We start from the raw sequence: 129,519 nt of genomic DNA on the forward strand, positions 1-129,519 counted from the left end.
CCCCAAAAAACAAGACACAGAACAAGACAACGGTATCGCACTCCTCCCCTACATCAAAGGCACCACAGACAAAATCAGCAAAATTCTCCACAAACACAATATCAGGACAGCCTTCGGCACTGACCAAAAAATAGCCAACATCCTAAGAAACCCCAAAGACAAGATCCAGCTAGAAAACCAAGGAGTTTATGAAATACCATGCAACAATTGCCCAGCCACATACACTGGACAAACCAACAGGAGAATAAATGCACGCATCGCAGAACACAAAAACGCAGTCAGAAGAGAAGAAAATACTTCCTCCCTCTTCCAGCACCTTAAAGCCACAGGACATGAAATTAATTTAGAAGGAACAAAATTAATATCCAACACTGAACACTCCAGCAAGAGAATAATCAGGGAAGCCATCGAGATAGAGAAACACCCCCATAACATGAATAGATGGGATGATACCTCCCGCCTACCAGACATCTGGAAGCTAGCCCTCACCAACAAACGAGTCCCAGCCACGACAACCAACACCAGACCCAAAACAACACGGGACACCACCGCCAATCCCCCTCATCAGACCCAGGCCCAAGCCCATCCTATAAACGAAAGACAACCACCATCCAGAAAACAGACCACGGCTGTTTCACCAGCTGTCACATACCCCGACCCCAAAACCAAACAAGCTGACACACGCCAAGAACACAGACCCAGACCGCAAATTCGAAGCCAGACTAAAACCCAGAATGTTACATCACAGCCACCCGCTCAGGATATCACATCAGAAAACCCAGGAAATTACACCACAAGAACTCAAGAAGTTGCAACATAGCAAATGACCCAGGATATCACAGCACAAGACCAAGGATACCACAGCAATAAATCTCACAAGGTCATCACACAACCCATTACCCAAGCCGTTACTACACAGGAGGCTAATGGAAAAGAGATCAAAAGACAAACGACCCAGGAGATTACAACGCAGGACCCAGGATACCACAACAAAAGAACTTGCAAGCCCATCACACAACCCATTACCCAAGCTGTTAAAACACGAGAGGCTAATGGAAAAAAGATCACTACAAAACAACCAACCCAGGAGATTACAATACAAGATCCAGGATACCTCCACAACAAAACTCACAAGGCCATCACACAGCCCATTATACCAACATCAACTCCATCAACCAATCAAGAGGCAGCAGCGCAGCCAACCAGCCCAGCACACCAGCCCCCACCACCAGTATTTATAATGAGACGGCAGCTCCGATCACACACTGCTTGCACTGGCACGAAGCCGAAAGCACCAGCCTGAGGATGGCGAGTGGAACCTCGCCAGCTGGATTACATGGGACAGAAGCTGAATTTTTAATTATGTATGCTGGGAGGAAATATAATTGTTTAGAGGCGTGGTCCCTTTGAACAGGTGAATACTCATTTCCTATAAGCATTATTGGTGTCAGATAAGCTTGAAAGGATTCGTGATGCTGTGAATTTTATTGTGAAGATTTTATCACCCAATGCAGGGTGTTTACATCACTGAATTTCATTTATTTATCATTATAATATTCACAGTCACCAGTTAGTAGTAGGAGCAGTTCCTTTTTCCTGAACGGTTAGGGAATCTTTTGTTTGATGCAGTATTAATGAATTCTATTGAAGTAATTATCAGAACCCTCCAGGGCCTTGGATGTGAAAATATGATATGAGAAGAATCTTCCAGTCTTTGCAAAGAAGTCTGGGAGACAATTTGGTTATCGTTGCAAAAAAAGGACAGAGATAGGCAGCACTATCTGATTCTTTTCCATAGCGTGATGTAGTGTCAGTGAATAGGTCGAGGAGAATGAGGCACAGGTCTGACCTCTGGCATGGAAATACACTTTCTCCGACTCTAAAATTATTTACAGGATAGTTGTCGTTGGTGGAAAAAACGGAGCAGGAGGAAAGCTGAAATATAAAAACTAAAATAAATAAAAATATTTGTCAGGCAGAGAGTTGAGACCATTGAAAAATCACAAGGTCAGGAGGAGCATAGCTAAGTATATATTGGCATACAGAGAAGAGAGTATCAGCAAAAAGTATCTTCCTTCTCATAAAAAGCTGGATACCATTTTCCATCCGTCAGAATTGGTGATAGCTACATGCAATTCTAATATATTAACATTATGAGCCTTTCACGGTGAATAAGAAGCTAAAAGGTCCAGGGCATGTTAGTATATTCAAATCCTTTTCACTCTGCTTAATATTCACTGCACTCAGATACATCACAAACAACTAGACTTATGACCTAGGGGCCCTTTAGAAGTAGGAGCTTCAGTTCCAAGAAATTCCATCAATGGTGATGTTTGGGTTTCTATAGAGAATTCTAGAAGTTCCACTCCACGTAATCAATGCAACAACTGGTCTCCAAAATCTGTGGGTGTTCTAACGCTCGAGCCTTTTAACAAGACATTAGACAACTATTTTTCTGAAATGATCTAGGGGTTTCTGCTTCAGCAGTGGGTTGAATTAGAAGACCTCCAAGGTCTTTTCCAACTCTAGAGGATGTTCAGTTGATGTTAAATGGGGTAACTAACAGAAAGGGAGCAGAATTTTCTTCACTAACAAATATTATCAAGGCTGGGCGTCTCTATTTTATGTAGTATTAAAATAGCAAGAATTGGATGAAAGATGTAAAATGAGTTTTATTGTTTTATTTATTAATCAAATTTATATAGCCACCCATCAAACCAGAGACAGCTCTGGACAACACACAACATTTCTATACCATGATGCCCAAGCAAACAACTGAAATAAAATGCAGTCATCTTCCATTATTATTCCTTCTCCAAATCCGGTGATTAAATCCTGTGATTGAAAACAAATACACACGAAAAGTTAATATTAATGAAAGTAACAAACAAAAATGCAGGTAGTCCTTGCTTAGAAACCACCACTGGAACGGACAATTCCATCTCTAAGTGCTACGATCACTAAGTGGAAAATCACGGGACAGTGATGGACTTAGATCACTTCCCATTAGATCATTAAGCAAATCAGCGCAGCTAAGTGAAATGTCATATGACTGGAACTTATGATTTTACTTCCAATATCTCCATGGCAGGCCTTGCTTGTTACAATTTTTAATGGGAAAAGGTTACCCATTGTCATTTTGGCTGTAGAAGCAGCAATACTTATTGTCCAAATAAGCTAGCTTCTGCTGTAATAGACATATCTTGCTGTCTCATAATGATTAACCTTTATCAACTGTACTACAATAGGTCACAGTATGGGGTAAAAATAGTCAATGCTTATTAGGCTTACTAGGAGATAGAACTTGATTGAACATGCTAGAGTTTATTTTCACCTATATATATGCTCAAGATTGTGCTTAAAATATACATCATTTTGAGAAACTCCTTAGTTAAATTTCCAGTGGATCCCGTATTTCTAGAATTCCTGTTTTTTAAAACAGTTCTCTAAATATCCAATTATGATCAAACTAGTTATGTCAAACTGCAGAAAGGGAAAGTGGAAGAAATAACTAATCTGATAATAAAGGAATCAAGGTTTTGAAACAGTTTATTCATGCAGAAATGATACAAAGCGTAGTAGCTAGATAATTTTACGCTATCTTGGCAAGTTTCCCATTCTGTTCCTGAGTGCCCATTGGGTGGCACTGTAGCACCAACTAGGTGGCTGTCCTAATCTATAGGACAGTTTTTAATTACTACAGTTACATGGAAATTTCCTTTGCTGCACAGTCGGTGTGGTGTGTGTATGGAAGAAAGTGGTAAAGGCGGGCAACTGATAAAAACATAGTCAAGGGAAATTCTACTCTCAGACCATGTCTGACTCAAAATTTTCAACATTTAATCTGTCTCAGTACTAACATTCTAATCCTGGAATGATTTACGATGGGGAAAATGTAGCAGATACAGACAAGTGGTGAAGTCAACCATCTAGAATTCATAATTCCAAGAACAAATTTTGGAAAGTGAACTCCTTTCATTTTCCATGAATAACTAGATTACAGAAATATCTAAAACCGATTACAGTGTTTTAATATTAAAGTCATGTGAGGAAAGTATCTCAACAAACTTACATTCCAAGAAAAGACATTTGAAGCCAAATCGTGAAAACCTACCTAGATGAAAGTTTGATTCCACCTTTGAAAGGTATTTGTCCTATTGGAAAACATATCTCTATTGGCAACAACAGAGATAGAGAAACTAAAATAGGAGAATATTGTATGTGACAATGGAGAAAACTGACTATTTATTCATAACAAAAGTCTAACCAAATTCAAGCAGGAATGGCTCCCTTATATACAACATATTACACTACAAGGCAACCTAAGACATTTAAAATATGGGTTTTGAAGAAAATAAGTAGATTAAAAAATAATTGAAAAATGATTAAAGTATATGTAAACTGTAAAAGTTTAAAACAAACTATAAAGATCTAAGTGGTAGCAATTAGTAGTTGGGGGAAAATGAAAGAAAAGAATGTACTATTAACAGCTTCTTTTTTCATTTTTTTATTGTACGATCTCACTTTTATGTATCTTCACTTTTCTACAATGTTTATGCAATAATTAAACTAATCAAATATTTCTACAAGAAAACAAAGATATTTTCCCAAATCAAGATCCATATTTGCACTGAAATGCACATAGATATTATTTCACTTTATAGCTGATACTTCTTTCATTGTTCTAAGACAACTTACATACAATAAACGGAAGCATAATTAAGCTTTGTGCGCAAAGGTTCTTCAGCACAGATTTGTCAACAACAAATCTTACCGGATTGATCTGATTTCATTTTCTGATCAGTTAATTTCTTTAGTAGACTGCAGGGATGTTGTGGACATAAAATATTTTGACTTTATAAAAGCATTTGACAATGTACTTAATGACATTCAGATTACAAGATAAATTAGGTGAAGGATAGCATATCTATTTTGGAGGACCTTAATTATAGTCAGGTAATTTGGCAATGCCTCCCCAACAAGCTGGAAAAAGTATCAAATGAGATGCCACCAATACTCTTCAAAATTGAATTTTGAGCAGAAACAAATATAATTAAAATCTCCATCTATTAAATGAGTTTACAAATTATACTGATTGTTTCATTATATTAAATATTGCTCTCATTCCATCTCTAGTATTGTTGTCTAGTTCTGAGTATCATACTTTAGTAAAGATATGTACATTTAATCTTTAAAAAAAGCAACTGAAAATGTTTATGATAGATCATTTTTTCAAATACTTGAAAGGAAGTCACAAGGATGGTCTCTGTTGTTCCAAAATGTAGGATATGGAATCATAGTTGTGTGTTACTGAAATACATATTTTATTCATTTCTAATGATGCTTCTAAGCTGCCGTACTTCCAAAAGACCCTGTGCAATAAACATTAAAAGAGCACAATGTGATTAAAACAAACAACATAATAAAATAAAATTCTTATGGGAAACCAAAACCAAAATAAAACCAGGGTGGTTTTGATAAAATGCAAGGTAAAACCCCAATGAGAATAGTTTGACAATGGAAGCAATTATGCTGAAATATGGTTGCTCTTCTTTGTTGGAGTATTCAAGTAACAAGCTGGATAGTCATCTATTGGATGTTTTCATTTGGATTCCTGCATTGAGTAGGGATTAATTCAATGGTCTTAAGTAGCCTCTTACAGCCATGTGATTCTTTTATTGCATAGGAAGCAAGAGTTCTATGTATGCATCCTTTGTACATGTGAGCCTTTGTTTCCCACATAAATAAAATGGGGTATTCTTATTCAGGCTCCATATATGTATACTAGAGTATCAAGTGTTGCCAAATCAGAAGAAAAAGGTCTGAAAATGAATGAACCACAGGGATGTAGACAGAGATTTCTGCAGCCCTGCATTTTGTTTTATTACTAACTTATTTTACCAACTTCTTCATTGGTGGAAGAAGACTAAGATATGGATTTTTTTTCTAGAGAGCTACTGATTCTCTTATCACTGCTTTTGATTCAAGTCATCACATATTAATAAAAATCAAGAAGAGAAACTGAAATAAATCATTTTCAGTTTGTGCTCTGCAATGGCTAATAAACCACAAGAGTACAATATCTGCATTAGCCTGATTAATAAAAATGATTAAGATTGTCCATCATAAGTTCCATATTTTAATTACTGTCAAATATTTGTATTTCACATTTATTGTTTTGGGTCATACATTTCTGAAAGAACAAATCAGCTCCCAAAAGGAAGGCTTCTTTGCGGTTTGGTTGGGAATTCTCTTGCTTAGAATTCTAATGTTTGGTAACTCATCTTGGATTGTTTTAAGAAAGTAGAAGGATAGAAATGTTAAAGAAATAAATCTGTCAGCACTGGTGTGAAATCTTGTGGTCCAATTGTATTTTAATGGAAACTCAGCGATTGGAAATATTCTCCATGCAAATCTTACCTAACAGCAAAACACAAAGAATGCCAGACTGATTTGGATTAAACATATACTTTCCTTTGGAAAGAATATCTATGCCAAAATACACATAAATTGGTATTATGCTAGTCTCTTGCAACACAAAATCAACATGAATATTATACCTTACATTTAGCAGCTACTCATCATCCAGAATTTTGCATTGAATATATGAATCCTGACCTATCTGCTGCTTATATTTCCATAAGGAAACATATTTTATTGGCGTTGATCCATAGATATCACGAAGCTTTTTTTTTTCTTGTCTTGGATTACAAAGCTTTCGAAGTGAGGAAGATTTTGACAGGCTACCCAACTTTAATAATAGCATCTTCAGTTTTGTTTTGTTCCGTTACTCATAGCCAAATTCAGCTTATGATTTTCTGCAATATTTTGTTGAGGAGCTTATATCTAGGCAAATATTATTCAAAGCACTTTTTTTATTGGTTGTTGCTCTATAAAAATCAATGAGGCAGATGGGAAGAAGAAATAGTGAGAAAGAGAACTGATATATAGTTTCGAAAAAATACATTTTTGTGAGTTAACAATGTCCTGATGTCTCACTCTAAGTAAACCAAAACCAAATCCATTTGTAGTAGCTGTTCCCCCCTCCTCCCTCCCTCCCTCCCTCCCTCCCTCTCTCTCTCTCTCTCTCTCTCTCTGTGTGTGTGTCTGTCTCCTTCTCTCTCTAGCAATATTTTAATTATACTTCTTGCCTGAAAAGGCTTGCAGGACAGCTCATTTTTATAATTTAGAGAGATGGTTAAAACCTCCCAACTGGGAGAAGCATTTCTTACTTTTTAGCTCAATAAAAGTTGTTGCTGAAAACATACAGCTGATTGTTTTAACTGACAGAAAATTTCTATTGGGTTTTTGCTTTATTTGGTTTATTACTATATAATTTTAGCTTTAATTGTGAAGCTCTAGGGGAGCCTTATGAGTTAGAAAGAATGGGGGAATAGAAAATCTTCCAAAATGGCGTGAAAGTGAAGCACTTCAACAGAATTGTTATGCATATGCCCAATTTTTCTTTTGAAATCCATAAAATTTGCCTCACTGTATATGAATCATGACTTTGTAATTCAAGGAGCATAAAGAACAAAAATGCAAAATCTGTATAGAAGTAATTTCCACTGAATTAAACAAGACTTGCTTTCCAAGCAGCAGGCATAGAATTGCAGTCACATGAAACAACTTATGCCAATTCTCATCATTATTTTTGCAGGTATTTAGCTGTGGGAAATTCATATCTAATCCAAGAATGAATATTTTAGACATAATTCATGATCATAAAGCCAAAATACTTCTGAGGGTTTCTATCTTAATAAAGGTTCCCCTATCTGAATCTGTCAATGATCTCTACAAGTTCAGCCAAAAGGTCTCCCTCATAAGTATTTTTCTTATGTCAAGTGAGAACATTCCTGCATTTGTATCTCCAGCTCCTTTTTCATTTCTTCAGCTTTTTTATGTTTTGCACCAAAATGATGACCTGAATGTCTTTATAGAAGCAATGCTAAGCATTTTTATTTGGGCAAGAATTTAATTGCCAGGAAAAACACATCATTTTTTACACTGTGAATGTACAGGTATTCAGTAAGTATAAATTATCTACTCTAAGGGAATGGCTGAAAGGTTTTACTTTATCTTAAATTTTTTTAAAAAGTTCTTAGCAAAATACTGCTAAACATTTTCACTGTTAGATTCTTCTCTGCTTTCAGCTTTTCTCTCTTTTTTCTTTCGATTGTGGTCCCTTTCTTTGCTAGTTCTATATTTGTTATCATCTGTTACCATTCTGCTACATTGCACATGACATGTAATGCATGGCTACGCAGTGAATGCTGACTAAGGATTGGCAGCCCTGAGTAACTATATTTATGCCACAACTCTTTAGCATCTCATGCACTTGAGGAAAGCAGCAACAGAGTACATTTATTCCAGAAAAAGAACTACCTGCTGATAATTTGGACAAATAAGAGTAAAATCAAATAATATAAACATTGGATGGCCTTCAGTATCCAAATTAAATGGTTATTTGAATGAGTAATTATTTATCTTTACACTTGCTCCCAGAAGTTAAGGAAGCAATATTAGGGATCATCAGATCACATCAGTGGTACAATATAGAAAGGCATCAATCATCCAAAACTGATAATTCAATCTCAAGGTCTAAAGATTGGCAGTGGAGCTTGAGAAGAACAAGGATAAGAAAGAGCAAAGGTAAATTGTCCTGTGTGACACTGCAGCTCCAGCAATAGGTCGAACTAGAAAATCCAAATTACCGGTAGAGTAAAACCCTAACTTATAACCTTCCAACTACCATAGGGAGCCTTGGTGGCACAGTGGTTAGAGTGCAGTACTGCAAACTACTCCTACTGCAATTTGACAGATCGAATCCCACCAGGCTCAAGGTTGATTCAGCCTTCCATCCTTCCGAGGTGGGTAAAATGAGGATCCAGATTGTTGGGGGCAATATGCTAACTCTGTAAACTGCTTTGAGAGGGCTGGAAAGTACTATAAAGCGGTATATAAGTCTAAGTGCTATTGCTATTGCTATATTAAGGATGGCATTGAGTAATCTAAGGCTCAAGCCAGACCCTTCTTTAATCTGAAAACTCTCCTAGTAATACAAAGTAAGAAGTTTGGATCCTGATCCCAAAATTTGATCCTACAACTGGTTTACCACCTGATTATTCCAAATCATGCAGTGCATTGATAGCTGAAGGGGAATTGAATCCTTGTTCTTTCAGTTTGTCACAGTGCTTTTGATTCCACTAACTTACCTCTGATTTAATTTCTAACCTGAATATCTGAGAACTTTTCAAGAATAGAAGACATATATTAAGCATCTAAAACCAGGTGTACTGTATACCCGTTGACAAATTATATATAGCCAACTACTCTAAGCACATTAGTAATATTTCCATAGATGCTGTGTTTATATAATTCTTGGACAAAATGCTATGAGTTCTATTTTCTCATTTAGTTGTTGGGTATCACTTATACACGCATCCCATGTTTGAAATGATCAAACTGCAAATCAGGATGCAGTGGATTGTGTCAAAACAGGGAGGGACCTGGCTCTTTATAAAATATATGTTCTTCTGGCATTAATGGTAAGACCCTTTGGGCTGTGGCCCTCAGTGAGGAACCTCTGTCTGGCTGTGTCCAATACTGCCAGCCGAGCCATTCATAGCTATGTTGTCTTTGCAGGGCTTACCAAATTTGTGTTAGCAGATTTCACCAATGGGATTTTTGGAAACCGATATGGAGGCAGTTATTCTTTCTTAGGATGAAAGCAATATTCTCATATACTGTACCATTCTTTCTTTTGATGAAGCCATTTTAGCCCGTGGATAAAAAAACTCCTGCTGTACAATGGAAATATTGTATTTGCTAAGATCAGTGGCAGCAGTGGATGAGTACTATTACACGGAAAACAGGTACCACCTTTGAAAGTATTTTTGCCAGTTACTCAGTTGTCCTGTTTTCTTTTTCTTCTCTCCCTGAAAAGCTTAGCAACAAGATCCTCTGCTGCCTTCAATGACCTTTGGCACAAAGCAAACAGACTGTGTGCCTCAATGACTGTACTCTGACTGCTGAGGAGGGGAGGCAGAAGGCTATTAAAACAGGGAAGCCCTTAGTTTGCTGATCCTTGACAACTACAAGTTGCAGCCAGACTCTCAGGCATCACGGAAAAACCCAGAATTGGGGGGCTAGAATTTACATGTGGGTTTCAATTAAAACAAAGGTCTTTTAAATTGCTTTAAAACCATCTGTGTTAAATATACACACATCCAGTATAAATAAATACGTTTTGCTAACATTTTGCTCTGGCTATTTAATATACATTTATACATACAAACAGAGACATGCTTGTACTGACATCATAAAAATCAAACTAGAACCTTTCATGGAATGGATGAAGCGTATCATTAAAATAAAATGTTCATGAACTATGCAGTAAGTTTTGGGAATATTCTTTAATTTAACTAAGAAATATCATGTTAAAAACTTACCTTCCAAACATCCAGAATGAAAAGTAGTTTTAGCCTAATTTAAAAATCATCAGTCCAGAACTAAAGGTTTTCTTCCTAGAGAACAAAAGAAAGGAGGGTTCTTTCAATATTATAGGCACAAAGTCATGGTAGTCCTTGATAACAAAAATATTAGGATTCTGGTGGTATCCTTTCCAGCTAAAGTTCGATTAAAAGGCATAAGCTTGCCTCTAGACAAGATGGGTGGCCCTCAAATCAAATCAAATCAAATCAAATCTAAATCAAATAAAAAACAAACAAGCACACTTCTGTGAAAGCTACAACTATAATGAGATGAGTTGTAGCTCACAAAATCTCCTACTTTTTAAAGTAAGATCTGTTAGTTGGAAGAGGAGTTACACAATCCCTTCAGAGTGAAGAACAGATAGTAAAGAAAGAGGATGGAAAAAGAACAATAGTACCAAGTATTCAAAAGAACTACCCACTTCTAACTCAGCAACTGCCTGAACCTGCAGGAATAAAAAGTCAGGAAAATTAAGGCTCAGAATGAACTAAGACTTGCAACAGATGCCAAAAATAACCAAAAAGAAAGTTTCTTTCAATATGTAAGGAACAAGAAAAAAGTAAAGGAAATTATTGGTCCACTAATTGGAGAAGATGGCAAGAGCAGCAGGAAGGAAGTATAAATGTTTAATACCTTTTTTGTCTCTGTCTTCACACAAAACAAAAAAAATAATAATAGTTGAACCTACCAAAATCAACACATGGGAGACAGAACCATTTTAAATGAGATCAAATCGCCAGGACCAGATGGATTACTCCCAGAGTTCTGAAGGATCTGGCAGATGTAATCTTGGGGTCACTCACTGAACAAAATCTTTTACAGTTCCTAGAGCACGGGGCGGGGGGAGTATCAGAAAATTAGAAAAGAGCTAATGTGGTTCCAATCTTCAAAACCAAACCAATTTGACATCAATGTCCGGGAAAATTCTGGAAGCAGCAGCAGATTTCTGAGCATTTAGAAATGAACAAAGCCATTACCAAAAACCAGTGTGTGCTTGTTAAAAACAGATCGTGCCAACAAACCATATTGCCTTCTTTGATAAAGTCACGAAATTAATGGAACAGGGAAACACTTGGGATATAGTATACTTAGACTTCAGTAAGGCATCTGACAAAGTAGACCACAAGCTACTTTATGGTAATATAGAACAATGTGGGATAACATCATCTCCAAATAGATTCACAAATGGCTGACCAACCATACTTGGCATATAGTCTTCAATGGAACTATATCTACATGGAGGAAAGTATGCAGTGGGGTATCTCAAGGTTCTGTTTGGGGGCCAATGCTCTTCAACGTCTTCAGTGCTCTTTGGGTGAAAACTCACTAAAGAGAGATCCTGGAACTAAAGAGAAATTTCCTGACAGTGAGAATGATTAGCCAATGAAACAGCTTGTCTCTCAGAGTTGTGGGTGCACCTTCACTGGAGGTTTTCAAGAAAGGATTGGACATTTGTATGGCATGATATAAGGTCTTCTGTTATGGAAGATGTTTATGTGTTTATTTATACAATGTCTCAATTGTCAAAGCTACTCTAGGTAACATATAAAGAGGAAAAGCAATTTAAAGCAGGCATAAACATAGCTAACAATAAGAAAACACAAAGCAACAACTGAAGGAAAATAACTACCCTTCCAGGCATTTCCTTTCACTTGCTGTTTTTTTGAGGTAGGCAGTGTTACAAAAGTAGTCATTGAGACTTCAAAAAGAAGGAATATGTGCACTCTCTGGTCTTCATGAGGCACACTTTTTCTATAGTTTGTCCTCAAAATATCAGATATGTAGGAGATAAACTGCTACACTGATCCTGGGTTAGGAAAACATTATTGTGCAGTGCTTATCACCAAACATTATACTCTTCAGGGAAATCAAGGAAGACAAACAAAAGATTAGGAACTGGGATGATTAATTTTATTATTAATTAGGCTGTTGGTTTATTTATGTAACCACTGATGTGTATAGCTTTGTAAAGGCATGTAAAAAGATGACTTGGTTGCCCTAAGGCACTAACAATCTGAATTATATACATACATACATAAAACCTAAATGCCTATTTATATCTATGAGGCAGGGGAAGGTTTTTTTTTTAACCTTCCCTGAACCAGGAGTATAAGAATCCACAATGGCAAAAGTACCACTTAGAGCAAGGAAAGCAGTTTTCAAACGTTAGACTCTCCTAACGGGAGGGAATTGGACTCACAGCAATAAAGAGTTCTATTTTGGAATAAGCAAACCTATGCAGAGCAGAGAAAAACATAAGAAATACAAGGCACATAAATTAATGGTGTTAAATTAAAGAAGGGAGGGAAGAAGGAAGGGAGGAAGGAGCTAAAACAGGTTTATGCCAGCATTGTTCATTAGGTGTTTCAATACTCTTTCAACCTTGTAAATCATTTCATTTTTACTACATTCATATACCACTTCATACATTACCTTTTGCTTTTTAAACTTCTCACTTCTGTTCCTAATAATCTTCTCAAATCCATTTTACCAGGACTTTCTCAGTCTTTTCCTCATAGAATGGCTATTATGAGAAAAACAGGAAACAGAAGTATTATGTTAACCTTAAGTTGTACAAACTAAAAGCAGAATATAAATATAAAAATAAATAAAAATACTCATTCTTCCTTCCTTGGCTTGGAATTTAATCCCCATCAATCCTCTCTAGGACCAAACCACTTCAATGTATTTATATTGGTCATTTACTTTTGTATTCAATCCACATTCATTCAACCTATCCCCCTTAATTTAATTGATTTAATTGATATAATAAACTCACTTCCATACTACAGTTATTCATAGCCATTGTGGCTATTTTTGACATTTATTCTTTGCAACAAATAACATATTAACTACTACCTTTGTACCAGTACTTTTGCACATCTTAGATCTTCATCATTCATTTTCCATTACACAAATTCACCTCCTTCTCCTTGCTCTAGATTTTTTGCCATGTATGTATAACTTCAATCCATTGTCCATGTCGAACCAGCTACTGCTTTGGTCTTTGACATATTATTATTCAGATCAGTATTCCGCACTGCATCAAACTGCTTAGTTAACACTCAGAGAAGTGAAGCATTACCTGCCTGCAAAAGTATACATACATTCACATCCCTAACCACCACACTTCTTCAAGCATTATTTATACATTAATCCATAAATAAAGAAAACTACAGATATAGACATATTCATCTCTTACTCTCTGCTTTTTTATTCTCACATATACATTGCCTCTTACATTATATTCTTATATTCAGCCACTAATTTTATTCACCGCCTAGTCACATGTTGACTTCAATAGCTATAGAAATCCAATTTTAAAATACAATAACTTTCCACCAAGTTTATACAAAACATTTCATGATTCTAATCTATTAAGTGTATCACTTCCACTAAATGAAATAATATACAGTAACTCACACCCATATACTTTTGATGACTTACTGAATAACAAAAATCTGATTTGTGCTCACTCTGCCCTACAAAATCCCACTCCAATTCCCAAATATTCACTGTCATCTTTTGTGCCCTAGAATACTGTTAAACAAGTTCTCAGGTATACCTAATAAATTAATTCCCCTGCAGATTTACATTTATTCTTGCCATGTTTCCCCTTGTAGAAGGGAACAGTAATGCCATTCTTCTTATCATGAAGTACAGAAATTATCTTCATACATATTGATCATGTTGCACAGCTATTCCACTTTTTACTCTGTATTTTAACATTTCTACAGTGATATTGTCAGCTGTTCGTCCGATATTGAGGGGGTGAACGATAAGATACCAACTCACTTGTGTAGCTTCAGTGAAGTTTTTATTCGTCTCCCACACCACAACAACAGGTAACAGCGATCAAATTATGTTTAAAGTCAGCTCTGGTTTTTGTTGCAACCCAGAGCTGTATTTATACATGTTATACCTTGGATAATAACATAATTACTATAACCACTTTCTGGCTGCCTTCGCTGCCTGACATCTGACATCCTTAAAGAAACATGGTAACTGCACCTTTCCCCTGCTCGGTGATTCCATGCACTCCCGTAACAATTCACCCCATCCCCCATTTGCCCCACACCATTTTTGCACTACCACCCTCTTGACATCCAGCCATGAATCATCATTATTGCACCACTCCTTGACAGGAAGTCGATGTCAGTCATTTGAGGAATTTTCATCATAACACCAACGTGGTAACACAGGCAACGTAAGGTAAGTAAAAGACTATGGTCGTATCGCATCTCGGCTGTCTCGGCTTTGGTCCGTTCTTCATTGGAGTTGTGACAGGCGGCCCCCTCTACCAAAATTCTGCCTAGAATATAAGAGCACATTAGATAAAGGGATAATGATGTATAGGGGTTATACAACGGGCCCTGGTTTATCGGGATGAAGGCTGGGAAATCTTTGCCTCAGTCTATCTGCACACATATCCGCCTCATTCACCCAGGATTCCTCTGATTTGGGATACCCTTTCCATCGCACTAGGTATTGAATAGTATGTCTTCATATTCTAGAATCTAGTATTCTATCTATTTCGAATTGTTCTGCTTCTCCACATACTGGTTTCATAGGAATCTTGTCGTTTCTATTGACACTTGTTTTTAGTAAATTTGTATGAAAAATGGGATGAATCCACCCTAGCCATGACGGTAATTGGAGTTTAACTGTCACAGGGTTGATTACTCTATCAAAAGGGCCTAAATATTTTGGACCCAGTTTCCAGCTGTTCAGTTTTAATTTGATATATTTGGTAGAAAGATACACTTTATCTCCCACCTGGAAGGGTTTAATATCCTGTCATGTTTTGTTTGTTTGAGCTTTTTCTAAGGCTTTTTGTACATTATTCCAACATCCTTGTATTTTTTCTGACCATTCTTTAACACCAGGTAGGTCTTCTTCTTGACAGGTGAACTCCAGAATTGGACCGAATTCCATACCATCTACTATATAGAATGGACTGCTATGCAGTGTGTTATTGTAAGCAATTTCAGTGAACGGTAATAAATCTACCCATTCTCTTTGTTGATGTGAGATATATGGTCTTAAATATCATTCAACCATGGCATTTGCTCTTTCTGCACCTCCGTTTGTGCTCGGGTGGTATGCTGAGCTGAATCCCTGAGAAGAACCTATCAAAACGAGGGATGCCTTCCAAAATCATGCCGTGAACTGCACCCCTGTCAGATATTATTCTTCTGGGCACCCCGTGTAATCTATACACTTGTGTCACAAACATGTCTGCCAATCATCTAAAACCGCCTTCCCACCAAATGGTGGGCTTCCAACGATCCAACCATACTAAACCTAAAATAACTGCCTCTCACATTTCCAATACTACAATGAACCTTAATCGTTCCCAATGGGCTCCAATTTCTAATCGAATAGGAACGGTCATCATCATAGCCGGTACCCCCCCTAACAATGACCCATCAACCTGCTCGAACTTCATGGGAGTAGGAAGGGGTTCTAATGGCACATGCAATTCATCCACCACACGTTGACTAATCAGACATCTGGTACATCCAGTATCTATCAATGCTCCATATCGGCCTCTAAGTCCTACATTATCTAACACTATAGGTATTATAAATGGCCTAACAGGAGAGCTTACCATGGTGTCTTCTCGACTGTCATCACCACTGTCATACAGTCCTGATACAACTCTTGGCTGATGCTGTTCACTGTATTGCTTCATCTCTCATGTGGCCGGAGCTATTGATGGTTCTTTTTGTGTGACACCCTGTGATTTTTCACGATTACTAACTCCCCTACCACTATATCCGATTTGTGAAACAGTTCCAGAAGGACCCCTCGCTGTTTGCTTCATATGTCCTGTATCTATTGTAGTACATTCAAATGCCCTATGTCTCAATATATTACAACAAAAACACCTAAGATTTAAATGACCCCTGGTATTTTTGGCCATAATTCCTTGCACACCCCTTCCTATTCCCACATTAGTCCCAACCGAACCAGTTTTTCATGGAACTTCAGATTTCTAAATTCCTTCAACCCTACGTTTAATTCTACAACAGTTTTATACCAGTCTGTTATTCGTTGGGGCACACCCCTATAGAGACAAGCCTGTCGTAATCCTTGATCTAAACTGGCCCTGAATTCCCTAATCAATAGACGTTCTCAATTTCCCAGCCAATCGCCTGAACTCCTTGACATATTCAACAGCTGGTCTTCCATTCTGTTTTAAGGCCATTATTGCTTCCTCAGTCTGGTGTACTCTAGACTTATCCTCAAATTGATTATGAAGCGAATCCAAGAATAACCCTACATCAATCAATTCTCTAGCACGGGCACAATGCAATTCTGCCACCCAATCTGCCGCGTCTCTGGTTAACACTCCAGTAATTGCTACTATCATTGACCATTGGGAGGGGTAATATGTTGCATATAATTCCAAATGATTTACTACTTGGCTGAGAAATAAAGCTATGCGATCGGGATTTCCATCAAAAGAAGTTTGCAGTGGGGGTGGACTCCATACCATGCGCTGTTCCCAGTGGCCAGCCCTTCTGGGGGATCCCCAAGATCCTTCCTGCGGTTCACATTGAGGTAAGGACTCTGAACGTTCACCACTAGACGTCATGTGTGTGGCTCCTCTTCTTCTGGGCTCTGAAACCTCCCCCCCCACCACCTCTGCAAGTGAGGAATCAAACCCGGCTGAAAAGTCATGTGTTGTTCTTCTATGGGTGTGGTCTCTTTCATCCCGGGGTAGAGAACTAAAGAAAGAATGCTTCCCCAAGAATGTTTGGTGTTATGGCTGCTGATACTCAATTCCCCATATTTTACATGGAGAAGTTCAAGAGTACTAGATCCAAGGCTGGATGGGGATGTGCTCCAGTCATCTCCCTTGCCTATCTTCCTTTCTCTCCACTTCTCAAAGGTGTCAGCGTGTACATGGACATGAGTAGGAAGCTTATTCTGAAGAAACCCCGTGTCCTCCGTTAAGTCAAATGCACTCCTCCATCCTGGCCGAGTTTTTGGACGCACCACCTTTTGCAAACTGTCATTGGTTCCTCTGTCCGAACCTCCCGTTCCTTCAGCGGGTGGGACATTATCCGCAACAACACCAGCACTGTTGGTTCCCAGCTGGCTCTCCTCCTCCTCCTTCCCGGACTCAAACTGCAATTCATCCTCCCTATCTTTACCTTCAGCCATAGTTTGTCGCTCGTAGGATTCCAAAGGAATGGAAGCCTCTGGAGGAATTACACAGTATGAAGGGAGAGAGCTGACTTTCTCTGTCAGCTGTTCGTCCGATATTGAGGGGGTGAACGATAAGATACCAACTCACTTGTGTAGCTTCAGTGAAGTTTTTATTCATCTCCCACACCACAACAGGTAACAGTGATCAAATTATGTTTATAGTCAGCTCTGGTTTTCATTGCAACCCAGAGCTGTATTTATACATGTTATACCTTGGATAATAACATAATTACTATAACCACCTTCCGGCCACCTTCATTGCCTGACATCTGACATCCTTAAAGAAACACCTTTCCCCTGCTCGGTGATTCCATGCACCCCGGTGTCAATTCACCCCATCCCCCAATTGCCCCGCACCATTATTGCACCACCACCCTCTTGGCATCCAGCCATGAATCATGCCACTCCTTGTCAGGAAGTCGATGTCAGTCATTTGAGGAATTTTCATTATAACGCCAACGTGGTAACATAGTCAATGTAAGGTAAGTAAAAGACAATGGTTGTATCACATCTCGGCTCCAGTCCGTTCTTCGTTGGAGTTGTGACAGATATCTCCTATATTGCAGCTTTACTCCACCCTTTCACATGACTATAATTCCCAAAGAAATCTCTAAAATACTCCTTTCAGCATTCCCTCATTTTAATTTCATCCCAAATGATTTCATAATTTTTATTTCTAATTCCATTCACCCTGCTGGAGATTTTTTGTTTAACTCTATTCAGCCATTTCCAAAATGATTATTTCCATCAAAACTGCTTTGCATTTTCTCTGCTTCATTAATCTCACATTGTACATTATGTTTCATAGCTTTAGCTGTACTTTCAATGCAGCATTTCCTGGTAATGGCAAAGACAGTAGTGGTCAGTTTTGACACATTTTGACCAGAATGCCACAAACACAATGAAAGCCAAATCTCATCCCTCACACTCACAGTATTCTATGCAAAGTAGATTCTATAATCTACAGACTATTTGCAAGTCAACGTATATTGTTGCCTGTATCCTATTAACTAAGAAATATATGTTGTATAGTGACATACATCCAGGATGCAAATTATATGCTAAGTAAGAGGTCTGTAATTGAATCTCTCCCCACTTTCCCAAATACTAAGAAGTTTCCAGACATAATGGTTGGTTAGAAGTGGTTTCTACTGGAAGGAGAAATTAGTGGTAAGTAATGTTATTTTTGTGATGTTCGATTTATATACACGAGTGGAATCATTCAATATAAGATGCTTCCAAGTAACAGTTCCACTTCCTCATATCAGATTATCATACAGAAAAGATTCCTTCAGCCTATAAGATTATAGCTTGTATCTCTCAGATCTCTCTCCCTTTCCCTCACCAAATTATTATGGTGGGTCTCACTGTCTTCCAGATTGTTTAGAATAGAATAGAATAGAATAGAATAGAATAGAATAGAATAGAATAGAATAGAATAGAATAGAATAGAATAGAATAGAATAGAATAGAATACTTTATTGGCCAAGTATGATTGGACACACAAGGAATTTGTCTTGGTGTAAATACTCTCAGTATACATAAAGAAAAGGTACATTCGTTAAGAATCAAGAATCACAATGTACAACACTTAATGATAGTCATAGGGTACAATCAACAATCAAATCATACTAGGAAACAGTCAAGTGGGAGGCAATGGATGATAAGGAGTGGTGAGAAGATTAACAGTAATAGTACTTTGTAAATAGTTGAACAGTGTTGAGGGAATTATTTGTTTAGCAGAGTGATGGCTTTCGGGAAAAAACTGTTCTTGTGTCTAGTTGTTCTGGTGTGCAGTGCTCTATAGCGTCGTTTTGAGGGAAGGAGTTGAAACAGTTTATGTCCAGGATGCGAGGGGTCTGTAAATATTTTCAGTCCTCTTTTTGACTCGTGCAATATACAGGTCCTCAATTGAAGGCAGGTGGGTAGTAATTGTTTTTTCTGCAGTCCTAATTATCCTCTGAAGTCTGTGTCTATCCTGTTGGGTTGCAGAACCAAACCAGACAGTTATAGAGGTGCAGATGATAGACTCAATAATTCCTCTGTGGAACTGTATCAGCAGCTCCTTGGGCAGTTTGAGCTTTCTGAGTTGGAGCAGAAAGAACATTCTTTGTTGTGCTTTTTGATGATGTTTTTGATGTTAGGTGTCCATTTTAGGTTATGTGATATAGTAGAACCTAGAAATGTGAAGGTCTCTACTGTTAATACTGTGTTGTCTAGTATTGTAAGAGCTGGTAGTATAAAGTCTACTACCATTTCTACGGTTTTGAGTGTGTTCAGTTCCAGATTGTTCCGGTTACACCATGAGGCAAGTTGTATAACCTCCTGTCTGTATGTAGATTCATCGATGTCTCGAATGAGACCAATCACTGTTGTATCATCAGCAAACTTCAGTATTTTAACAGATGGATCATTTGAGATGCAGTCATTGGTATATAGGGAGAAGTGGAGATAGCACACAGCCTTGGGGGGGCCCTGTGCTGATTGTATAGGTATCGGATGTGATTCTGCCTAGCTTCACCTGCTGCTTCCTGTCTGTTAGGAAGCTTATGATCCACTTACAAGTGTGTTCAGGTACCGCTAGTTGGTTTAATTTACTTAGAAGAGTGTCTGGAATAATGGTATTGAATGCTGAACTGAAGTCTACAAAGAGGACCCTTGCGTAGGTAGTTGGAGATTCAAGGTGTTGTAGGATGTAATGCAGAGCCATGTTAACAGCATCATATGTCGATCTATTTGCTCGGTATGCAAACTGCATGGGATCTAACAGCAAATCCATGATGGTTTTCAGGTGGGACAGCACAAGCCTTTCAAAGATTTTCATAGCTACAGATGTTAGAGCAACTGGTCTGTAGTCATTCAGTTCCTTGATGGAGGGCTTCTTTGGCACTGGGATGATGGTAGAACGTTTGAAGCAGGAAGGAACATAGCACATCTCTAGTGATCTATTGACGATTCGGGTGAAAATGGGGGCCAATTGGTCAGCACAGACTTTTAAGCAAGAAGGAGTTATCTTGTCTGGCCCTGGTGCTTTTACTGGCTTCTGTCTGTGTAATAGATCTTGCACTTCTTTTTCTGTGATCACCAGAGGTTGTGAGCCCAATGGATTGGGGCCAGTTGTAAGAGGCTTGGCTGTTGTTGGTATGTTTAAAATGTGGGTTGTGGAGATAGGTGGCTATAGTTTCTTTTCAAACCTGCAGTAAAACACATTCAGGTCATCTGCTAGTTGTTGATTTCCTTCTGCCTGGGAAGGAGACTTGCTGAAGCCAGTGGCCAGTTTTTAAGAGTTTTCCACATGTTTGCTGGTTCATTTGTTGAGAATTGATTCTTTAACTTTTCAGAGTAGCTTCTTTTTGCTGCTCTGATCTCTCTTGTTAATATGTTTCTGGCCTGGTTGTATAGCATTCTGTCACCTTTTCTGTAGACTTCCTCTTTGGAACGATGTAGCTGCTTCAGTTTAGCTGTGAACTGAGGTTTATTGTTACTATATATTTGCAGGTTCCTTGTTGGTACACATTAGTCTTCGCAGAAGCTAACATATGATGTTACAGTATCTGTGAGCTCATCTAGGTCTGCAGAGGCATCTTCAAAAACATTCCAATCAGTGCAATCAAGGCAGTTTCAGCTTTGCCTCATCTGACCAAGTCTTCACTGATTTAATTGTTGGTTTAATGGTTTTAAGTCTTTGTAGGCAGGTACAAGGTGAATCATGCACTGGTCAGGGTGTCCCACAACTGCTCATGGTAAAGACCTATAAGCATTTTTTACTGTTGTGTAGCAGTGGTCTAAAGTATTTTTGCCTCTGGTGGGACAATTTACATGCTGGAAATATTTTGGGAGCTCTTTCCTTAAATTTGCTTGATTGAAATCTCCTAAAATGATAGGAAGGGAACCTGGGTGCTTGGTTCAGCCTCCATAATTTGATCAGCAAGAATTCATAATGCCTTGTTTACACAGGCTTGTGGAGGAACATACACAGCTATTAGGAGAAATGAGCAGAACTCACGTGGAGAGTAAAATGGCTTGCAGTTGATGTGTAAAGACTCTACGTTTTCATCACAAAACTTATATATTACAGTTATATCCTGAGACCAGCTGTTGTTGATATATAAACATAATCCTCCACCCTTTGTTTTACCTGATGTCTCTTCAATTCTGTCTGATCTAAATGTCTGAAATCCTGGGATATATGGTGTTGTCCCCATGAATTTGTGGATTAAGCCAGGTTTCAGTAAAAGAACAGCTGAATTATGAAAATCAGAATTCCATCTATTTAAGAGATGAATTTCATCCATCTTGTTAGCCAGTGAGCATAAATTAGTCAGAAAGATTGAAGGGAGAGGAGTTTTTTCCCTCTATTCCTTAGTCTGTTTAAAATTCCCACTCGTTTACCTCGTCTCCTCTTCCGGCGTGGTCGTTTCTTTGCTTTCTTTGTTGTAATCCATAGCACCGGGGGAATTGGTTAGAATCTCCTCCGCGTTTGCAAAGACAGGTGGGGGTGGGGAATCAGAAAGCTGCTCCTTAGTGAAACATTGCCTAATTCTCAGCAGATGGTCTTGTGAGTATGAAATCCGTAGTGAATTGCAAATAGTAATAAGGAATAAAGAAACCATTAAGAGAGCATTTCACTGAGGCAGCCATCTTCGGCACCATCTTGGCTGGATTAGATTGAATTTGGCATTTTTATCCATTGAGTCCTTTCCAAAGAACTGGATTAGGTATATGTTGTTGTTTGATGGTGTTAAATATATTATTGCAGGATGTTAAGTTCCAAGTAAAACTTTGTTTTCAATCTTTATATATTTGCAACTTTTCTTCCAGTAGTCCTAAAGCTGCTGACCCTGGTGATCAGTCAACAGTTCTGAGTCCTATAGACGAAACCACAGAGTCAGGTAGAATATTCCAGACATTGACCACTCTGTTGCTGAAGTCGTAATTCCTGCAATCAAGTTTGGTGCGATTAACCTTGAGTTTGTATCTATTGTTTGCTCTTGTGTTGCTATGGTTGAAGCTGAAGTATTCATTGATAGGTAGGGCATTGCAATGTATGATTTTGTATACTATACTTAGATCAGACCGAAGGTGGCATAGTTCTAGATTTTCTAGGTCTAGAATTTCAATTCTGGTGGCATAAGGTATTCTGCAACGAGTAGAGGAGTGGAGAACTCTTCTTGTGAAATATTTCTGGACTTTCTCTACTGTGTTAATATCAGATACGTAATGTGGGTTCCAGACTGATGAGCTGTATTCGAGTATTGGTCTAGCAAATGTTTTGTATGCTCTAGTTATTAGTGTAATATTACCAGAGAAAAAGCTACATAAGATTAGGTTAATGACTCTTAATGCCTGTTTGGCTATGTAGTTACAGTGGGCTCTAGCACTTAGATCATTAGAGATTAATACTCCAAGATCCTTGACAGAGTTTGGATCATCAACAAGGTCTTGACTATTCAGCCTGTATTTTATTTTCTGATTTTTTTTGCCAATATGTAGGACAGAGCATTTATTTGTTGAGATTTGAAGTTGCCATTTGTTTGACCATTCTGATACATAATCAAGGTCTTTTTGAAGGGTAGCAGTATTGTCTGTGGTATTGAATAGCTTAACATCATCAGCGAAGAGAATGCAGTTGCTCTTAATATGATCACAGAGGTCATTTATGTAGAGTATGAAAAGAGTTGGTCCTAGAACACTGCCTTGGGGGACACCACTGTTGACAGGTACAGAATTTGATAGGACACTCCCAATTTTGACCATTTGTTGTCTGTTTGACAGGAATGCTTCTATCCAGTTATGCAGGTGTCCAGAGATACTGTAAGATTTTAGTTTTAGGAGTAGTTTCTCGTGTACCACTGAATCAAAGGCTTTACAGAAGTCTATGTAGATTGCGTCTATTGCTTTGCCCTGGTCGAATTGTGTAATCCAAATGTTTTTGCAGTGTAAGAGTTGCAAATCACATGATAGTTTTTGTGAAACCAAATTGTTTATTAGAGAGTAGGTGTTTGTTTCTAAGTGGAGGATGATGGATTGGTTAATAATTGATTCCATGACTTTACAGGTAACGCAGCATAAAGAGATTGGTCTGTAATTTTCAACTAGGCTGGGGTCTCCCGTTTTGAAGATGGGGATGATCGTGGCTTGTGACCATAGTTTTGGCAAGGAGCTTTTTCAAAGATTATGTTTAGAAGTTCGGCTATGGCAGTGGATAGCTTTTTTAAGAAGTAGGCTCATATTTCGTCTGGTCCAATAGATAGTGATGGTTTTAGATTGCGTAGTGCTTTTTCAACATTGTCTTCTGTAAAATCGATATGTATTAGATCATTGTAGTTGTCTGTGGTTCGACTAGGAAATACTGGGCATGATCCATTGCTGTTTACAAATATTGAGCCAAAGAATGTGTTAAAGAGGTTGGCTTTAATAGTGTTGTCGTTGCAGTCTTTACCATTAGGTCCTTTCAGGGGTGGGATGGACCTTGAGTCTTTTAGTTTGTTATTTACAAAATTGTAGAAAGTGTGGGTGGAATTGGTGCCTAGAGGGTTTTCTTCTTATTTAATGTGATAATTGGTGCATTCAGTTTTTATCTGGTGGCATAAATTTTTGTATCGGCTTTTGAAGTTGGCAACGTGACCAGATTTGTTTTTCCGCCAAAGTGATTTCTTTTTGGATTGAAGCTTCCTTATTGTTATGGGTAATTTGTTTTTTCTGGTTTTGGGAGTTGTTAATGGTACATATAGTTTGATGACTCTTTTGACTTCAAGTAAAAATATGTTGTAATGGTCTTCTACAGTATTGCATCCAGTGAATAGAAATTGCCAATCAAGGGATGAGAGGTTGTTGTTTATAAGATCATAGTTGCTTTTTTTGAAGTTATAATTGGGGATTCCATCATTGTGATGATTTTTGTGTGGATGTATGTTGAGACAAAAGTCAGTCATGTTCTGGTCACTGTTGGAAAAGGGTTCTTTAATTTGTATTCCGTAAATTGAATTCAAACTATTGCAGAAGATGAGATCGAGGCAGTTGTTAAGTCTAGTGTTGTTGGTTACTTGTTGTTCTAGTCCCAGATTTGTTACTGCATTGTAGAAGGTTGCATGTGTAGGTTCATATTCATATGGTTTATGAGACGCTCTTTTGTCTGATAAGACCTGTCTGGTACAGTTAAATCTCTGGCATAGTTCTCATCCTCCAGAGAGGACACAAGCTCCATAACCACATCAAGATAGTGATGTTTATCATTATTATTCTTTTCATATCTATGGTATAGGTGGATTTAGGAAAAAATTTGTGTCTTTTTTCACTAGAAAATAATTAAGCATCCTCATTCTGAAAAATTCAACAACAATTTTCCTCAGAAAAGAAAAGAATTACTAGGAACGTATGGATGGACTCAAGTATTTATATCCCATCTCTCTTATAACCCACCAGCTGACTTTGGACCAACTGACAGATGATGCTGAATTTTTAACATACTCTGTGTTAAGAGATAAATATCATCTATCAGATATAATCCAATGGCAATACAGTATTTATAGCTACAACATTTGTTAACAACATTGTTTGGACAAGCAGCATTTTCAATTTCTGAGACACCTGAGTACTTGTTCGACTCTTAAAAACTAAAAAAGTCCCATTTATTTTTAAAGATATTTGCTATAACTAGATATGCAGATATGAATAAATAAATGGAATAAAAAATTAGAGGTTCACAGATTGCCTAAACAATGGTAGAACAGCTTAATTTCTATAGCAAGACTTCAAATTACAACTTATAAAACAAAAAATATTTAGAACATATCAAATTCCTCATTTGTATAAAAAAGGATTATCTAAGACAGTATTTTGATGGAGATGTAACGAAGATAATGCTTCTTTAAAAGACATATTTTTACAACATCCTATACTGAACTTACTAAGTTTTGGAAGAAAGCAGTAGACTATAAAATATTGTATGACTGTGCAATAAAAGCTGGAAATCTCACCTCCTACATCTATCTAAGAGAAAGGAGGTTTCATCAGATGACTAAGCAGAAGAACAGGGGCTCACAGGATGAGCAATGATTCTGGTATCCTGGCTCCAGATGAATTTATATTAAATTTTCATACCACCACCTGAACTGAATCCAGTAAAAATGCAGCTGGAGTAAAATACCAGAATTGCATGCTCCAACGAGCAAGTTCCAGTAAGAAATCTGTCTGCAGCATTTTTATCTGATTGAAGTTTTTGAGCTCTGTATAAAAGCAATTTCAAGTAAACTGAATCATATATGGAATGTTTTTGCCATCTATTAACTTTTTGTTATTGGGGATATTAGTGCTAGCGGGTGAAATCTATGGGAAATCTATGGGGAGAATACATAAGATATTTTATAGTATCCAAGGTCAAAAAGAAACTGAACACTGAATATTACACCATGTATAGGATATGTGCCAAAGCATATGACATTGCTTGTGTATAAATTCCCAGTTTTATCATTTAAAAAGTGAAAAACAAACCCTTTACCAAATGATAGCACAAGTGCAGAATTGTAGAACAAGATGTACATATGCTTGTTTGCCCTATCTTAGCAGAAAAAAATAATTTTAACTTAATCATGGAACCAGACTTTTTCTTGCCCTGGTTTCTGACACCTAATTTGATTAGTGGAGCATGTGAATAAAATTCACTAGCTAGCTAAAATGAAGTGTGTGTGTGTGTGTGTGTGTATTTGTGATACACTCACTGTCATGACTTTTAACTGGGTGAAAAAAATGCATCATAGAGCAACAATTTCTGAACCAAGGTACTTCAAATAGGTTAAGCTTACAGAGTGCATTCAAAATATGGAACCCATGACTTCCAAGGGAATAAAATTTGGGGAATTTGTGGTTGCTGTTGTGCTGCTCTCACAATGCTCATTTTGAACAAGTTTTCCAATAACTCTTGCAATCCATTATTCACTCCCCCATCCAGCAGCATCCATTTAATTACTTTCAGGGGAGAGGAGGGGAGGAGGAGGGGAAGGGAAGGAGAACAGGGAGGAAGGAACCTCCATTCCTGACCAATGCCAATCCCTTGTGCTTCCCTGATCTATGACACTCCACACGCATCCTCCCTGACACATGCCGCTCTTCATGCCTTCCCTACCAGCTTTCCATAAGGAAACTTAGCGAGGAAGTCAGCAAAAAGTTTGAAGTCACTCTTGGTTCATACTGCTTTTTTGTCACCTGCAGTCATTCTCTTTCTCTGTTTAGGTCAGGGTGTCCAACCTTGGTAACGTTAAGCCTGGAGGACTTCAACTCCCAGAATTCCCCAGCCAGCTCTTGCTGGGGAATTCTGGGAGTTGAAGTCCTCCAGGCTTAACGTTACCAAGGTTGGACACCCCTGGTTTAGGTAAAGAAATATCTCTGAAATGATGACACAACGGGGCTTGGGTTTCTAGTGCAGATACATGTGTGCATATTTGGGTGCAGTGTACCTCAACATCACTGCATGTTGTGTATTATTAACATTCCACTATCCTTAGCCTGCAATTTCCTGAGGCTTCCATTCAAGATTTTCAGTTCCAAGCAGAATATTGTCCATATAACTGTCGTTATAACAAAGGCACACCAAAAATTAAAAACAAACAAACAAATAATATAAGTTAAACGAATTCACAGCAAAAATAATTGTTACATGGCTATCAAAATATTGTGTTGGAAAGATGGTTTGCATTTCTCGTTAAACTAAATGTTATAAGCTAGTATTTGCTATTTATCCCATACAATTTTAAATCTGTTTCCATGTTCTTTCTGAGATGGTACATCCATTTCCAAATATACTCTATTCTTTGTTAGAATATGATGAGGATAATTTGTCTAATCAGAAAAATAATTTCTAATGCAGTGGGATCCTGTCATTACTATCAGCATCTTTACTCCTCAGATCTTCAAGCAATTTTATTTGCTTTCATTATACTTATGACTTATCAGGACCACCCCCTGAGCAGCTTTGGCAAAATTATTATCTTTTAAATCCTATTATTGGAATGAAATTCTAACTCAAGTCTCTGAAGTCAAACCAAAACATCCATCTTTGGGGAGTATATTGCAAAAGAGATTCAGTGATCCAAATAAGGGGTGAGATGTGTGGGATAGAAAGAGAGAGCAGGAAGAGAGAATTGACTAAACTAGTAGCTTGCTTTCATGACACAATAAGCCAAACCCAGCTGTTATTTTCTTACATCTCTAACTGCTTTTCCTGACTATAGAAAATACAGTCAGCTCCCAGGAGTCCATGTTACCCGCTGTAACATCTCGCAGCAGCTGACACAGTGATGAGTCAGCAGGCTGGTTCTCACTGGCAGCTTGCTGATTCCTGGCAAGAACATTAGTCCAAGTCCTGCTGCCTCTCTTCATCAGGTCAGTGATTTCTTGCTGGCACCAGCAAATAAATTCCTGAGTCTTGCTAGCCTTGGCACAGGAAAGCACCAAAAGGAACTGACAGTTGTATCCCACGCATGTCTTTTTATCCCTTCTTGTTTATGGAAAAACAACCTTTAAAAAAATCAAAATTAAAAAGGTCAGTCAGGGAGTATGGAACAATAAAAGAACTCAGCATTAATAGGTGTGGAGTAGATATGGTATGTTTTTGTTGGCCTTTGTGCTGGAAAACAACAATGGATTTCAAGGTAGTCTGGGAACACGGCATTACATCATTAAAAGGTGTGTTTATTTTTGATATAAAATCTAAAACTGAAATCTTGACTTGTATGCATTCATTTGATTTAAACTACAACCGGTGCAATTACTTGAACTGATCCTGCCAATATCCCTCTTATACTATATTACAACTACATAAAAAGTTTAAAATATATGTTTCTCAAATTTGGAGAAAATAATTCATGGTTCCCTGTTGAAATAGGCACATGAAAAGTTGCCTTAAAAGAAACCATTTTGTGGTAAAGATGCATCAAGGTGCACACCAGAACAACTAGACACAAGAACAGTTTTCTCCCGAAAGCCATCACTCTGCTAAACAAATAATTCCCTGAACACTGTTCAACTATTACAAAGTCTGCACTACTGTTACTGTTAATCTTCTCACCACTCCTTATCACCCATCCCCTCCCACTTGTGATTGTAGGACTGTAACTTTGTTGCTTGTATCCTTACGATTTATATTGACTGTTTCCTAGTATGATTTGATTGCTGATTGTACCCTATGACTATCATTAAGTTTTGTACGTTATGATTCTTGACTCTTAACGAATGTATCTTTTCTTTTATGTATACTGAGAGTACACCAAGACAAATTCCTTGTGTGTCCAATCGCACTTGGCCAATAAAGTATTCTATTCTATTAATATTTCTAGCATTCAAAATCTTCAGTATTTCTCTTTTACAACCAAGAGAACACCAGGCTAATGCTGAATACAGATTTCTATTGTATGGCAAAGAGCAGTCTAAGACAGCAACCTAAAAAACAGCATGAAACAAAGTGAACCAGACATTGATTATCATGGTAATGAACCTAGCTACAATCCACCGATCAACCATGCACAGTCCATTTAAAAAAACAATTTAAATTTTAAAATCTGATTATAAAGGAACCATTTTCCCTAGTTTGATCATCTATGGCTTGTTCACTGTCTCCTAATGATAGTGAACATAATTTTTTTTGACATGTTTATTTAGTAACATAATTTCAATCCTGTCTACTTCAACAAACTCAGGGTGGATCTTAGAAAATGTCTTAAACTAATTAAAACATAAGAACATTAAAAAGCAACCTACACCATACACACAACTCAAGCTCTAAATGCTCATCAGAATATTTTTCTCCAAATTGAAGAAGACAACTGGAACTTGGGAACAGTCCATTCCACTATTATGGGGCAGCTATCAAAAAATCTGCTTCTATGCTTCCAACTTCATAATATTTTGAGGAGGACTTAGAACATTCCTTCCTGGGTCAATCCAATCAAATAATCAGAATCTTTTTGGATAGAATTAATTATGCTATTGAAGAGTAGGAGAAAATCTTTTAACTATGTAATCCTATCAGAGAAGTGTCTCATGAAATGAAAAAAAAAGATAACATATTTATTCATCTGCCTTCTTGAATATTGATTGATTGTTCAATTATGTGCTATCAAGTCAGTTTTGACTCTTAAGAAACCACATAGTTTTCCTCTATGGCAATCAGGTCCCAAACTTGATCGTTCAGGTTTTCTAATGGTGTACCCATTGCCAATGCACCATAGTCCACCCACTGCTGGTCCTCTTCCATTTCCTTCCACCTTTTCTAGCATTTCAGCCTTCTCCAGAGAGCTAATGTATCTGAAGTATTATTATTTGAGCCTGGTCATTTGTGCCTCAACTATGGGAACTCTGATTTGAATAAACTCTGCTTGGTCAATGACCCATATGTTTGTTTTCTTGGCTGTCCAGTGTACTCAGAAGAATCTTCTCAATATCGAAGTTCAACAGCATTTATATCCTTCCTATTTAAATAAGTCCACCTTTTGTTTTTCCATAGTCACAGAGAATACCATTGCTTGCACAGATCTGATTTTTGTAGATTGACACATCACAACATTTGAATACTGCATAATTTCCAAGGCCATCATGGCTGCTCTACCAAGTCCTACTTATTGACAATTTTTGTTGACTATTTGTTCCTTTCCTGTTGAAAATACAGAAGCTATTTACCATTTAAATGTCTTCATCATCAATTCTACTTGTTTTATCTGTTATCATTAATTTGGTCTTCTTTACATTTTAGTTCCATTTTTTCCACTATGCTCCTTCACATTTTTTAGTAGACCTTATAATTCCTTTGAATTTTTGGCTATTAAGGCCATTTTATTAGCATAGCACAGCTTATTTCTCCAGTTTTAAAAGCATACCATCATGTCAGTTCATTTATTTATGAAACAATTCATCCTGTGTATTTACTCAAGATTAGCCTGAATGCATATGCATACAGAATTTTATTCAGAAATAATTTCTGCCGCAATCAATAGGACCTACTTTCAGGTAAGTTATATCCAAGATATATTTACATTTGTTTTCCACTCAATTTCTCTACATTAGTCTATAACTGCATTATTATAGTATCTCTTCTTACGCTAATGGGAATCCAAAACTTCAATAACAAGGATTTTTATAACTGATCTGATGGAGAAGGACAGAATCATCTTTTGAGGTTTATTTAAACTACTTCTGCTTCTGTGTTTGGCTTTCCTTCCCCACATGTTTCTTTAAAAACAAAGCGAGTACATTCATAATCTGCCTTCTCAGCAGAAGTGGTGGCCTCATCTCAGGATCTCAAGTGTTTTTCTTCAGACTGGGAAATGAGAAAAGCATACATAGCTTGGAATGAGACAGGAAAAGCCTATCTGTCCCTTGGCTTTTGGAAATGCCCGTGTATAGTTACAGTTTAATCTTGGAAATGTCAGACAGCTGTTCCTGGTTGCTAGGAAACGAGAGCACATTATGCAGATGTCAGAGACCTCAAATGTCTGCCGGAAATTGCAGCCTGCCTTGTGTGAGGAAAGATGCACATTTCCCTGTCTGGGGAGCTCAGCAGGAACCCAATACTCCCCACCACTCCCATTCACCCACCCCACACACATGCCATTACCCCAACCTCCATATTGAAGGGGGAGATGGCTGCTCTGCCAGACAAGTCAGTACATTCTGGAAAATAAAAGTGCACACAAAAGAATTCAAAACAGAAGAGGTTTTCCGAGCTTAAGCGGGGTGTGGAAGTGGGAGGGAAGTACTTGAAAGGGGAAAAAAATCTCTACAGTTGGTAGCTACAAATATAAATTGGAGATATAAATATATTTTGGCACGTAGTAGTTAACCTGTAATATGAAAGCAAAAGCAACTGTGGATGGTGTGTGTACTGAATTTTAAAATGGCGCATTTCTACATTTTGTTATATTTAATAAGCTTAAATAATGAGACAGTAAAAAATGGACTTGTTGAAAAGGCAGGTGGGATTGATTTTTTTTTTTACACTATTAATAGCATCAACAAAAGACAGTTTTAAATGCAACATCTTTTGCATCATAATATCCTGGATCTGAATGAAACTTCACCCTGCAATATTGTTCAGGTTCCACAGACACCTGACAATTTAACCAAAGTGCATGCTGATAACTGTCACCTGAATAATTTCTGACGAAGCTTGGATTATTGCTAAACCTCTAAAAATCTTCCCTCTAAAAATAAAGCTTTACAATCACATGAAAAATAAAAGCCAGAGTGCGCCATATACAGAGACTCTCTGCTACCCTAGCAAATCAATTTTAGATGAATGTTTTAAGGTTTCTTCTCTTTGGGGGTTAATGAGGGACAGACCCAAAAAGAGATTATTTTCCTCTATTCTAGTCAAACATTCTGTCCTAGAAATCTTAGGACTCCATCCTCCTGCCATTTTGCAACCAAGGCTCACCACTTTAGTAGTGTTTTTTGAAGACTAAAACAATAAATGTATTTGTTTTGCAATCCTTCTGAATGTGCCATCATTTTTTGAGCTAGAACCACTAGTAGGAGTACAGTTCTTTAATTCCATTAGTATTTATTTATAGTCGTCTGCTTTTTATTCTCTCCAACCCTACAGAACTTTGAAATTCTGTAAAGGATCTCAGGACTTGACTGTACCTGCTTGTATAGCTGTACAAGTTTGGAGAGATTGCTGAAAACTAAAAAAAAAAAAAATGAAACCAAGGGGTTTTTTTGGGCAGGGAGGGTGGACAGAGAAAAGCCAGTGAACGAATGACTGAAAATGGGTTAGTGTAGCCCAGGAATTAAGGAAAAAAGCAAAAGAAAAAAATATCTCCAGTACATGGGAGATGCAATTCAGCAGCAGTTTAAATTTTTGCCAACTATTCCATTCTATGCCCCTTCCTCCCCTCCCCCAGTTATATGAATCAGAACAGAGCTATTTTGAAAGCTCTGCATGTTTTCCCTACCTTGTTATCATCTGATGATAGCCACTCCAAGACTTTGGAGCACCATGGAATATATTTATTGGTAAGTACATAAATGCATTGTGCTTGTGTACCACTCAAGCTAAAAGAGATGACAGGAAGATACACCATTAGTTCAATAGAATTGCCACAATATCTTCTAAAAGTACCATAAATAAGATAAATGAGTATATGCGATTAATCCAGGCAAGGAGGAGAAATAACATGGTAGAAAAAAATGTAAAATGCCATAAAAATGGCAGATACAATTCCTCCCTGCCCCCTCTGACATCTCCAGAAACACTTCCAGAGAACATAAATCAATGACAACCAAGTATCACCCATCCACAAAGGGAGCAAATGAACTCAGACTCAGAGAGATACATTCTCAGCAGAGATATATTCCTGCATCATTAACACACAATATATCAAACATTATCACAGTGTCCCCATTCATCGGGCTTAAAGAGCACAGGCAATAAAAACCATACTATTACCAGTCTCCAGCTATCCTTTCAGGTAGGAGTTCAAATTCCCCCTACATGGAAAGGAAAGGAAGTATACAAAAATAAAGCATTAATATACTGTACTATACTCTAGCTATTGTTGAGTTAGAAGACACACACAGCCCTACTGGGACCAAGACTCAAGATTCCTGTAGGGAAGCAAAGAATCCCCCCTCCCCCTAAGCAGGGAATAGGAAGGAGTAGAACATACAAGTGATTCACAGACACATTTGGAAATAGTCTTCTGCATTAGATATAAGATTGAAAAGCAGGAGATTGAAGGATAATAAACTCCATTAGGAGAAAGAGGCATAAGGGGATGAGAGGAGAACTGTAACAATGGCAAAAGTGGGTGAGCTGCAAATACTATAGAGCAGTTATCTAACCACTAAACCATAGAGTAGCATCCAGAATCCACAACCTAAAGTTAAAAACTTGACTACGTGGAATGGAACAACTTTCATGTAATCTCAAAATATTACAATAATACACCCACACCCAAGTCTCAGATAGTGAGATTTAAACTTCCAATATTTACAACCAGCATAGGAAGCTGGCTGGGAATAATATAACTGTAGCTTCAAGACATCTGGTTAGGAAAACCTGCCTTGGTCAAATTAGTGGCCAAGAAGAATATGATAATAGTGATAGGAGATAATAATTTTAGCATTAGTCACTTGGTGATTCTTGGCTAATTAGGCCAAATAGAGAGGCAGATTTGCTGACCCATCGAGTCTCATAGGAGCAATGTAATATGTCCAAACAGAGATTAAGACTCAGCAGGTGTTTAATGAGGTACAAGAATGTTGTGTGCAAAAGGAAAAGTTTATGGTACCCTGCTTTCTTTACTTTCTTTAGTTTTAATTAAAAAATCTGGAGTCTAGAAACATATTATCAGGCTAACCAATTTTATCAAAAGTATCACCTATATAGTTCCCTTGCATTTTACCAAAATCATAAAAAGTCAACTACTGGATACACAGGAAAAGGCATTCACTTATATAGTTCCCAGGCTCTGAAATATACTCTCTAATGACATATTTTTGGCTTGTACTATTATCCTTTTTAGGAAGACAAAACCATAACCAGGTTCTTTATTTCTTTTTTATTATAATTTTAATTGTATTCATTTTGTATCATTTGTCCTACATTGTCTGTTTTTTATTGTTATGCCACCTTGAGTATTAAGAGTAAACAATAGAGTATAAATTCAATAATAATATAATTTTAAAAGGAACTCTGGCTTGAAACATTTATAGCCCCTTTCTAAAAAATAAATAAATAAATCAGCTAAGAAATATACAAGTTATATAGATTACAAATACAATAAAATATTTTCAAATATATTTGATCAATTTTGTAAGTAATCAGCTTAAGTGTTGCCCAACTATTTATAAGACAATGCAGATTTAAAACATATCCTTGATGTTTCCCTACCTATAGTAATGCTCCTTCTGAAAGTATGGATTTTATTTCCCAGAATTCTCAGCTATAGCCTTGATGTTTAGGAAATTCTGAGAATGTAAATATGATCACATATGAAAACTGACTGATTTTACTCACTCTGTATGACCCAACTCCCAAGTACTAGTTCATAAGAAAAGTAAATAGTTCTACTTTATCACATGACCTAAAATGGACACCTAACATCAAAAATGTCATCAAAAAAGCACAACAAAGAATGTTCTTTCTACATTTCTGTGTTCTTTTTTGACAGAAAGCTCAAACTGCCCAAGGAGCTGCTGATACAGTTCTACAGAGGAATTATTGAGTCTATCATCTGCACCTCTATAACTGTCTGGTTTGGTTCTGCAACCCAACAGGACAGACACAGACTTCAGAGGATAATTAGGACTGCAGAAAAAACAATTACTACCAACCTGCCTTCAATCGAGGACCTGTATACTGCACGAGTCAAAAAGAGGGCTGTGAAAATATTTACAGACCCCTCACATCCTGGACATAAACTGTTTCAACTCCTTCCCTCAAAACAACGCTATAGAGCACGGGACACCAGAACAACTAGACACAAGAACAGTTTTTTCTGAAAGCCATCACTCTGCTAAACAAATAATTCCCTCAACATTGTCCAACTATTTACAAGGTCTGCACTACTATTACTATTAATCTTCTCATCACTCCTTATCACCCATCCCCTCCCACTTGTGATTGTAGGACTGTAACGTTGTTGCTTGTATCCTTACTATTTATATTGACTGTTTCCTAGTATGATTTGATTGCTTATTGTACCCTACGACTATCATTAAGTGTTGTACCTTATGATTCTTGACTCTTGACGAATGTATCTTTGCTTTTATGTACACTGAGAGCATTTGCATCAAGACAAATTCCTTGTGTGTCCAATCACACTTGGCCAATACAGAACTCTATCTTCTATCTATCTAAATAACAGTCAAACAATACAATAATAAAAGAAGCAAAGAAGGTGAACATCCACATTGTGAAGACCACTTTAATGGTTACATTATGAAGTACCATCAAGTGTTTTCAGCCTCTAGTAACCACATAGGTTTTCTCCATCATAACCCATCCCTAACCTCTCTGAAGTCTACCAACAGGGCACTCATTACCATTATAACTGAGTCCACCCCCTTGCTCATCCTCTTCTCTTTCCTTCCACCTTTTTCCAGCATCAAAGCATTTCCATAGAGCTAGGCCTTCACTAATGTGTCTGAAGTGGGATAATTTGAGCCTGATTCCTTAAGTGAGAACTCTGGATTGATTTCTTTGTTATAAGTTTGTTACAATACATAGCTATGGGATATAGTTCTTCTTAAAATATCTAGAGGTTTTATGCTCCCTTAGTTATGGTAAAGATCAAATAATAATAGCCAGCACTTTCAATTGTGCCAAGAAACCGTCCAATTCAAATTATAATGCCAAACTCCCAAAAGTAAAATTTGGCAAAACTCTCATTAGGAAACACACACACACACCCCCCACACACAATGGAACATGCCGGCAGATGAATCGCTTATAAAAGAAACACTCTCCTAGCTTCCCAAATGTGTGTTCATACCCACTTGTCTGACTCTCTTATCCCGGAATCTCAAATTTCTAGGAACCGGTTCATTTTGCACCCCCTTTAATTAAAACCACAGCAGTTTCTCCCGATGCCCCCCGCCCGCGGCTGAACGCTGCAAACTGGCTCGCCGAGCCCCTTTGCCAAAGCCGCCGTCATCGGGGAGGCGGGGAGGAATAAATGGGCCAGGTAAAAAGAGCGCTGCGGTTGCCATGGTGACGAGAGCGAGGGAGCAGAGTGATCGATAGGTCTGCGTCGCCTCATCTGGCTGCCATCCACGTGCTGCTACGGAGCGGGGAGCAGGGGAAGCGGGGGTTGACCGGGCCGGGGGAGTGGGGGGGGGGGGAGCGAAAGGTAATGAAAAGCGATAGCCGGGCAGACGAGGCCTGAGATTTGATATGCAGCCGCCTTGGCCGCTGCCGCTCAATCAATACACCTTGTCGGCTAGCTAGCGGGTAATTGGCTAGCTCCAATTTTTGCTCAAGCAAAACAGAGAAAGAGCTATTATCTCTCTAAATCCTCCGAGTCACACCCTTTCCTCCCTGCTTTAGGTTTTTAGGGGGTTCGTTCACCTGCCAGGTTTGCATCTCTGGACCTCCTTCAGCTCTTTCCAGCCAGATTTAGTTCCCCAAATAAGAGGGTGTGTATTGCCTAAAATATATCTTAGGAGCTGCGTATTCTTCAGCATGGCAGCCACACTCTTGCCCAAGAGCGAGGGAAGGTGGAAAGCAACTGTGAAATGAAAGAGCCTAAAATGGATGGTGCATCATTTATTTTTTCTCGTCCTTCTACTATGTTCTTTCTAGCTCTTTTTGTGTCATTATTGCAAATATAAGTGAAGTCTAAAACTGAATATTGGCAAAAATTGCAAAACATAAGAATTGCCTTTTTTAAATAAAGCACATCCATTTAATTCGCATTTTGATAGTCTGCTGAGGTGAGGGAAGAATCTATTCTAAGCTAATTGATGGGTGTGAAATAGTTTTAATTACAATAAAGTAGCATTTATTTTACACACACACACACACACACACACAGCCTAGGAATTCTCTCATCCTGAGGACAATATTGCAGATGGAAGAAAATAATTCGCATTGTACAATATACTGTGATGCAGCAAAGCAACAATCTTGTGATTAATGGACTCTATTAATTAGGAGAGACATAGTTTTTACCAACACAGTTAAAAACCTGGGAGAAATATTAGGTAGCAATTCACTGTCTAGTAAATGGATCAGCTCCTCAGATGCAGGTGAATTTTTATATTGGATTCAGTTGACATTCCCAGAATGAAGGTTATTTGAGATACAGATGGCTATTTCTAAAATAACTGAGAATCATAATAATTTTAATGGCAGAGATTATAAAACAGTTTTGCAGGCACTTTAACAATCCCATTGCAGTGGCAAATTCAGTACTTGAAAAGTTCTTAGTAGTACAGTATCTGCCACTGTATGGATTTGTAGAAATATAATTTCAGTATAGGAAAGAAATACACACTGATTCAGCATCAATGCCCTAACCAAAACTCCCAAAGGAGAACAGGAATGGTAGGAAATAATCTAGAAATTCCCATCCAGAGAACCCTCCAAGGATATGGTTGCCACATATCAATACACTTTTTTAAAATGGTGCAGTAGGTGGAAAATGAGAAAAGGAACACAGTTTCCACATAGGTAGTCATTAATCTGTCACAGCAGAAAAACAATTTTGGAATGCCCTAAAAACCTAAATGATGGTAATAGTAGTTGCAGTACTTTTCATGCATTTGAGTTTCCAAATTTTCACATTACTTGTTTCTACTTTCTCAAAAGCAATTTGAAGTGTTCTATGCTAAGAGCAATAAAGCAAGTGCATGTTAGTAAGTGTATCAGATGGGGTTTTTACTTTTATGTGATGTGGAAATGACAGGTCTATCTCCTAGAATTTGCACATAAATATACATTCCCTTTTATGTTCTTCATCTGATACTAATCTGTTCATATTTCCTGGAGTTTAATGTGGGGAGATATTCCTCTTTAAACTAAGTTTTTTTTAAAGGAATTCTTTTCTGTAAAAGTTGTTGGAGATTAGAATTCATCTCACGCTAACGGTTTTTCATTACTACCTTGTTTTTTTTTAACCTATTACCTCTTTTTCCCCTCCAGTTTTGTTGTTATGTTGCATGCAGAAATGTGCAGCTTAAGGCTACTTTAGAAGCCATTGATAGATGTTAATCCTGCATCATAAACTTTCTATATCTTCAGCAGTATGTACTTAGAGGATTAGAATAACAATGGACGATAATATTAAAGTGTTCTGGTTTGCAAAACTGGAACACAACATACCTTGAAGGATAATCTTCTTCATCCATATTCTTTTCACTTCAAACAGGTAATGTAGTTCAGCCCTATTTCACACTTCAATCTCCTGCCTTCTGTGTCAGCTGCTCAGTTATTTGTATTCAGATCCCTCAGCTAAATTTCTTTTCTCTGTTCTCATATTCTCAGTTGATTAAATAGGTCTCCGTTCTATTTGAATTTCTACAGATAATTTCTATTTTATTTTAAAACTACATATCTCATTATTCTAGTCTTTGGCTAATTCCCTACCATAGGGCTTTTCCCCACTGGTATTTAACTATGCTATAATGTTCCCCTGATGTGCTTTTATTACAATCCCAACCTATACCTAAGGCAGTTTAAAGTCATGTCCATTGTTCTGGTTTTAAATAGTGTTTTACAACAAACATAGGTATAATTTATCACAAATCACCAGTTGTTTTGCAGTGTCACAGGTACATGAACCATGCAGTGTATGACAAGCTCAACAGCTAGTGGCTAGTGGCCATTTTAAGATGGTATAGGCTCACCCAATCTTCTCTAATTTCTGTGCACTGTCTTCTAGAACTATTCTATTTTGGGTAGTAAAAGTTATTTCAAACCAGGCACTATCATAGCATCTACCAGGTTCCCAGGTCAATCTCTAGATTGGAGACCTAGATCAATGTGATCAGAAATTGACAAAAATTGCTGGTATGTATGTTCATGTGTGTGCACGCTTGTTCATATATACACACTGGCACTCGTGTTCATGCAACCAATATATGCCAATATAGTTTTTTCCAGATCAAGCCTTCTAATTCAGCTATGAGAAAGAGAATTTAACCTTTTAAGACTGTTGTTTTTCCCCACGTTTATATTTCACGTCTTTTTGATGTTGTAAATAGAACATTAAGACAGGGAGACTTTCCTAGCTGCTGGGTCTCAAATCACTATTGCTATAGTTCCCAACAATCCTTACAATTGGTTATGCTTGCTGGGCTTTATAGTGTTGTATTTCAGAGAGAAAGATTCTCAGTACTGGAAGAGCAGAGTTTTCTTGCATATATTTTAAGATAAAGAACTCTGTTGACATTGTGTTCCAACACAATGGAACATTGGAACAAAGTTATATAAAGGATTGCGACTGTATCAATCTGTCTTCCAAAGCCAAAATGGAATGGCACCAAATTTGATCTGGTGCAAGAAGCCTGCAGATTAAAAGTGGAGGTAAAAAAAGGACTGTATCCAATGTAAGCTATAGAGAAAAGGCACTGCACCATGTTTCACTCCTTTACTTTGGTTCTATTTATTTTTATTTGTTGTTAATGCCATTTTTTAGTTAGAGGAATTTTATTATTGCTATTTATCATTTCCATTTATACAGGTCTTAATGTTTTTGGTATATTACACATTGCGCAAGCCACTGAGAGGTACTAGATTGCAGTCTGGTACAACTTTAATACATTCTTAAATTCCAGAATTTATTCTGTGATACATCCTTGTGTGAGAGGGAATTCAGTTGAAGTGTGGAATTGTTCTACCTCAAATGTCTCTTAGATGAAATATCACTCCAGATTTCCCATTGTATAATAATGGATGTGACCAATTCTTATCACAGTTCAGCCTAAATGCAACTACATCCAAAGAGAATTACCCGATATATGCCAGTATTCTGGGATCCTCTTATTAAAATCACCAAAGATCAACCTCTGCCTATATCTGATAAGCTACACTCTTTTAACCTTGTCATTCATTACTGTCTTACAAGCACTCCAATGTTTCACTCTTCACCTTGCTCCATGGCTAACATAAATTTATATTGTCAGGATCTTCATTTGAATGTTACAGTATCATGAATCAAGCCTACAACTGTAATAGGTATAAATCAGTAAATTTGTTGTGGATTGTAAGAAACCATGAGTTAATTCTGTTTAGTTAGTGAGATTTCAAATTTTAAATCCATGGTCTCATGAGGTCAAATCCTGTCAACTGCTCTGATCTATGTATTCCACCCTGTGGTTTCCTATGCAGCACAAATAAGCATACAGATACAACATGAGGGTAGTGTAGAAAGAAACACACAAAGAACACATATATATCTACTGTGATTTGACCCCAACACAGAGACATAATATGTATATGCATATCCTGATTAGTGCCTGGGAAGAAAGTCCTCACAAACACACACAGATGTGATCCATTATTTCACTTCATTGAAGAAAATAAGATACTCTCTGTTGCTTCTGTTGGAAATAATTAATGAACTCTTTCACATAAATGAACCAGTTTGGTCTAGTGGTTAAGGTTGCGTGACTACACACTGCATTCTAATCCCACCTTAGGCATAAAAGCCAGTTGGGTCAATCAATCACTCTGAACCCAACCTACCTCACAGGGTTGCTGTTGTGGGAAAATAGGAGGAAGGAGTACTAAGTATGTTTGCCTATATAAAAATTAATAAAGGTGGGATAAATAAATACATTTTTAAAAAGCACATATTAGGACTACCAGGTCCATGTTTCAAATTCTCAGAGGAGCACTAGATGGCGGTGAATATTTAGTTTTCTGCATCTCTTTTCTGCTACCAAGTTGTCATCCTAATTTTTGCAATCTGTATCTGAGTGTCTTTGCATGGAAATGTATGATTTTCTTTTGAAATGTCCTTCAAAATTGTTTGAATGGGAAATATTGCAAAATTATTTTTGGCTAATAGAGATAGTTGTTTAGGATTTTGGAACTGGAGTAATTGCTCAGTGGAGCTTTGGAACTAGCATTTGTGCTCATTGCTAACTAATCTATAGTGTAAACAAACGAACAGATGACATTAAAGACTATTTACATATTCCATTCAACTGCAATTCCTCTTCCAAACAAACTGTGAATAATGCTTAAATAATCCAATGCTTGGGAAATAGAGAACATGAAATGTTATATATATTACAGGAAGGGAACAGAGAATCTTAAGGTACCTTATACTGTATATTTCAAAAAACATCCTTCAGATCTTATAAACAACATGTCAGCTGTTAATGATAGTCCCCCCCCTTTTAAAGACTTCTGTACAAACTTGAAGAAAAGGTTCCATTATTTTAGGGAATATAGTCGGTAATTTTAATCTGAGTGCAGCAATAATTTTATTTCAGGCTTGTGAAGAAGTCTGAAAAAAATGGGCTTCTGTAATGAATAGCAGGAAACTACTATACTTATGCAGCAGTTTTTCTGAATCATTTTTAAGAACAGTTACTTGAAGTGCTTTGAAATGTTTATTTGTAAAAGATACTGAAATAGCAGAGATAAATTGTCTATGCTATTTGCTCTAAGAGACTGTAAAGGGAAGCAGATTTTTTCCACCTCTCCCACATTATTATCACTTCTACCTTACAGTCACAATTCCTTGTGCTATCAGCAGTCCCCAGGAATTAACAAAAGCTTTTTGAATTAAAAGTGCCTCCATAAATGCTGGAGGGTTGACATAATGGACAGATGGAAGTTTGACAGCTGAGCTATGGAGGAAATAGCACACAAACTTTTAAAAAATGATGGATGTCTCTGTTTCAAGTGCTTTGTCATCTATTTCCTTCCTGCTTGTTTCTTTGATTTCATCACAAAAGGTTTCACATCCATGTTTCTTTCTACAATTTTTCATTCTATCTCTCTCTTTAAAAAAATCTCGTTTATATATTACTGGAAAATTCCTGTCACCATCAAAACCCTAGCCCCTTAACCTAATCCTAAGTGTTTTTCTTAAGACAAGCAATTTCTGTTGGGTTCTATGTGTGAAAATAATTAAATACTTTCTACTTGACCCAGGTAAAGGGAAAGAAAACCATTCCAACTCAGATATTGAATGTCATTAAAGCAGGAGGAATTATATAAATAGGTATGAAAAAAAGAATAATCTTTCAATGGGAAATTTGATAAAATAAATCCTATTGGAAACAGTAAAACTAAAAGCAAACTAGTCAAGCTTCCATTCCCCAAGTCAGTGCCTTTCAGATAGGTTAGACTACAAAATCCATCAATGCTAATCAATAAGCCAAAGGAGGTTTTAAAACTGGAAAAAAAAACTCCCTTCAGAAAATGATTAGTGCTCAAGAGAAAAGTACTTATCTATTATCTTGGTTCAATGATGCATTACTCCCAAAAAAGTATGTTTACAAAAACAAGCATATGGCACCTATCTTTTCCAGTGCTGAGCAGAATCATCTTCTTGAATAAAATAACCAGCTGCCTGATATCATTGTTAGAAATACAGCAGATGTATTTCCCAGCAGGCACCTGACTAGACATTATATATTTGCATTGCACTTAGCAACCTTAGCTAATGCTATGTGAATCTTTGAAGAAGAGCTTCACTTAGTTGGGGGGGGGGGAATCTCTTTGAAGCAACTCTGGGAAGTGAAGAGATACCCTAGTTTGCTATAATGGAGTAAATGGGAATAGGGTGGAGTAAATAATGGAGAAAAATAATGTGCTTCTACAAAGCATTTTTCTATAGGGAAACTGTATGATGCATCCCTGCAAAGCAAAATGTGTCATCAAAACAGCTCATTACAATCCTTGATCCTATTACAATGCCTAGTTTTGTATGCCTTGGGAAACTCTTTTATCTGTGTGCCATTCATATTGTAATTCTTTAAATAAAGGCACCTTCAATTGAAGATTTGCACCAATGCAAAATTAGTTTCAGTTATGATTTATCAGTTGACATTTGTCCATTTCAAAGCCTGAGTTGGCTTTTTTGATGTGCCACATCAATTTATTTGAAGAGGAGAGAGATTAACTATATGTACTTCAGGGTTGAAGAATGGAGTCCTTGGTGCTCTCTGAGCTTGGCAGAGATTTCAATACCCAACTGGGTATCATCATTGTAATCATCATCATCATCATCCTTTCAGATTTATTTGAAGGTAGAACAAGGCTAATTTTTTCTTTTGCAAGACGGAGATTGTGGTAGTCCTCTATTAGATTAATAAAATATTTCAAAATCACTACTTTTAGGTCCTGGGATGAAAACTATCATCACATTTAAAACCAGCTAATTAAAGAAAATATGCAGTTTCTTGTTTTTGCATACTAATTTTACATATTAACTCCCTGCTGAAGTGAAGGAAAAACAAGAATTCTTGTTAATTTAAGTCTTGCTCTCTTCTCCCCACTACAGTTCAAAGGAAAAAAGATGAAAGTCTGTAGATAATCAAAATCACTTGGATCAATTCCAACTCCATATTTGTAGTTGCATTGTTTAAAACATATTTTTCCGATTCCCCAATCTATAGAGTATGCAATCTTGATTAGAAATATTGAAAAAATGTGGTTGCAAAAAATATTCTGATAATGGCAAGGTGGCTTGGTTGTTTCTTTTTTACATACAGATCACAATTCCTTATATAGGAAAATAATTTATATAAGCGGATTGAAGGAGAAGAACTCATCAAATTTGCAAACAACACCAAGTTGGGGAAATAGCTAATACTTTAGAAGACAGACTCAAGATCAAGAACGATCTTGACAAACTTGAACACTAGGCCCTCTGCAAAAATAAATAAATGCAATTCAGTTGACAGAAAAGTAATGTCTTACACTTAGGCAAGAAAAACCAAATGCACAGGTGGTACCTAGCTCAACAGCAGTAACTATGAGAAGGATTTTGGTGTCATAGTGGACAAACACTTAAGTGTGAGCCAATAGTATGCTGTGGCTGCCAACAAAACCAATGCAGTTGTAGGCTAACATCAAGAACATCCAAATGCAATTCCAGGCTACATCAACAAACACATGTGAATTGATAATACCACTTTACTGTACACTGCATTGGTACGACCATATTTGAAATCCTACATTCAGTTCTGGTCAGCACAATACAGAAAAAATATCGACACTAGAAAAGAGTGCAGAGAAAAGCAACAAAGATGATTAGGGTTCTGGATGAACAGTTGTGGTAACTAGGTATGTCTAATGTAGCGAAGAAAAGGACTAAGGTGACATGATAGCAATCTTCCAATATTTGAAGGACTGTCACAAGGAAGATGGGGTTAACCTATTCTCCAAAGCACCTTAGGCCAGGTCAAGAAGTAACAGGTTAAAGATCTTGACAGACTTGAACACTGTGCCCTATCTAACAAAATAAAATTCATTTAAGAAAAAAGTAAAGTCTTAAACTTAGGCAAGAAAAATCAAAAATACACATATAGACTGGGTGAAACCAGGCTTAATAGCAGTAACTGTGAGAGGGATCTTGAAGTCTTAGTGGACAACCAGGAAAATATGATTTGGTGCAGTCGCAACCTAAAAAGCAATGCAATCCTAAATTGCATTAACAGAGGGATACAATCGAGATCAGGTGAGGTACTAATATCATTCTGTAAACCTTTAGTAAGACCACACCTAAAATGTTGCATCCAGTTTTGGTCACCACACTATAAAAAAGATGTTGAGACTCTAGAAAAAGTGCAGAGAAGAGCAAGAGGATGATTAGGGGACTGGAGACTAAAACATATGAAGAACGGTTACAGGGACTGCGCATGGCTAGTCTAGTGACAGAAGGACCAGGGGAGATATGATAGCAGTCTTCCAATATTTGAGGGGCTGCCACAGAGAGGTAGGGGGTCAAGTTATTTTCCAAAGCACCCAAGGCCAAACAAGGAATAATGGATGAAAACTGATTAAGGAGAGATTCAACCTCGAAATAAGGAGAAATTTTCTGACAGTGAGAATAATCAACCAATGGAACAGCCTGCCTTCAGAAGTTGTGGGAGCTTCATCACTGGAGGCCTTCAAGAAGAGATTGGACTGCCATTTGCCAGAAATGGTGTAGGGTCTCTGCTTTGGCAGCGGTTTGGACTAGATGACCTACAAAGTCCCTTCCAACTCTGTTAATCTGTAATCTGATTATTAAAGAGACATCCAACCCAGAATCAAGGAAAAATAAATAAAATAAAAATAAAAAGAGTAAATAGTTAGGGTGCTGGCCTAGAAGCCAGGAGACCATGAATTATAGTACAGTTTAGGCACAAAAAAGTGAACTGATGACTTTGGGCCAGTCACTCTCTCTCTCAGTCCAATCCACCTAACAGACTTCTTGTTCTGAAGACAATAGAAGAAAGAAGGAGTGTTCAGTATGTCCACTGCCTTGTTTTATATATATATAAGTAATAAAGGCAAGATAAAAAATCTAAAAATGTTGTAATTTGCAGGTATTCAGGAAGTACTCAAATTTGTAATAAGAACCAGATGAATTTCTCATCTGTTATGTTTCACACTGCCCTTCTTTGCTTGTGATGCGATATTGCATGTTTTTACACTGGTTACTAAGCCATAATATTTTGATCTTCACTTTGATGTCCTTGCCACACTATAGCAGGTATAAAAGAAAAAAATTACTAGCAAAGAAATAATCTGTAGAAAGAGAAACCAGAACGCAGGCAACAAACAGGCCCGCATCTCTGCAGTCAGAAAGCCACATCTAATAGCACTACAACCCAGATATCTTTTAAAGTGGTTCTTGCGTTGCTATAGAAACAACATGTATGAGAACACCTTCAGGATTCCCTCAAGGGGCCTTGCATTTTGCATTTTAGATTACATGCTGTATATATTTCAACAAATTTTTTTTTTTTTTTGAAAATGAAATCAAGAATCTCGTGCCAGGACATTCACAGTCAGTGTGAGAAAAACCTTGGAGATTAAGAATTTCCTTCATTTCATCCTTAATATATGTCTTTTATGGTATAACATTAAATCAGTTGTATCTTGGCAACTGGATAGGGAATTCTGGGAGTTAAAATCTACACATCTTAAAATTGTTGATGTTGAAAAACACTATCTAGAGCACCCTCCCCCCAGATATATTGTATGTGAGGTTGAGAAACACTGGATTAAACAAAATGCTGAAGAGGATATCTTGCATGGAAAAATTCCTAAGAAAGCAGTATCCTACTCACCGCTCCCTTAGAACCATTGTCAGTTTCTCTTTAGTTATAATGGGCATGATACAAATCAGGATTTACTGTACTTCAAAAGTGCAACACAAAAATCTGAAAACTGATTTGTGCTGCCTTCTGAAAGTTCTCTCTCTTTTGGCCCCAACACTAAATAATATTTGTTTGGGTTAAATCTAAAACAAGATTAAGATTAAGGCATTAAGAGTTGTTAACCTAATCCTACGTAGCTTTTTCTCTGGTAATATCACACTACTAACTAGAGCATACAAAACATTTGCTAGACCAATACTTGAATACAGCTCATCAGTCTAGAACCCGCATTACATATCTGATATTAATACAGTTGAGAAAGTCCAGAAATATTTCACAAGAAGTGTTCTCCACTCCTCTACTCGTTGCAGAATACTTTAGGCTACCAGTCTTGAAATTTTAGACCTAGACAACCTAGAACTACTCTGCCTTTGGCCCGATCTAAGTATAGTACATAAAATTATATATTGCAATGTCCTACCTGTCAATGAATATTTCAGCTTCAACCATAACAATAAAAGAGCACACAATAGATACATACTCAAGGTTTATCGCACCAAACTTGATTGCAGGAAATACGACTTCAGCAACAGTGGTAAATGTCTGGAATACTCTACCTGACTCTGTGGTTTCTTCCCCAAACCTCAAAAACTTTAACCTTACTATTGACCTCACCCCTTTCCTAAGCGGTCTGTAGGGGGCATGCATAAGCGCACCAACGTGCCTACCGTCCCTGTCCTTTTTTTTTTTCTTAACATGTATCCATTTCATGTATTCATAACTATGTTTATACTTATACCCGTTATCTTATAATCGCTTGACAAAATAAAATAAAATAAAAATAAAGATACATTGCCTATATACTTTTGTACAATAAAACTAGTTATTTCTAGAAATATTTCTGTTGGGATCGAAAGCTGCCTATTGGGTTGTTTTGATGCAAATAATAATCACTAGATTGTTAAAAAGAAAATATGGGATGCAGTCTTCATGGCAGAGGGAAGCTTTATCAGTGTGTCTTGAGCTCAGAAATCAGTCAGCTGTAGCAGCCTTGGGGGCGGGGGGGGAGGCTGGCTATGCACCCTTGACTTCTGATTCTAAGCTGACTTTTATATTACACTAAAGCCTTTCAAAACTGCACCCAAATTTAAAAAGACTTGAGGGAAATAGGAAGCTTGATAAATCACCATTCCAAGCTATGAGATTTGATTGGGGGCAAATGTTTAAGGCATCTGAGCTCAGCATTATTAGGCAGGCCCCATCCATATTTCACTCTTACATTGTGAATTGAAGCAGCAGCAGGCAAAGGAAGAGAGAGAGAAAATGGGGGAAGGGAGAGATCGACAGTTAATTGGAAATGTTGCATCTGCTGCATATGCAAAATACATAAATATTTATATCCTGAGGGCTGACTTTTGGATGTGCTCCTAAGTAATAAGAGGAAAATTTTATTTTGGAATAAGAATTCTCTCCTTACTCTCTCTACACTGTAGTAAACATGAACAGGGTATTATTATAATTATTATTCCCTTGAATGGGAGCTCTTTGCCCAGTGTGTTCCTTTTGTGAATTTCATCCAACTGACTTCAGTAAGAATCACACTGGATTTTTATTTTGAACAAGAAAAACAAGCCATAAAGAAATGGATAGAATCCATGTATAAATATGAGGGATTGCAACAGGGAGAAACTATAATAGCTCCAAAGTGCCTGCTGATTTATTGATTTGGCGGGGAAAGGGTTGTTAATCTTTTTTTAAAATCTATTCTAATCAGAATAGGAATTCATCACTAGATAACATCCAGTGTTTTATCTAGAAATAAAAATCCTCATCAGCTACAATTTTAAAAATGCTGCTTAGTTGAACGAAGGAAGGAAAAAGCAGGAGAATAACATTTCTCTGAGGTCTGTATAGCTCCAACATTACTAAGCTTCAGAAAGGTGTAACCTAGCAGAACGTGGTACAGATGCCTCAGCAAGTGCTCCATCTGGAATGTGCTGTATACGTTGAACTGAGTTTGTTTATTTTTCCCTCCAGTAGAACTCTGCAATGCATGTTATTTATTTCACTTTTGTGTATATTTTTAATCTTATGAAATTGGATAGGCTTAGAATCTCATGGAATAGGATATAAGCCATTCTGATTGAGTTACAGGCAGAGGTGGTGTTCAGCAGGTTCTCACCAGTTCTGGAGAACCGGTAGCAGAAATTTTGAGTAGTTCGGAGAACCGGCAAATACCACCTCTGACTGGCCCCGCCCCCATCTATTCTCTGCCTCCCGAGGATCCTTCCCTGCCATGCCATGCCACACCCACCAAGCCACGCCCACGGAACTGGTACTAAAAAAAATTGAATCCCACCACTGGTTACAAGCCCAATGAAATAAATGAATTATCCCTTCAGAGATATTTGGACACAGACAATTTTTTTTAGTAATTATGAACATATAATGGGATATTGTTGCATCATTAGAATTAAAATTGTTCTGAAGTATTAGTTTATATAACTTTTAGTTGTCCAGTGGTCACCCCTTCACTGAACACTATATCAGGTTACTAATTTATTATGGCATTCAGCTTTTGGGGATCATGGTGTATAAACATGTGAAAATAATATAAGATGGAGATAGAGATACAATATGATATATGATATGATATTGTTGAAAGAAATAAGAAAAGAAAGGAGGGCATAAGAATGATCTATAGGGACTATGAACAAAATCATAAGATGTAAAGCAAATTTTTGTCCTGAACATTGAACTTGACTTGATCATTGTTTGAACTCTAATAAATACAGTTAAATCTTCTACTGAAAATTAATTCTGTTGCTTCAAGGAATGTTAGCCTTATATTTAATTATTAAGCCAAAGCCAATGATGAGAAGGAAGGACATGCAGGTAAAGAGGTGGGTCATAGAGCATTTAACCCTTTCCATTTTTCACTGAAAAGAAAAATGCCATGGATTGCTGTGGGATAAGTGAAGTACTTTTCCCAGCTCCCAGAAAGCCCATAATTGTTCTGAATGTATTTACAAATGAGTATTCTCCCTTGTTTTGAAGGGAACCATGGATCAGGATTTAAGACTAAGATTCAGATGAGATTAAAAGAACTCAGAGGAGGAGGAAAGGGGAAGGAGCACGGATGGGGAGAGCTTTGGGGGGAAATTAAAAAAAAATAGTTCCCATATCCTTTTTATCAAATATATACCAAATCATTCAGTGCTGGGATTCAGCCGGTTCTCACTGGTTCAGGTGAGCCAGTTGTTAAATTTTTGCGCAGTTGGTCCCACCCCACCGCACCCCTCCCACTCACTCCTTATCACTCTTCGCCCACCTTGGACTAGAGTCATGCCTGTGGCATAGCTGTTGCTGCTTTCTGGTTCGCTCACTTGCCTCGACTATGTGGCCCAGCTGATTTCTGCCTGGTGATGAGCCTTCCTTCGCCGATCTCTGCTCTTCATCCAGCTACCTCCCATGCAGCCACTTATCACCTGGCCTGAAAAGGTAAGGCTGATGGTGGGGGAGGGGGCCTGCCACGCTTGTCCAAGTGGCCGCGGTGGGGGGATGACACAATGAGGCTCATCTGTCTTTCAGGCCCAGCTCTAGGGGGAGGCCCAAGAGAAAGCTCCTGGTCCGGGCACAAAGCGCCACAGTGCGGTGCTCTCCCCTGAGGGTTGCTCACCCACCACCCAGAAGTGAGGAGTTGCCCCATCACTGGTTGGATACCTGAGGTGGAGGGGAGGGTGAAGGACGGCAGCCGAGAGGAGGCCAAGCCTTGCCATGTTGCTCCTGATGTAGCCCTTTGGCCAAACGGGCAGGTCCAGAGCGGGTTTCCCTTCTGCAGTATGCCACTTTCTGCATTTAATTTTGGAGCCACCCGGGCAAGGCCAGCCCACTGCATCCAGGCCTGGTGGCACTCACCCCGGAGCGGTGGTTCCTGCTGCCACTGCGAGAGCCAGCCAGCCTAGCCTGAGCCCACCAGGAGCTCCTGGTCAGTCCCCCAAGGACCACAAGCAAAAGAACCATCGTCCTCCACCAGCCCACCTGAGCCTGCCCGCTCGGTCAGGTTATGGGAGTGCCCGGCCTCCCAACTGCTCCCCTTGTCCCAGAAACACTATAAAGCCTCCACGGCCTTGTGTTGTGCTACCCAGCTGCCTTGGGAGTGAGGGGAGATAAAGAGGCCATCCAGCAGCCTGAAGCATTGCTTGCTTTGCTGTCCTGACTCTGCTTTTGCAAGTTTCACTGCCTTTTCCCTTGTTGTGCAGGACTCTCAATCTTTGAGACTTCAGCTGCTTCCTAAAAGCAGAGCAAAGGGGGCAGGGCAACCGATATCCTTGCCCCTTGCATGCGTGCCTCCCAGGCTTTAGCTGTACATGCTTCCTCTAAAGCGGTGAAGACGAGTGGAGAAAAAAAAGGCGATTTGTCAGGGCAAGCCAAGCAGCCCGGCTGTTTCAGACTTTAACCCTGTGTGATACAGGCAATGCTGTGTGCTCCTGCTGGCCCAGAGGGCGGGCAGGTCAGCTGGCTGTTGCAGAAATGGGAACAGGTTAAATGCTGCAAAACAGGAGGGGGGAGAACAGAACAACATGGGCCTAGATCTCACCTGCTGCTGCCGCGGGATGAGTCCTCTGGGAGGATGCACGCCATTTGGCCACTTTTGCTTCCCCTCCATTAAAGCTAGCACCTCAGGAAAGAGAAGAGGGGAAAGTCTCAAGCCCCACAGGCATCATGAGGGGAATGGCAAGCTCGTGAGGGAGGGAGAAAGAAGAAGAGAGTGAGGCCACAACAAGAGGTGGGGAAGAGGAAGGGGCTGTTGTGATGTTAGCGCTCAGGACCGTGATGCAGTCTCAAACCCCTTCCTGTGTTGGGAAATGGACATTTCTGTCCTCTATCAGGCTCGCACTTGCCTGTGAAGAAGTGGGGTGTAGGGTGACACTGCACACTTCCCATTTTGGTAGCCCCCCCATAGGGAAAAGAAAACATTAAAAAAACTAAAAACCTCATGGCTCGGGCCAGGCTGCCGGACTAGCGGCAGAACTTCCATGCCCAGGATGGACCCGCCATGGCACCCATAATTCCATATCCACCAGCAGCGGATTGTCTGTATAAAATGAGAGGCTTTGCCTTCCCTGGGCAGTAGAGCTGCCTCTCGTTAGTGCCAGAGAGGCTGAGGAGAAGGCGGTGTGTGCCTGCCAAAAAATATTTCTTACAGCTTCACTTGTAGCATAGATGAGAAGATCAAAACACACACGTACACACACACAAACAGAGGTTGGATCTTTCTTTCCTCCCGCCCAACCTACTGGAGACCCCTGGATTCCCTCCCCAACCCCGTCTGGCCCTTACAGGCATCACCCATGCGAGTGAAGTAAAGTTGGCGACACCCACCCAGTCACATGACCACCCAGCCATGCCCACCCAGAGAACAGGTTGTTAAATTATTTGAATCCCACCACTGAAATCATTCCTAAATGAACATATACCTTCACTGATAAACATTAAGTAACTATTAAATTAATAATCATATTTCAGAATTACATCAAAAACTCAAGCATCACTAGCTATCTCTTAAAATGTACGTGTCAATAGTATTTTAAAACTGAGTAAACATTTTAAGAAATTGATTGTGTAAATTACCTATTTCCTACCGTTAATCATATTAAATACATTAGTTTAATGATAAACAGAAGTGACAGGCAGAATATATTCAGTGTGGTTAAGAACACAAACTTATCATCAGTCTTACTTCACATCCATACCCATGACAGGGAGAGAAATATACTTATTTTCTTCCCTTTTTTATAGGGTCTTTCTCAATATGGTGTGTTTTATATGTACATCCTCTGTTGGTTCAAGTGCCAAAACAGAATTTTGCATTTCAGGGACAAATGTACACATATATAGAAAATAACTCTCAGGCTATTCTCTTTCAAGATAAACTGTATTATTTGGAGTGCAGAAAAAAAGTAAAAAAAAAAAACTAGGCAAGAGAGAAGAATGCTAAAAGGAAATTAGCTAAAATGATTGGAAAAATGCCATTATTGTTCCCTATACAGTGGGATGCACTATATAAGGGAACAATAATGGCATTTTTCCAATCATCAAGCATAGATGCTTTCTTTACACACATTAAATGAGCAGCACGCACACTCTAGAAATAAAACCCAATCATCTTTTAACATGTATCTTGTTCTACCTGTTACATTTATAGTCTTTTATCATTTTTTTTCAGCATTCCCACAACTTTTAAGGCTTCCTTTTCAGGAATTTTTCCTTGGACCCCTAACATTTATAGCCATCACCCTAAACGCCACAATTCAAACAAGGGACCAACAATTTGTTCCTATCAACTCTGGAGGGAGGAGGGAGGAAGAGTTTATTTTATTTATTTATTTATTTGATTTGTCAATTGTTTCCAAGATAATAAGTATAAGTGTATACATAGTTGTGAATACATGAAATGGGTATATATAAGAAAAATAAAAGAATAGAGAAACAATAGGACAGGGACGGTAGGCACTTTTGAACATGTTTGCTAGCTCTTTCTCTTTTTTTGCATCCTGATTTTCAGGCTTTGAGATTGCAACCCCCAGCAACAGCCCAAGCCAGTTTAGCCAACAGTGTAATGTGATTAGTAGTGTGACATATTTGCAGGGTACTACAGTAGATGGAAAGGACCAAAAGAACAGCCTTTCATGTCTCAATTTTATACATGAGAAAAGTGGAGGGTATAAGTTTTAAAAAAAAATGATGCCCTGTTTTGTCATACTTTGGCCATATCACTGTTTGGATCTTCAATTCTGACATTGTGGATTTTTTTATTCTGCTTAATTCCATTCAGTCAGGGCTGGTGCTGCATGCAGATTCTTTCCTCCCATAATCCTTTCCTACCATTTGCCTCTCTCCTTCCCCCCGCCACCTCCAGTTTTTCCCCCTAATACTCAGCAGCTCAGGACAAAAATTTATTTTTTATCAAACAAATTTTCCTATGGGATTAATTCTTTGACTTTCCATTTTCTTCCTGTTTCTATGGAAACTGCAACTGGTTCATATGTGTCGTAACCATAGCAACCATCATGGCTGAAGTAGATGGTGTGTGTTTTAAAGATGCAATTAAATAAGAATTAGATTAGCATCTCTCGTGCCATGTGTGGAGCAAAACCTGCTGTGGCTGTTACGGGTTTGATGGAGACTATTTTTGAAAATAATCATACCCTTTTCTCATTTCTCTCCAATCTTTATTCTACTGGTAAAACTAGACGTTGGCTTTTTTCCCAAAAGATGAGCACAAGCAGCATAAATGGATGTCTCTATATTACAGACAGAAGCTGCTAGTAAAACACCTTCCAGGATAGAGAAAAAAATTACTTAGGAGAGTAGATTCTAGATTCCTTAAGTCTCTCGCTCTCTTAATGAATAACTGAAATGATTAAATTTCCCAGAATTTTTAATGATTACAAAGCGACACACAGAATGTGTTCTGTACTTCATAAAATTAATTGAGAATGCTTTCATAGATCACATAGAGGTAGTGATTTTTTTTTTTTAAAAAGTCACCAAAATAATTTCCCAACCAGTAATTATTTAAATGATTTTAATCCATTGAAATAGTCTAATGAGAGCTGCAGTATCTACTAATGCATTCATTAGTGTCTGCCTAGCATATTCTCCTAATTCTTTTGACTTTGATCTTAAGTTTTTTCCAACTACAGAGATGGAATTCAGTCATAAGATCACATAATTAAAACATTTAACAGATTTAACAGATTAACAGAGTTGGAAGGGACCTTGTAGGTCATCTAGTCCAACACCCCCCCAAGCAGGAGACCCTACACCATTTCTGACAAATGACAATCCAATCTCTTCTTGAAAGCCTCCAGTGATGAAGCTCATACAACTTCGGAAGGCAAGCTTTTCCATTGGTTCATTGTTTTCGTTGTCAGAAAAGTTCTCCTTATTTCTAGGTTGAATCTCTCTTTGATCAGTTTCCATCCATTATTCCTTGTCTGGCCTTCGACTGATTTGGAAAATAGCTTGACCCCTTCCTCTCTGTGGTAGTCCCTCATATATTAGAAGATTGCTATCATGTCTCCCTTGGTCCTTCTCTTCACTAGACTAGCCAGGCCCAGTTCCTGTAACCATTCTTCATATGTCTTAGTCTCCAGTCCCCTAATCATCCTGGTTGCTCTTCTCTGCAATTTTTCTAGAGTCTCAACATCTTTTTTATAGTGTGGTGACCAATTCTATATTCTGAATTCTATATGCTGCTGTCAACCATAGATTCTTCTATATTCATTTTGGTGGGAGAAGAGACCAATATTCAATTGGACAGAGCTGCGCTGGGAAGCAGCTGTCCATTCCATTTATTATAACCTGATTCCCCTGCTGAATTTGATTGAGTCTGAAGTTGAGCAAAAGGATGGTGCTGTGGGCAAAAATAAAGCTATGCCAAGGGCATTATAAAAAAACATGTTTATTGGCAAGTAGATAGTAGTTACAGAAAAATTAAATGATTGGCACCAGAACTGAGAAAATTGGCTTATTCTGAATTGCTATGGCTATGAACAATCATAGAAAATGTTTTCATTTTGATAAGGAGAACTGCTTGGTATAACCAATTTAAGCAGCAGAAAGCAAAGTTGCAGAGAGCCAGTTTGGTGTAGTGCTTAAGACATCCGACTAGAAATCTGGAGCAATGTGAGTTCTCCTCCTGCCTTAGCAAAGCCAACTGGCTGACCTTTGGCCAGTCATTGTCTCTCAGTCCTGGGAAGGAAACAAGAGCAAAAATGTTGCCAAGAAAATTGCAGGGGCTTGTCCAAGCAATTTCCAGAATTCAATAGTGACTCTAAGACCACAAAAGCAAAAAAGTACCAATGAGCATGACTACTAGCAATATTCCTTGGTGTTTATCTGGTTTCCTGGCTTAACTTTTTGAAAGTTTTAAAAATAATACTTAACATATTTGGAAAGCTCCCATGATATAAAGCAAAGCACTACCCTCTGATATAAATATCACTTCCAAGAATGCATGTAGACACGATGGGCATATTTAAGGAATAAAAATGGGAGATAATTGAAGCCTAATATTTTGTTTGGGCCAGAAATAAGAAAAAGATAAGCCGCGATAGCTGGGAGCGTTAATATCCTAACCAATCCCAAACAGTTGCCTTCGTAAGACTTAAAAGGTTTTTTTTTTTGCTTGCTTGTTTTGCTTAACATTCTTTGCCCATTCTAAAAATATGTTTCTTCTTCAGTCGCTGCTGTTGATTTATGGTATACATTAGTCTTTCCCAACATTATGTGCTCTAGGTTTATAGGAACAACTACAGCAGCTATTCTGGTCGAAAATGTTGGCATTTCTCCCTCCAAAACCTTTGGAGAACACAAGGTTACAGGACCCGGGCCTATGTTTGGGTTGAGTGGCTTCTGTTTGGGTTGTCTGTAAGTTAACTGTGGGAGAAAAAAACTAGTTTTGTGTATTTTCCATATATATCTTCTATAAGTAGCTTTCTCCAGTATGGCACCCAGATAAGTGGGCAGCAAGGCTGAAAAACTTTGGACCTTGTCAAGCCAACCTGAAGAGCACTAGTTTGGGAAGAGTTGTTCTAGATTCATGTTCACAATTTCACACAAGCTCTTCAGCAGAATTTTTGTAATATCATGTATTATACTAGGATGGTCCCCTTGCTACTATCTCTGCTGCTTTTGATAGCACTATCCTTTGCAAGAAATTAGCAGGTGTTAGCTTTTCCTAGCCTGTTGCTTTCCTGTCACATGCTTCATTAAATATTTGCTTGAGATCAGAGACAACTTAAAGTGAAGATATTGGCACCCTTAAAAATATGAATCTTCTAACTGAAGAAGCTACTGGACTGTTTTTGACTTCAAGGTCTGCAATCCACATTCTCCTGAAAAACATCAGTAGAGGCACTATAAATATCTAGGATAGGGCTGTCAAACTCCTGACTGGCGGGCCAGATGCATCATGTGCTGGCCACACCCTTGCCCGGTTTAGCGAAGCGGGGAAAGTCCTGATACATCATGTGATGCCACTGTGACAATGTGAGTTTGACACCCCTGATCTAAGATATTCTTCAGTTCATAAAGCAAGGTTGCATTTACATCTTTAATGCTCTTTGAAAAACAGAGCTGCAGCTAATTCATGCTGGTCTAGTCCCGTCTTGCAGTGAGCAACTTGGCACAACAAAAAATGGATGTTGTCTTTCTACAATGCCACTTTCACCCCAAGCTGATATGGTCCAGAAATATTGGAACTACCATTCCCAGATTTCTCAGCCAGTATGGCTATCGGCGGGGAAATTCATGGTTTAGGTGACTCGATCCATTCTCATTGCAATCCCCTTCTGCATTTCTGTCCAGAAGGTGCTGTGAAAAAAATAAACCTTACATTTCTTGCCTGTAATGAAAGTTTGCACAAAGTTTTAGTTAATTCATTATCATACCATCTGCAGGTCTCATTTTTTCTGAACACTGAATGTAAGGGGAAAAACCATCATAACAGTAAGAGAAGCTCAGCAGTAGAACCACCTACCTAGAGAAGTCATGGGCTCCTCATCATTGCAAATCTTCAGACAGAGGTTGGATAGTATTCAGTCGCAAAGGCTCTAGTTAAGATTCCTGAATATAGTAGAGGGTTGGTCTTCATTGCCTAAATGGCCCTTCCATTTCTTTAGATCTAAAACATTAAGATATTGTTAAATAAATAGATTCAGAATCTGTAATGTTCCCATTGTCTATCCTGTTTATGGTCAATGAAAAATAAGAAAAAGTAGGGAGGGGGAATCCCTATCGGGACAGTGTTTTCTGTTGTCAGTGCTGAAAGCCTTTGTTATTGTATGCTTTGGAGGACAGGAGATTTGCGTCTTACTTGGTCATGCAACAACAAACAGGTTTGTTTCTCCAGTTCTTTTTAAAAAGTAATTTCTTCTTACTGTTTGCATTTAATGCAGTATTTAAAAATGTATCCATGTATATGTAGTAGTAGGTTTGTAGTACCTTGTCCTTTAATAACAGACTGAGCTAGATAGACAATCCAAACTGAGTTAATTATATGGGTGTAGACAGGCTAATATACTCTGCATGTGAGTGGTGAGCAGTGGTTGTTGTTGTTGTTGTTGTTGTTGTTGTTGTTTTTAGATAATATCTGTGGGCTCTGAACATCATTCACTGCAACAAAGGGCTTGGAAGATAAGATTGTACATTCTTCAGGAGTCTTCCTTTCTGTGTACTTACCAACAACTGTTTTCCTTTCCCTTATATTTTATCTTCTGCCTTTGCGATCAAAATCTACCTAGGTTAGATTGATAATTGGGTATTTTACCTCCTGGCATCCATTCTGTGGTTTATTTCTCTCTCTCTCTCTCTCTCTTTTTTAATGAGATTAGTTTTCTAAACATCAGGGGAAGACCAGGTTGGCAGAGAATGCTGTAAGACAATGTTTATTGGACAATCAAATTAGACTTAATTGCTCCTGTGAAAAGTGCTTCTAAGTGACATTTATTCTGCCAACTTAGTCGATCAAGGTGTTAAATTTATAAATAAATAAATATTTTTATTATTGCAATAGCAGAATAAATGGGAAAGAGAAAGAGCTCACATATTCCTCGGTGCTTTCATACCAAGCTTTATGTTTCTGTTTTACAACCTTCTAAGTAATTCTGATGCAATTCTGCCAGGAAATTTGTGTTTTTGTTTTGTAGCACTTGAACCATTATATTGAGAAAATACGGCATGAGCGATCAGAAAAGCAAGGGAAGAAACCAAGAGGAAGGCATGCAAAGGTCACCCAAGCAAGACTTTTGGCAACAGTACAAGATACATACTACAGCAGTACAATATACATAGAGAGAGGAAATCACGAAAATAAAACATATCCTTGAAAATACCATAATCAGAATTAGCCCATGTAGAAAATTCCAGTTACACTGCCTCATAGTAAGTTTGGAAACTGGAAAAAGACATTTTATATTCCAACAGTGTAGGAATCCAAATTAAAAAAATATCTCTGACCAATGATTGTTTATCCTTTGGCTAAAATATATATGCATTGAAATTCATTCCTAGCTTATAGTTTTCTTTGCATCTACCATGCTGGTATTGAGGTACCTTCACACAATGTCCTTGCTGCAGATATCAAGGGGCAATCCTTGATAGTAAAAGTTAGCATGCTGAAGTCATATGTCAAAAATATAACACCCTCTCAGCAAACCACTGTTGCTGTACTGCAGAAAACTAAGATAAGCCCAGGGTGACATGGTTGAGGCTGAAATCAAGCTAGGAATGACTTTCATATCTTACATTGTTTCCATTATGCAATACTAGTGTGGTCACCTATTGCTTTTCTCAATACACTGCTTTCTAGTTCTGCTGGCTAGGAATTGTGGAAGTCAAAGTTGAACCCATCTGAAAGGTACCAGATTTGGGAAGTTTCGTCTGTTGTCTCTCTAGGCCACTGTTTCTCAACCTTCACAACTTTTAAGATTTCAGTTCCCAGCATGCTGGCTGGGGAATTCTGGGAATTGAAGTTCACACATTTTAAAGTTGGCAAAGTTGAGAAATACTGCTTGGGGGGTATTTGTTGCTGTTTAATTTACTTGGAAAATGTGTCGCAATGTGTGAGTTTATTTATTTATTTATTTTGCTTCAGAGAAAGTTGATCTCCACTACAAGTGTGGTCTGTAGTGCAATCATCTTTTTCTTGATAAAAAGAAAATCTGAATCTGTTGGACCAGAACTCCTGCAAATCTGTAGCCAGAGTGGCTGAATAAATGTTAAGTGTTCTCAGGCAGAAAGAGATGGTGAAAGGGGAATAACCTCTTGTTCCCCTGCAGTGTGTTCCTGACCTTGTCTTCATTTAAGTAGCCAGTGAGGTTTGTTTTTTTTTATTTCTCTTTGCAATGTGATGAAAACAACTGAAACATAATTTGAGATAACTGTTATGCCACTTGTGACAGCTTCTGGAAAAGTGCAAAGGTCGACTACTTCATTTGATATCTCATTACACAGTTATTCAGCATTTGAGAACTTGCAGCTGAATGAAAATGTGTGGCCTCAGCGACGATATGGAATTATATCAGTGAAGGTTCCATTCATCGATACAAACCCCAATTTGATGCCATAGCCATCAAGGGATGAGCGTGATTGTATGTAAGAAGCATTGCTCTTTGTCCTGACATCAGATATTATTCCTCCTTTTCAGGATGAAGCAAATGTACTGTTTGGCTGACTGAGCTGTTAGTCATGTCTCAGTGAAATATGGTGAGATAGTGATGATACCGGCGTTTTGCCTGCCTTTCATCTCTCCTTGATTTCACATTGGGAAGCTGCAAGCAAATGCAGCACGGCAATTGCTTCATCTAACTTCTACTCAGTATTATTCATGCATTTCCTCATCAGTAGACACATTTTGTTCACTTTCATTTAGCCAAAAACCTGTAAAGTGCTGTGATTCTTTCAGTTTTTTCATACTTTTATTTTCATCCCATTTTTCTTTCTTTAAAGACGGGGGGGAAGGGGGAAGAGTGTCATTTGTTAAAGAAGAATATTTTCTCCTAATCCTGCTCAGAACCGTTCCTAGCCAATATGTATCACGTATCTTCAGGGGAGTGCATGACAAAGTGCAAGGGAAAAAGACAATACATTACTCTGTGAGGGCACAAGGAAGAGAAAACCTGAAATTCAGCCAGCTCCCACTAAGTAGGCGGCATTTTACCTGCAAAGGAAAACTATAGGGAAGAAGATGCTCATATACGGTATGTGCATGTTTTCTTTTTAAGGCAGCGCATGAGGCGGACTGCACTCAAAAGAAAAAAAAGTAGTTTGCATTATTTTAGTGGGACTCACTAAAGTGCCTGATTTTTCATGTGTACCTGTGAAAATAATGCCATATTATCCAATATGCCAACTGGGTTCTGCCTTAGCTTCCCCTTCTCCAAACAAAGAAGTATAGATTCAGGGAGATGAGGAGGGGAGAGGGGGGGGTCGCTTTGTGATCTCTACAGTTTTCTAGTTATTTTGCAGGAAATGGAGAGGGCTGCCAATTTGCTGTTTCTTTCTCTGGTATTAAATTGTAAAGCCCCCCTGGGTCTTCCAATGGGCCTGGCTTCTATCTTCATCACTGGAGCAATGATACCGCACTGCAGGGGGTGGGGGGAGGGACACACAGCCTTCTCAGTTCCCAGGGGAACAAACTGCTCATCGGAAGGACCCGTATCCAGGCAACCAGCCTACCCCCTGCCTGAGACAAGCAGGAACAGCTGGGAAGTTGGAAACAAGGAGGAGATGCTCCTGTAAAAAGAATGGTTGGGAGGGACGACTGGAGGGGGGGGGGAAGAAAGTTGCTATTTTGAGCTGCCTCTGTCTTCCCTATCACACATGCTGTATTTACCCCAGCTATAAGGGCCAACGCTTAACCAAGATGATGTATTAGGGTGCATAATATTCTGGCAAGATATGACAGTTTCACACTCCTGGAAATAAATACTTTTTTTTTCTACGAGTCAGGGCAAATGCCTCCTGGAACTCTGAGGATAAATTCATAAGAGTTCCAAATTCCATATGTGAAAGAAATAGAATATTTCCAGCAAAGGACTTTCAGAGAAATGTGCCCTTAAGCAAAGCACATTTTTCTTCCCCTTGCATGGCTTCAGCTAAGTATCCTCATCAGGGAAAAGGCATTCAGATCAGAATTGCTCACTTGAAAATTATGATTTTTTTGGTAACCTTATGGGGGAGGGGGAAGCAAAAGAGAGGGAACACACATCGGTGTTGTCCTCTAAATATCAAATTCTTTGCTTTTGTATCATTGTATCATTCTGTTGAAAGAAATGTCCATGTGGTTCAGTTCCAAGTGTGGAGAAAGACACTGGAAACTTGGTGGATGATTGGAAAGATGATTGGTAAACAGGACCACATGGGTTTTAGGTCCTGGGCAGCTGACCACATAGAGTTGAAAGAGAGAGGTATTTATACCCTCTCTTGGCCCTTGCCTGGCCCTTGAGCTTCCTGTTCCTGTGGCAAGAGCATGTATTCTATTGGTTGCTGTCAGACTCTCATGGGGCTATGCAGGGGTTATAGCTGATTTTGTAGGTTATCTCAGTCAGGCTTGGTTAAAGCTTGGGCTGATGCAATGAAGGGGCTCTGTTGTGCAGTTTCTATTGTGGCTGAACGGCTTTGCCCTGAAGGATAATGACATCATCCTGGAGCTGAAGGTCTTTTGTTTTGTAGGTAGGCTCAATGGACACCAAATATCTGTTGGGGGCAGGGAGCTAAAGCTCTGAGTTCCTGTCTTTAGAAACATGTTTCTCCTTTAGGGAAAATATAATATTCTGCCTTTTTAATATTTCCTAAAATATTTCATTCTTCTAAGAGGGGTGGGTTCTAACTTTCTACAATTCCATGATGTTGTGGGTTCTCCATTACTGATGATTTTAAGAAGAGATTGGACAGCCATTTGTCTGGAATGGTATAGGGCAGGGCTGTCAAAGTCACAGCAGCGTCACGTGACATATTGGGACTTTCCCCCCCCCCCTTTGCTAAACCGGATGTGGGTGTGGCTAGTGCGTGACACATCCAGGCCATGGGCCACAAGTTTGACAGCCCTGGTATAGGGTTTCCTGCTAGAGTAGGGGGTTGGACTAGAAGACCTCCAAAGTTTTATTCTGTTAGCACACATGCAGCCATTATGTCTTTTGGTACCCAAATAACAGTATTGCTTGAAAGGTGCATGACTAAAAAAGCTTTACTCTTACACCGTTTTCTCCATGCAGGTTTTGTCACATAAGCACAAATGTACATTACTATTTGATGAAATACAATTAACTTTTCATTATTTTTGTAAAATATTTTGTAATATTATGGAATAAAACCTGAAAGCATTAACGGGCCTTTTCATGACAATAAATAAAAATGAATGCATTTTAAACAGAGTACTCTGTAGTACTATTGTTAGCTTCTAGGTGAAACGTGGATATATGTGGGTAGTATGTTATTTTAAAAGCCATTGTTCCTGAGCATGAGCATAAGAAAAAATAGGTTTTGGCATATGATGTTGTGAAAAATATTTGTATTAAAGAGATGCTGATTTGGACACAATGTTCAAAACTTCAAAGCTTACTGTGTCTATCTATTTCAATATCATATATGATATAGATATAATTCAACAATGGAATCAATTTTTGTTACATTATTTGGAGAGGGTGAGTACAACTAGTGAGTTCATGGCAGAGGCAGATCTGAAATGAGAACATCCTCATGTTTAAGTCAATTGCTTTTTTAACCAATTAAACAAACATGTTTTCAAGTGCTTAAATATAACAACACTAATGTGCAACAAGGCTCCTCCTAACATGATATTCCTCGGATATTCACGCTCTTTAATTCTCAGCTGGAATGATCATACAATTCAGCAAAATGTCACATGATATATGGTAGTACCTTATCTTTTTTTAAAACTGATTGTTAGATATATTAAGTAATTTTTTAAAAAGAAAAAAAATCAAACCAGATAAAAATGGCACAGATATCCCTATGTTATATAGAGGGAGTAGCATTAAAAATATATTGTCATTCTGCAAATGTTTGTGGGTCATGTTAGATGGAAGTGATTTTGCATGGTCACGCTCATGAAATCACCAGAAGCTGAGTTGTCTTGAAGATGTTATTTTATACTATTTTACTGGAGGCTCATGGTAGAAGGGAGGGGAATACAATAAGTTAAGGTTAGTATTAATAGAGACATCTTTTACTGGGAAAAGAAACTTAAGATGTGGAAGAAGGACATGAAAATTGCTCCCCATCTTTTTGCATTCACAGTGTAAGGGTGTTATTAAGAATAACATGGACACTGGATCAGTGTTGCTAATGTAGGTGCAGGAGTGTTTATCTTTTTTTTTTTACTTCATAGCTGCCCTTCATGCCTCCTTTGATTGTGTTATTGACACTGTTGCCAGGAAACTTTGTGCTCTTTAATTTAGTCTTCTTTAATAGGTGACATTGAGGAAGCATCTATTATACTATTTGCACCTTATCCTCAGTGTTCTCCTTCCCTTGTTCCCAGGTGTGGGATTCTACCAGTTCGCACCTATTCGCTAGAACCAGTCGTTAACATTCTAAGCCAGGGGTGTCCAACCTTGGCAACTTTAAGACTTGTGGACTTCAACTCCCAGAATTCCTCAGCCAGCAAAGCTCTAAATGTTCTAAGCAGTTTGGAGAACCGGTTGTTAGAAGAAATCACTGGCCTAATCCTGTAAGGAAGGCAGGAAGGAAACATTCTGGTGTTGCTTACAGAAACTGCTTCTCTGATAACCTTTATTACATTCTTGGCAGGACTAGACTTCCTATCTCAGGTACTTCTCTGGAGGGTTTTTTTTAACTCCTTTGCTGGTACTTTGCTTGTGTGGAGTGACCATTCAAAGTTACAATGGCACTGAAAAAAGTGACTTATGACCATTTTTCACACTTACTACTGTTGCAGCATCCTCACAATCATGAGAGGCCAGGCGAGTGATAGAGTTGGTCACACCCAGCCAATAACATGACCACCAAGCCATGCCCGCCAACTAAGCCACGCCCACAGAACCAGTTCTTAAAAAATTTGAATCCCACCCCTGCTTGTTCCCTACTTGCTGCAACTTTGCGTTATGTGTAGATGTGTCTTTGTATATGGACGTGACCTCATACAAGTCAGAATGAATAATTATGAGTAAACATGGGTGACACACAGAGCTCTCCTAATTAAAACAGGTTTTTACCATTTATTCATTTCTTTACTAATTTTAAGTACATACTTAAAATTCCCTGCCCCCTCAGAAAATATGCACATTCCTCTAAAGATCATATGTGAGTGATATGCAGAAGCATATTTGTGTTCTCCATATGTTTCTACCACTTTTTGCCACCAGCTATACTGTGCAGGTCCTGGCAACTCTGATAGGGAAGTACTTCTGGGGGATTTCCCCCTCTTGCCTCTTTCCAGATAACTGAGGGGTCTCTTGCAGGCCCTGCCTTTTCAAACATCTTGCCCAATCAAAGTGCCCTTCCACCCTTATCTGGTGAAATTCTACTGGCAAATCCACAACTGCCTTTGCCAAGATATATAGATTGACAGGCTTTGGCAGGAACATTCCAGCACTAAAAATAAAAGTATGGCTCAAGTATGAACGATCCAGAGACTTTTCACCTACCCCCTCCTCTTCTTTCTGCAGTTTATCTTTCCTCACCACATACAAACAAACATATGTACTGGTTGCAGCAATCACCAAGAGGACAAATACTCTCATAAGAAGTCCAATTATAGCTCCTCACCCTTCCCCTGTGGTTCTCTGCTGCCAGGAGCTACAGCTACTGAAAAACAGTGGCATAGAAAATAGATATCTCATCTCAGAAACAACTTTAGAGCAGCTCTTTGAAACATGTTGGAGTCTAGATGAAAGATAGCGATTGAAACATGTTCTATATTAATCAGATGTATTTCATTTTAGTATTCTTTATTTGATTCCTTTATTCAGAGTATATATTTGCCCACCTGGTAACCTCTGGATCTGTTGGACTGTATCTCCTCTCATTCCCATCAGAATTGTTCAGTGGTCAAATAGAGATGGTGGCAGTTGTAGGTCAGCGCATATGGAGGGATGTGGTATGATAAATGGTGATTCAAATGGTCCTGTTTTTATCCAAGGGGAAAATGGCTGTGAAGATGACTCCTAAAATAGAAAAATGAAACAGAAAAGTGTATCTGCTTCCAACTCATATTCTTAGTCAATTTGAAATATGCCTATTATTTTAAAGGTAAATTATTTTCCCACTTTATTCAGATAAATTTGGTGTTCAAGTATCTTCCTTACAACATGTTTGTAGTGACATTGGAAGTCTTTCACAGCTCATCTTCTCCACTTTCAAAAGGACACCTCTTTGCTAGGTAATGATGATACCCAACATCAACATGTACATCCCTAGGTTTGTGGTGTTTGAGAATGTATAAAGGTGAGTAAGTTTTGGTTAATTAAAAAAACCACTCATTGTTGAGCAATACATATTAGAGGGCAGCTAAGAGATCATTGGAACATAATAATTCTTTTTTAGCAAATACTATGAAATTAATCCTCACCAATTTCAGCACAGAAGTTTCAATGTGATTTAAGACTGGAACCCTTTGCTTCTAGATACTGCACTCTGATGCCATAGTAAATTCTCACATCTAAATAAACATTTCCAGGCATGCACTATATGCTATTAAATAGGAACATGTCAAAATACCTAGAAGTTGTTTTTTTAAAAACAAACTTCATTAACCAAATTCAACAAAAACATTTTTACAGAATTCTTTTAATATGGTTGGTTCAGATAATCTCAAAATAACTGCAGACTACTGGATTTGGAAAATTATAAAGGGTTCTTTTGCCCAGCTGCATGTTTGCTAACTTAGAGATTGCCTCCATCATTGTCTTCCAAACTTCCATAAATACAGAAAGGGCACATTAGTCTCCTGTAAGAGAATGGCCAATTCAAAATGTCTGTAATATCTGATTTAAACTTTTTGAGGCTGTGTTACCAAAACTGAGCTGTAAAAGAACCGATTTCAATCTTAATCCTACCATCATCTCTACAACTGTTGTCTAAAAACCCTCACCTACAAGAAGTTCCCCACCCTTATCCTATAGAAGTAATTTAAAATACACCATAACAACATTTTACAAGAACATACAACATTTTTTGAAAAGTTATATGTTATTTTTTGAAAAGTTATATATACCTAGAAATCTTTTGTAATCTTTGTGATTCTAAATGGTCCCAATAAATATCTGGGAAAAGCTGTCATTAGTGAACGATGTCATGAATGAACGATATATTTCCTTAGCAACCATTTCGTATTTTGCAAGTTTCCCATTTTGTATGAAGCCCAAAATCCAGACATCAGTTCTCTGCAAAACAAAACCAACCAAATACCTAATAAAAACAGACCTATATGGACTATTATGCAAGCCATTTCCCCACACCAGTGATGACTAATCTTTTCGGCAACAAGTGCTCAAAACACATGCACTCACACCCCCAAGATGCAATGAACACATGCGGCCCATGTATGCGCCCGATGCATGTGTATGTGACCCCCCTGCGCATGTGCCCTGGCCCCGCACATGCACTTCGTGCATGCTTGCCCCCACACATGCGCCCTGCCTCCATGCATGCACGCGTGACTCCCACATGTGCCCCCACCCCCACACATGTGCATGCTACTCCCACACTTGCCTCACACATGCATGACAGAGACCCAAAGACCAGCTGGCTGGTGGTGGGGCATGTGCACGCATGCGTGGCAGATTTGAACTGGGGCGACAGCTCATGTGCCCAGAGAGAGGACTCTGCGTGCCACCTTTGGCACGCATGCCAAAGGTTTGCCATCACGGCCCTAGACTATTTTACTATTTTAAGGATCCCTGCAGCTACTTTTCTACTGTTCCATATGGTGATCTGTGATGTCTTGCGCATTATCAGCACATCTGAATCGGGTGGGATTCAAAAATTTTAAAAACCAGTTCTGTGGGCGTGGTTTGGTGGTCATGTGACTGGGTGAATGTGACTTGTGGTCATGTTCTTGGCTGGGTGCGGCCAACTCAATATCACTTACATCGAGGCACACATCTCCTCACCTGGCCTCTCATGACTGTGGGGATGCTGCAATAGTCATAAGTGTGAAAAATGGTCATAGGTCACTTTTTTCAGTGCCATTGTAACTTTGAATGGTCACTCCACACAAGCAAAGTACCAGCAAAGGAGGGGGGAAAAACTCCAGAGAAGTTCCTGAGACAGGAAGTCTAGTCCTGCCAAGAATGTAATAAGGGTTAACAGAGAGGCAGTTTCTGTAAGCAACACCAGAATGTTTCCTTCCTGCCTTCCTTACAGGATTAGGCCAGTAATTTCTTCTAACAACCAGTTCTCTGAACTGCTTAGAATGTTAATGACTGGTTCTAGCGAATAGGTGCGAACTGGTAGAATCCCACCCCTGATCTGAATCCTAAAAAGAACTGATTGTTTGGAGGTCTTCTGAAGATACATTCTTGCAGAAATCGCTGTCACTTTTACCCACTGGATGGAAGCTCCTTTCTCCAGGTAAAGTACTTGCCCTAAGCATAATCCTTTAGTAGAACGGTACACACAATCCATGTCAGCTGGCATCTGAGGAGCTGGAACACAGGAAATTGTTCTTCTGTGCCCATATTTGCACCGCCACAGACTCTATGCAAATCTCTTTAGGCTGCTTCTGTAGGAATGGCATTTGTAAGACAGAGTCCCAAGATGTTGCAGCCAAACATGGTGTTAGTGATTATTTTCTAGCAGGTAATTTGGAGGAGATTGTGACTTCATAAAGGACCCGAGCATCCATAAAGAGAGATTGTAGCTTCAGTAAGTTGGCAAAATTCCACAACCAAATGTTTTATCTTTTAGTGCAACAAAACGAGCATCAGTGGAGTAGGGTGATATATATCTCCTGTTTCGGAAAGTGAAATATAAAAATGCATTATTTATTGAACGCCATCTGTATGCTAGGCACACAGAACTGACAGAAAGAGGGGGAGAGACTCTCCGTAGCCTTGGCTGCAGCAGGCAATTATTCCTCTCAATTTTTCCAGCACTAAGGGTAAAGATAGTTTTACAGTCTGCCCTAAGAATTATATAGGACACTTGTGCTATGGAATGCCCTGTAGAATAAAGCTAGCAAACAGAATGCATTTAATGTTCATTGATTTGGCAAATCCTCCAGATAGATATGAGGCAAACTCTATAAAATAGGGATTACAGTGTTAAAACTATGAAGTCTCCTAATCAGCCTACAAACCGCAAGGAAATGCATTGAGGAAACCATGCTTCATATTTTTTGGGGGGTGGGAAAAGGGGAATAATACACATTTGTGCATATAATGTTTATGAATTAAGAAGTGCACACAAATACACAGACGCTAATGTCTGTGCATGTGTGATCTCTGCCCCACAAATGGTCATACTGCTCAGGACCAAAAAGGCTTGTCGTTGTGTGTTCCAGCCTAATCTTACACATTTTGAGGCTACAGATGCAGCAAAGGTTACCAAGATTTGGTTCTATCCAAGCTCTGGAAGCAGGTGAACATTTGCCTCAAAGGGGAAATAAGCAATATATGTTCTGGAGAAAATCTCCACCCCGCCCTAAAACTGAAGTGGAAAAGATTTCTTTTGAAGAATTAATCTCAGGAAAACTGGGTTTGGAGTTCAAAAGTTCATACCCAGTAGTGTAGCCTCTTACAGTACCTCAAGAGCCCTCTACTCACAGTTTGTGTTCTAGAGGAGGGGTGGAGGTGGTTTTTCAAAGCAGTCCTTGACCTGAGGCTTCCCCCACTTCCTTCCTTTGTGTTCTGTACGGTCATTACCATTCTTGTAGACCTGCACAGCGATTGGCCAAGACGCACGGCGAGCTGATTGGGTCTCCTTCCTTGCGCCGGACACGACACTTTGCTATGGAGAATCATCTTTGAAAACAATTTCAATTTGTCTTGAGTTGCTCAAAAGACCATCTGAATTTTTCTGGACTTTTGGCAAAGGACCTGGATCATTTCTAATTTAATTGGAGTAAAAAAATGGAGAACTTATCCATCTCCAGCCATGATCTATCAAGGTATACATAGTCATGTGATTATCAATACACTTAATATTCCTCTCCTCTATTATATTTCTGTTCCAGACAAGCAGCAAAATCAGAAAATATTATTGAACCCCATTCATGCTCAGTAGGTGTACAGTATTTGGCTCCCATGTTGTTCAGTTGTTGATTCTCCAGTCATGAATTAAATGAAACCTGACTGAGGTTAATAAAGCTGAATTCTGCAGCAGAGCTAGTAAAAACAAAAAAACTAAAGATTTTCTTTAAAATGAGACTATTTCAAGCTGTGAAACAAGCAGGAGAAAACATTGCTTTGTACAGAACCATGAATGAATGTGCACATTCACCATTTGAGAAGATTAGCATCAGCCCTTGTTTTTTGTACCTAAAATCTTATGCTCACTTCCTGTTCATTGCAGCAAATTCAGCCATTCTATCTTTTTAGGGGACACTTCATGATGCTCCTTTCCATTTCTAAACCTCTTTTGAGCGAAGGTGTCCCTTTGAATGCAGAAGGGTCTGGAGCTGGAGCTGGTCAGCTACAACTACAACTAGAAAATACTGCCAGCCTATTGTCTTGAGCAAAAAGCACAAGATTGCTTTCTCCAGCTTCACTGCAGCAATGAGGATTGCTTGGCACTGCAGTGGCATGGACTGAGCAGTGGCTCCAGTCAGCTCTGTTTAATCCTTGCCGTGGTGGTACCAAGCAACCCTTGTTGCTGAGGTTAAGTCATGGCAGCAAGCTTGTGTAAGACTCCTTGCGTAGCATGAGCCTAGAGTATTCTGGCAATCAAAGCTATTATTACTATTATTACTATGATCCGTTATATAGTAAGCCAGATGTTCACTCTGGATTTTGCATTTTTGTCTGCCTATCGAGTCCTTCTCAAGGACCTGAGATAGGCAGATGTGGATGTTTGATGGAGTTACAGATGATGTCACAGGATGTAAGCTGTTCAAGTAAAGCTACCTTTTGCAATTGATTGATGGCGAATTTGTCAATGCCAATGGTGACTGTCTGCTCCAATAGTTTTGGGATTGCATCCAAGGCACACATTACTATTGGTACCATCTTTGCTTTCTTTTGCCACAATTGTTCTATTTCTATTTGCAGGTCTTTGTATTATTATTTAAACTGAATTTCTGTGCGCATTTTATTGACTGGGAGAATAAGGAATATGAGCTTAATGGAGATATGCAGAAATAGTTAACTAAGCCAAAAGAGCTGAAGCATTTTATAAGCCCAAATCAAGATAATATTTGGAAATGGTTTGGACTAATACCTCCCTAAATCACTGAACTATAAGAAGGAATTTTGCTATCAGGCTTACATGATTCTGTTGTTATAATCAATCTCAATAAAAGTAATTTTAGCTTCCCTGTGGAGTTGATTTCCTGGTATTACTTTGGGGGAGGCATCAGCCATCAGCCACCCAGTCTCACACAGTCTTACTGATATACACATGAATGATAATGATCAGTAATTTCTTGCTGGAAGACAATGCTGGATGGGAAAGGACTAACCACATTCTTCTCCATTATCTTTGTCAGGTCATAGAAAAGTTGTAAGGGAAAAAAACATCTAAAAGTATTCATGGTAATATATTTATTGTAAATGGGAAATAGTTCAGTTCCTGGATTTTTTCCAATCCCATCCTTTTTCTCAATAAATCTCACTAAAGAGATTATGTGAGAATCACATTTGGAAAGGATCACTTTGAGTTTGGGGAAGCTGCCAAAGTGACTGAGAAAGACAGCATCCATCCCCAGCCTCCTCTCTAACAACCCTAGCCTTCAGAGCTGTGTAATTTTTGTCAACATGCTATCCAGCTGACTTCAGGAGGGAGGGAGGAAGGAAGTGGGGTTAACGCTGCTCTGGAAAAAGGACTTTCCTAAGCCATTGCTAGAGCTGCAAGATCTAAGTTATAAAATCCTACAACCACTCAATAACAGTGGAGAACCTAAATTTGTCCCACATATTGTTTCCATGTGGTAGGTTTTCCACATCTCCTGAAACAGCGTATTTCAACTGAACCTATTCACACAGTCAGTGCTGTGTCATAACATGATGTGTATGTTTATTTTATTTATTTGATTTGTCAATCGCTTACAAGATAATAGGTATAAATATAAACATAGTTATGAATACATGAAACGGATACATATAAGAAAAATAAAAAAGAAACAATAGGACAGGGACAGTAGGTATTGAGGTAATTCCCCATTAGGAGAATGAGCGCACACAGGGAGACGTAGTGAGAGTAGTGAAGGATAACACACAACTAGCACACAGATACACTGTACAGTAAAATGTAGGTTTTTACTTCCAGTAAAATGGTTAAGCAAAGTTCAACAAACAGTCCAAGTCATTCACGGTTAAAGCAGTCAGTTTTCAGTCCAGGGATAATCCAATAACAAAGTCCAGTATCAAAAACAGCTCAGTAAATAGACTCACATCAAATCCAAGAATAACGATGATCAGTAACAGTCAATAAGGAAAAATGCAGGAACAGCAACAGTCTCAACAACAGGACAAAACAACCCAGGTTTCTGGCTCCATCTTATGGCCGTTTGAGGAACCATACCCAATTATAATTTTAGCATTCCCTTAAAGAGTCAGTATTAAAATGTCTACCCTGGTTTATATATTTTCCAACCCAACTGTTAGGTGACTTACATTCCTAACAGTAGGCATGTTGGTGCACTTATGCATGCCCCCTACAGACCGCTTAGAAAAGGGGTGAGGTCAATAGTAGACAGTCTAAGGTTAAGGTTAGGTTTTTGGAGTTTGGGGAAGAAACCACAGAGTCAGGTAGAGTATTCCAGACATTGACCACTCTGTTGCTGAAGTCGTATTTCCTGCAATCAAGTTTGGTGCGGTTAACCATGAGTTTGTATCTATTGTGTGCTCTTGTGTTGTTATGGTTGAAGCTGAAGTATTCATTGACAGGTAAGTCATTGCAATGTATGATTTTATATACCATACTAAGATCGGACCGAAGGCGGCATAGTTCTAGGTTTTCTAGGTCTAGAATTTCAAGTCTGGTGGCATAAGGTATTCTGCAACGAGTAGAGGAGTGGAGAACTCTTCTTGTGAAATATTTCTGGACTTTCTCTACTGTGCTAATATCAGATACGTAATGTGGGTTCCAGACTGATGAGCTGTATTCAAGTATTGGTCTAGTAAATGTTTTGTATGCTCTAGTTAGTAGTGTGATATTACCAGACAAAAAAGCTACGTAGGATTAGGTTAACAACTCTTAATGCCTTTTTGGCTATGTAGTTACAGTGGGCTCTAGCACTTAGATCATTATGCATAAATGAGCTCCAAATTGTGCCATCAACCTAAAGTGGATTGATATTAAGAGGTCCCAGAGTCATCTTCTTATAGTATTATATTTTAAATAGCTTTCTTGACTAAAAAAAAACATAAAAGTGGAAGGTATCATAACAAATGATACAGCTACTACCAAAATCTAAGAATAAATCCTCTTTTGAAGCAAATGTCTGGAATTGTATTAAAGCCCTTTTGTTTAAGCAGCTTTGAACACATTTACCACCCTGTTTTGTTTGAAAAATGCAGTAGCTTTTTTATCCTGCATCTGAGGCTTTCCCATCAAACTGTAAAATGAAACAAAGGACCGACAGTGTGTAATTTGTTATCTTTTCTCATCACTGCTGCTACATCACAAAGGCATAAAATCAAATCACTAATAAAAACAAATTTATTTATTTTATTTATTAATTAAATTTTTATACTGCCCATCTCCCCTACAAGGTGACTCTGTTATTTTACAGATTATAAAAAGATAAATAGAGAAGTAATTAAGATATCAAAACTATGCAGATTAAAAAACTATACAAAAAGTAGGGCTAAGAAGTGGCATAGGGATGAGGTCTTCAGTTTTCAATGCCACCGTCTGTTTATATGACAATGAAAGCAATGTCATATAAACCCTGAGAAATTGCTGGGGCATATTTGTGCCATGGTTGTCCCACAAAGAGTAGGAGATACAGGATTGGTTCAAATATGTTTGCTTTGAGGCAGCATATTCTTACCACATTGTAAGAAAGATTCAGACAAGCCAGAATATGTACAAAGAAGGTCAAAGAGGATAATCAGAAAACTAGGTTTTATGAAAAAAAAAAAAATTATGGGAACTAGCTTAGTCTTGAGAAGAGACAATCAAGACAACTTAAGATAGAACTTCCCAAGAATTGAAGGGGCATCACACAGAAGAAAAACTATTGTCTGTCATCTCTGAGAGCAAGACATAGAATTGTGGTCTTCCAGAAAAGCAGATTCTAGTTGAATGTCAAAAAGAAAAACCATCTAACAGCAAGAGTAGTTTAGGAGTGGGAGGACCATCTCTTGGGAGCTACTGCTGTTTAGATTCCTGCATTAAGCAGGATTTGATTGCATGAACTTCGAAATATGGTAATGGCCCCCCTTATTCTGCTGTGTGCAGCCCTAGACTTCTGCCCCAAACTCCTGTTTTGAAAGCATCACTGGCTGCAGAGGAACTTTCCTCCAAGCAGTATGCTGAATATTTCAGCTTGTTATTGTTTTTTTTTTGTTCCTAAGTAAACTTTTGACAGGTTTGACATCTGATGCCTGATGCAGCCTGCATGCCCTTAGAGGAGGTGGAAAGGCAGTCCCTGCTGTGCAAAGAGGAATGCAAATTCCTAGCATTTAACAAGGTAAATTGAACAATGTCTTTCTCTTGTCCCTCCCCTCCCCTTGCAGTGTCTTCAACAGAATGGAAATGTGCAAGGGTGGGAAGTAATGGAGAGAGCAGTGTCAATGTTAATTACTAGAAACCAGGACCCCAGCAGTCATCTTGTTGACTAATTTGTCAGTGGCTGCTGCTGACTAAGCTTTGGGGAGGCCATCTTGAGGAGAGGAACTCTTGCATACAGTGGAAAAAATGAATAGCTTTATTGTTCTATCCTTCCATTATAACATAGATGTACAACCTGTCATCCCAGGACCTACTTGGAGTCCATTATGCTGTTCTCTTTGTCTACAAAGTGAGTTTGTGTATGTATCAGTAAGCATACAAAAGAAAAAAAATGGAAGAGATTTATTTTAGAGCTGGGAATTGATTGTGATCTGAGGGCATAAGTGTCACGACAAATGTGTGTGTTGAGAATAGATAAAAATAATAGCATTATATTAACCTTTAATTCATATATATGTGTGTGTGTGTGTGTGTGTGTGTGTGTTTTAATTAAAATTTACAGACTAAAAACATAATATGCCACAAATTCATAACACCAGTAGCAGGATGTAGGAAAACCAGAAAGTAGCAGTAGTAAAAGATCAAAAGACATTAAAAGGGATTAAATGCCTGGAAAAATAAAACATTGTTTTACCTTAGCAAGGAAAAGACCCCAATGTCAGATACGCATCTATGCAAGGAAGGTTCCAAAAGAATGGAATTGTGGAAATGTGCTTTTCTAACAGCCATTTGCAAAGAACCAGTGTGGAGATTAGGATCCAGGTAAGATTCTGAAGAAGTTTCTAGATTTAAAGATTAAACTTACTGAATCTAGACATGGATTCACTTAGAGACTGAAAATTGTCTGACAGCTAGTCCAAATGATCAGTGTATGGACATATTGTATCAACTAATTTCCAAGCTGTTGCCACCTCTCTCGAACTCACTATCTTGGTTAACTTTAAGGCAAACCCAGGCATGGTTGAAAATTGGGGAAATAAATGGATTGCTTATGCTGGTTTATTGTTCTAGTTTTGCTTCATTTTTTTTTCTTCCTAGTCCTCTGCTGCCATTTGACTCACTTATTCACTGAATTTTAGTTTCCCGACCTGTATTTACTTGGTCCTCAGGCAGGGGTGGGCTTCAAAAAATTTAGCAACCTGTTCTATGCCCGGTTGCTGGTGGGCGTGGCCATGGTGGGCATGGCCTAGTCAGCCTCCTGCACTACCAGGGGGGGCATTTTCACCTTCCCTGGGCTGGAGGCTCTCTGTAGGCCAGAAACAGGCCCGTTCCCCACATTCTAGAGTCTCTGAGGGGCCCATTTTCCCCCTCCCCAGGCTCTGGAGGCTTTCTTTGAGTCTTCGGGAGGCCTGTTTCCCCTCTCCTTGGGCTCCGGAGCCTCCAGGAGGCCTATTTTCCCCCTCCCCAAGCCGCCACTTGAGCCCTGCACTTATCTGGGATCAAAAATGGGCTGCATGGAGATTCCTGGGTGGGGCCAGCCAGTCATTGCAACTTCCAGTTCGGCAAACCAAATATAAAAATTAACATCCTGTTCGCCACCCAAACTGGTGCGAACCGGTAGCAGTCCACCTCTGTCCTGAGGTGAAGAAAGGAAAAGAAGTGGCTAAATAAGAAGCCAACTTTGTGTTTGACAGCCACCCTCTCCAAATTTGAGTAGGTCCTACTGGGTTCATCAGATGGCAGAAACACTGCCTAGCTGCCATTTTAGGTTGTTTTCAGGAACAAGGTTCCATCACTTTAGAAGCTCTGTGAAAATCAAAATTATGGGCATCCATTTCCTGTAACCTCAATACTTAGATGTAGGTGCCTGAGCAGTGGTCCCAGAATGCCAGGTTTTGATACCATCCTCTGGAAGTGGGGGGAACCTGGACTTTTTTCAGACAGAATTTCATCCCCTGCAAGGCTTGTGTTCTCAGCTTGCTTTCCTTAGGACCTTAGACCAGCACAAGCAAAAGCATGAGGGAGAGAGAGAAACATTTACCCAAACTAATCTAGTTTCTTTTCTATCTTCAGCTTTCTCTGTTCCTACCCTCCTTACTTCAACTACTGGTTAAGAACACAAAGAAGGAAAAAGTGGCAGAGTAGATTGGTTTTCAACATCCATGCAGAAAAGTGTTGTCGGAAGGAAAATCCATCAGTTCAGTTCCAAGGTGGGAAATAAAATGGAGACTGGAGATTGATTGGAAAGAAAGGTCCATTTGTTGATTTATTTATTTATTTATTTATTTATTTATTTATTTATTTATTTATTTATTTATTTATTTATTTATTTGATTTGTCAATTGTTTCCAAGATAATAAGTATAAGTGTATACATAGTTGTGAATACATGAAATGGGTATATATAAGAAAAAATAAAAGAATAGAGAAACAATAGGACAGGGACGGTAGGCACGTTGGTGCGCTTATGCACGCCCCTACAGACCTCTTAGGAAAGGGGTGAGGTCAATGGTAGACAGTCTAAGGTTAAAGTTTTTGGGGTTTGGGAAGAGACTACAGAGTCGGGTAGAGTATTCCAGACATTGACCACTCTATTGCTGAAGTCGTATTTCCTGCAATCAAGTTTGGTGCGGTTTACTTTGATGAAGAGAACCACCAGGGTTTGTTGTTCTGGTGCAGCTGACCAATTGGTTTGATGAGTACATGGATATTTACAAGTTTCGGAGATGCTACTGGAGGGGTTGTAGTTGTGCGATGTCTGAAATGCCCTTAGGAGGTTGTGCAGTGTAGTGAGCTCTGTATCTTCTGCTAAATGGTAGTGGGTTAATCCTATTATGTCCTGAAAGATCGTGTCCTGTTCTTAATCCCATCACCCTGGAGCTGAAGGTCTTTTGTTTTATAGGTAGTCTGGCCCAGTCTTTCTTAATAGGCACAAAATACAGTATCTGCTTGGGAGTGGGGGTAGCTATTAAGAAAGACTGAGTCTGCTTTCTGTCTTTAAGAGCATGTTTCTCCATTTCTCCCTTTGGGGAAATATAATATTCTGCCTTTTTAATATTTCCCAAAATATTTCATTCTTCTAGGAGGTGGGGGGGCTTCCCACAATGTGAAAGGATTATTCAGGTTACAGCTTGAAACACCTTTTTTCCAAATCAAGAGCTTTTGATATGCTTTGATCTATGAGTCTCACTGCACCAGCATAGAAAGATTTCTAGCACAAAGAATCCCCCCTCCCCGTTTTCTGCAAATATTCTGTACTCCAGAAATAAAGATTACAGAGCTCTTGCTTGCAGCATTCAGCTCTGCATTTGCTTGTAAACAGAATAGAATCTGAACTGGCCTATTTTTAAAAGGCCGGCTGTCCAGACAACATGACGAGCTAATTTGCTGGATAATTTGCATCTCAGGGTTGACCGTGGTCTCAGGCCTTGACTCAACCATACTGTTTGTCAGGGCTGGTGGGTTCATTGTTAAGTCACAAATGGAATCTGAGCAGACTTCAAAGCAGAAAAAGGGCAGCAGACATCTGACTCAGAGCGGAGAAATCGTTGGCTTCCATACGAGAGCAGCAGGAAAACAAGCACCAACCTGAATTCCATGTGCTGAGGGAATTAAAAACATCACTAACAACCGAGCTGTGTCTGGAGAAAGCAAATCTCTGGACTTTCCTGAAACATTCTGACATTTTCTTCACTTACTGCTGCCAATTTTGCTGCTACTTCAAACAAAAGTCTTGGGACTGTACCCAGAGAAAGGTCTAGCCAAGAAAAGCAATTTAAAACATTGTGGAAAACCAAACCACCCTCTGTATGAGTCCAGGCTACAACCATTAAAAAGAGAGAGAGAGAGAGGTGGTGTCAAATGTTGTGAGCTGCATCCTTCATCATATCTTAGGGGAGGAAAACCACAAAGAACAACTATGGGCAGGCTGAGTTTATATCTCCAGCAGCCCTCCTGATCCCAGATGCCAAAAAATAATTTGCATGCTTCCCTACCACTTTGAAGCCACAAGTACATGCGGACTGCAAAGATTCGACCTATTTTTTAATGAAGAAGAAAAAAGCGCCCTCCCAAACCTCTCACTAAAATTTCAAGAAAAGAAAAGAAAAACCCCAAACCCTTGGCCCCATGCCAGGACAACTGCTGAGCAAGGTGATGAAAAATGTCAAGATGAGAGCAAGAATTGTGTGATTGGAGCCCTGTGCCTTTTTTATATGTGTGAAATACATTGCACACTCATGAAAGAGGGTGACCGTTTCAGTTGCAAAGTTGCAGTTTCCATCTTGACTCTTTTTTCTTCCGTCATGGACCACCCTGAGGTCCGATCTAAAATAGGCCAGGCAAAGAATAATGGATGGAAACGAACAAGGAGAGATTTAACCTGGAAATAAGGAGAAACTTTCTGACAGTGAGAACAATCAACCAACGGAACACCTTGCCCTCAGAAGTTGTGGGAGCGTCATCACTTCGTTGTGGTTCACCAGCAGCCTGTGCAAATGGCAGCGGAATTGGACAGTGGGGAAAAACAGGGACCAGTGCAGGAGATGCAGAGATGTCGCCAGGACCATCTGTGTGCTGACTCCAGAGCCTCCGGCATCTGGCAGCAGCGAGGCAGAGGAACAAGGGGAGCCTGTTCCCAGCATGTGTGTGTGTGTGCAGAGCTGCCAGAAGGCAAGAGCAGCTAAGACAAAAGGGGTGACGTGGGAGTAAGGCTTGGAGGTAATTGCCCCTCCTCTAAGGTATAAAGGAAGTGCAAAGGTAGAAGAACCTTTGCAGGAATCAGTCATTTGCTCTATTCGGATTAAACCTTGAAGCTCGGTGTGGACTTTGTACTTGGGTTGGTTTTTTTCCAGTTAATTTGGCACTTCAGTTGTTGCAGCAATTCAAAGGAGATAAAGGTGGGTGCTTATCTCGAGAGACTGTTTGGGACTCATTACGGGCTGGGAATGAACATAATTCCCTGCGTTGAAATAAAACAAGAGTCATTTTGACTAAGCGTATGCTTAATTGCGGTCTCCAGAAGCCTTGGTCAGAACACTTGAGACTTTCAAGAAGTCTGCTATTTGTCGGAAATGGTGTAGGGTCTCCCGCTTGGGCGGGGGTGTGTGGACTAGATGACCTACAAGGTCCCTTCCAACTCTGATTATCTGTTATCTGTTATCAATTGTTCATGACCTCCAATCTGATCGTGCTTGCATCCCCTGGTGGCCTTTGCCACCCCTCTGAAAACTCAGCCCAGCCACTAAAATCTTTCCCATCCTACTTTAAGAGACTCAGGGCAGCTTGCAAAGCACCCAACAACTGAATACTCTGACTTCTGTTGCATAAAGCAACCGTTTGGACTTGGCCTCAAAATATGGTCAGTTGCATTTTTTTACTTATGTTTTATTTTAACAAGCTAGTGTAGATGCTTTGGGTTTTTGTTTTTGTTACCCTTTGAACTAGATGAGTTTGAAAACCTAATTTTTAATGGTTTCATCCTCTCACCACTGGAACGTTGAAAGGGGATTTTTTTTTTAGAAATAAATCAAACAATCGGCTAAATATTCTTCATCCATATCCCACAAAAAATGAAAATGGGAACTCCTCCCTTTTTTTTTTTTTTTTTTTAAACGTGAGAACCTTCCAGCTGAATATGGTCCCAGCTGGGAAGCTATTTCCAATTCTGCCAGTCAGTCAATGCCTAAGAAAGGAATGCAGAGCCAGGCTTTTGGCATCCTTTCCGAACCCCCCACCCAAATAGACTTGCTCTGGAGCACATGATCGGGAAGGGAAAGGAAGGAGGGCTAGAATGGAGGGGCTGGCAAAATTCCAAGCAGAGGCCCATCTGCTACTCCCATAGGAATGCAGTGGGGATTCTCGGTCCAGATCTGTTTCCCCACTATCGCTGCCCAGATCTGGTCCATTTTAAAAACTCTTTTGCCTTTCTTTTGCCAGCTGTCAGACCAAGGTTCATGGCAGACTGACAGTGAGGTGGCAGTTCTGACAACAGCTTTTTCTCTGTACTAGATTTGGACCAGTTCCATTCTTTTTTTCAGAAAATGGTAATTGCTGATGAGCAGACAACCCCCTTTTACACCATCTCTTTCCAATATCCTCTAGGGGCAGGAAAAAAAATGTTAGTAGGAATACAAAATAAATGTTTGCATGTGTGTGCGCACACAATCACACATCTATATTTTTCCACTATATTTCCTATAAATGTATCGCTTGCAATTGTAATTAAACTAGATCTAAAATGGATTTTTTTTTCCTTTGCTTTCAGTTAAAATACACAGTCTGTGGGCAAGGCAAGTACAGTGATAATGCATGTTGACGTGTGTGTGTGTGTGTGTGTGTGTGTGTGTGTGCGCGCGCGCGCACACACTCACTTTCTCTGTGTCTGTCTGTCTCTGTCTCTCTCTCCCTCTGTTTCTCTTTCTCTCTCTCTCCTACACACACACACACACACATGCACACACACACACACACACACACACACACACACACACAGACGTACACACTCACTCAGCTAGGTGGCAGCATATAGCCAAGCTTGAGCTTGCGGATTAGTAGGGTTGATGCTGGCTGTCAAGTACAGTCAGGACTTGAATTCGGTAATATACTAGAACAGGCAATGGTAAATCACTTCTGCAAATTACTTTTGTACTCCTGCCAAGAAAAGACACGGTGACATCATCAGGCATCAAGCCTAATTCACTGTCTTTCTGTCACACCCATGCATACGCCACCCTCCACACAGACATATTACCTATACATACCTACACACACATATATATAATCCTCACTTACAGATTCAGGACTATGAATATGTGGCCCCTGTACTTAAGATTTATTTAAATATTTTAAAGGTATACAATTTTTAAATCATTTGTGTACTGAAATAAAATCAATCTGGGACTAGACAAAATCCATTTTAAATTAAAGATGTATAACCAACAGCAGCCAATGCTCTCCAAAAAGTAGAAATATTATTAACTTTAACTTTTCAGGCTCCTACTTAACATCCTTAATGTTCTCACTTTGCATCCTAAACGGATAAGAAGTCAAAGTTATTTGTTTACAAAAAATGCTCATTATGAATAAGCAAAGTCAACTGAGAATCAACTATCCTTATTTGATGTTTTTGACACAAGCAATTTATAGATAGTAAAATATAAACAGCCTCTTTGATTACAGGATTTATAGACACCCTTTGGTGAAAAAACAGGTAAATCTTGTATTTGGTTTTTGAATATAACTTGGAAATACATCAGTGCCTCCTTGAAAGAAAATCTAACTGTCTGAAGCCAAGGGTAAGTATGAATTCTGCCTTTTAAAGTTTGATTGAATAAATTTAATAGCTCTATCTTACAGGACTTTCCAACAATTACTATATAGTATCACTATGCCTGGAAGTATTTTGATCACTTGAAAGGTAAATATTAAGTAATCTCAGTGGGTTTAAAATTTAGAACCTTTCCAAAGTAAAGATTTATCATGGATGGAATTGCTCTTTAAATTTCAAATAATGTTTTCTTTATCTTTACTTTTAGTGTAAATCCAAATCCTGTTCACTAAACATTTTTATACAAATAGCCTTAATTGGGGAATCTTGGGTGACTAAAATGTTTAGATATTTGTTACACAAACTTTCCTGATAAAAATATAATATATATGCAGAGTGAGAGAGAGAAAGGAGACATTTCATTTCAATGAACTGGTTTGGGACTTAAAACACTTTATAAAGGAAACTCCCACTGTCATTTTGTCTAAGCTACTGCCAAAAGAAAAGGATTAATTTTCTCTCACTGATCCACAGAATGATCCTGAATCCGCTTTGCAGTTGTGATAGGGGGAGTGCGGGTATGTATGCTGTCTTGTATTGTAGACTTATTGCTGTGGAGAAGACAATCAAGGTGTTTGAATAATTCATTGGTGAATAAATATTCTTTGTGAGTTGTGTGTTTCTGCTGACTCAGAATAAGTATCTGTTGCCATTACTATATCCAGTTTGCTCACTGAAAGAAATGCCCACGTTTCTTTCTTTATGATTCACTTAGGTCAGCTAGATTGCCATTCTTCCAAAAAACAACATCTTCCACCCATGTCTGGGAATATGTCACTATAATTCATTCTATTCTACCAGCTGCTGTCACCAAAAATCAGCTTCTATGTGTGGAATGCAAGTCTTCAAAACACACCTTTTCAAGATGTCTTTCAACATTTCCCTGCATCTGGTTTAAAGAAAAACACTAGTGGAAATGGATGATGTGCTTTTGGCATGAATATGGGGCAGGAGCGGGGCTACTGTGTCCAAAAAAACCCAAAAAACTAGATAAAAGCTCAGCTCAGGTGGATTCCTTGTGCTTCCCTGCTTCTAAGAAATCAAGCTTTGCTCGTATTTTGCTGAAAAAAGGGCATCATCCATTTGGGGAGTGAAATATCCTTTTATTTCTGTATCTCCGTAAAACAGTACATTGATAATACTCTTAATAATCACCACTGTAATAGTAGAAGTAGTATACTACAGTAATGTTGAAATAATTCCTTGAGCATGGAGCCCAAACAGTATGATTTAGACACAAGAAGTCCAAAACATTTAAAGAATAACAAGTTTGTGTATTAATTTAATTCAATTTATTTGATTTAGGTGCCATCAATTTGGAATGACTCTGGGTGACTAACATTATAACAAAGAGAATAAGATACAATACAATTCAAAAAGACAAAGCCAACAAAAATAAATAAAATAAGAAGAACCCACCCATCATAAAGTCTAGGTACAAGAATTATGGTACAAAACAATTAAAATTCCATTACTAAGGAAATTAATCCAAAACTCTGCATACTTCTACAACCTGAACCAGTTAAAATTTCCAAGTATTGTTCAAGTATAGTCCTATGTAGGGCTGTTCCAGTTATCCGATCAGGTCACAGTCCTAAGGTATAACTAAGAGTGAGTTGGCTCTTCTGGTCCAGGAATGGGTGCAATTGGTACACAAGGTGAAAGTGTGCAAAGACACCCCACCCCTGCAGTCTTCAAGATTGTGGAGTAATTCTGTTGGAGGGGTGAGTGGTACCCTTCAAAAGTTAGAGATGAAACATAACCAGACACGTCCAAATCTGAAACACCTTGATCTTGCATGGTTGACTACAACCTATTCTCCCCCATTCAAACCCTCACACTCTCCAGACACTGAGTAAGAACCTCAACAACCTTACTTGTACAGCCAAGGATAGAAATATAGCACTGAGTGTCATTAACATACTGATGGCATTTCACTCCAGGCTGATAGATGACTTTAAGTAACAGTTGTACATAGCTGTTAAATAAAAGTAGGCAATTCTCCCCATCAAAACCAGCTGGAACTCACAGGATAAAATACCTATGCAGGAGGAAGTTATTAAGAAAATTATGGACTGTGCTGAAATGAATAAATTGACATTTGAAATTAGAGAACAAGAAGATAAACAATTTTATATGATATGGGATTTGTTTTATCAATGGTTGGACAAAAAGACATGGTAGTGTAATAGACTAGATAATTTTGTGATAGAAATTTAATATATTGATATAAGATATAATATAGACATATATAACCATTGGTTGAAAGTGTAACATAAATTCTAAGATAAAACTTGGAACATCTCGCATAAAATGATGGAATAAATAGTTTAGTCATGGATGATTAATAACTGATAAATATACATGCATATGTTAGTTCGACAATGTGAAAATTGATATAAATAGTGAGTAAATGACTACAAAAGAATAGCACAAAAGATTTGTAACCAACTGACACACTGTATGTATATAAAATGGAAGATGGTTTTATGTTTTTATGTTTCGTATGTGTATGTTTGTTTTTGAAAATAAAAATTCTTTTTTTAAAAAAAACAAAACCAACTGGAACTCACAGGAAAAAGAAGACTCATTGAAAAATACTGCTACCCATTCCCAACCCCTAAACTTGGTCTGATACCATGATATTGAAGATTGCTGAGAGATCTAAAAGGACAATGACAGGCACAAAGCCTCCATTTGGAGCCCTCTGCAGGCCACCCACAAGTGTATACTATCTCAGTAGTACAGTATAAATTGTGTACCTACCATGTTCTCAACAACTCTCCCTAGAAAGGGAAGTTATCTGTGAGAGAGAAGTTATCCAGTGGTTTTGGGTCCAAGGGGGCTTCTAAAGGAAGGGATAGACTGCTGGCTCCTTCAAAACAGATGGAACCATCTCCTCCCACAAAGAAACATTCATCACCACTTGGACCAGACTAGTGCATATCTCAGCTGATCTGGACCAACCAGGTATGACACGCATCTAAAACACAGGTGGCCGAGCACACCAGTCCAAGGACTTTGTCTCTTTCCTCAGGGCTAATTAAATGAAACTAATCTCAGTCCTTTCATAGGACCTCCTTGACTAAATTCTAGCTCCTTACCAGAGGAATATGGTCATTTGAAAGAGGACTGCCAGTTACCTTATCTGCAAGTGCAATAACAGCCGAGAAGCTTGCTTCGCTGCTGTTTCTGCTTCCAGGTAAGTTTTAATGAAGGGTCTTACCTGTGCTTGGTCAGATTTGCCCTTCATCTTCCTCTAGCAGTGCTCTAGGCATATTATGACATTTAATCCGCAAGGGAAAACAAGGAGGATTTACAGGTTCCCCGATCATAGAGAATCTACACAAGCATGGTCTGATCAAAGGCTATTGTCCACTATTCATTCCAAGCAATTAACGCCTTGGCTAGAGTATGCAATAGCATTTCAGAGATAACCCCAAATTCCCTCTGAAACCCAGCTGGGTTTATCTGTCACCTGGGGCAAAACAAATGAATAGGTTCTTTCTCCCTCCAGTGAAGGGTTCCATTGCCAACTTGTTCATAGGGTTGAGGGACTTGTGCAGGGAAGCTGCTACATACTGTACATTACTGTACACAATTTAGCAATTCCATCTGACCCTTATTACCCAATTTCACAAAGAGGGTCTCACACTTAATTATACCTAGGGCTGCACCCCTAAAAGTTACCAGAGATTCCTAGATGGCAATATGTCTATGGAGATTCTCAGCCAAAGTGCATTTTCCAAAGGCAACTGGACTTTCTTTGACAATAGTTACAATCCCAATCTTGTCCTGGAACTAGAGGGGGTATTCAGCAATTTCTGACCAGTTCTGGAGAACCGGTAGCAGAAATTTTGACTAGTTCAGAGAACCGGCAAATACCACCTCTGACTGGAGATTTTACAGTATCCTTCCCCTGCCACGCCCACCAAGCCATGCCTACAGAACCGGTAGTAAAAAAAATTGAATCCCACCACTGCCTGGGACTGTGGATAGTACCATACCTGAAACCTACAAGGCCCATTTCCAAGAGCATTTTGGATCAGCCTCTCATTCAAGATTAAATCATAGATGATCTGGGACTCATAAGCCAATCTCATATTAAGTAGCAATTGATGGAGACTAAGGTCACCAAAACTAACACCAGGTCTCATAATTAAGCATGAAAGGCTGGAACAAGCCTCTGTATTAAAAACCAACTGTGCCTTTCCTGAAAGCACCTAGTTTACATCTCCCATCGTATTTACAATTGTTCTAAAGAAAGAAAGACATTATTGTTGCTGCTGCTGCTGTTGTTTTTTGCAAGCGAGGTACACACAGGGCAAAACAGTAATCCAGTTAACATTACTAGACAGATGGTATTTTCTGTTCTCCTATTTCAGACATTTATTAAATTTTGATATTCAATCATCACATGGACAGTGAACCCACCAGATGGGTTCACTGTCCAAAGCAAGAATATCAGCAGGTGTTTGTATTGCATATGGTCCTATGCTATGACATTCCAACTGGAATCAAGGTTTTTCTGTATTTCATCTCTCCATCTCATAGGTGGTCAACTTGATAGATTTACAAAGTCATTGAGTCAACAGTACGCCATCTTTCAGGCCCATCTGTTGCCATGCATGCAAATAAATTTCCTACCCATCCATCTTTCTGTTTTCATACTACTTTTGATGACATATTTGAAGCTGGTTCTGCAATGAATTTTTGTATTTTGGAGTTGGTTTCTGAGCAAGATCTTTAGCACTTGCCTCTCCATCACATGATACATTATTCAATTTCTCTATTTCTGTTTTTCGTAGGTTCCACTTTTCACAGCTGTAGATTATTGCCAGTATAATTATGGTGTAGAAGGTATCTGTCCTTGCTTTGAAATTTCTCATCTGTTGTAAAAATGGTTTTATATGTTTAATGCTGGGCCACATCAGCTTTTCAACGCAGCATCACTTGAGTGATTGTACTTTTCTGGGTGATTTGTTTTTAAAATTAGAACTAGAGACGAAATGTCCTTGAAATTTCCTACTGTTTGGGAAAATGTTTATAAAATATAAACATTTTCTGCTAAAAAACAACAACAAAGAATTGTATAATATTATTTAGTGATTTTGCTGCTGAAATGTTAACAGGGTTGTTCTATCTTCATACTGGGGATTTGTCTTCTGTCATAAGAGAACAGAAACCCACAAACTAATCCAGTGGGTACTGACATGCTCAGGCACAGAATGCAACTGAAGGGAAAATTGGACACAGAGGAAAAGGGGGATAAGAAATGAAATAGCCTGCAAAAAAAGCTTGACTGGATGACTGAAATCCTTAGCAGTCCACATTGCAAAAACCTGCTTGCTGGTTTTTTGGTTTTTTTTAATGAGTAGAAATATGGTACGTTGCTCTTTAAACTTTCTTCCTTCCAGGCAGTGGCCAAACAATAGACATGCTATTATTCTATGTGCTGCTGCTATTTCCATTATTATCAGGTATGGCTCCCTCGAAAAAGTCAAGCAGTTCATTGCAGCAACACAGATGGATCAGCCAAATTGCTCATAGGATGTTTACACCAACATGTGCCTCTGAAGGACATTGAGGCTCTGATGGCTACTTTGTGCTGGGAAGCTTCCAACTGGAGGCATTTTCTAACAGTGCCCAAGCTGCTCATACTTCTACACCGTCTTCCCAGTGGGCACACAGTATTTCCATGTCTTATTTATCAATGCTCATCTCTTCACGTTCTTTCATCTGAGCTAGAAACTCTTGGGGAATGGAGGCTGATTTGCAAGTTATTTCTAGCTATGCTACTCCCCCACTTCCTAACTCTTATCTCCCAAACACCGAGACTGCCGGTGAGTGATCTGGTATAAGATTTTTAAAAAAACAGCTGAGGGGCGGTGGCACGTATAAAACCCCACCCCCTTTGGATGACTAAGCCCTGAGGCTTGCCAAATAATTTCAGGCTCCTCTAAATAACACTTCCTAATGATCTAAATCAATTCATGTTCAAGACAGGAGCGGCTTCTGCCTGGCATGGAAGCAGCTGCTCTGCTTTAGTGGAAGACTCTATTTACACCAGCCAAAAATAAAATGCACTCATACTCAGTATATACATTTACTACATTTAATATATATCTGTCCCCTGAACAACTGTGCTGGAGTATTTACAGTGACGTGGATGGCAGCGAAAAATGTCCCTCTTTCTTTAGGCTTAGTTTCTTTCCTCTTGTCAGCTGAGCTCTCTTGCCATTTGGCCTAGAGAAGCAACAGTGCAAACAGTCTTCTGAATCCACAGAATAAAAGAAATCACCTTGTTTTCTTTATTAAACCTACATGCCACCCATCTCCCCTACAGGCAGCTCAAGGGGACTTATTTTATTAAATAAATCTCAGGTCAGTGGGATTCAGATTTAGGACACAATAGAATAACAGAGTTGGAGGGGACCTTGATGCTCAGGCAGGAGACCCTATACCAGGGGTGTCAAACTCGCGATGACACATCGCTGTCAGGTGACGTATCACAACTTTTTTCTCCTTTGCTAAACGGGGTGGGGGTGGCCAGCGTGTGATGCATCCGACCTGCAGGCTGTAAGTTACCCTGCCCTATACCATTCCAGACAAATGATTGTCCAATCTCTTCTTTAAAACTTCCAGTGTTGGAGCAACTTCTGGAGGCCAGTTGTTCCACTGGGTAATTGTTCTAACCTTGTTTTTTTTCACAAGAGCCACAACTAGATGTAAAGGACAGGCTCATGGGGCGCTTGCACACAGCCATCACTTTAACCCACTCACCACTACTTCTTCTCCCTGATCTGCAGGAATCTTCATTTTTCCATCCTTGTAATCTTCAGCCCTCCACATCAGCTGGCCAGCACTTTCTCCAACACACCAATGTTGTGATTTGCTCAGTGCCAGTAATTGTTTTGGTATAGAAAACAGTGAAGTCATAGCTAGCACCTCATGCCTTTGACCTCAACTTAAGGGAGAGCGTAGTGATGAGTTTTAAAAAGCACAGTGAAATGTTGGTGAGCCTGCATGGCACCTCATCTGAGAAGGGAGGCAAAGAGACAAGGAAGGAGAGGAGACCGGAAGAGCAGAGTTCTCACCACCTGGAAACCACCCACTTCGCAGCTCCGGTGTGAACGCTACAGAACTGGTCTCACGCCCTTCCCTCTGTGTGGCAGCTGAGGTAGAAGAGCTGCAGAAATCTGATGATGCAGTGTGAACGCTATGGGGAGGCCTTCCCCTCAGCAGCCCAAAGTAGCTCCGGTATGCAGAGGGGAAAAAATGTTGTTTTTAGCAGTTGGGAATCAAGAGACACCCATGCAGATCTCTTGCCAATCACCCAAAAATCTACCAATGAATTTTAGTCTTCTGCCCTTCCTGATTGTAAATTGGATTGCAGAAATGCCTTTGCTAGTTGTCTGTGGAAAAGCAAAGAAACTGTATTCATGTATTAGTTTTATTCACTGTGCCTTTTCTCCTTTATTTTCTTCAAGGCATCAAGGTTGTGGATAAGATTCTCCTTTAAATCTTGAAAATAAGGATGCAGTACATTCGGCTGATAGATAATGACTGATTTAAGATCATCCAGCCAATTGGCTGAGTCTTGGAACCTGGCTGTTCCGGGATGTGCTATTTATACAATCTTCCAGCTTAGTGTCTCTAAAGATATTGAGACTACAGTTCCTACAATTCTCAATATGCCTTTGGGAATGGCCTGAAAAAATATGACAGAAGGAATCCTATGATGGGTTATGTGTGTATTCCCTCTCTCTCTCTCTCCCTCCCTCCCTCTCTTGCAGAAAATTCTAAGGCTAGCTTGCAGCCAAATGAGAAAAATCTCCCCGTGTGATATAGCTAAATGACCAAATGAAGAGATCTTGCAGGCTGGATTTACAACCCCTGGCTAAATCAGTTTTATCCAGAATTTTCTGCAAGGAATAAAAGGCATTCCCTGGATAAGCAGAGTGGAATTAGATGGCACAGAGCTTCAGCTGCTGTAGCATGCCAGCCCATAACCTTTCTTTTGCATATAGCAAGGAATTACCCTTAGATGCAAAGCAAATAAAAAAATAAAGCAGACATACTCAGCCAAAGATCATCTTGGAGCCATTCCAGTATTTTGCTCTCCATATTAATGGAGGAGAAAGGAGGAAAGTCTCGCCTTAATAGCCAGAAATCAATATATAAGATTCAGTCTAGCTGCTATGATAGAGTAGCACTGGTGGCTCAGAGAGGCTAGACAGAAAGAACATTCTGTTTCTAATTCAAGCTTATCCTTCCTTTGCAGAGTCAAAGCAAGGTTAAGCCAGACTCTAAGAGATTTAAGGGAGTTGTATTTTTATCCCGTATCAAACATCGTTTGCCTTACCCCTTTTAGCACCAGATTAGTTTTACAATTTAAGCTTGCCCACAAGCCCCTCCTGTTCTCTGCCCTGCCCTCCCCTCCCCCCTTGGGGGAAAGACAGCTGTTACTAGTGAGGAGGTTATATTTGTGGTGCCCGGCCTCCTCTCCTCTCTATCATTTCCCGCCAGGGGCCAACTGAAGGGTAGACATCTCCACAGAGACCCAGCCACCAGGAATTCAGAAGATCAAAGCCTTCAGCAACATCTGATTTTTAAAAAAGGAGGAAAGATAGAAAGGGAAGAATGTTCAAGTAGGAAATTGGGTGAAAAGAATTGAACCAACAAGTCAGGCATTGGGGCATCTATTATGGCAGCAGTTTCTACCAAAGTAGCTTTTACTAATAAGGACACTTTTCTAAAATGACTTCATTGTGGAACATCTAAGGCAGAGGTCCCCAAACTTGGCAACTTTAAGACTTCTGGACTTCAACTCCCAGAATTCTCCAGCCAGCTGGAGAAAATAATACATAAATATCAGAGTATACCCACCCACTCAGTGTGAAAGAGCCAGTTTGGCCTAGTGGTTAAGGCCCAAGGCTAGAAACCTGGAGACCGTGAGTTGCAGTCCCACCTTAGGCCCGAAGCCAGCTGGGAGACCTTTGGCCAGTCACTCTCTATCAGCCCTGGGAAGAAGGCAAGGGCAAACCACTTCTGAAATCTTGCTAAGAAAATTGCAGAGACTTGTCCATGCAGTTGCCAGGAGTCAACACTGACTGGAAGGCACAATAATATATACATTGAGTGTATAGAGAAGATGATCCAGGCCCCTATTGGTGCTCACTAGGGTTTCTCTGAAGAAAACCCTCAATCAGAGACCTTCTCTATACTGTACTTGTATTCGTTTAAATGTGCATAGAAGCCAAAGAAGAGCAGAAAAGGTACGAACAGGTCTGGATAAGGAACACAGGCTTCAGCTGAATCATGGCAAGATTGAGGGGGTTTGGATTTGGGGGGCCTGCCAGTTCTCAAACGATGCCATTTCTGCGTGGGGTGGGACACAGGCCTAGTGTGCAATCTGAGGTACCTGCAGTGGTGAATTAAAGCTCACTGGTGCCCTAAGCACTGACAAATCTTGGTGCCCCCCACCCCCCTTTGAACATACTGTATAAACAAAGCTATATTCTCAACGTTGTGGTTTTCCCTTTGGGCCTCGTGCTTAGTCTGCTTAATGGTTAATACACCACTGGGTGCCTGTGTGTATTTCTACATCGTCCATCTCTCTCAACAAGGTTTTCCTGAACTCACAACCACTGCTCCAAGAGCAATTGTGGCTAGGAGAGCATTTTCACAACTTTACGTTGTGTGTCAATTGTGCTTATTTGGGGGGCTCTGCCCTCAGTTACTCATGTCCTAGTCACCACCAGATCGGACTGTTGTAATGCATTCTATATGGGGCTACCCTTGAAGAGCATCCCTTGAACAGTATCCAGAAGCTTCAACTGGTGCAGATTGTAGTGATGCAGGCAGTTGTATGTGTATCTACACTAGCACATGACACACTTTTGGTCTGCAAGTTGTATTGGTTGCCGGTTTGCTTCAATGCAAGGCGCCAGTTTTAACCCTTCATGACATGGGACCGGGTTACCTGAGGAACTGCCTCTTCCCAAATATAATTTCTGGTCCCATCAGATCTGGTAGAGAAGGCAGGTTGCAGGTCCCATCTGCTAGGGAGTTACACTCAGCAGCTCCCAGGACAGCCCTTCAGTGCCATGGCCTTGGCCTTACGGAAGAACATTGTCCCTCACGCCCCAGAAGTGAGGTTAGCTTCCTCCCTGTTGATAGTCAGGGTGTTCTTCAAGACCTGGTTAGATCATCAGGCCTGGGAGTCCCAGGAGATGGGTGAAATTTTAGATGGCTCCCATATTAGTTAATATTCTGTTTCTCTTGCGCCTTGTGGTTTTACATTTTAATAACGACTGTTTTAATATTTTAATAATGGTTGTTTTTATACATTTTATCGTTTTAACTAATGGTTGTACGCTGCCCTGAGTTGCTTTTTTGCATAATGGGCAGCCATGCAAATTTGCTAAACAAATAAAAACTGGACTCTTGAGAGTTGAAGTCCACGTAGCTCAGAGTTGCCAAGTTCGAGAAACACTGTCCTAAATTGTACACATCCTGTCGCCGTCTCTCCCCACACGTCTTTTGCTGATCAGCTTGACACAGTTAATGAGTGTTATGCAGCAACAGCTGCAGACAGTTTCCCATCAGTCTATTTTTGGTGCAACAAGCTCTGGTTGTATGTGTGTGTGTGAGCGTGTGCGCGCCAGCCAGGCTGCATATATATTTAACTTCAGATGCTTTAATTCAAAGAGGTCAGGAAATACGAGCAATGAAGGCTCTTATTGTAGAAGGCAGGAATGCACTGAAATGTTGACATTGTCAGGCAAGGGGCCCCAGGGGGCAGTGGAAGGTACTGCTGACCTCACTGCATTGCACTTGCTTTTTCCTGCCCCCAGAGAAGCCAGCACTATAGCCAGTAACCCTTTCATGCCCAGAAGCCTTCTCTTTCAGAATACAGCACCCCTCCCTCTTTCTCTCTTGTTTTACAGGCAGAATTATCTTCAGAGCATCTCTGCTGTTTATGGGGAAGAGTCTTTTAAGCCCGTTAGTAGGAGATGGCCGCCTTTGTGGGAAAACTACCAGGTGCTCTGCTTTTAGAACTACCAATTCTTTGTCTTCTATTTATACTAGGTAGGGATTCAAAAATTTTTTACTTCCGGTTCTGTGGGTGTGGCTTGGTGGATGTGGCTGGGGAAGGATACTGCAAAATCCCCATTCCCTCCCCACCCCACTAACCCGCTTTCCAGCTCCGTTCTCCTGTGCAGGGCAACCAAAGAAGACCCAGCCAACCAGCTGGGACTTGGGAGGCAGAGAAGAGATGGGGGTGGGGCCAGTCAGAGGCGGTACTTGCCGGTTCTCCGAACTACTCAAAATTTCCACTGCTGGTTCTCCAGAACTGGTCAGAACCTGCTGAATACCACCTCTGATAGGGATCCAACAATTTGTCTAATTCAGCTTTCCCCTTGTCGTTGTATTGGGCCGAGTTAAAGCTCTATCCACCCTTTTTGGACGGTTAGGAAACTGTAGTAGCATGAAGTTTGCTGGGCTTGTTGTTGCTTCCTATCCTGTTTCTATTGCATCATTCAAATCATCGTTGAATGGTGTTATCTTGATTATGTGTGTACTGTGCAGGCTATGCAAAACAATTGGTTGAGTCTGACTTTCCCTTTTTAGCTCATCACCAGCCAGCGGGGAATAATATCTGCCAGTCACTGTGTAGTAGCAAGAACGGGATAGTTTTCCTGGAAGACTGCACTCCTCCTCTGTGTTTCTACATCCCCTTTTGGCCCTACCCAAGTTAAATGATAACAGAAACAAACCAGAGTGATAAAGATAACAGTCGTGAGCAGCACTCAACAACTGACTTCCTCTTTGGGGCCTTTGGGCCATAAATACAATTGAAAAACCTATTTCGAGATTCTTTCAGGTTTTTTGCTCCAAAAGTGATGGTCAGAAGCAGAATTCCAGGCCGGTATAGAAAGCTCTTTGCTACCATCTTGTGGCCATCCAGACATTGGCAGCCCAGACTCAGTGAGCCTCTTTGATAGGGGATAGTCCAGCTCTCTCATTCTACTCTTATAATCTCGCAGCTTTGCACTAAGCCAATAATGGGGATGGATTTTAAACTCATGCAACATGGCTGGTGGAACAGTGTAATGTTCTTGCACAGTTCTGCTCTGACCAGAAGCTCCAGTCACACGGCTCCCACACTTAGCAATTTACAGAAAGAACAGCAGAAGTTGACTATCAGAGCTAGTCAGGGACATGAGTTGGAGGGAGGGGTGTCCTACACCAGCCTGAATGGCCAATAAGTGCCTCCCTGGTCCAACCCATTGCATACTGCCTACGACATTTGGTTCCAATGTAAGGACTAGAGAAGTCACAGATTTAATGTATTTTCCAGTAGTTTTTTTTTTTTTACTGTGTGCTTAAAGGAGGAAACACTACCTTAATATCACAGTAAAGCAATGGCATGCGGACCAGAAGTGGTATTCAGCAGGTTCTGACCAGTTTTGGAGAACCGGTAGCGAAAATTTTGCATAATTTAGAGAACCGGCAAATACCACCTCTGACTGGCATCTATTCTCTGCCTCCCGAGTCCCAGCTGATCAGCTGGGTCTTCTTTTGTTGCCCTGCACAGGAGAATGGAGCTGGAAAGCAGGTTAGTGGGGTGGGAAGGGAATGGGATTTTGCAGTAACCTTCCCCTGCCACGCCCACCAAACCACACCCACCAAGCCACGCCCACAGAACCGGTAGTAAAAAAAAATTGAATCCCATCACTGATGGGGACACAGTAGAACAAAGATGTTACCAGCACGTGTTTGGGCCATGGCTAGATGCAAAGGGGGAAAGCCTATATTTGTTAAACCAAAATATACTCCAGCTTATTTTAGACTGTTTTAAAAACTCCTCCTGTGTGATTGTTTATTGGCTTCCCATAGGCACAAACAATAGAGAGTGTTGTGTGAACATAGTCAACTACTAGTAAACCATAGGCAAGATAGTAATGGATTTTGTGTAAATATAGCCTCAGAATGTCCAGTTGGTACTGCTGAATGGCCGGGGATTCTGGGAGTTGTAGTCATAGTATAGTGAGGGCTAACCTTTTCCACGTTGCGTGCCCAAAGTGCGTGCATGTGCCTGCACCCATGATGCAATGCGCACGTGACTTCCCCACCCCCTGCGCATGAGCGCACGTCTCCCACACGTACGTCTCCCCACGCACATGCACAGCAGATACCTGACAATCAGCTGGCTGGTGGGGGGGCACGCACATGCACAGTGGGGCTCTTCCAGGCAACCTCCCGCGTGCCAGTAGAAGTGGCTCTGCAGGCCACTTCCAGCACACATGCCAAAGGTTCACCATCACGGTCCTAGTAGATCCTGGGAGCAAGAAGTTGGCAAAGACTAATTGTGTAGTAGTAGAACATAAAATTGTAGAGACTATTTGTTGTATTGTCATACAGTAACATGAAGACACTGATACGTTACATCTAAATAAGTTTCTCATGGAGACAAGTTCTACAATGATTAAGCCTGTCCTATATGACAATCTGATTTTTATTTGATTCTAATAGCCACATTAAAAATAAAACTTTCTATCACTGTTGACACTTGTTTTAATAATAACCCCAGACATTCCTGCACTGCCATCATTTCAACCTACCAATCCTTCAAAAGCAGTTTGAAATCTTCATTATTACTGATCTTAAAAGCACTAAGAATATCACTGCTTCCTCCAATAACAGTAGAGTGCCAAGAATGGAGTTCAATCAATGTTCTTTGTCTTCTTTGTCCATTTTTAGACTACTAAGACTTCATTTCCCTGGTGATTTCCGAAAGTTTCTAAACTGTTCCAAATGAAGGAGTGTTGCAAAGCGACTGCTTTCCTTCAGCTACATTTCATAGCAAATCCCCAAATGGGAAACAGACTTCCCATAAAGTCTGCAAAGCCACAGCCTTTTTAAATGAAATATTGTCTTCAGTGCAAGTCTTAGTGTGCTAAGGGATCAAAATAAATCAACACAACTGCCAAGCCAGTAGGTTAGATCATACTGGTGCAGTGCTGGTTTTAGACTAGTATACAGTAAGAACCACATGCAGAACTGCTCAAAGTTAGATATTTGCTTATAAACTTATATTGCCTTGGGTGATCATTATCATTCCACTAAATCTAGTTACCCAGCGCTGAGTTATTACCACATTTCTACGAAATCCTTGATTGGGCGGATCACTCTTGTGCCTCATTTCAGGGAGAAAAAAGAGCAGCCGGATATGAAAAAGGAGCTACAAAAAACCATAGGCCTGACATACATCACCTTTCTCGGAGGCAGCAGCAGCAGAACAGTCAGAGAAAACAAAAACAAAGCATGTGCTTTCTGACCAAGGATTTAACATTCAATACTGTAGTGGTTTCTGAGTATTTCCTAGTCATTTCGTCATTCTCACTTGACTCCTGGCTTCCAGTAAGAGCCAGCTGCACCCTGCCTTAGTAGCTGGGTTTTGAATTGAATCAGAATGTATTCATTCATTTTGATTATATACTCCCTGGGGTCTGAAGAACAAAAGTTGGTAACTTGTTTCACAAGGCCATAAATGCTGTAAACCATTCGGCAATGAGCCTCTCTTCTGCAGGGCTCAAATGGATGAAGCTCTATGGGTATCTGCCAATGCTTGATAAAGAAAAATGGATTGATGAATGAAGAATGTTTTATAGCGGGGGGGTGTCAAACTCGCGACAACACATTGTCATGTGACATATCGCAACTCTCCCCTTCGCTAAAACAGTGGGCATGGGCAGCGCATGACACAGCAGGCCCGCAGGCCACGAGTTTGACACCCCTGTTTGACAGTATGATGATAAGTTAAGGAAGCCCGCTATGAAATTTGTTAAGAAATATTAAACAACATTAAGGTGATGAGAAAGACTCGCCAACTGCAGAATGCAAGGTTTCCTACAACGGGGGTCCAGGTAGTCCTTAACTTACAACAACAGTTCATTTAGTGACCGTTCAAAGTTACAACGGCACTTTAAAAAGTGATTTATGATTGTTTTTCACACTTATGACCATTGTAGCATCCCCATGGTCACATGATCAAAATTCAGATGCTTGGAAATTGACTCATATTTATGATGATGTCCAGTAGTGGAATCCTATCTCAGTTGCTACTGGTTTGGTGGGTGATCACGCCCGCACACGCCCCTTACACGCCCACACCTAACAAGCCAATCAGCTGAGAGGATGAAGAAACGAAAAGCTAGGAGCGACCCTCCCTCCCATGCACTTTTCGGTCTTTTATCCTCTCAGCTGATCAGAGGCTTTTTTTTAACTACCCGTTGGGCTGAACCGGTAGTGATTTTTACTACCAGTTCGCTTGAACCGGGCTGAACTGGTAGCACACCACCACGGAGGGTGTCCCAGGGTAATGTGATCTCCTTTTGTGACTTTCTGACAAGCAAAGTCAATGGGGAAGCCAGATTCACTTAACAACCACGTTACTAACTTAACAAATGCAATGATTCACTTAACAATTGTGGCAAGAAAAGTCATAAAATGGGAGAAAACTTACTTAACAAATGTTTCACTTAACAACATAAATTTTGGGCTCAGTTGTGGTTGTAATTTGAGGACTATCTGTATATGATTCTTCTGCTAATAGAGGCCAGACAATGCTTTATGAGGACCGGTGGATAGGTTTTTATCCCCTGCAACATTGTTCCTATGTGGAGTGTTCTAATAATTGACAAAGCAATTATTATCATTTAGTTCATTCCGGTCAGTTTTGACTCCTAGTGACAGCCTGACAAAGTTTTTCAAAAGTGGTTTGCCCTTGACTTCTTCCTGGGGTTGAGAGAGAATGACTGACATAAGGATATCTAGCTGGCCTTATTCCTAAAACAGGGTTAGAACTCATGGTAACCGAATTTCTAGTCTGGTACTTTAACCACTGCACCAAATTGGCTCTCTGTTAGCTCTACCTTTGGTATTTTCTCTGTCCTGTTAAATAAAATTTGCTCCATATATTCCATTACCCATCAACATCCTTTGAACATAATCTATCTACATAGAATCTGACCAGTGGTGGGTTTAAAAAAAAAAATTCCTACCAGTTTGGAGAGCTTGCTTCACACATGCATGCGCAGGGCTCAAACATCACCCTCTGTATCAACGCTGGTGAGCTGTGCAGGCCTGCCTAACATGTATGCCAAATGCACGAAAAGGGCTCAGAGACCGCCGTCTTTATCAATTATGGTGAGCTGTGCTGTTTTTTAACTCAGCTGAGGAGTGGCAATCTGTTCTGCCATGCAAATCAGCTGAACTAATAAACAACAGAATATACGAGAGGTGAGAGGCAAGAGCGGGGGCAGATTGCCGGGGCCAGCTAGTTGTGGTATTTGCCGGTTCTCTGAACCAGTTAAAATTTTTGCTACTGGTCTGCCAGAACTGGTCAGAACCAACTGAATACCACTTCTGAATCTACATCATTACTGACACTATTGATATTATAGATACTGATTTTAGGCTCCAATGTTCAAAAATCTTTAATATTTCCAATGTTATGACATTTTAATTATTTTTAAGTCCCAGGTAACCAACACCAAAAGCAGACATATTTTTCCCCTTCTACTTAGAATTCTTCAATCTCCTCTAATGTCCAATATCTAAAATCATAAAGTTGATCTCCGAACAACTTTTCAAATTTGTTGTTCCGAAGGCCTATAATAGCTTTAAGACAATTTTAGAAAATGATTAGAAAGTGAGGCTTGCAAACTTAGTGCCTTTTAAAAGATTTTGCTATGGTTATGAGCAAGATGACTAATCTCTTCATTTCCCAGACCTGTGGAACGTCACTGTCCTGCAGTTTCCTCATGAGAAGCAGCCGTCCGGAGCACACATTGGGTGATCTCCCATCCTCTCCATATTTGGAGAAAAGAAAATCAAAAGAACCAGTTTACTCTCCAATTCTTTAGGCTTTGCTACAGGTATGAGCTCTGCATTTGCAGGGTATGCCATGCCTTCCCAGGAAGTCTCAAGTCAAGCTTGATTTCCAATAAACTATTCAACTGCCTTTGTAACTAGATGGAAGTGATTTACAATTGACTTCACTTGGGGTATTTTTTCACCTTTCTAGTCTAGTCTACAACTCGGCAATTTTCTAGCTTTCTTAGTTCAAATACCCTATTTAACTTCACTAGCTAAGTATTACCATTTGAACTGTGTAATTCACTGAGGGCAAGAGTATTTGGGCTATGTAAGGCAGGGGTCCCCAACCACCGGGCCCCGGACCGGGACCGGTCTGTGGATCATTTTCTACCGGGCCGCCGGTTTGCTGGGCGCCGCCATCTTGTTTCGACAGAAAGTGCTTCCGGATGAGCTTTTCCGGTTGGAAAGCGGCGTTTGGGTCCTGAAGGAATCCACGCGCCTTAGTTTCATTGAAGGGGGGGCGGCTTCGAACGAAGAGCCATCCCGATGGTGGAGGAGATCAAAAAAGCACAAAAAAGGTACAAAGGAGGAGTTGAAGGTGGCGGGGAGAAGCGGGGGATGGCTGGCTGGCTGGTCGCTCGGCTCGCCTTGCCTTGTCATGTGTGCTGATGCCGGTACCGGGCCGCGGATCATTTTCTGATGCCGGTAACGGGCCGTGGCACAAAAAAGGTTGGGGGCCACTGATGTAAGGTACTACATCTTCTCAAAGTCTTAGTATCATGAAGACACCTCCCTCTCCTTGTATTTATGCAGGAGAGCATAGACAGAGATGATTCTCCCATGGGATTGTTGTCAGACCAAAGCAACCTTCTCTTTAAGATTCTGTCTTTTGGCAGTAGCACAGTGTGACCAACATTGTGAAACTAAAGCTGGAAGCTGACTTTTATAGTAACAAAATTTTAATTGAATTTAATTTTTAAAAAATCTTATTTTTCATTTGAAGTGGCCTATATTTTGCCAGGGTTTTGACAATACTCATTTTCTCATAGTTTCTTTGGACAAACAAGCTAAAAGGTAAGGAGTAAGTAGTGTAGATTGTCCTGTGCACAGATCTGGTGAGTAATATAGCAATATGTACAGTATACCATGCAAATCTATCCCAGGTGAAGTAAGGATAGGGATCCAGCAGAGCAAAGAAGTGCAGAGCAGACAGACATGATCTCATCTTGTGTACAACTAGAAGAATGGGTCCAATCTTCCACAGTTCATAATTCCTGATTGTAGCTCTCAATGACAGGAATAAGTCACATATATATCTAATGTGAACCAAAAACTTACATCCTTAATGCATCCTTGCATACCATTCATCTTCTACAATCAGGAAGTACAAGTGGATGCAATAATGACATGCAATTATTTTTTACTTCCAACTGGAATATCTACATGGGTTGAGATTCATCTGAGGTACAGTGTTCGAGAGCCAGTGTTGTGTCATGCATGTGGGATTAAACATGGGGCCACCCAGGTTCTTGTCCACCCTCAGCCCCAGAAGCTCACTGGGTGAATCAGTCTCTTCCAGCCCAACCTATCTCAGGCTTGTTAATATGGGAGAAAAGGAGAATAGAGTATTGATATGTTGCCTTGGGTTCCTTCATTAAAAAGGTGAGATACTTACTGTATAAATAAAAGTCAAAGGCTCTTAGTTAGTAGCAGAATAACTGCTTTGCATACAGAAAATCCAGAATTCAATGTTTGATATCCCTCCATTGGATTAAGAATGACACCAATGTGAAAGTTTGGATAGCTGTTTCTGGTTACTATAGACAATAACATCTTGGAAGACTAATAATCCGCTACCAGGTAGCTGTTTAGGTTCTGCTGCATTACTACCATGAAAATATGCACAGCTATCATATTATCTCAATATGATATATTAAATTCCCCATTAAAATAGTCTAGCAGAAAATCAGAGTACCAACGGGTTAGTTGACGGCATTTATCTGATTGATCTGCTTAACTCTATAAAGCTTTCTATGATCCCAAGCAAGATCTAATTCTATTTTTAGGCACACTAGACTGGGAAATCCCTACCTTATACACAAAATTAGTGCATGATGACGCCAGTGTATACGTAGTGAACGTAGTGAACTTATACACCACAGGAAATAGATGAGTGGAAAAAGAGGCCATACTTTGAAGATTTCCTGGTAGGTTTGTCACACTAGATTAGAGATAATGGAGTCCTCCACCCCTCTCTCCCACCTTCCTTCCTTTTTAAAAAGCCACAATTTTTAAAAGGCTTCTTAGCCCAATTTGTTTTTGCTGCTTTTTGAAATTTAATCATTTGTAGAGCATAACACGTGCCTTAAGCAAAGACTGGGAATGTCTTATTCAGAGATATTTCGATTTAGGTTGTGAATACATACCAACAAACACATACACAATGCTAAACCTAGATCTGGTGTAATATCCTCACCAGCTCAAGGTTGACTCAGCCTTCCATCCTACTGAGGTTGATAAAATGAGGACCCAAATTGTTGGAGGGCAATATGCTGACTCTGTAAACCTCTTAAAGAGGACTGTAAAACACTGGGAAGCGGTATATAAAAGTCTAAGTGCTATTGCTAATAAGGTGAAATTAGAATGAGGAGGGCTACTTTTTCACTGCTCTAGTGCTCTTCTCATGGCTGTCGCACCATTTCTGCTTCCAATATATATTTGCCTCCTCTGCCTGGAAAAAGAAACCATTAAAGAGAGGATGGCAATCTAAACTTCAGGCAAGGAATGAACGGGGAAGAATTCCAGAAAGTGAACTTATGGATCATGGCAAGGGGGGCCAGTCCTTGATAACTGGCTCATTTACTGTTTAGGGGGAGGTTGGCCTTGGGCCCCCAAAAAGATTTATCTTGGAGATAAGTCAGGATCAGCAAATTTCATGCTGGCCTAATTTTCCACCAAGTTAAGGATGGGTAGATGTCCCTTAACTCAGCAGCAGGGAAAGGTCTTAGACTAGCGTTTATCAGGACCAGCCTTCCTTTTGTGCCCAAGGACAAAATATGAAGCCTTGTTTCTTCTGTAATCAGAAACAAATTGAAAAGCAGATGGACCATATTTTAACACCAGTTACGCAAGAGGGTCCCCCCCAACACATGATCTGCCACATTACTTTTCCTAAGATAGGTCAGCCTGCTAGATCCCATTTTGAGAAAAGGAATTACTATTTATATATCAAACTTCTTAACAACCCATCTCCCTTGTAGAAGGGCTCTGTCTGAACAGTTTAGAAAAAAAAGAGGAGATGGGAATTTGGAAATGGAAGTAGAAGCCTGAAATGTGGTTGCTCTTCTGTTGCCTTTTGAGATTTGAGATTTTGAGACAGCATTGTCAAAAAGGCATTAAGAGTTGTAAATCTAATCTTATGAAGCTTCTCCTCTGGAAATATCAAATTGCTAACTAGGGCATTCAAAACCTTTGCTAGACCAATACAGCTCATCTGTCTGGAATCCGCACTGTATATCGGACATTAATACAATTGAGCGAGTCCAGAAGTATTTCACAAGAAGAGTACTACACTCCTCTGCTCGCAACAGAATACCCTATATCACCAGACTTGAAATTTTGGGCTTGGACAATCTTGAACTACACCGCCTATGGTTGGACTTAAGTGTAGTACACAAAATTATCTGCTACAATGTCCTACCAGTCAATGACTACTTCCGCTTCAACCGAACAATACAAGAGCACACAACAGATACAAACTCAATGTTAACCGCTCCAAACTTGATTGCAGAAAGTACAACTTCGGCAACAGAGTGGTCAATGCCTGGAATGCACTTCCTGACTCTGTTGTTACATCCTCAAACCCCCACTCCTTTAACCTCAAACTATCCACTATTGACCTCACCCCATTCCTAAGAGGTCTGTAAGGGGCATGCATAAGTGCACCATCGTCCCCATTTATTCGTACCTATTTCCTGTATTCTCACTCATGTTTATACTTATATCTATTATCTTGTAAGCGATTGACAAATAAAATAAATAAAAATAAAATTTGGAAGTGGGAAGCCTGAGATGTGGACACTCTTCTCTTGCCTTTTGTGATGCTCATTTTTTGCCTTCTCCCCTATTCAGTAAGTAAGCTTGACCTTGAGCATGCTGCTCAGCAGGCAGCAGGGTGGCAGGGAGAAATGAAGCCATAGTTGCAACACCTCCCCTCCCCCCACTTCATGAAGAATACCCCAAACTTCAGAATGAAATCTGATATCGGGCCATGTTCATCATTGTTAAACATCAATCTTCCCCAATCCAAAGATCTCCATCTCATCATCCCTCAGAAACCAGACTAGCTGGAATATTATTGAAGGCATAATCCCGCCTGTTTTGAAGCCATGCAATTGAGAAAGATTGAGGAAGAAAAAGCATCTAAGAAATCTTCAATGAAGATTAATTTTTTTAGGAAGAACTGTAGAATTTACTCAGTTTAGCTGGAATATTTGCAGGTCATCCATTCAACGATTTTGCAGGGAAGCTCACCCCCATTGTGCCCTGCCTCACCCTTTCTCCCTCCCCCAGAGCATGGCATGAATTCAAAGGCGAGAATATTTAGATGCTGGTGTGACAAAGGTACATGGAACAGTCCGAACTAAAGGAAGAAGTTGGGGGAGGGGCGAAAGAATCACACCTGTTCCACGGAGTTGCTGAGGACTCAAGCTAAACTCTTTGAAAGCTTTCAGCCTGAAAGCAAAGCAGAGCAACAAAAGAACATCAGCCAGCAAGTGGTAGGTTTTTGTAAAGCAACAACTGCAGTCAAATATCAACCTGGGCGCTTTGTGATTCGAAATGTTTACTGTGCTCCATTTCTGGACAAGGCATCCCCTTAGCCGCCTGTGCATTTCCTGACACAGATGAATAGCTACCAGAGGACATTTTGCAGGAATGAGTAGAAAAGGTTTGGTGTTTAAAAACTTTAGAATAGAAAAAGATGGTCTCAGTGGTGGATAAAACCCCAAGGCAGAGATCTAGGGCTCATGGCTGTTTGCTAGGATGGTCAAAAAAAGTCAAGATGGCAGCTGTGCTGTCCAGCCAGTTATAGTTAATAGGTAATTGGGATAGTTAGTTAGGAATTGGGACCTGTCCCCTTAAGGGAATGCATCATGGTAAATGTAGTTAATGTATCTTGTGGGAGGTTCCTTCACTCTTGCCTGAACCCAGCATCATGCTGGCATCTTACCTCCTTGCTCCTTGCTCCTTGCTCCTTCGATATGGGATGAGAGATTACCATCCTTTTACACCATAAAATCAGCTATGCAGAGAATTGGACATTGAGATGAATCTTGACTTAACTGTGAGTTATATTTGAGGATGCCTGATGAACCAATAAAGAGACTTTGTATGGATGCCTTTGTGGAGTTTAAATCTGTCTGCCTTAAATTCAGCTAGTAATTAAAGGACAGAACAGTAAAAGGATGGTAATCTCTCATCCCATATCCAAGGAGCAAGGAGGTGAGATGCCAGCACGATGCCATGCATTTGAAACTACAGTATATTGTTCTTTTAAAAGAGGCAGGATTTTGATTCTATGGTTACAATTTAAATCTTGACTTTTTAAAACCCCTCTCCTGCCCGCCCAATCATCCTTGCCAGGGCCTCGCACATCTGAACAAGGGGAAGGCAGGCACATGTTATGGCTAGCCAGGCAAGGGAGAGGATCAAGTGATGGCAGCACCGAACAAACTGGCCCAGCCTAACAGTTTCAAAGTGTTATTGAGAATTTGTATATATATAAATTTTTTATTTTATTTAAAATACATACATTCCATTCAGCTTCCATTCAAAGGTGTGTCGTCTGGTTACAAATGTCTTGTGCCATAACTAAACGTGTTATTGAGAATTGACCTGGCATATTTGATTTTTTTTCCTCAGCATTCTGCACATAGTATTTTGTAGGCTCAAAACACAACCCATTACAGTAGCTTTGTATGTGATCAAGGCACAAGACCCAGGATAAAGAAAAAATTGAATGTAATAAAGAACAAATTTATTTATTTATTTATTTATTTCTTCATTTATTTATTTATTTATTCTCTCTGATTCTCTCTCTGTGTGTGGGTGTGTGTTTGTGTGGGTGTGTGTTAAAAAAAAGTAGGGGAGTGTTAACTGGAATGCCCTTCCAGTCTCCTTGCATTCCAGAACTGTGTTTAGAAGAAGCTGGTACCTATGGCAACGGCTGAAAAGGAATATTACAGGCAAATTTTCTGAATCACAAGCTTTCTGCTCTATGTGCTTATTATGCACTTCCAGGCTCCATTAAACAGAACAGAATCATTTAAAAGTCAGCATGAAGTGCAAGCAAGACATTTAGAAACAGGTAAAACAGTTTTGGAGAAAAAAAGGTGTAGAATGAACGACCGTACACACCAGACGTGTTCAAATCTATTTTTGTCAAATCTTTCATCCAAAATACAGCAATATAAATCATAAACTACACCTGTAAATGGGGAAATAGTGCGGATATTCTGAGTGAGAATTGCAAACTAATCTATGTGCCTCCATTCACTTCCAGGTGAGGAAACCTTTCAATATGTAGATGTGGTTTAAATATCATAAATGAAAGTGAATATACGTGTCTCAGGATAATGTTGCAGCATCCAATCTGGGTTGCTCACTGAGACCAGAGGTTTTGTTTTCTGGGTTTTCAGACTCGTGCTGTAGTCCATCCTCAGGGAGCTTCTCTGTGTCATGCACAAATATCATGGCACAACTTTGGAATTTACAAAGAGTTTGACCCTGCTTTCAAAGAAACTTTAATTAATAAATTCATTACACTGCCTTCTGAAAGTGGTAACCAATATTGTTAAGGATTCCAAGGTACCAAAAGCAGAAGAGACAAGACATGATAGCAGTGTTCCAATATTTGAGAGGGTGCCACAAGAAAGGTGTGTGTGTGTGTGTGTGTGTGTGTGTGTGTGTGTGTGTGTGTGTGAACCTATTCTCCAAAGCACCTGAAGGTAGAACTAGAAGCAATGGATGAAAAGCAATCAAAGAGAGAACCAACCTAGAACTCCAGTAAGGTGAAATTTCCTGACAGTGAGAAAAATAATGGGATGACTTGTTTCCAGAAGTTGTTAGTGCTGGAGATTTTGAAGAAGAAATTGGAAAGCCATTTGTCTGAAATGGTATAGAATCTCCTGCTTGAGAAGAGGGTTGGACTAAAAGACGTCCAAAGTCCCCTTCCAATTCTGTTATTCTGTTAAAACATCTTCAGCATGGTACCGTCAAGCCAGCATAGCCAAAGAAATGAAGAATCCATATCTGGACACGCCTGTATGGAGAAACCAAGTGCAACCATTGGATGATTTTAGGGCTTCCATATCAGGTCTGCAAATGTTAGAACAGCCACTAAATGGCAGCTATTAATTTCCCCATATCTCTTTGCTGTCACCTACAAGTCCTCCAACTTTTATAGTCCAGATAGCTGTAGCCTTGGATAAGTTCACATATCATGTTAAGCGATAATATGATTTATTTTTACTTTAGTGTGATACATGAACCAGCCACTTTAATTTATGAACCAGAGTTTCTGGCCTATTATTTACATATGAATGAGACCACAAATGCTTTTTTAAAAAAAATCAAAATATAGCTAAAATAAACCTCAGTGCCTATTTGTTTACTCTTGACTGAAGTTAAAATTTTACCACATACAATAAAATCAGAAAGACAGTTGAGGAATGGAATAAAAAGCAGACTGATTAGATCATTTTTCCAGAATTTCAATAGCAAAGAATGAGAAACCAGCAATCAGTATGCATTCTCTACAGGAGAAGGAAATGAATATTATTGTAATCAAGATAATGTTTTTCTAATATAGAAAAAAATAAGGTCAATTAATTCTAAACCTTGGCTTAACCTCTTACAAAACAACACATATAATTTACATTTGTCTCTGAACAAGGGCATAGGATCTTGCATCCCACATGAGTGTGTGTTATCATCTTCTAATTTTAATTCTTGAAGGAAATGCTTCCTTAGTCGTGAAAGTAAAATATTATTCAAGGGTTGAACTAGCCAAGTTCAAAGTCATAACTGTTGGAAATCTTTATTTCCAGTAACAGTAGGGCTCTACCACAAGAGTAAATATCTGAAGACTTCATAAAGTCAGACCCCTTTCAGAATCTCTTTGAAGGACGCCATTGTTGATACTGAAACTGACAGACTATTTCATTCTGGAGAAATGAAGGGCTGAGTAAAATATAACTTCTGTTTCTATAAATAACTTTCTTTTTTAATGAAAATTATTTAAAATTTTGGAGTGGGGGGGTCTGGATTTCTTGCTTTTCATGTTATGAAAAAGCAATGTAATGTATTGATCATACTAGAATATATTTATGATATTTTCTCCCTCCCTCCTGGAGCTCCAAGTGGAGGTTAATGGAGTAGCATATGGTTATACAAATTACCTAATGAACCAAACAAGGTTGTAGGAGAGCCAAGCCCTTTGACAAGAACATAGTAGATCTCTGAAATTTAGAAGTAAGAGAAGTGGCACATTTTTAGAACTGATTTTGTTGTTAGTTGCAAAGTCGTGTCCGACCCATCGTGCCCCCATAGTTCCTGTCCTCTACCATCTTCTGGAGTCCATTTAAGCTCATGCCTACTGCTTCAGTGACTCCATCCAGCCACCTCATTCTCTGTCGTCCTCTTCTTCTATTGCCCTCAATCTTTCCCAGCTGATTAAAGATATTCAACTGATTAAGCATATGAATATTAATTCAAGAAGATAATAAACTATACACCAATTCATGTGCAAGAAACTAACCAATTGGGCTTTCTTTGATGGACAAGCAGGTCTACAACGAGAGAAGGCCCAGGCTCTCTGCCTCTAATTTTTCCTCTGCCCCCAACCCCAATTTGAAATACCCTTTAAAGGATCAGATAAGCTTTCCCTTACTTTTTCAGCTCCTTCCAATGTTTAGGCTGATTACAGGCCTGAGGGAAGGCACGTATAAATTACTTTAGACTCCTTTAGGGAACTCCAGCCAGGAGGAACTGTTCCTTCTAAACAATAATGCTGTCAAGACAGTGCTTTGAAAAAGAAATCCAGGACACAGATCATCCTAACAAATAGAAGAAATGCAGTATAACTGGCTTCATCTATGCTGAAGTGAAATTGTACACATTACAACAGAATAGACCATTTGAATTCCCTTTCTGTCCTTGAAGGCAACTCTGAACACAATTGTGTAAAACTGATAGTAGAATTTCTTGCCATTCTGATCAGGAAATAGGTGAAAAGTATAAAATATGCCTAGTTTGCATCAGATGGTAAACTTCAAAATGATTTCCCTGCACTTGAACTTTGACCTCAACCTCTAAAAGGATGGTAGGTGTGTCTCCTGGCCATCAAAAAGTAGTCTACCCCTCATGTAAAGGATGGGGTGAAAGAAATGGGTAAAGTATAGTAGGTACCGGAGAATAAAACAGGTCCAAGAGACAATTTGTAGAGACAGCATTATAGTAAAACTGGATGGCCATTAGGGGAGAGCCGTAGAGACAGGACTTTAAATGTTCTCAGTGCTTGAATTTGCTCCTGGTTGATTCTCAGGTTATTTCCCTAAAGCTCCCTATTGAGATCAAATTCTGAAAGATGGAGAAAGGCACATTTGATTCTGTCTAATTCCCAATTCTCTAAGTTCCAGGTCCATCTGTCAAATTCAACTCATGCACCAGAAATTTAGCCATAGCCTTTTCTATGATCCCCAGATGCTTCCAAATTCTGCTCCGCTGACCAGTTGTAATCATTAAGTGTGTGTGTGTGTGTTTGTAACTTTTACATACTTACATGCCCTGAGTTTCTATAATGTAGCCTGTCTACAGACTGGGAAGTTTAAAAAAAAACATCATGGAAGAAAGTACATGGCAAACCATTGCCACTTTGCCACCAACAACATGTCATTGACCTTATTGGGAGTTGCATTCAATGAAGGAAACTTACTTGAGTTAAAGTCTCTAGCATGTCACATTTTACTATAAAGACTCCTTCATCTGTGCACAGTGGAGCTTTCTGCCAGTCCCAGACACCAGCATTACATCATCCTGGATTTGCTGAAAGATTGGGCAGATATGCGCTGTGAAAAATCCTATAACTACACAATATTTAGTGTGCCATTTGTTTAGTTAGTCTATTCTTCTGTTTGCCTCCTCCGTTGCCCAAGCAAGATATTAAAGCGCCAGAGAATGAGAGAGAGAGAGAGAGAAGATAAGGCTACACAGATTTCCTGGCTGGGGCCTAAGAGAGGACTGGAAAAGGAGTTTTTGTTCCGCTGTGAGTGTTAGCGTCTCCTTTTCCACCATTTCCTGAAAACAAGGCCAGGGGAAAGAAAAATCACACAGACACAACGTTTTTTCCATTTGCAGAGTGAAGAGGGGAAAGTAATAGGCTTTGGGGGAGGAGAGGGAGGCATCAGATATCTGCTTAGTCTTCAGAGAAAGGAAAAATGCTCGGGCGCCTGATCTGCCATAAATTGCATCTGGTGGTTGGAGCTAGAGCAAGTTATTAAAGTGACTGCATTAAAGTCATAATTCAGCAGGTCAGCAGTGAGCCGACTCTGCAGTCTCTCTTCCATCATCCCTCCCAAACACATTTTCTGAAAGGGCTAAACTCCAGTGGCCTGAATCAGCTCTTACTGCAGTGCTTAATGACTTTTCTCTCCCTTAAGGGAACTGAAGCGGGGAAGGGAAGGGAGGGGAGCAGGGCCGTCTGCAGATGGCATCGTTTACATTCACTCACGAAAGGATGGTGCTGTCCATTCAGGATGAGCTGGGAGGAGGAGGAGGAGGAATTCCCCTATCCATATTTCATCCCCAATCTGGTCAGAAGAAGAAACTGCATTCAAAGCCCCCCCCCGATTTCAAAACGAATTCAATTTGACTTGGCTGAGGATGAAAAAGAGGACACAATACGTTGCTGAAAGGCTGCTGGTGTGGTGGGGAGAAATACCAGCAGTTGTGATTATTTGGATTATTAGAACCTCTTCAATTAGAGATTTTCAGAGCAGAGCTTTGTATAGCTGCCAGATGCTGTCTATGGCTTAAAACACTTGGCTGAAACAGTGTCAAAATTTGCAAGGAATCCAGGCAAATATATTCAATTTCAACGGAATTACTGGTATAACCAGAGGTCACGAAGGCTCAGCGGTTAAAGACACTGCTTGTCAAGACCTGAGCACCGTGCAATGGGGTAAGCTCCTGTTACTTTCCCCAGCTCCTGCCTACCTGGCAGTCCAAAAGCAGGCAAATGCAAGTAGATTAATAGGTACCACTTTGGTGGGAAAACAAAAAACCCACAGCAAGCAAAGGGTGAAGGAAGGGCAGAGCACTAACTAGCTGCCATTTTTGACATTCTGTCAGGGTATATTCATGAACTGGAATAGAGCTTGGGAACAAGGTCAGCAAATGAATAGGCATAGCAACTAAGTCAGCCAATGAGGACTGTTTGGAAACTGAAACTAGAAGTAGCCTAGGCTGAAAACTGAAACTAAAAGTAGCCTAGGCGTGGCTCTATATTAAGCTCTGCAGCTCTGAAGCTATGTTGAGCTCTGAGTCTGTCTATTGAAATGAAACTGCTTCTCTCCTCTGCTTGCCTGGTGAACTAAAGTGAAACTGATGTCTGTTTCTGAGCCGTTGAGTTTCTGATGAAGCTCTGAACTTGCAACATGTTTCTGTTTGAGTTTTCTCCATGTTGGAGAAATCTACAACTGGTTTGTAAAATTTACTTATTATGTTTATAAAGACGTTAAATGAAGCATCAGCTATCTGTGTTTATTTTTCTGGAGCTGAATTCACGCTGCAAAAACTCTGAATACATTCTCCCTTTTGGCCCATTAAAGGGATGACTGGATGACTCCCTGGGGGAAGATGGCATGCAGCAATGAGGACATTCGCAGGTGGCACAAAACTATTGTAGAAGGTCAGAGAAGTCTGAGCTGGTAACTATAGAAGTCTCTTGAGTCCTACAGCCCTTCAGTCAATTTCCCACTGCAGGCTGAGTGTTGCAAGGGAAGTGCTGGTTGCATAGTCGAAACAAGGGATTATAATTCACACAAAGCTCCCTGAAATATTCTTTTTCCCCCAGGCATATCTTCCTTTCTAAATTGCTTCTGCAAAGCTGTTTGCTAGAGAACTCTAAATGCTGCATTATGGTACTCCGCTATCTGGAAACAGCCTGAGTTACAAAATGTTCAGTAAAATTTCCAGAAAGGAGTGTGAGTTGGCCACAAATAACAGACACAACAACAAAACCTGAGTCCTGCCTGTACAATCAGCAGGAATCAGATCTGCCTGTCCAGGATTTGGGTTTGCTAATGGAATCAAAGGTCTAACATGTTGTTTACAAAAAGGAACTCCCTGCATCGTCAATTTACAATCCAATCTGACAAGAAAAGCAAGAAAGGGTAAAGAATGCAGGAGAAAAATATTGAGCAAGAATAATGACAATTAGCCAATTATGTGCAGCCAATTAGAATACTGCTAAGGATTTCTGATCAGAAATAAGTCCAGACTTACTCTGTGGTATGTTTGCAACTAAGATCTAGCATCCATGCTACTCCATGGAGAAGTAATTCTTAATACAGTCTTCCAAGTTTCACCCTCCAAATTATTCAGGGTTGTGTTCCAGACATACAGTAACACTGTCGGTCAGATCAAAGATGTGCATTACCAGTTAAAAACAGAATAGAAGGTTTAATCAGTGCAAACGCTGTGCAATATGGGTTTTTAGAGATGTCTTAAATGACATTTTCTTCTGGTCCAAATTGAAAGAAATGCAATACAAATACTGGTTATGTGTCCCGCCCCCCCCAAAAAATCACCAGTTTTAAAAGAATATTTGATTGCAAAGTGCTGTTTAAATAAAGTGCCAGCCGTCTGCTTGTCTGGTCTTTTATTGACTGTTGCAGAAATGCCTGCAGAGGCCGTGGGGAGTCAGAAGCTGGAGAGTGACGTGGGGGGGGGGGGGGGGGAAGAAAAACTCTTTGAGAACACCTTGCAAGACTCCAAGAAACGGACATGCAATTTCACAATTCCAAGGTTATCTCTCTCTCTCTCAGGCACTCCAAGGACGAATAGGCTGTCTCACAACCTGCTGGTTTGTAGTCCACCACTGAGAATGGAACTTTGTCTTTGAAATTGAGGGGGGTGCATTGGTGGGATTCAAATATTTTTACCACTGGTTCGGTGGGTGTGGCTTGGTGGGCGCGCTTTGCACGCATGCACACACTTTGTGCGCACACGTGTGCCCAGGGGTGGGATTCAAATTTTTTAACAACCGGTTCTGTGGGCGTGGCTTAGTTGATGGGCGTGGCTTGGTGGTCATGTGACTGGGTGGACGTGGCTATATATTCATTAATCACCTATCCATTAAATGTTATTGGCTGGGTGTGGCCATCTCAATATCACTCACATTGAGGCACGCATCTCCTCACCTGGCCTCTGTTGACTGTGGGGATGTTGCAACCATCATAAGTGTGAAAAATGGTCATAAGTCACTTTTTTCAGTGCCATTGTAACTTTGAATGGTCACTCCACACAAGCAAAGTACCAGCAAAGGAGGGGGGGAAAACTCCAGAGACGTTCCTGAGACAGGAAGTCTAGTCCTTCCAAAAATGTAATAAGGGTTAACAGAGAGGCAGTTTCTGTAAGCAACACCAGAATGCTTCCTTCCTGCCTTCCTTACAGGATTAGGCCAGTAATTTCTTCTAACAATCGGTTCTCCGAACTGCTTAGAATGTTAATAACTGGTTTTAGCGAATAGGTGCGAACTGGTAGAATCCCACCCCTGCGTGTGCACACTTTGCGCAGGCGCAGAGCCATTCTAACTCACGTCCTGCAAGCTTGCATGATCCAGGTCACTTCAGCAGCTGCCGTGCGGCACTCTTCTGTGCCACCCAAAGCAGCTGCGCTTCAAATTCAGAGGATAAAAGGTGAGTATGGGAGCCCGGGCGGGCAGGTGGGCCCAACAGCAGAGTGGCAGCGAGAACTGGTTCAGTCTCTGTTGCTCATCGCTGCTACCAGCTCGGCTGAACTGGGCAGAACCAGTAGAATACTACCATTGAAGAGGTGGGGTGTTGAAAACTACCACAGTGGAAACCTCCTGAAGAAAGACTATCCAAGCAATAGCACTTCTTCCTGTGCCCGGGACTCAACCTTTATCGGAATGCCCTGTTGACTAATGGGGGGCAGGTGGAGGGGCAGGAAGGAGGTCACGCCCACCCAGCAACTATCCTTTCACTTAGCAGGTGACACTGGACTCAAATATAGGGTGAATTTGGATGGCATTCAAACACACAGTAAGAATTAGGAAGAAATAAAGAATACTTTATATAAGGGATAGGCAAAAGCAGGGGTGGGATTCTACCGGTTCTGTCCACTTCTGTAGAAGTGGCTGCTCTGAAAAGCAGCAAACAGAGAGCATACATAGAACCGGTTCTATGTCTGCTGCTGTTTTGGCCCACCTGCCCACCCGGGCTCTTACCTGACCTTTATTTCCTGCGTTTTCAACCGCAGCTGCTTTGTGTGACACAGCTGCGGTTGAAAAAGCAGGAAACAAGGGCTTTTCCAACCGCTGTGCACCCGCGCACAGCGCTGCTCAGCTGTCCAGGCAGCTAGATGAAGACAATATACATGCGCGCAAAATGTAAAATCACCAAACCGGTAGTTACACCAGTCAGATCCCACCCCTGGACAAAAGGTTTGTGGTGGGAACACACTTTTTAATCCTTTCTTTCCATTGGAGGCATGATAGTAGGTAGAATGTGGCACGGTGGACAGGATTTAGGGCCATTTTAATGCAGGGGCGGGGGGGCTTTGCAATTATAACATAGGTGTGTTAAGACTACTGGTGGCTTAACATACTGATATTGTTCTCCCACCATTTTGTTTGGAAGTTGGGGCGGGGGTCGGTCCTCCTGCTCTAGATAAACCAGAAAGAAAACTGTTAGTAGGAGGAAATCTGTCACGCATGCAATTCCAGGAATGTAAGCTGGTGTAGATAATTTTTTTCTGAAATATAGCATGAGAAGGCAGCATAGAAATTTAACTGTAAATAAACAATTACAGAAAATGTTTCAACAATTACATCTTTTTGTAAAGAAGACCTATCCCTTTCTGTGATGATGCTTAGGTGGATGCAAGGAAAACCCCTTTGGATGGAAGATTGTCCACCTGCCTAAAATAGACAAAAATAAGAGATTTTCATTATGATGCTCAGGAGTTTATGCATGAAACAACAGAGGCAGACAATGACCCAAGTACATAGCTTCACTGGTTGATTACAAGCAAGGCACTAATGTTGCCTCTATTCCTTGTTCAGGTCCTATTTGAAAGGAGCAGACAGCATTCTTATCACCTTTAACCATGTTTCCAAGATCTCTGAAAAGGATTTGAGGGAATAAAACGACACATGAAGGCATTTATAACAAAAGGGACTGATCAGACCAAGTTGTTCATTTCATTCAGCACTTGTGGCCCTCACAAGCCAAGAAAGCTCCCAGTGGCTCACTGAATTTAGGCCCGTGCAGTCTGTTGCTTTTTGGCTAGACATGTCAGAAAAGAACAAAGCAAGAGTTTTAACTAATAGACATTTAACATTTTTATATAGGAACTTAATTTGCTTCATGTTCAGAAACACTCCAAAACTTTAAAGTGTTTGAGCCACATACAATACCTATTAGTAATATCTGGATAGTAATCATTCTTAGTTGCAGTTGTGGATTACTAGATGTGGCAAAGCCAGCTTTGTCTCTGTATGCAAAATGGCTGAGTCAATTAAGGCTGAAATCCAGTGCACACACACCTGAGGGAAATCTTCAATGAAAACAAGTTGGCTTGATTTCCAAATAAAAAGATTTTGCTATTGAGTATAGACTTCCTATTCTTTACAGGGCAGGAATGAATTTCACAAGGTAATGAAACACTGTCCTCAGAGATACAAATGTATTCTTTTCCAGTAAAATAAATTACCATAGTGCACTCTGTAATAGACAATAAATCTAGTACTACAGTAATCTAAAGATCAAACCATAAACGGAGGATTTTCTTCTCTTCCTCCTCCTCCTAAGACAAGAGTAACTTTGAAGTGCAATCTAAAATTAAAGCATGGTTGTGAAAGACAAGTCCTGCAGATCCATATTTCTTTGTAAATCATGGCACTAACCCTTCCCTGCTATTGTGTCTCACCCACCCCGAAAGCAGCATGAGAGGATCAGTGCCACAAAAGAAAAAGGAAAAACCCTAGCTGTGCTGCATACGTAATGCTCCTCTTTGCTTCTCTCCTTTTTTTTTTTCCTGAAATCTAACATCCCATTTTGCCTATAATTTAAGCGTCTCTGAAGGACAATCAAACAGGTACAGCCTACCTGGGCCCCCAATCTCCACTAGATGGTGGCAAAGAAAAATGGAACACCTTAACTTGCTGCTGCCATCTCCTACGTGTCCAGGTACTGGTATTCCAGATGTGCTAACTGTCAATCAAATGAGTTTAACGGGCAGCCATGACAACACAGGGAGTCTAAAAATACATCCTACAGCTTTGAAGGCAGCAACTTTTACCTGCAACCCCACTTTGCTCAGTGCTCGCTTCAAGTAGCTAAGGACAGTTTGGGAAGCACTTAATTTCAAAGACTAGTATGTGAGCTCACCAAATGAATTTCCGCGATGGTAGGTGAGGAAATGAACCTACCTCTCACATGCAACAGATGCCTCAATTTAGAAGAGACTGCTACAGAAACAAACTGGCCATGAAAAATCTCCCCAAATTCTGCCGTACAAATTTTGGTACCTAGTTTGTTTATATGTTTTTCTGTACCTAATTTCCGTACTTCATACCTAACCATCAATATTTTTGCATTATTTGGTTGCTAATGTGTAATGCCATATAATATCCAGCAGTTCTGATAGCTACTTTCAGCAAATCCTTAATTTGAGAAAACCTAAAGCAAAGTATCTTGGGTGAGCAACAGACTTGCGAAGGTTTCCATTTGGACCCAGAACATGACTATGTGAAAAGGGAAAATGATCAACTACTGATGCTGAGCTGGGCTGGATGGAATGGGACAGAATTATATGGAGCTGCGGTAATGAAATTTGCAAGGGTGCCATAGGGGTCCCGGAAGTTGTCTAAAAATAACACATGAGGTGGTAATTGCCCCACCTTCAGACAATATTTGCCCCAATCTTCTATGCTGATCTCTATTCTAAATCCTACACTACAGCCTCACAATCCTACTTGCTGCTGAATTGCAGCACATATTCCACATGCGTGCTAAATTCATTCAGATTGCTGTTGGGCATCTCCAGGCCTGGTTCACTTGATTTGATGGCATGCAGTCAAATCACTCAATGTTCCCCTTGACTACTCAAATAATGGGGGGAAAGTCATTAGAATAGCAATGATTCTCTGTCCTAAATAATTCTTGCAGCTTCTGACCTCAGGCTGTCCACTTAGCTCAAGGTACAGACGCTCAGTGTCGCCTCCCGCTGCGAGATGAGCAGCATATAAATTTGATAAATAAATGTCTTTGAATGCCACATTTGGGTTTTCTTTTCAAAAAGAAAAATGATCTCTGGGATCACTGCTTAAGATCAGCACCATCAACAGAGTGCTAAACCCTTTATAATGATGGTTTTTTCCAATGAACATCCCATCATAAAAGTGCCTTTTGTTTCTACTAATGGCTTTCCAAGATTTCAGAAGGAAGTGCATGGATTGCAAAGGGTTAATCTCAGGGGTGGGATTCTACCAGTTCGCACCTATTTGCTAGAACCGGTTGTTAAAACCAGTTATTAACATTCTAAGCAGTTCGGAGAACCAGTTGTTAGAAGAAATTACTGGCCTAATCCTGTAAGGAAGGCAGGAAGGAAACATTCTGGTGTTGCTTACAGAAACTGCCTTTCCATTAACCCTTATTACATTCTTGGCAAGACTAGACTTCCTGACTCAGGAACTTCTCTGGAGTTTTTTTTCCCCTCCTTTGCTGGTACTTTGCTTGTGTGGAGTGACCATTCAAAGTTGATAAAAGGCATTGATAAAAGTGACCTATGACCATTTTTCACACTTACGATTGTTGCAGCATCCCCACAGTCATGAGAGGCCAGGTGAAGAGATGCATGCCTCAATGTGAGTGATATTGAGCTGGCCACACCCAGCCAATAACATGGCCACCCAGTCACATGACCACCAAGCCACACCCACCACCGAAGCCATGCCCACAGAACCAGTTGTTAAAATTTTTGAATCCCACCCCTGGTTAATCCCCAACCCCATCTCCACCCATTAGTGATTGAGGTTGGGTGGGTTACACAACTGCTTTTAATCAAATTGACTATGATAATGTGGAAAATTCCAGGGGTGTTCAGAAAGAGGTGAAGAAAGATTTATTGGACCTGCCATCAAATGTTACAGCAAGAAGTGTTCATGCTAAGGGTTCCATCCACTGAAATACTTTTTTCTAAATACTACATTTTTCTATTTTTCGTCCTCAACCATTCAATGGAAAATAAGCATTCAGTACCCTCTAAACATACTCCATAATCCCAGGGCAGTGGGAAGGGGTACAGCTAGGGAGGGCTATATTAGTGGATTTTCTTCTGTTGATTTTTCATAATTCAATGAACTGAATTTTTCCCCATGTGAAGTAGATGTCATGCTAATCACAACTTTTGGCCTGATCTGGAAAATATGTTCTGTATTAGAATAGAGAGTAAGACCTTTGACTTGAAAGAACCCAATGAATCCTCAGGCAAAATAGGTTTTCAATTCTTATAGTTAATATACAATGACATTTTGTATCCTATAGCATTTCATTGATACAATGGGAAGCTTGCCTGGGGTTTGACAACTTAAGAGAATTCACTGCCTACCCTATAATACTGAATTCCAAAACAACTTAAGCCCCTCAGAAATTGAGGTTTTAGTTCCAAAATACCTTAAAAATCCACATCTAAAAAGTAAATTTAATTTTTGCTTCAGTGCTTCTTATTCAAAGATGTGAATGATGAAATTAGAAAGTGTGACGATTCTGAATGCATTTCCTTTTCTAATTTCTTGCTCCTCTTTACCTTCCCCCCCCCCTCCAGCCTAGCATATCAAGCAATACCCAAGACAGCTCTTGGGCTGTAGTAGGGGATGCATTCATTCTCATTTGGCTTTCCTCCACAGAGAAACCTCCCAAAGGTCTTTGCTATAAACCTGCCGTCTAAATCTCTATGATGGTGACACTGTGATGGGAGTATTTTATGGCTGGCTTCTTGCATTACCACCTTTTAGTTTCTGTATTAATCACTTGAGACTAAGATCAGCCATGTGCTTTTTTTTTCTTTGTCAATAAAACTTGGTCAGCATTCATTCCTCAAGTTCATTTCCTACTGAGATTTTCTTGGCTCATTTTTTTCAGTGGGTTGGTAGATAGTAATCTTAGCCAATTTTCAAATGTATCCTTGGCTGTCTGGTTGTATGTCTCCAAGTTAAAAAAAGAAAAATACAGACTCTCTCACTCTGTGTGTGAGAGAGGGGGGAGGAAGAGGGGGGGGAGAGAGAGAGAGAGAGGGAGGGAGGGAGGGAGGGAGAGACAGAATACATTTGAGTACCAAACAGAAGAGATTAGGACATTCTAGACATATAAACAGAAAATAATAATATTTTTTTAGGTATGAAAGAGCTCCCTAGTATTTATCCCAGTTATCTTTATTAAATTCATATTGTGTTTTTATTCTTGATCCTATTTTATTCCCAATTAAATCTAAAGGTTTGATTAAGAGAAAAAGTGATTTGAGTAGAGTGGCCCATATGGGATGTGATATGGGGTCTCCCTGATCCTAGAGCCACATTTTGCAGTTCACTGGATCTCATGTCACTGTTACAACATGCAACTGAAGATCCCCACCTTTTGATATATGCTGATCATCTTGACTTTCCAGATCACCCTGCAAACAGCCATGCCCCAAATGCTGATCTGTCATTGGACAATCACATTCTGATTGCTTACCATTAAAGGAAAGAATAGACGGTGGCAAATCTTATAAAAGGATTTAAGGACTGTTCACACCTGCATACACACACACACACACACACACACACGCGTATATGTGTGTGTGTGTGCAGGTCTTGGCGTCTTCCGGTCTTTTCCTGTGTAAGATTGAGAGTATCTTGGCAACGTTTTGATGAGGTCCCACTCACCATCTTCAGGCTGGTGCTTTGGGCTTCGTGCTTGTGCGAGCAAAGTGTGATTGGAGCTGCCATCTCTCTATAAATACTGGTGGGGAGGTGTGGTGTGCTGGCTCTGTTGTAAGCGGGCTGGTTGGCTGTATTGCTATTTTTTGATTAATTTGGCCACACGGGAAAGAAAAACTGGACAACTTCCTCACACACCTCAACAGCCTACATCCCAAAATACAATTCACCATGGAAACAGAAGCCAACAACCAACTTCCCTTCCTGGACGTCCTAATTTACAAAAAAACCAATGGCTCCCTAGAACAGTGATCCCCAACCTTTTTTATGCGGCCAGCGCATCAGCTGGCGCCGGTGACCGGCATCAGCTGGCGCCGCCATCTTTTTGATGAAAAAGTGCTTTCGGTTGACCTCACCGGAAGCACTTTTTCATCAAAAAGATGGCGGCATAGCGTCGTGAGCTTTTCTGGGTAGAAATGGCTTTCACCCGGAAAAGCTCATCGAGGCTGGCGCCGCCATCTTTTGATGAAAAGTGCTTCCAGTGAGCTTTCTACCCGGAAAAGCTCACCGGAAGCACTTTTTCATCAAAAAAGATGGCGGCGCCCAGCAAACCAACGGCCCGGTAGGACTTGTTCCACGGACCGGTACCGGTCCGCGGACCGGTGGTTGGGGACCCCTGCCCTAGAACACACCATCCACTGGAAGAAAACATACACCAACCGCTACTTAAACGCACAATCCCATCACCACCCTGCACAGATTAACTCCGTAGCCAAGAACCTCATCTCCAGACATTGTGCCCCCACCCAGGCCATATTCACTTTACGCTCCAATTGTTTTCAATTTTAATGCTCCTCTTCGGAGTAATCGGCCAGTGGGGGTCAAAATCAGGCAATCATCGAGTCATCGCAAATCTCAGCTCATGTAAAACGAAATTAAACACATAAAAGCCACCGTAGTTCAAAATGGAAATCTTTTATTGAGCAAATTCACAATCCGAGGGGAGGAGTGGGAGAGAGGAAAGACAATGAACTGACCAGAAGTGTTAAACTTATTAATTGCACAGTCGTTGTGTTTAAGTTTCACAGGTAAACATTTAAGCCAATTATTTTAGAAGCTGGAATAAAGTATTCCTGAATCTATGGTGAATGTTGCTCCTTTCCTGATTCTTGCGTTCAATATAAAGGGAAGAGAGGCCATCGGATTTGGTGATTTGGTGGAAAATGGCGGGACCCCACAGGGGCAGGAGAAGATGGCTGGGGTTAGCCTTCAATCTCCGGGGTGAAGCATCCTAAATAACGCTCTGTATCTGAGTCAGGGAACTGAGCACAGAGAAAACACTGTCAATCTTGAACTGGCACCAGGCTTGAAATGTTTCTCTTCTGTTTGACATGTGCTTTCATTAGCATGTTTCTAGTCTGCTATAGCTGGCTAAGAGGACAGCCCTCCAACAAAGCACTCTTTATCCTGTAGAAATTGCATTAAAGGGGAGGGGCCTCTCCTCTATCCTGTGAGTGGGGGGAGAACAAGATGGGTCTCTGTCCAAATTGCTTTTGGGAGGCCAATTGCTGAGAAAGAAATGTAGCACAATTTGTCAAGGATGGCCTTAGCACACACACACACACACACACACACACACAACACAAACCCTTTTTCTGACTAGGTGTTAATTAGGCTGACTGATTTCTTTAGCATTTTCTAATCTTAAACCTTTTCATTCTCTATAGATTTTCCAGTCGCGTGAAAGTTGCAGAAGTAACTTGATGCTGCCTCCTGTTTGAAAGCTTTAACTCACTTCTTTTGCAAGTCATGCAAGGACTTGACACTAAAACCCGGTTACTATTTAAAGCCATTCATGTTACCCTGGCGAAACAAACGTAGAGCACATCAGTACAAAATTGGCACACACAGAGTAAAACTGAACAAGTAAGAACAGGACCAGCCACCCACAAGCGAGGTGACTGTTAAGTCACACCCAATTTTATGACCTTTTTTGTTGTAATTGTTAAGTGAACAACTACTTTTGTTAAGTAAAACACGTGATCATTAAGCAATTCCGGCTTCTCCCTTTGACCTTTCTTTGTCAGAATGCTGGCTGGGAAGGTTGCAAATGGTGTCAATTGACCCTGGGATGCTGCAACCATTATACATGCAAGCATCCCAAGCATCCAAATTTTGGTCACGTGACCTTCAGGGTACTGCAACCATCATAAGTGTGAGGGCAGGTCATAAATCATTTCAATGCTTTCATAACTTCAAATCTATATTTATAAACGCAAAATACCACTCATGCATCATCACAACATCTCCAGAACTATAAAGCCTAAGAACTTGAAATTTGGTACATATGTTCCTCTTGGCTTCTAGGTGCTCACTAAGAAAGGATTTTTTGAAATGACCATCAGAGCATTAGTATTTCCTATATTATTATTAACATGCTCTGATGCTAAGGAGTTCTATTCCCCCTCCCCACCTGAAAAGAAATCTGTTCCAACTGCAGTTGAGCTAAGCCACGTCCAGGCTCCTTGCTGTCTCCTTCTTGCTCACACAGCAAATACTGTTTCAGTTTCCAAACAGCCCTCAACTGTCTCACACACTGACAGGACGCTAGACAGATGAATACCGATGGATGCTGGTAGGCAGAGGCACAATTTTTTTCCCTTATTTTCCTCCCCAACAACTCGCCCGATCACATAGTTTCATAGCGAAGCATGGGTACCCTGCTAGTAGTTGCTAAAATAAAGGTCAAATAAGTCAAAGACTGCTTATATATCTTTCACAACTGGTCAATTTCCTGCACTAGCAAATTTAGGATAAAAGGCTTTAACACCATGTCCCACTTGCAAATTAGATTTTCCCTTTAGGATTGAGTCAGGGAATGTATGACTCTCCAGATGCTTGTTAGCCTCCAATTCCTGTTAGTCCTAGACAGTTTGGACAATGGTCAGGAAACTGAACTATAGCAACATCTGGATAGCCAGCTTCTCTACCACTTCCAGATGAACCCCTTCTTTCCAGAAGCTTCTGTTGACTGAATGTCTTCCGTGTCTCAAGGAAACTTTCCATTTAGTAATTTAAAAAAAAACTGTTTTAAGTACATGATGTATTAGACAAGCCATTTGGGTTGTTTGTATCCTTCTTCTGTGTTGGAGAACACAAGTCTGCAATCAAATCACAATCAAATCTCCAAAACGAAGGGAAATTGTAATGGAGCAAAATGGAAAGGAACAAATAATGAAAAGGCACAAAAGTGCTATCACGTAATGAGAGCAGGGGAGGGAAATGATAATAATAAATCTTAAAATATGAAATGTATGGTTAATTTTTAAGATCTTAGGAGGCTAATGAAAAATATGAGGGAAATCTGATATATCATTTATCAGTAAACCAAAGGAAGTTCAATCCACTGTCCATACTAAATCACTGTCATTCATTCTAGTTTCCTTCATACCAGTGAACAATAACATTTACCCTGACCGGTTTGTAAACGTCCAAAATAACAGCTTTGTAATACAAACATTTCTGACATTTGCTGTAATGTAAAGCTAAAACTTGCCTGTCAGCAGTCTTCCTGTCTGCACACCAGGGACACATGAGCTCATAAAGCTTCCTTGTGCTGCACAGAGTGTTTCAGCATAACAGCCCCCCACTCCAATCAAATGCCTTTTGAATGGGCTGACTACAGCTCCCATCATCCCCATTCACCTAGAACGTAGCGGAGAATCTAGCCCTATGGCATTAGTTTCGGTTGTGAATTTACCTAAACCTTTTGCTTGGAATTATGTTAACCTCAAGATAGATGGGATCAGCCGTGTGTGCAAAGCTTTCTGCAAAAGTAAGAGGTATGCAATTAAAAGGAGGCAGGTATCTCACAGACTCTCAGGGCGTACAGGGACTTGAAGACCTAAAGCAAAATGGAGGGGGGAGGCTTACACTCAGGATTTAGTGATGCTCTTGCGATCTGATACCTAATTGCACAATAAAAATAAATAAGAAAGATGGAATAATGTTGCAGGGGTTATGGGAGGAGACACAGTTTAAAATATTCCCTACAGAGAACACATTCTCTAACCAATTCAAGATTTACTGGAAAATGTCGGGAAAGCTGGATCCAGAAGGACACTGTTAAAATAAACAAGCAAAACTGCAAGTTTCAGATAGGATCTGGCCAACAAAAATCTAAACATGAAGACTTGTATCTAGCCAAGTGGAAACCTTGTCTGGTAGGATTGTTTTTTTTTTCTTTCTCCATAAAAGAAGAAAAATGCACTTCTGTTTGTTGTTTCTTCTTTAATCAGATTAAACAACATTTTACATAATAAGAATACACAAAAGAGGCATTTAGAAAGGACAAAAGAAAAAAAAAGCTATCTTATAAACTCCAAGCATAGGAAGTAGCAACCAAAATCATATCAAAACATTTTTCTTCATGTTCTTATGAAACAAAAAAAAAGAGAGAACAAAAAAAAATATCCCAGTTCCACTGAAAGATTTTTCCACATGCAGATTGTATGCAATATATAAATATACAAGAAATATAGACTCAAAATATAAGCGTAAGCAGGATGGACAGGCACAAAAGTATGTTACCTCCTCAAAGCTCCCAACCTTCTGTGTCATTAAATAATCTAGCACACTTCTTTCCTTCTAGTTTTGGAAGGTGGATAGAAGGATAGGATAATGTAGCATTAGGGCTGCCACTGAAAAACCATTCAATGCAGCCGTTTATTTAGTAGCAGGCAAGACTTGTTATAATCATGTAATGCCTTCATTGCAGGAACTGCATTGATTGTTGGTTTGCCTCTGGGTTCAATCCAACATGATGCTTGCCATTTATAATGCTCTATATGGATTGGGATCCAAGGATTGTAAAACCCTCTAATTCAGATAAAATCTGCCTAATTGAGTCTATTTGAGAGAACTGCCAGTTGTCCCTCCCTACTGGGAGATATAAGAGGACAGGACCTGAAAAGGTTCATCCTCTGTTGGCCACACTTCCCTAGAACAGCTGGAAAACAGTTAAAACACTGCTTTTTCCGCAGAGCCTTTGGAACTGAAGGATGGAATGTATTATAATGATGGGGAGGGAGGACAGTTTGGTAAGTGAGAGTAATGCACTGTGTTAGGTATGCTGAGTTAGTGACAATTTATTAAAATCCTTGATTGTCTGCATTTTTGTTATCTTTGGTACACTGACATTGGACGGTATTGAATTTTGGAAACCACTCAGAGTCATTTGATGAAAGCAGCATATAAGGCTGTGGTGGCAAAACTATGGCAGACCCCTCTCTGTGGGCAGGCGTACTGTCACCCCAGCTCAGCTCCACCGCGCATACACATGCACCTCCCACCAACCACCTGGTCTTCGGGCTTCTGCCACGCATGCACAGGGAGGCAAGGCACATGTGCATGGCGCATGTGTGTGGGGTGAGGCATACATGCATTGCATTTTGGGTATGTGTACGCATGCATGCCAAAAATGTTCGCCATCACTGATATAAGGCTTAGAAACAAACAAATATCTTTGGTGCTCAGATTTTAAAAAGGGGGAGTAGCTAAACATTGGTGGTTTGCAGAACAGTCATTTCTACTTTTGTTTAATCAGCAATTCTGAAAAAGCTGCAATGCAACTACGTTGAATCACAGGACATGGATGTCTTTTTCACTGAGAATGGGCTTCTGGGGACAAGGAATTATCATGTGAAAACCTCACTGTGTATGTCTGTCACTCTGATGTCATAACCAAGCAAGGATTTCCTAGCAAAATAATGGGTGTCGGAAGCAGCTCTAAGCAATTCTGGCCTGGCATGCTTCAGTCATCCATTACTTAGTCATTCAACAAGATGCCATTTATAACTGATTCATTCATACTCCTGGGTTGTTTGTACAATAACAGACTTACAGATGATCAGGGAGTCTGAAAGTCTGCATGGCTATGATCTCACCCAACATGTGGAAATGTGCCTAGCTCAGAATCCACAGACACTTTCAAACTCAGTGGTTGCCAAATGACAAAGAAAAGTCCTGTCTCATCTGCTCCTGAGCTTTAAACAGAGATCTGAGTGTCAGCTTCTTATGTCAACAGCAAAGTCCTCTTACAGATCCAGCTGTTATGCCAGCGTTTCTTCTGCTTTTCCTCCTACTGCTTATCTTAAGGTATTTCCACTTGCTTTAAGATTTAGCCTTCTTGAGGTCTTCCAATTATAAACAGTAATTCTCATTCCAAAGCAAGGGGAAACCATATCACCTGTTTTTAGACACTTTGTCCCCAAAACAGAGTAGCTTTATCGGAGATAATACTAGGAAAATACAGTTGGACTAGGTCAATGACCCAGCGTTGTTTCCTGCAGCAGCCAACCCAAAGCTCACAAACAGCTGGCAGTGCCTTTATGATTCTGAATACGATAAGTAAAGCATTAGCCCTGTGAGTTGCTAATTGCCTAATGCTTCATGAATTTCATTAATTTTTTAAAAAACCATTCAAATTGAGAGTCATCAGTCTATCTAATGGCAGAGCATATTAGCTAATAAAATAATCCCAGGCCACATAGAAAAGAATTTGGAGCCACCTGCAGCCCAGGGGCTCAAAGGTTGCCTGCTCTATACTAATCTATGGGGCTTGTACAGCATTTCAAAGAATACCTACAAATGCCAGTGGCACAGTTAGCATGTACACTGTAGCATTCCAATAATGCTCAGCTTTTATTTTATAAAAAATATATTCCTAGTTCTGGTGGTCACAATTAAGTAAATGTGAAAAAAAAAGCATGGAGCCAACAAGGGTACATAAGAAGTTTATTTTTAAATCCATCCTGGTTATTTTTCCAAAGAAATGTCAGAAGAATCTGAAAATGGTAGGAATGTGGATCTGAAATTATTCTACAAACAATATATTGTCTTTGAGTTTACAGAAACCTTAAAACTGACCTGGGGAATTTTACTAGTACTTCGATGCTGCATTTTTATATTTAGGGGGCGGGAACCAAGTTAAAAGTCTTCCCAAATAAAAGTTGCTATGCCACCTGATCTTATGTATTCTTGCATACAAGTAATCCATGTATTCAGCGAGACTTGCTCTTGAATAACTGAGCCGTCTCTGATTAATCTGATGATGTAGCATGAAATGCAGAATCTGCTTCTTCAAATGCAAAGGTGCCAGGAAGGTTATTCCATTTAGAGGCATGTCATTGAAGTGGCATCCTTTTCTACGTGCTCCAGCTGTCAGCTTTTAAACCAACACTTATAGCTAACCCTTGATACCAGTTTGATCTGCCAGGGAATGTTTACTACCAGTACACAAATAACTTCATCTCCTGATACCTGCTTATCAAGCTTCTCTTAAAGGCCAGAGGTCCCTTCTCTAGCCAGCTGGCAACCTATCAGCCTGCCTCTGAAGTAGCCTGGCAGAGGGTCAGTCAAAAGTCAGGCCTCCAACATTCTTCCCATCTTCTCTGCCCAGCTTGGAATACTTAAGGCTGATATTGCCTGATTCTCTCTTCCTTCCTCCCTCCCTTCCCAAACTCTAATGCATCATCAAGTCAACTCTGAAACTCAAAAAAAAAAACCAAGCAGGTTTCTCTCCTTGACAAGCAGAGACAGGGTAGATTCTAACTCTAGCACTCTGGGAACCATCAACATTTCATACATCAAGAATGAGCTTTTCTACCAAGCAGAGGGGCATGTGTTAATCTTCCCTGCTCTTAAGGTACCAGACAGAAGCTGCTATATGACACCTTCTGTCAACAAATAGCAAGAGCTCAAGTTGGAAGGGCCCCCCCAGAGTTATTTATCTTCGTAATCTTTTCCTTGGCCTAAGTGGAAGACCCATGTATGGCATTGGTTGGATTATATCTGTGTGGGATGTTAGATGGTACACAGGAGAGTGAAAGTCCTGCTTATGTACAAAGAGGGAAACCTAGAGCTGAGAAAGAGCCATCTGTGTCACTCTCAGGGCCCAAAACCTTTTACCAAACATGGTTTTACTGTGAATGCTGGTGGCATAAAACCGCAAAGCTTTGGGCTTAGAGGAAAGCCACCCAATGTTGGCATTCACTAAATTGTAATTTTTAAAGTGACAAAATAGGGAAATTATTAAATATCTGGGGTCAAATTACTAACTTTAAATTTTATTTCTTTATATTTCCTATTTTTAAATTGCTCATATCCCTCAGATTAATTAAATTAAATAATATAATTTAAGTAGGCATCACATTGGAAAATATTCTGGTGCTGCTGAGCCTTTTTCCTGGACTCATCCCACTTTATAGAACATGTTCCACAAAGTGGGATGAGTCCAGGAAAAAGACTTCTTCTGAACAGATAGATGATCCTGCATTCTCCGAACACTAAAGGCATCCCTGGATCTCTGTAGTGGGAAGGCCATGCCTGAGGAGTAGATTATGCTACAGTTCCTCATCCATTTAAATGTTAATCTATTAATTCAGAGAAATCCAAAGAGAATTCATTCATTTTTCTATTTCTCATTTCTAAAAACATCTGCAACTTTAAATGAACACATTGGAAATTGAATAAGTTCATTTTGGCAAGACCTTAAGCCCTACCACATTACAATATAATTCCTTACTCCCTCTCACCTGAACCCCTCTCACAGGGTTGTTCTTGTGGGGAAAATAGAAAGGGGAAGTATTATTAGGTATGTTCACTGCCTTGAGTTATTTATACAAATAATACAGACAGGATATAAATAAATAAATAAGGCCATTATCTATTATAATCCTCACTTAACAATCCCTCATTCAGTGACTGTTCAAATCTGTGAGGGCATTGAATGAGTAGTACTAAGACAGGGCCTCGAACTTCCATCCATTGGTACATCCTGCAGTCATATGGTTACCATTGTGATTTTCCTTGCCAGCTTCCTACAAGCAGTCAACGGGGAAGCTGGCAGGAAGTTGCAAATGATGACCATGTGACAGCCTTGCTTTACAACTCGTGGGAAGTGCTGGAAATGCTGTTGCTAAGTGATGTTTGTGACTACATTGCTTAGCAGAAGAAATTCCAGTCCCAATTGCTGAGATTGAAACTACTGTACTGCAAGGAGTGGCTGGTTTACGCAAGCGTTTTAAAATGCTTTAACAGCAAAGCCACCATCTCCATGTGTTTCTCTGTATGTGTTTCTCTGTTTCTCTGTATTTTTCTACAATCTATGGTATGATCTACCACACCAAGAACCAGAAATCTGGTAGCATATTTTCAATGCACTGCATCTGATGAAGTAAACCCCACGTTCATGTTGATGTATTCTAACCTGGTTTTTCAAGCCTCCCAGGAATGTACTCATTGCCAGTGTAACTGAATCCATCCAATTTGCTGCTGATTGTTTTCTTTTTCTTTCCACCTTTCTCAGAGAGATGGATCCTTGCATATTTGTCCAAAGCTGAATAATTTTGAGTCTGGTCATTTGTGTCTTGAATAAAAACTGTTGTTCATAGTATATTCAGGAGTCTTCTCTAATACCAAATTTCAAAGGCATCAACACTTTTCTTATTTTGCTTTTCTTTCACCAAAGCTTAGTCTTTTAGTAAAATATGTTAGTTTGAAAAGTTAAGCGCCGTGGTAGCACAGTGGTTACAATGTACTACTGCAGGCTACTTCTGCTGACTGCTGGCTGCCAACAGATAGGCAGTTCAAGTCTCACTTGCTCAAGGTTGACTCAGCCTTCCATCATTCCCAGGTCAGTAAAATGAGGGCCTAGAAGATTGTTGGGGCCAATATGATGACTCTGTAAACCGCTTAGAAGAGTTGTAAAACAATGTGAAGCGGTATATAAGTCTAAATGCTATTGCTGGTGCTATTACAAATAACTTTCTTTGATCTTCCTACCAATATATAACATGTTCCCCAGCAACCACTTTCAGAAAGATTGGATTATGTTGGCCATCATTCCTAGTTCACCTTATGGGGAAGGCCACTATGCAGATAAAACATAGAGTACATCTATGCCAGGGTTGTCAAACTCAAGGCCCGCAGGCCAAATCCGGCCTCGGGGTGCTTAAATCTAGCCTGGAAATATCAAAGGACTGGTCCATGTGCCTCTGTCAGCTAAAACGGGCTGCATGCAGCTTGTTTTCACCCTCCATGCCCCACTGCAGCATTCTGCCAGTTGAAAATGGGCCCAAAACCAGCCCCCAAAATGGGCCTGAAAATGGCCGGCAGAGTGCTGCAGGAGGCCACGGAGGGTGAAATCAAGGCACAGACCCCCACATCCCATTTTGGCCAGCAGGGTGCTGCAGGAGGCATCTGTCCCACCGCCCCCGCCAGCCTACGGAGAACTACGTTGATCCGGCCCTTGAAGAAATCCAGTTCGATATCCCTGATCTATGCCTTTCCTTCTCTTCTCCCAGCCTTGGTAAACATGTTTGTACATGCCTACTTTCCCTTTCCATTCTTTCCACTTTCTCAAATTTACACCTGCTATTTTTAGTACATTCCACACTTCTAGGAACTACAAATCTTTCTAACGTGAGGCTACAGATCTGGTTTTTTTTTAAACAAATTTTTTTTTACTATTTTTTGAAATATTCCTCGCTTCCCACATCTAGTTGCGATTTTGATGTATTCAAATGCTGATAATGGTAACATGATGCAGATGTCCAACATATACTGAAAATGCCTGGCAAAAAGTGTATGAGAGAGAAATAATGAGTATTGTGACACAAGTCAAAAATGTTTATGAATGAAAATTTATTTTAAAAAAACAACACCAATTAATATTATAATTTGGCCTGACATTAAAACAACTTTTTCTAGCTTTTGGAAGCATGAACAGATCTATCATTCCAGCTTCAAACTTGCACATTGAAAAATGTAAGTTACCATCACAGATTCATTCATTCCTGAACCTGTCCCTTTTTATGAATTCATTGGAATGTGGATTTCAAATGTGGATTTTGATGAGCAAAATAAGGCTATTTTGGGGGAAATAGTTTCCAGGTTGGGAGGAAATAAAAAAAAATGAATTAACTGGGTCTGGAGTGGACATATCTCAGAGGGGCCTTCTCCTACAACAGGGGAACAGTTGTCATCTCCTTCAGCCTTCAGAGGTGGATATAGTATTTCTAAATCGGTTCAAATATACAGGGTGAATGAAATATCAGATTCCACAGACCAATTTATATGTTTTATTAATTGTATTTTTTCAGAGAAAGTGCTACTGTACCTAGGAATGTTCAAAGGCCACATGGAAAATGAATAGTTTTGGAAGAAAATATCAACAACCGATTCAACATTTAATAGAATTTATTTAATAA

At 39.7% G+C, this 129,519-nt stretch overlaps 1 long non-coding RNA gene across 1 annotated transcript; it reads right to left on the bottom strand.

The window, feature by feature from the left end:
• Positions 1-4,512: 4,512 nt before the first annotated feature.
• LOC148133433 (uncharacterized) lies at positions 4,513-110,845 on the bottom strand. The gene is made up of 6 exons (XR_015746804.1): positions 110,590-110,845; positions 65,021-65,198; positions 57,029-57,172; positions 12,928-13,018; positions 10,452-10,526; positions 4,513-5,372 (listed from the first exon to the last, which is right to left on the bottom strand). It is a non-coding gene; the product is annotated as an uncharacterized LOC148133433 (long non-coding RNA).
• Between the last annotated feature and the right edge of the window lie 18,674 nt (positions 110,846-129,519).

This window comes from Notechis scutatus, chromosome 1 (assembly GCF_049901735.1).
Source record: "Notechis scutatus isolate UNSWTSFEM ecotype Mainland chromosome 1, rNotScu1.2, whole genome shotgun sequence".
Taxonomy (NCBI): Eukaryota; Metazoa; Chordata; class Lepidosauria; order Squamata; family Elapidae; genus Notechis; species Notechis scutatus.